At 38.6% G+C, this 130,417-nt stretch overlaps 1 protein-coding gene across 2 annotated transcripts; it reads left to right on the forward strand.

Annotated features, from left to right (window-relative positions):
- The first annotated feature begins 9,029 nt into the window (after positions 1 to 9,029).
- On the forward strand, positions 9,030 to 92,041 carry LOC118702709 (leucyl and cystinyl aminopeptidase). 2 transcript variants are annotated; one of them, XM_045571800.1, is made up of 18 exons: positions 9,030 to 9,178; positions 39,941 to 40,781; positions 46,684 to 46,822; positions 49,429 to 49,560; positions 55,819 to 55,939; positions 56,800 to 56,954; positions 58,715 to 58,828; positions 60,327 to 60,458; positions 64,375 to 64,506; positions 65,191 to 65,351; positions 65,815 to 65,903; positions 73,190 to 73,373; positions 74,457 to 74,613; positions 82,429 to 82,613; positions 84,070 to 84,231; positions 85,996 to 86,136; positions 86,801 to 86,882; positions 87,504 to 92,041. In XM_045571800.1, the coding sequence occupies exons 2-18, from the start codon at positions 39,964 to 39,966 to the stop codon at positions 87,633 to 87,635; spliced, it is 3,036 nt and encodes a 1,011-aa protein (XP_045427756.1). In that variant the 5' UTR covers positions 9,030 to 9,178; positions 39,941 to 39,963; the 3' UTR covers positions 87,636 to 92,041. The 2 variants fall into 2 exon arrangements, with proteins under 2 accessions (XP_045427756.1, XP_036264843.1); XM_036408950.2 differs by lacking the exon at positions 9,030 to 9,178 and adding an exon at positions 10,083 to 10,233.
- The last annotated feature ends 38,376 nt before the right edge of the window (positions 92,042 to 130,417 follow it).

The raw sequence follows: 130,417 nt of genomic DNA on the forward strand, positions 1-130,417 counted from the left end.
CTTTAAATCATAAGGAAGAAAGATGAAAAGATTATGAAAGACATGGGTTTGTGGGGCTGAAGCATATTGTATTTTATATAATCTAATATTTTAAAAGATAGTGCCAGGCCCTTTCTCTGAAAGGGGATATTAATTCACTTTCTTCTTACTGCTATATTCTGTACTTGTCAGTACCAAACATTAACCTCTTATATCTAGAATTACTAGATGTCTATGTAGCTATGCCACTAGTTTCTTTTGACTGGTATTTGCCTGGTAAAACTTTTTGTATTCTACTACTTTGAATTTTTCTATATCATTTAGTTTCTGTTGAGTCTTTTATAAACAGAATATACTTGAATTTTGCTTTCTTTATGTTCTCCAACTTGGGCAGGCCCAGGCTTTGTTACCTGTCTCCTCTACTCTCAAATACATAAAAGCTGATACCCTCAAGGGGAATGTTGATTTCAGCCTTCTGCTTACCCCTCATGGTTCCTGCCTTCACTTCATTTCTCATCCATGAGTCTAATAACTTTGAAGGACATCAATGTGCTAAAACAATTTTAAAATATACTTTATTCTATATTTTAAATCATTTTTAACAAGAAAGTCAGCCAGGGAACCTGGTCTAGCATATTCTCAAAGGCCATAATAATTTATTTTCCAATATGCAAATACCTAACACTTTTACATATGAGGCTCCTTCCTATAGAAATTTCTCTGCTGTATTGAATGCATAGTATCAATTTCTCATAGATGAGATGCCTAACACTGTATCATAGTTAGGAAGCTAGCAGTGCACACAGTCATTTAGTCAGAACTTAAGTCAGAAAAATTTTCCAATATTCATAGGGAGAAATGATTTAGAAAGTCTGAGAAATGCAGATTTCACTAACAAGATAGAAAAACATTTCTATGTCTCAATCACTTCTGCAAACTTTACTTTGCAACTGTAACTTCAATTTGTTAATTTGTTCTTTCCCTAAAAGTCCTCATCTTCTATCATGTTCCCAGATAAAGAAAAAAAGAAGTTTTCTGTTCTCAGTACATGACTCATTAATTCTCACTTGTAGGTATTTAGACATATGAATTTCCACACTTTAAAGTTCTTGCCGCCCTCTGTGGAATTATGCCATACTTCATTCTTTTGATACACATGTGTCAAACACAAGGCCCGCGGGCCAAATCCGTCCCGCCAGGCCTTGCAATGTGGCCCACACCACGCTGTCATCACTGCACTCCGCTGCGTTTCCATCACAATGACAGTTTATGACTGTTCAGTAAACCATTCGGCCCGCGATTTAGGCTGGAATTTAGATTTTGGCCCCTTCTCTGATTGAGTTCGACACCCCTATTTTAATACAACATTAAAGGTTCATGCTCCTGTAAGGACTACTCATGTAAACAATCTGGCATATCCCTTTAATAATCCAAACAATGCCTCCGTTATAATTACAAATCTCATTTTAAAGTAGGCAGAGTAAATTGTCTAAGACAAAAAATACATCAAGGACATTATGTTTTAAAACCTTATTTCCCTTTAAAATTATTTTCTAGTAAACTGAGTTTGAAAATTCTCACTCCTTTCTAATACGTTAAGTTGGAGTTGAGAGTAGGATGAATAGGACATTTTAAAAATTCAAATATGGAAAGAAGTGGGATGTGAATGGGGGAACATTTTCTAAAAGAGAAATAATTGTCTCCATGGCTTAAGGCTGTTGGCATGTAGACCCAAAGACAAAAGCAGGAATCTTAAAAGGACAAATAGAACTTTTTAGCATATCAGGTAAACAGGCGATGATAAGATCTGTTCCGGAACAACTACGCACAATCTGTGAACCTGACACAGTCCACAGGAATCAACTCACACTCAGGCTGAATTCGGGTCATTTACACAACAATGAATAAGTTATTGGTTAATGAAAGAGGATGGAAAGCAATTAAATGTTTCTATTTGTTCTAAGTTGTGCCTTATCTCTATATAGATAGTAGTCAGGATACTACTGATCAAAGCACTGTTTTAAAAAATAATGTTCTAGCCCTAGCTAGTGTGGCTCAGTTAGTTGAGTGTTGTCTTGGGCATCCAAAAGTTGCCCGTTGCACGCAGGAGGCAGCCAATATTTTGCTCTCACATAGATGTTTCTCTCTCCCTCACCTTTCCTCTCTTTCTAGAAATCAATTAAAAAATTTTTTTAATGGTGTGTGTGTGTGTGTGTTCTATATTCTAGAAAAGCCATTACAAATAGGAAAAACTTATTATTCTTCTTGTTTCAGATAACTGTTTCTTTGGGAAGCCTAGCTGTTTGTATTTGAAGGCCAAGGGGAGTATACTGTTGGTTCCTATGTCTCACTTGAGGACCTAGAAAGAAATGACACCTGCTCTGTTGACCTTGCAAATCCAAATTTAAAAAGTGGTGTGTCTGAAAAACAAATCTCATAGGTTTTGTTTCACAATATATCTCTCCTTATCCACTTGCCTTTTCTTCTACCATTTTATCATTACAGATTTATTCCTTTGGGCTGAGAACGTTAACATATTAAACTATAATTTATTAGTCATGATTTAGTGTGAGTTTAAAATTTTCTGTTTACTCTATTTGAGAAAAGGGCCTTAAGGAGAGAGAAAAGGCCCTGATCTGGGGGAGAGGACTAGGGTGGGGGATAGATTCTGGAATGGGGGCAATACCTGGGTAGAAAGCTCTGGAGGGTAGTATCTGTCACTTATTCTAGTTGCATACAGGTGGCATTTGACAGATATTTATTGACTGTATGAAGCAGCAGTTAGAAATGAGGGAGGAAAATTAAAAAAAAAAATGGTACCGGAAGAACTTAAAGATAAGCCTACTTGGCAATGTTGCCTCAGGCTGGTCCTGCTAGAACATGATGGTAGGCTCCTGTGGCATGTCTTATTATGTGTACATCCCGTGTGCTTGTCCTGACTGGCCCAATGCCTTGTAAGTGCCTTCAAAGCAAAACTTCAGCTCTTGTTTTGTTATTTGTTCTCTTTGGTGCTCTGTACACCGAAGGCCCGCCGCAAATATTGCTGATTGACTGACAGCCTGTGCTGGCAGGTATCGGCCAGGGGGAGGGGAAAGTATCTGAGTCAGCCCAGAAGCAGCCAAGAATCACAGTCAAGTGTAATTTTCCGCATAAATATTACAGGACTTTCTCATGCTCAAAAACGGACAAAACCCCAAAGGACACATTTTATGGCAATGAACCTTGGACAGGCTCTCTTTCAGCATAGATGTTAAGAAATAATGGGAAATGAAAACTGAATCAGTATCTTCAGGAGTGTAAACGTCAAAAAATTCCAGCTAGATATCATTTCTAAAAATATCTTTTACATCTCCTGACTTTTATGCAAGCGGGCCGAGGATTGGCTTTCCTGGCTGGAGCAGAGCCCACCCTCCCTGCCGCTTCCTGGCCCAGCGAGGCCCCAGCTGACGCTGGCTTAGGCATCCACCTGACACCAAGAACTTGGTTTTCTCAGGACCTCATTATTTTAAACTCTCCAGTTGGAATATGTCAGCATTATATAAACTCGTTTGCTCTTGCGTTATGCTTTGTGAGTCTAAGCTATTTTGCATGTAATCTACATGGCACTGAAGTTTCACAATTCACACTTAAAAGTAATAGCAAATCCATTTTTTAGAGTTTATTTTGTGCCAGTCTCTGTTCAAAGTACTTTCAGTGTGTTTATTCATCTTATCCTCACAATAACCCTACAATGGGGCACTTGTCCTTAGTTTACAAAAGAAAAAATAAAATCCAGGGAGGTTAAGCAATGTGCTAGTCACAGAGGTCACAATTTTTAGTATATTCACAAAGTTATGTACCTATCACTGTGGTCAATCTTAGAACATTTTCATCACCTTAACAAGAAACCTGTACCCATGAGCAGTCACTTCCTATTCCTGCCTCCCTTCAGTCCTAGGCAAGCACCAAACTTTCTGTTTCTATAGATTTGCCTCGTCTGGACATTTCATATAAATGGAATAGTACAGTATATGGTCTTCTGAAACTGGCTTCTTTGACGAACATTTATGTTGCTTATACTTTTGGGTCATTATGAATAGTGCTGTGTTAACATTCATGCACGAGTTTTTGTATGGAAATAAATTTTTAATTATTTGGTATATACATAGGAGTGAAATCACTGAGTCCTACAGCAACTCTATGTTTAGCCTTTAGAGGAACTGCCAGACGATTTTCCAGCAGAGGTGTGCCATTTTATATTCCCACCAGCAGCATATAATGGTTCCAATTTCTTTACAGCTTTGCTCACATTTATTAGTCTCTGGCTTTTTTATTCTAGCCATCCATAACTGGGTGTAGCCATACACTGAAGTGGTATCTCATTGTGGTTTTGCTTTGCATTTCCCTCATGGCTAAAGATATTGAACATTTTTTTTTCATGTGTTTATTGGGTATTTATATACTCGCATATTGCTTGGAGAAATCTGATCCTTTGCTCATCTTTAATTGGATTACTTGTCTTTTATCATTGAGTTGTAAGAGTTCTTTATGTATTCTAGATACAAATTCCTTGTGAGGTAAATGATTTGCAAATATCATCTGCCATTCTGTGGGTTACTTTTTTTTCACTTCTTTATGTTATCCATGAAAACCAGATTTTTCTTGATACTTATCTTCAACCTATTTCTTCTAGAAAGATGCTATTATGATGAGTTCAATTGCATCTACACCAAATTCACATGTTGAAGTTGTAACTCCCAGCACCTCAGAATGAGACTTTATTGGAAATAGGGTTGCTGCAGATGTGGTGAGTTAAGATGAGGTCATATTAGAGTCGGATAGGCCCCTGGTCCAGTATAACTGGTGTTCTTATAAGAAGGGAACATATGAACACAGACATGCACACAGGGAGAATGCCAGGTGAAGACGGATGTCACGCTGCCACAAACCAAAGAATGACTAGAAGCCAGGAGAGAAGCTGGAACATGTACCTTCAGAGGGAAGGAAGGCCCTGTGCCTCCAGAGGCAAGTCCCTGCTGGAATGTTGGTCTCGACTTTCTAGCCTCTAGAGTAGGGGTGTCGAACTCAATCAGAGAAGGGGCCAAAATCTAAAATCCAGCCTAAATCGTGGGCCTTGTGTTTGACACGTGTGCTCTAGAGTCTAGAACTATGAGAGAAAATGTTTCTGTTGTTTAAGCCACTCAGACTGTGATAATGTTTTACAGCAGTGCTAGCAAACTAAAGCAGCAGACTAAGATTTATTTTTCCATGTTACCCTGTTTCCCCGAAAATGTCTTATATTAATTTTTTCTCCCAAAGTTGCACTATGTCTTATTTTCAGGGGATGTCTTATCTTTCCATGTGCTAGGCCTTATTTTCGGGGAAACACGGTAGTAGTTGCTTTCAGGTCAAGGTTCATGGTTTAATAATATATCATTTCTTTGTTTGTAACCCTAGCCCTATTTATCAATTATACAAAAATTGCATCAAATTGGACTCTATTTTTAATTTCTTTGTACAGTGTTCTTAGGGTTTAAAAATATTATCAAAATATTCTTAAACTATTTCAGTATTGATAACCTCTGATGAACATTTAGATTGCCTACCTGACATCTCGCTGGCTTAATCCCCTTTTACCCTTCTGAATAAGCTAAATGATTTTGTCCAAGGCTCCCTGGTCCCCCCACCCCACACCCCATATGATATAAGAAAACTGATTCTAAACTCAGCACTCCTAAACTGCTTTGTCTAAGAAGCCGATCACGGTGACCCTGTTTTCATGTCCAGTGATTTGCGTAAAAATGTACAAAATACAGTTTTGGCAAATAACACCTAAAGAGAATTCTAATGGGGCATTTCCAAGAAAAGTTTCCTCATTCTGAAGAAAGAGACACTAGAGAAAAGGCTCCTCCTTCCTCCCTCCCTGCAGCCTTTTTGGCTGAAGGATACTCAGTCTTTCAGAAAATAACTCACAGAAGAGACTGAGTGAGAAACTGAGATCTTGATGAGGTTGGGGAGCGGTGACTGGAGACTGCCTTATCTCTGGACTTGTCATGTGAGATGATACATTTCTTTATGTTTAAGCCAGTTTATCAGCATCTTGCGTTTGTTTGCCAAAGCATCTGAACGCCTCTAGAACTGTTCTTTCCGTTCACTTTATTTGGCTGGATCTTTTTGCTAGTGTCTAAGCTACACGAGGACTCTGTTGGATAATTATTCTGTTTGTTTTTGGAGCTCTAAACATTGCTTAATTTGGTATAACTTCAAAAATCACTAATAGATGCTGAGCGTCCGTGCTGCAAATGGGTTACAGGGGTAGTGAGAAGTTGACTCGTTTGGTTGTCGGGGTGGCTGAGCAGAGTCGGGCGTAGCTGGAAACCTCGTAAGGCTCAGCGTGTCCTGGCAGCAAACAGCGTCCTCTGTTTCTTTAAGAGTCCTGAACCAGTAGTTTCAAATGTGTACACTGAATGCATGTATTGTTTATTGCTTATTTCAAGGTAATTAGAAAGATTATTTAATAACGCTAAACCTAAAGTTGACAGGGACTATCGAGAAATTAAGGTTGGGGTATCAATTAGTTAATGGGATAGCTGTCTAGCAATTAGCCTGAAGTTAGTTGTATTTCTCTTTACTCCATATCCGTTTCACAGACTATTGTCATCGATCCTACTGTCCCTGTGGAAACAGGAAAGCAACACCAGACTCCAGAGCTCTGGCTTAGAACACAGGCCCCCTGAGTTCCAGCCAGTGGCTGCCACTGAACTGTGAGTAAATCCTCCCACCTATCTAGACTTCAGCTCCTGCACCAGACAAACTGAGGCTTGGATTAACTCATTCATGGCATACCAATTGCTTTATTTTGATAGGGGGGCGGGGAGAAGAGTTCCTATATTCATTGATTAGCAAGTTTGTTGCTTATTTATAAATAAATGCTGTTTGTTATTCAGGGAGCTCATGTTTCTCTGCTTATGCTATTTGTTATGTTATACTTAGCCTTCCAGGTTTTTTTTTTTTTTGTCTTCAAATGTTAAATGGTAAAGAAGCAAGGATTCTGAAATAGTAAATGGGTATAGTAAGCAATGTCTCACTATTGCCTCTGTTTATCAATAGTAACTTCATAATAATTTAAAGTATTATGCCCTTAAAGAGGAAGTTCTATGTGGGAGGATTGGAGGCAATTAAAGACCGAACCATGATGGGTTTCACTAGGGAAACTGGCTTTATGAAATCAAATGCAACATGTTATAAAAAACAAACAATCAAACAAACAAACAAAATAAACCAAACCTACAATAAAACAAAACAAAATTCGTTATTTGAGGGCAGGTAGAATCCTGAAGTGTTTTAGGTTTGTATACTTTCATCTCCAATCACAAACCCAATCCACATGCCTTTAAATGCTCCTTAATATTCCTCCCTCTCTCCCTTCTACTCCTCCTCCTCCTCTTCCTCCTCCTCCTCCTCCTCCTCCTCCTCCTCCTCCTCCTCCTTCTTTTTCTTGTTTTTTCCCCTCCTTTTTCTTCTCCTTCTTCTTCATCTTCCTCTTCTTCTTCTTCTTCTTCTTCTTCTTCTTCCTCCTCCTCTTCTCTCCTCTCTCCTCTCTCCTCTCTCTCTCTCTCTCTCTCTCTCTCTCTCTCTCTCTCTCTCTCTCTCTCTCTCTCAGCAAAGAGAGGATAAAAAAAATATTGTCTCTTTGTCAAAGAAATCACTGAAACACATGATTACCCACCTATATTTAGTAGTGCCATGGTGAAGCATTTTTATCACAAGTCTCTGCAGAAATGAAATATTTAAGACAAAATACAAGATAATGTGTTCCACACTTAAAAGCTTGATAGACTCTCGCTTACAGGTGAGGTGAGGGGATTTAACGAGCTGTGGAGTTTTAAATATCTCTGATACTAAGTACTTTGGTTGCAAAAATAACTCCAAAGGGACATGGCATGACCTAAAACATAGGGGGAAAGCCTCTTATCCAAGCGACACAATGTGTGGGGTACTCTTAACAAAATCCAGCCTTGCACATACTATTATATAAAATATCTGAACACTGATGCACCACCTACGGTTCACTTCCCATTTTCAGTTCAATTCCTTTGAGTGGGGGTAAGGGAGAGCTCGAGGGAGAACGGAGATTATCTTTAAGGGTGAGGAGAGAGCAGCTTTGAGGTGTCATGTGTTGAAGACACTTTCCCTGTGCTGATCACAAGCACGTCACTCACTATGGAGATGTCCCCTGGAAGGGCGTTCCACCGTGCAAGTGAACTAGAACTCTAACACCATAGCATCCACACCCGCATCAACTGGAAAATTACTGCAGTTGTTCGGGAATACGATCCCTTATAAAGATAAAGACCCTGACTGTTTCATGCAGCTTTAGTTCTTGAGAGGGAGGTTGATAATAATAAAGCAGCGAACAAAACCATTGTTTTACTGAGTGGTGGGTGCTTCTAAGAAAACTAAGCAGTAGACCCTGTTTCTGCTTAATTTCAATTGCGTGGTTAGGGAAAGGCTCTCTGCGGAGGTGACATTTAGGGTGAGACCTAAATGACAAGAAGGAACCAGCAGGCAAAGTACCGGGGCAAGCACAGTTCCTGCAAGAGGAACATGTTGGGTGGAACTCGCCTACTTCCAGGAACTGCAAGAAACCCTCTGTGGCCAAAGCCTTGAGCACATGCTAGGAGAGATGAGGTCTCAGGGCTGAAGAGTTTCGCTTTTTATTCTAAGCTCAACTGTTAGTCGTTGGAGGTTTTAAAGTGGGGTGGAAAGTGCGCGATTGGAGATATAATTGACATTTAATAGACAATATTGCACTAGGATTTTTTTTTTTGATTTTTTTTTTACTTCTTTGCAATCTAATTTCTAATTCCCGGCTGAGTCCAAGGACACTGGTTTACCCAGGCGGTTTGCGCTCGCCACGGGCGCGCTCGCCCCCCGCGTCCTGCGGGGCCGCGCCGCTGACAGCCGGGCCAGCGGTGACAGCTGGCGGCGCAGGGAGGCTCCGGGAGCCAGGCTGCTGCAGGGGCTGCAGGGGATGCGGAAGAGGCGGGAGAGGAGGTGGTGGCAGCACCTGGAAAGGCCGAGGCCTCCGCCGCGATGCGCACACAGAACCGGGGATGAGGGAGCCGCCCCGACGAGCCTCGCCCGGGCTCACGGGGCCCCCAGGGGCTCCATCCCCAAGGTTTGCCAGGTCTGCCGGGATCTGACATCGGAAACAATGGTATCGAGGGGCTGGAGGCAAAGGTGCAAATGCTGGGGGTGGCGGTGTGGGGGAGACAGGGGTGACGAAGGGAGCTTCCGCTGCTCGGGTCTTAGCTCCGCCCGGGCCCGGCCGGGCTGCGGTCTCCGGCGGCGTCACCCCCAGAGCCGCAGGTGTTGATTTGGGGCTCGGCTCCTACAGGCCTTCTGCCCACATCCTGCGGCGACCGCAGGCCCGGAGCATCCAGCGCCGGGTTTTGTGGTTCGCCCGCCGGGAGGGGCCGCTCCCGAACCTCAGCCCGGGGGCTGGGTCCCCGGGGTCCCCGCGCTCCCTCGGCCTCGGGGTGCAGCCTCCCGGGACTGCTCCGCTGGGGGCGGGCAGCCCATGGGGACCGCCCGAACGCCTCCTCCTCGGAGCCGGGGCGCCGTGCGCTCCCCGGGGCCCTCTCCCCTCCTGGGAACCCGCTCTGCCTTTCAGACCTGGCCGCGGGGGCGCCCCGAGCGCGGCCTCTCCAGCAGCCATCGGGTTAGCTAGCGACCCCTCCCTCTCGCACACACCGCCCCATCGGATGCTCAGCGGGGCAGTCATTTCAGGCTCGGGGTGTCCTGCGTTTGTGTGGAGTCTGCTGCTGGGGGGCATGTCTGCCCCGCTCTGCGATGCCCGTTATCCCGGCACCTAGGACCGCAAGTTTGCGGAGAGATGCACTGCGGCTCCAGCCCCGGGAGGGGGAGGGCCTGTCTCCTGGCGGGCGTGGCTGCACCCCGGCCCCAGCACCCCCAGGTCCCAGCCCTCCGCTCCCCAATCTCTCCCTCCCCCCCCCCTACCCCGCGGACTAGGGTAGCGGGCGGCCAGGAGCCCCGCCCCCGCCCCGCCCCTCGCCTTCTCCGCAGCTGCCGCCAAAACCCGGAGCGGAGGAGCCCCGGGCGGACGGGCACCGCCCCGCCGCCTCTCCGCACCGGCCGGGCCGCGCTGGGCATGCTCAGTCGGCGGGGCCGCCCCAGTCCTCGGAGTAGGAAGCTGGGGCGCTCGGGCGGCGCGGCGCCGGGCCGCGGGGAAGATGGAGCCCTTGACCGGCGGTGAGTGAGCGGGCGGAGGGCGGGGGAGCCCGGAGGATCGGGGCAGTCGTATAGCCCGAAGGTCGGCGTGCGGGGGCCCGGCCGCGAGTTTGGGGCGGGGAGATGGGTCTGGGGGCGGCGGCCGGAGGCGGGGGGCGGGATCGGGCCGCGGCGGGCGCGGGGCCGGGGGCCCGGGGCTGGGGCGGAGGTCCTCGCCGCCGCCGGCCCCGGCCCGAGGCGCGGGGAGAGAGGGGCGGCCAGGGGGGCGGGAGGCAAAGTTTGGGCTGCTGTTCGCCGGGGAGGGGAGAAGAAGGGGCCGCGGAAAGTTGGCGGCGCGGGTTTGCCCCGTGGAAGGGGGTGCCCGCCGCGGCCCCTAAGAAACCCCACTCCTGTGCGCCCCGGAGCCGCGTCCTGCCCTTCAGCGAGCGGCCGGCGTGACTTTTCCCCTTAGGACGGGTGGGGGCGGGGCGCCGGGCCGGTTGATGGAGGGGAAGGAGGGGAAACTTGGAGGCGGCTTTTGCTTCTAATGCATCTGCCCGGCGCCCCGGAGGTGCATGGCCACCCTCCCGCCTGCTGCGGAGGCTGTGCCAGGGCGGCCGGGCTCCCCGTGCCCAGGCTCCCAAAGGCAGCTGTCCTTAGTATCCAGGTCCCTAATCTCTAGGGTCTTTAGTATCCAGATCTTTAGTATCCAGGGCCCCTAATCTTCAGGGTCCTTAGTATCCAGATCCTTAGTATCCAGGGTCCTCAGTATCCAGAGTCCATCAGCGCGATGTCACAGTCAGGGTAGGAGCCTGCAGGATGCCCTGCAGACTGCCACAGCCCTCCCCTGAAGGGAGGGAATAAATCCCACCCCATTAGAAGGATGGTTTTTGTTTGGAGCAGAAGTGCCAGAGTCCCACTCTATAAGGGTGAGATGTCTACCCATTTTGCGACGATGAGTATATATGGATTCTATTTTGGGATAGAAAGTAGGAAAACTGCCAGTAAGGGATGGTTTACTCTTAAATTAGAGAATCCATTCTCTAGTTGACATGGGTTTTCCTGCGGTGGTTTGATTACTTCAGGTAGATAGATGGTTTGTCATTATTAATAGAAGCCAGAGTCTACCCCTGACAAATAACCCACCCAAATAGTCTACTGTTTGTGTGGGTCATTTGTCACCCAAAAGACAGACATTGGTTCACTTAACTATTTCAACCGTCATCCTGACTTGGGTGTCTGTTGGGATTCATTCATGGGCCTGTGAGCTACTTGTCTTCTCCCGGTCCCTAATTCAGAATGCTTTATTTCTACTGCAATCTTTCTGTCTGTCCTGTTTAATCAGGTTTAACTGATGACAACTTTAATTCTGAATCTTCTCATTCATGTCCTACTTGTAATCACAAAGGCTCTGAGAAGAGTCTAGGAAATTTACCGAAACCAGATTTGAACATAAAAGGACCTTAAAGATCACCTAAGTACTTTAGGGTAAAATATGTTTAATATAAGTCATTAATTCCTTTCAAATGATTATTTTAAGGCCTTTTCTTTGTTCTAATTGAATGCTTGGAGCTTCCATCTTTGGAGGATTTTGAATGTGAACTGTCATTTAATGTAAAAAAAAAAATCACCACATGGCTGAATCATCATTTGGTCAATATCATTGCTAGCTGATTGGGTGAACCTGTGTCTACAGAACAAAAACACATTTTCAAGTCTTAAAATGGGTGCCTTTTCTCCCCTCTTAGAACAGGCTCCCCTTCATATGAATATTTACAAATTGCCACATTTGGGAAGTGAAAAAGTCTTGGAGAGAACAAAAAAGAAGCAACCCTTCAACTTTCATGTGAAAAATTAGATTTCTGATCCTTTCTATCTTCAGATTTTCAAAGTCTGTGTTGGAGATAGTTTGGCAATCCATCATTTTAGTTAATGTTTTAATCACTCATTGGAGCCTTATCTAGTATTCTTTAACAAGGAGAATAGAAACTACAGTATCTAAAGTCAACATGAAATTAGCTTTTTAGGTTTAAGGTGGACTTTTTTTAATTTCAGAACTTTTGAAGGGTAGCTGTAGAATTTTCTAGTGTCTTCAAACAGGACATCTTTATACTTAATCCTTTTGAGTACAAAGCATATGTTTATTTAATTCTCCCATTAATCTGGGCGTTCTGATACAGGGTATTTTATTATCCACAGAATTTATGATTGCAGGAATTATTAAGCTTGGTATTAACTTTTGTTACAAACTCATGCTCTTTTAGTAAAATTGTCACCACTTACACTTTCTCAGAGATCCCAGTGTATGGAAAGAATTGTGGGAGCTTAACAAAGACAGTTTTAGTAATTCAGGACAACATATCTTTCAGTTAAAATCTTGTCAATGGTTTCACCACCCTCTGACCTATAAATTTGTAAAGGAGGCAAAGTTAGTTTCTGTTTTGTCATTCTGGCTTTTAGTACTCATCTATTCCAGTAGGACTTTCTGACCTTTTCCTGTTAAAACTTGCTGCTAGTTCACTTTTCTTGGTCCCTGCTCTCTGCCTGCTGCTGATCATGTGAACATCCTATGTTAACCTGTCCAGGTAAGACTGCTGGAACCCATTTAATATGCACATCTCCAGAAAAGACTTGTAAAGAAGGATCTTAGTGCCTGGAATTTCTGTTTGGCTCAGGAGATATTTCTGGCCTTGCCCTTGGGAGGAACTACTGACTCTTATGCCAAAGACTGGTTATCCATTCTGGCTTTGAATCTTTGGTGACTTTTTTTTTTTCCCCGTGGGGAGAGAGATGTGCTAGAGCTAGACCAATACTCAAGATTGTTTTAACAGTAACTGTTATGTCCTGTTAGGCAGGTAGAGCTGAAACTATTAGGAAGTAGTGGTTTATGTTTTACCATAACAAACAAACAAAAGTGACGTGATAGGGCAAGTAATTACTTGATGACTTTATTTGTCCTCATGTGCTTGTAGGGTTGGGGTATTTCAGGGTTAGTTACATTCTTGTTAAATTAATATAAATGCCAGGATTCAACCTCAGAATCTGATTGAGGAGGTCTGAGGTGTTGGGCTTAGGAATCTGTGACTTCATTTTGAGGATATTGGAGGTATTCACGAGAAGGGAGCAAATTCAGAATTTGGAGGCATATTGACAGAGGACTCCTTAGCCTTCCTGTGTGTGTGTGTGTGTTCCCCCTGTGCTTTCTAGGCCTGAAGGAAATCTAGAAGATAAAAAAGCATTTATATTTTAAAGCCCCAGTACTGGAAACCTAACAGTTTGTCATTTTTTTTTTTCATCTGAACAAAGCCTCCAGAAATCACTGAAGTACTATAACCTGGTACATAATCAAACAGGAGGACTTTCCTGTCTTACAAAATTATTTTTGTTGTTGTTTTTAATTGCAGTCCAATTAGAAGTATTTCCCAACTTCCAAAATGAGAAGTCTGTACAACAAGTTAGATATTCATGGATTATTATAGAAGGCAGTATAAAATTGTGATTTCATCTTTTCAAGTTATAAATAATAATTGTCCTACAATATACATTTAAAAACATTTTTAGCATCATCTATAAAAAAATGTGAGCTAACCACATTTTGCTTATACATTTTTTTCTTTTGTTATATGGTAAATTACCACATTGAGAGAAAACCCTTAAGAAATGGAAAATCTGAGGGTTTTTTTCTCTGTGATAGAATATAAGTTAAATTCTGTTTTTAATCCACCTGCCTTAAGTTTTTATTTTAGAAAAGGGAAATAGCTATTTATGAATTGAGTGTTAACATCATTTAATCTAAAGTTGAGGCTGTTACAACCTCCAAAAAGTGTCTTGAGACAAGATAAACAGCATATTTTAGATGCAGTTAAAGCCAGTGTTTATCATTTATCTATAGATGATCCTTGATAACTCAGCCTGAAAGCTATATAACCAAAAAGATTGGTTATGAGGAAATTATCACATAGAAAATAAGCAAGGGGTAATTTCCTTCTCAGTAATTCAGTCAGATATAATATTTTGAATGCCCATTACAAGTAGATTTTCTGTTAGACACAGTTATAAAAACCCCACAAATCTGTCAACAGATAATGCACACCAAAATGAGAGAAGTGAAATGGAAGAATCTAATTTTGTTTTCATGCTAACATAAAAATATAGAAGCAAAGAAGCAATAAAACCTCAAGAAAGTTTTCTAATTGTGAAATAAATGTAAATATACAGAGTTGTCTTTAAAACCTGTTCATATAACATCTATCACCAATAATTTCACATTTCTATTGTGACTATTCCTGTTAGAAAACAGTAGCATTTTGACCCTTCCTATGAAAGTGTTAGGAAATTCCAAAAGTTGGGATGGAGCTAGGTTTGACCCCTGCTTCGTGGTAGTTGACGGACAGACGAAAGTGCAACCATGTTCTGTAAATTTGTTACCCAATGTCTTGAAAACTGTAGGAGGTGCTGGTGACAGTAATACTACTAAGCCTTATCGTAATATTAGTGGATCAACCAGAGAAAGTATTTATCTTTTTTTACATTTGAATCCATAGATATGCACATAGCCTGGTACATAATACAGATACATGATAATTTTGTGTTCACAGAAAGCAGGATTGGGAATGGAGGGAAATTTAGGAGCCCTTTTGATGGTACAGTTCCTTGTATATCTAGTGGCCTTTGTGGGGAAAGCTGCCCATTGTCCTAGTGTTTCTGAAGAGTGAATGTGACAGTAAGAGTTCCTGTGTCAGTGGAAGAGAGGTCAGGATCCCCCTGTAACTTGATTCATTACTGTAATTCATTTGTGATTGTCCTCAGAGTTCCTTTAGGACTTCGGCTGTAAAGATTTTTTTGGGGGAAATTGGGACTTAACAGAATGAATGATGAAGATGAAAGAAATGTTGAGATTGGTAAAGGAGTAAACTGATAGGTAGAGATTTTCAAAATGGTCATACTTTGAACCTTGCAAATCTTTGGTTCAGAAATGAGCCTCGTTTGGGAAGCATGACACAGTTGTGTGAGTTTGAAAGACAGAATCAGAGTTGGAAGGGGGCAGTAGGTAGATCTGGTGAATCTAGTCAGACAAAACAAATTGAGGGGTGAAAGAGATAAATGAGTTAAGAATGGCATTGGGAGGCCATAGAAGGAAATAGAAAATACTTGCCATGAGTTTAAACATATGATGCACTTCTCTTTTTCATAGTCAGAAAATGTATAGTCACTTGTAAGATAGGACTGTTCACTTTCTTGAAAGTTTTAGATTTCAAGAAAAAAAATTTAGAGGACTGTAGAGCTACTGGTCTTGTGGGACCTTCCTAATAGCAGCGATAGTTCTTTATTGCCCGGTTTTACTTCACTTTGCTATCCTTATGCTTATGGTTGAACAATGAGCCAATTAACTTTTTAAAATTCCAACCTCAGCATCTAAAGCAGTCCATTTGCCAAGTAAAAAAAATTCAGGCTCCCAAGGGAGTTTGAAAACAATGGAGAATCAAGTTCAACTGTAGAAGATCCTTTGAAGTTCTTTTCCTTTTAGAGTATTTTTCTTAATGAAGGTCTTCCTGGTCATTCCTTCCATGTATTTAAGAATGCACTTACCAAAACATAACTCAGGCCACTTGTCAGGATTTATGTAGGTTGGGGGACTGGGTGGTCCAAAGTCTTCTCCAGTCCCCCTGTGCTTTTGAGGGAGGATAGAATGAAGGGAGTAAAAGACTTCCTGATTTTCTGTGAGGAAAGCTTCATAAGCTGTGAGAATAGGAAAATGGGAAGTGCAGTGAGAGAACTAGTATCTCTGTGGTTGAGTGTGCTCCTTTTCTTCCTGGATCAGACAGCAATGATGACCAGGACTATGTGGCAATGCTTCCCAGACAGCTACTTTAGGAGTCATAGAGGAAGTTCTGGTGGGCAAGGAGGCCTTGGGCCATAGTATTTCTCACAGCTGAAACTTCCTATCTAATAAAGAGGGAATATGCAAATTTACCATCACACCATCACAAAGATGGCAGCGCCCAGTCTCCTCAGCCCCTCCGGAGTGTCCCAGGCCTTTCAGCTCTACTGGGGGGAGGTGGGGAGAGGGCAGCAGGCATATGGTGCAGGCAGACCCGTCCTCAATCCCCCAGTCACCCAGGGCTGGCCCTAGGCACAGGCAAGCCTCTGATGGTGGCTGCCCAGCCGCCCAGGGCCACCAAAGGCTCAGGTAACCAGGGCCAGCCGAGGCTTGCACTGCCAGCAGTGGCAGCAGCAGAGGTGTGATGAGTGTATCGCCTTCCCCTGATTGCCAGGTCACCTCCCACCCCTGAGGGCTTCTAGACTGTGAGAGGGGGCAAGCTGGGCTGAGGCACTCCACCGTCCAGTGCATGAATTTTCTTGCACTGGGCCTCAAGTATTTTTATAAGATTTTAAAAAGTTGTTAGGATATTCATTAACTCAATAGCATTGTATCATCTCAAGATTCTCTTTAGAGGAAAAATGCGTGGAGATTAGTGGGAGTGATTGAGTAGAGTAATGTTTTAAAAGATCTTTAAGTTGGTCTTGGTCATGTGGTTTGAAAATAGAAAATAGTGTAATACTTGTCTAGTTTCTTTTTCTCTTATAATTGTTGAAAGGGCCTCAATGGTTAAATAAGGGGGGCTGCTGTGGACCTTGGGGCTTGGTGGGAGCAGCTAGTGTATCTTAGGTTTATCAAGATTGTGTCCATGAGTTTGGGATGGTTCCCCCTTACATGTATTAACAGTAGTTTTTCTGCTTTCAAAACTAAATTCTAATTTCCTAACCCTTAGGGCCACTGGCATTGTCCTTGACAGTGTCTAGATTGGATGGCTAGATTAAGAAAACAACTCAGAGAATAGGGTATTGGGTGTTAAGGGGAATAAGAAATGCATTGCTCTTTAAAACAGCAGCTTCACTGCCATCTGCATCAATCCAGGCTTGTGAGGTTTGGTAACTTTCCAGTTGGAGGAAGTACACAGAAATGAATTGAATGTAGAAAAGAGGGTCTAGTCTGACATGCGGTATAGATAATAAATTTAGTGTGTTGACTTAGATAGAAATGAGTACACATTACTAAAGTGTAGCTACTCTTGTTCGGTTCAAGTGTAATTATTTGTTGCAGTTGGGTGCATTGTTTTAATTAATTGCCAATTTGGGAAATACCATAGAGAGAAAAACCTGAAGAAATCATGCATAGAAACTTTTCTTGACAGATAATTGAATGATAGTGGTGATTGGTAGAAAAAAAATGTGGTTACAGTCCCAGACTTTTGGATAATCATCACTATTTAAAAAAAAAAAATAGGTTAATAATAAACTGACCCTTAGTAAGTTGTAAATTGAGGGCAAAATTTTTGCTATAGAGATTTAACACTATCATTTGCTTGTGTTTTATCAGTCTGATGAGGTCAAGTCTAACAAATACATTCACCAATTGAAGTACTTTCTAACTCATAGCATTCTGTATACATTGAAGGGTTCTTATAAATGTCTTTCAATGATATAATTCTCTACTAAATCACTTCTAGGTATTCATTAAGTCTAAGGCCATTTTCATTTTAAATAAGGGATTATGGTAGATTGAGATTATTTTGAAACTATATCCAGATACTGGATGGTATTAAAAATAGACATTTTAACTAGCTCTTTGAAAGGTATTAGCCTAAGAAATTAATATTTAGGCATCATTGCAATTTCAATTGCTTTTTATAGCTGAATCTTTCTAGGTGGTACCATCAGGATTGTCAAGGACTATGGGACCTATTTTATGATGATTTTAAAAAATATTATAAACAAATTTGATATAAACATTAGGGTTTTATAATTTAGCCTAGGAAAGGAAAAAAAAAAAAAAAAGGAAATTTAAGATTAAATAATTTTATTTTGCCCATAAGGCTATTGGCTAACTTTTAAGGGGGGGGGGGGGAGCCAACAACAACAAAAAAAAACAGGCATATCTGATCATTTTCATAATGATAAATATAAGGATAAAGGATGCAAATACTCTCAGTATTCTTTACTGTGTGGCTGTATTCTTTAGTCCATGGAATATTATGTTCCACTTGTTAACTTGATGCTTTTTAAGTATCCTCTAGCCAGAAATTTAACTAGAATATTTTTTTTCTATGGAATCTATAATGGTTTTGAATGCTGACAGTAGAAATAAATGATTGTTATTAGAACTTTGTACATTGTTGTAAATTTTATTCTTCTTTTGGCTCTATATTAATTTGACTGAGATAACAACCAGAGAAAAGAAATACAGAAATATGTATTTATTGGAATATATTGTAAAAAAAAAAAAAGTTTTTTTTGGAAAAGGAATGCTTTGGGCTCGTTTTGATTTGTTGAATTTAATACTGTGGTTTAAGTCTACTTAATTCTGTTTTTTCTTCTTTTCCCCATGTTTGTTTTTAGTTTCTTCCTTTTTAAACCATGCTAATAGCTTTTCTTTAGCTCTTATTTTTATCATCACAACTAAAATTAGTTTTCATGTCTCCTTGCTCTATTTTTCTGTTGGGGAATCAGGATAGGAGGGTCAGAGAAAAAGCATAGAATGAATGGTTCAGTACACATTCTTTTTGCATACCATTTTAAACTGCCTCAATTTAGTATTTTTTATTTGTTTTTGACATGTCCCTATTTACCTCTTTAAAAAAAAATAATAGTTTTTAAAAAGATCCCTCCTTCAAATAAGTACATTAAAATATAGGTTACCTGTATGCTAACTTGTACCAGGCTTAGTTCTTTAAGCTGGAGTGAAAATGTGAATGCAGCATTGTCTTTGTTTTTGAGGTGCTTGGAGTCCAGCAGAATTAATTTTTTTAAAGGTATATGGACATACAAAATAGTGCATTCTCTTAGAAAATGGCCTGGCTTCAAGAAGCACAGGTCCCTTCTACCACTTTCCTTAACGCTTGGTTTTGTACTTTTGTTTTTTCATTTTGTACATCTGTCACGATGATCTGTCTACCTATCTTTCTATCTGTCTATCTCATTTTGTAAGACTACTGCATAGTGTAGCGTAGTGGTTGGCAAACGCATTAATCAACAGAGCCAAATATCAATAGTACAATGATTGAAATTTCTTTTGAGAACAAATTTTTTTTTAACTTAAACTTCTTCTAATGCCACTTCTTCAATATAGACTCACCCAGGCTGAAAACTGACTTTTGTGCATGGGCCACAAAGTTTCAGTCACACTGCACATGTGTGCCCCAAATGGAATTTTGTGGAAGAGCCACACTCAAAGGGCCAAAGAGCCAGCTCTCGAGCTGTAGTTTGCCGACCACTGGTGTAGTGTAATAGAGAAGAGCCGTCCAGATGGCAGCATTCAGATCCTGGCTCCTCAAGAACTAGCTCTGTGATAGTTAATTAAGGATATTAGCAAGATGTTGTACTATATTTAGTTTAAAAACTAAAATGTGCACAGAAACTCAAACTCTTCATGTTATTAGCTGAAGTCAAAGATACATGGTGGTTTGACATTCCAGCCATAGTGAGATTTTCAAAATTGGAGAACAAATTGTATTTCTTCATCTTGTTTAGTAAAGGCTTGAAGCTAGTATAGAAGGATACTTTCCATTTCATATTTATTAACTATTATCATGCATTTGTAACACTTTCAGATGAGTGTGTAAGAGTACAGGAACTATTTCAATATTCAATTTGATTCTGGCTTGCATTTGTTTTTCTGGTTCTTTAAGCAAATGTAATATGTAACACCTCATTATTCATACAAGTAGAACTTGTTTCAGTCTTAGATTAGGTATTAAGTACATTTTATCTATTAGGTGGAGTTGAAGTAGTTAGGAATTTAATACAAAAAGAGGTAGTGTTAACATGAAGATACAGAATAAGGTTACTTCATTAACTGGTAACAAGGCCTGTATTTCATAGGCACCAGGCATACAAACAAACATGTCTGTGTTTAAATTCATACCTATTTGGCTATGTTTTCTCACAGTAAGCTTACTAAGTAGCTAGTTTTACTAGTGAATTTGTATTTCTGCTAGTGACTGTGACGACCTTATTTTATTATTATTATTTTTGCAGAAGGATTGTAACTTGGCAGCAGCTTTTGGCTCTGAGAATCTGTTATGAATCATGGCAGTTTGCCTGCTTACCTCCACCCTGCCAGGAGTCTCCAGAACTGTTTCTTTTTTCCCCCTCGCAAAGATAATACTTTCAACTTCTAAAACATATCAGGCAGTGATTTTGACCAAAAAGCCAGCTGAAGAATGTAAGGAAAAATTATTCAAATGGTTCTAAGGAAGGATTGCATGGAAAGAGGGTAAGGGCATGTCTCATCTTGGGCCTCATTTGTTCCCGGGGAACTTCAGGGTTAAGAAGATAGTGTTTTTCCACAAGAGTAAATTATTGAAGCCCATACTTCTGCTCAAAGCTGCCCAAAGAAACATAAATGGTATGCTATGAAAGCTGAAGTACCAGTTGTTTAGGACGCCATTTTTCTAAATGGTTAAAACCACATTTTAAGTTCTGTATAAAGACTGTATACACTTATTAGCTAAAAACCATCAATTACATCAAATAAAAACACAATTCTCTCCTATTTGTTTGCTACTAGAGTTGCCACCTAACATAGTATCTCACACATATTAGATGTTTAATAAATGTTATCTAAGGCTAATATTGCTTCAGATAACTCTGAAACAAATATTTAAATACCAATTTTATTCGTTTTCTTTTAAGTTAGAGGTTTGTCCCTCCACCTTTTTTCCCAAGTAAAGTTGAATTTCAGTGTTCTTTTCCTTTTTCTATAAATTTCTCAATAGCAACAGAGTAAATTAAAATCACTTTTTGGGGGCAATATTCTTATCAGTGTTCATTCAGCTTCTCTTTTTTATTGAAATGCATTTTGAGTGTTTGCTGTATTTCAGACACAGCAAGTGTTTAACATGGGAAAGATAGTGCTGCATAAGAAGTGATGAAGGGAAGAAGATGATGGCTAATAGGAGGGAATCTCTTACTCTGAAGCATTTTTATAATCAAAAGAATTGTTTAACATTTCCCTCCTTCATAGCTAGAGAGCTGCTGTGCAGTTGAGACTAAAATGGTGCTGTTATATCAGTTTCTCTCTGGCAGTGCTGTAGGGCCTTCTGCTCACCTGCTATTGGGAAATTTTTAACTTCATTAATTAGCCAAAAACAATTCCCAAGCCAGTTAGATTCAACTTATAAAAGGGATTTTCCTAATATCCCACAATTGATAAGGCATAAACTAGTCCTACATAAGCATTTGTGTTACCTTATGGGAAGACTAAAGGAGGTGACCTTACATCATTGCTGTAAATTATGCAAAGCCATTGGGAGGCAAGATTCTCTATTATTATAGTTGGTATGACAGAATAACTAGTGGTATGAATTAGTTACAACATGAGCTGGAATGTGAAAGCATGAAACTAACCAAGAGGGAAAATGTAGATGTTTCTGTTGTCATATTAATCAAAGGAAAAAAAATTAAATGACATTTGGAGAAGAACAAAACCAATACAGCTCCTTAGTGGCCATGTAACATAAATTATGGTGTGTGAACTGTGAAGACATTAATTCAGTATTTTCCCTCTTAAACAAGCAAAAGAAAACAAAAAAACAAAAAAACAAGAAAACCTCCATTTCCCCCTCCTCTCAGTATATTTATGAAGTACTTATATGGAAACAGAATATAGGCAGTGTATTAGTCAACTCAGGCTGTCATAACATAATACCAACAGACTGAGTTGGGTAGCTTAAACGACAGTAGTTTCATTTCCTTATAGTTGTGGTTTGGAGGTTAGGTGTTCAAGATCAAGGTGCTGGGCATGGTTGGTTTCTGATGACTCTTCCTGGCTTGCAGATGTCCACCTTCTTGCTCTGTCCTCGCTTGCCTTTCCCCTGCGCTTGCAGAGAGATCTGTGGTGTCTCAGATCCCTCTTGTAAGAACATCAGTCCTATCAACCTCACCCTTATAACCTCATTTAACTGTAATTATGTCTTTAAAGGCCCCTATCTCCAAACAGAGTCACACTGGGGGCTAGTGCTTCAACATAAGAGTGTTTGGAGGGGGTGGGGTAGGCGGGCTCAGAGCAATCCATAACGGGCAGCTTTCTTTATGGATGATTTGTTTACCTTTAGGTAAAGATTATGTTTTTTCATAGGAACAAATTATTGGAGTCTACATTCCTGCCCGAGGATGCCTAAAGGAGCATATATTGTTAATTTAAGTTCAATGATTTATTTTTGGACCCAGAAATCCAGGATGTTCCCAAACCCTTCCTGCCCTACTAGAGAGTGATTTAGACCCTTTATATTTCTTTTTACTTTATGTATTTATATACTTTTTCAAACAATATATTGAAACTTCCATTCTTGAACCAAGATGTCTGGAGAGTTTGGGGATTCTTTTCTTTATATTTGAAGGCAAAAATTATGCTTCTCAAACTTTTTGGTTTCAGAATGCCTTTCATACTCTTAAAATTATTGTGGACCCCTAAAAGTTTTTGTTTATATCAGTTCTAGATCTTGGCTGTGTTAGAAGTTAACACTGAAACAACTTTTAGAATATTAGTTTATTACATAACAATAAAAAAAACTTTTACATGTTAACATAAATAATACTTTAAAGGAAAATAACTTTTCCAAAACAGGACACTTAGTGAAAGCATTGTTTTATATTGTTGCCAATCTCTTCAGTGTCTGGCCTAACAAAAGACAACTCGATTTTCAGATTTGCTTCTGCATTCATTCAGTCTGTTATATCACATGTCATGTACCTATGGAAAACTGCACCTTGAAGACCCACTGAAAGAGTATACCACACCCATACCACATCTTGAGAATTGTTTAAACATTTAATCTTCCTTTTACAGGGACTGGAGAGGAATACCTTAGGAATCCTCAGCGGGTAGAAAGTGGAGCTGTTGGAATTGGGCAGCAGGTTTGTTAAGATAGATCTAGGTCACAGGAGAAGGAAATGTTCTAGCCAGGCAGATCTGACAAACCACTATCAGGTGCCTTAGTTATACGAGGATTCTACAGTTATTTTTTTCAGCCCTGGTTAGTTTTCAACTAGAGAGGACACAAAGTTTTAGAAAATTATTTAATTACCTTAAAAAAAAAAGAAGTGAATTTTATCTATTTTATGTTTAAACTTGAAGAGTTTTCAACTTCTGCCCCTCTTTCTCAAACCCCCTTCCTCCAACATTCACATAATATCATTTAACTTCGTAGCCCTTTAGTGATTTCTTAGACTTATTTTAATGAATTCAAGGCCTACATGGCTAAATTCAATTTTTTTTTTTACAACTTATTCTGATCTATGGAGTCCAGGATGATGTAAAACCCTCTGTCCCATATCTGTACTGCTTGCCATAGAGTGATCTAAATCTTTATGAGAACTAGAATCAACCCTCTTTTTTATTCTCTAGTGCCATGAATCTACTTAAAACTGTCTTCCCCTTGAAAAATGTCTATAGCGCCTTGTTCATAGCAGCATTATTTATAACTAGAGGTTTGAAATTTGTGCATGGAGGCGAGTGTTCCCTCAGCCCAGCCTGCACACTCTCCAATCTGGGACCCCTTGGGGGATGCCCTACTGCTGATTTAAACCGGCCATTGGATATTCCTCTCACAATCCTGAACCATTGGCTCCTAATAGCTCACCTGCCTGCCTGCCTACCTGACTGCCTAGTCACCCCTACCATCCCCCTCCCCCCACCAGCTTGATTGCCGCTCACTGCCTCTGCGTGCTGGCCTGATCGCCCCTAACTGCTCCTTCGGCAGTTGAGGATGACCTGCCCCCTTCCTGATGGCCTGGTTGCTCCTAACTGTCCCCCCTGCTGGCCTGGTCACCCTTTATTGCCCCCTCTTCCGGCCTGATTGCCTCTAACTGCCTCCCCCACCTCCCCCACACCGACCTGATTGTCCTCAACTGCCCTCCCCCCGCCGCCAGCCTGTTCGTCCCATGCAGCCTTCTTGTTCAGTCATTTGGTTATCTTTTCACTAACCCCCCTGCTGACCTAGTTGTAGGCAGCCATCTTGTGAGGGTGTGAGGATAAATTTGCATATTACCTCTTTATTATAGAGGTCTAGAGGCCCGATACACGAAATTTGTGCAAGGGTAGGATCCCAAAGCCTGTTTATATTGGCCAACAATCAGGGCCAGTCAGGGCCTTCCGGTTGCTGGTCGAGGCCTCCCTCCCCTAGATGCTGGCTGCCTGTTGGGGCCTCCCTTCATTCCTTGCCACCCCCTAGTGGTCAGCGCATGTCATAGCAAGTGATTGAACTCCCAGTCTTCCAGTCCAACTCCTGAGGGGACACTTTGTATATTAGCCTTTTATATGTATAGATAGCCAAGACATGGAAACAACCTAAGTGTCGATGTTGCAACAACATGAATAAACTTTGGAGTCATTATGCTAAGTGAAATAAGTCAGAGAAAGGCAAATACTGTATTTGTCTTGCATTTGGAATCTAAAAAGAAAATAATACTGAAACCCCAAAAACATACCAAACACTTAAGATAAAGAGAACAGATTTGTGGTTATCAGAGGCAGGGTGTGGGAAAAGGGGCAATTGGAGGAAGGTGGTACAAATTTCCAGTTGCAAGATAAATAAGTACTAGGTATGAAATGTACAACATGATGGCTGTAGTTAATACTGCTGTGTGATATGTAGCAAGGTTGTTTTAGAGTAGATTCTAAGAGTTCTCATCACAAGGAACACTTTTCTTTTCCCCTTTATATGTGTGAGATGATGGATGTTAACTAAACCTATTGTGGTAATCATTTTATCAAACCATCATGCTGTATACCTTAAACTTATACAGTGATGTAGGTTAGTTATAAGTTCAGCCAACTGACTAGTGTTCTATAAAGTAGGTCACATACCCAACCGTTGTAATTCATACATTTAAAGAACTTAGAAATACTAACATTATAAAGAAGTAGCTCTTTACTCAGTTGGTGTTCATAGTAAGTGCTAGGAATATTTTTAAACAGAAGACCATTTATGGATCCTTTGTGTGAGTGAACAAAAAGTAATTATGGAACAAAGGCCTAGAGTCTGGCATGTGAATGTACAATAATTGTTTAAATGAATAAGCCTCTCAAATTGGCCTTTGTCTAATTAAAATTAGAGTGTTGCATATTCCTGATTCTTGTGTTACATTTTTTAAAGTCAAAGCAAAACAAAAAAAACTACACTTTATCCCTGCTCTGTCCCTAGGCAACCATTGACCTGCTTTCTGTCACTATAGATTAGTTTATATTTTCTAGAGTTTTTTATAAGTGGAATTATATAGATTTTATATAAATAGAATAATATACTATCTTTTTGGCCTGGTGTTTTTTGATCAGCATAATAATTTTGAGATTTGTCCACAGGGATCGGGCCTAAACGGGCAGTCAGACATTCCTCAAGAGGTTCCAGATTGGAGAGGGTGCAAGCTGGGCTGAGGGACACATACACACACGCGAATTTCATGCACTGGGCCTCTAGTCTATATCTATATCTGTATCTATATCTATCTATATCTATATCTATATCTATATCTATATCTATATAAAAGGCTAAGTGACCATTTAACCCATAGCTGTGATGCACAAACACCACTGGGGGCAGATGTTCTGACCAGTAGCTATGATGTACACTGACCACCAGGGGGCAGACGCTCAACGCAGGGGCTGCCAAGCTGGGGTGACTTGGCAGCAGTGGTTCTCGGGTGACACACCCGGAACCAGAGAGGAGGGAGCCTGATTCCGGGGTGCATAACCTGAGACCTGCCCTCTCGCAATCTGGGACCCTTTGGGGGATGTTGGAGAGCTGGTTTCAGCCTGATCCCTGCACTACAAGCCGAGGGACCCCACCTGTCAAAGAAACACCGCTCACTCCGCAGATGACCTTCAAGCTGTGGCAACTGGCCAGGAAGGGACCGAGTGAGGTTGGCTCCCGAGTGTGTCCAGCCAGACTCGCCCAGTCCCATCCCACTGTCCACCTTCTAATTAATTTCCTTTCAATGTGCATGAATGCGTTCACTGGGGCACTAGTATACACATAAACATATAAACACATGAAAATATATATACATATATGTCTATATACCATGGATTTCTTAACAGAAAACTACATAGGCCAAAAGTTCATAGAGCAGCATCTTTGTTTTATATTCATATATATGCACATACACATATATATGAATATAAAACAAAGATGCTGCTCTATGAACTTCTGGCCTATGTAGTTTTCTGTTAAGAAATCCATGGTACTTTGAGTAGTTTTATCTATATTAATATGTTGTTTTTTTCTAGCTGGTTTCAGAGGTATTTTTTTACTTTTTGTTTTCAGCAGTTTAATTTTTTGTGTCTTGGTTTGGTTTTCTTTGAGCTTATCCTTTTGTTTGGTTCATTGAACTTCTTGAATCTGTAAATTTGTATCTTTTACTATATTTACAAAGTTTTAGACCATTGTTTTTTTTTCCCATATAATTTTTCTGCCCCAATATTATTTTACATGTACGTTAGTCTTTTTTATAATTGTCCTATAGGTCCTTGGGGCACTGTTCATTTTTTATCATTCTTTCTTTTCTCCCTGTTACTCAGTTTGAATAATTTCTATTTATCTTTAAGAAATTATTACTCTATGATATATGAATCATAATTAAAGTTGAACATCAGTTGAACTTAGAAATCTCCTGAAAAATAGCTGTAGTAAACAGCTGCAGTGAAACTTGTTTTCAATGAAACACTGGTTCAATGAATAAATCTAAACTAAAACTGAAAAAAAATCTCATGCAATATTATTTGCTGTTAATTTTAAGTTGTTAGTTAAAATGCATTTAAGCAAATTTGCCAAATCCTGGGGTATACGGTGCCATTTCCTATAGTAGTACTCTTATCAGCCAAGACACTAAGTTCTGTGTCCCAGCAAGTAGCAGTTTAGTTACTATTTTTCAATAATAACCATACTTTGAAACTATTCTTTGTAAGGAGATGGGAAAGTAATAAAACTTGTTAGAAATATTTGCATCAAAAACATTTTAAAAATTAGCAAATAAACTTTATCATTCAGCCAGAAAACTCTAATATTAATAATTATACAGATTCTCTCATCCTAAGTGTGACATTTTACTGTACCAGAATTCAGCTAGTATTAATACTATAGGATAAAAAATGAGACAAATTTTTTTTCTCAAAAAATAAGCTATCGCACAACATGAGAAATTTCTTTTAAAATAATAATTTTTCAATCATATCTGGTGTCTGTTTTGTCTGAGATCAGGATGGAACCGTGTTGCTTAGCACTGAGCTGTCAGTTTGCCTGTTCCTTGCAATGATTTTTATTCTGGTTTGGTCTTAAAGGGAAGAGTAATAACTTCTCTCATAGATTTGCTATTTCAGTTGATGAGTGCTTGGACAATGCTAGGATATTCTGGTATCTGAAGAGGATTCATTTAAAAAAATTGTCTACCATGGTGCAAGGATAAATAAATGACTTCTTTGAGGTTACTTTACCATTTCCTGTAAGTCTGAGAAAGTAGTTGTTTTCAAAATCACCAAACTGAATTTGGGGAGAACTAAACTTAGCTGAGCGATTCTGTGGGCAAAACCCACTCATTGTTTCATTTCCATCTTCCTGTAGAGAAGTTAAAAAATTTAAAAACCTCCCTGGTTCCAGGCACTTTTACTAACCAGCTAGATAACTTTAGACCAAAGTAAATTGTTTTATCTGCAAATATAAAGGTTTAGAAGGTCTCTAAAAAAGTTGGTAGTTTTCTAAAATAGCAAAAAATCAAAAGTTTCAGTAAAATGAACACGGACTGTCTTGTATTTGGAAAATTTCATAATCTTAATGAGAAAGGAGGAAAGTCCAACTTACTGCCCATGATGGGGTAGTAATACAGGGAATGTAATTGGGCAATATCAAGCAGCACCTTTTGAATACCTATTCTGTGCCTGGCTGAGAGAGCTGTGGAAACCAGCTGCCAGTGTCTGACACATTTGGTAGTTGTTTTAATCTTTGAGGCTATCCTGAACCTCCCTGCAGCTCTTCAGTTCTGCCCTGGAGGGGGTCTGTGACCACCCCTCCTCTAGAGGCTGTGAAGACAGGAAACATTTGCCAGCAGGAGGGGCCTGGTTTGACACTCCTGGGCTATTTTAAGTGATATCGTATGTTGTTGGAGAGTTTAGCTACTACAGTCAGAAAAATGTGGGTTTGGAACTTGGTTGTGCTACTTACTAGCAAGTTCTTTAACCTCTTACACTCTCACGTCTTCATCCATAGAATGTTATAGGGATTAAATTAAATAAACTCACACATGTAAAATGCTGATTAATAATACAGAAAGCTAATAATTATGAACACTAAACTATGTGGTAGGCTCTTTTCTAAAACTTTTACAGGTATCTCATTGAATGAGAGAGGTACTGTTATTATCTCCATTTTACAAAAGAGCAAACTGAGCTTAGAAAGGTGAAATAATTTGCTCAGTATTACACAGGAAATGGCAGAGAATATCTCAGGTTCCAGAGACATTTTTAACTACCCGCTGTGCTCAGCCCATTATTAGCACATCGCTTTGATTGGTGGTGGTATTGAAATGGTAATGGTGATGATGAATTTTGGTTTTACTTTTCCCAATGTCTAACCTGGCCCCCTTCTAGGACCTCAAGCAGAGAGCATCTTCATATCATTTGATGAGGGAGGGAGAAAGTATGAAGTCATGTACATCTAGGTCCTTGAGCTTTGGAGGAAAAGCTACAGCTGCACAGATTTTGTATGAAGAATGCAAAATGTGCTCCATTCTCTCCTTATGTGTTTGAGTTGAAGTCCAAAATAACGTGAGACCCTGCATGTGTTTAAAGATGCCACAGAATCATAGAATTGGTATCTATAGCATATATCAATTTTGTCTTAGGGGATAAATTAGCCTATAAGAATAGTAGACACACCAAAATATTAAAGGTATACTGTATGGATGATAGATAAATCAGTCAACTATTGCTGCATAATAAATCACAAAACATAATGATTTAAAACAAATATTTTATTTGTCCATGCTTTTGTAGGCCAGTCATTTGAATTGGGCTCAACTAGGTGTTTCTTCCACTGATTTTGTCTGAGGTCACTTGTAACAGCCATCATCTGGGCAGGTTAACTTGGAGTTAGAAGATTTAAGATAGCTTTGCTCACCTATCAGGCAGTTGGCACTGATTGTTGGCTGGGCTTGTCTTGTGGTTCCTCATCCACAAGGAGGATAGCTCAGATTTCTTCTCATATGACTCTCAGGTCAGCAAAAGAGAAATAGTGAAAGCTATGAGGCCTCTGAGCCTAGGACTGGAAATATTACTTAGTCACTTCTGCTGCATTCTACTGATTCAAGTAAATTACCAGGCCAATAAAAAGTGTGGAGACAATAGATTCCACCTCTTAATAGAGCACATGGGAGATTAATTAGCAAATTCTATCCTGGTATCCAGGTTTTCTGATTTTACTGGCCAGGACCATTTCTAAGACATGCCAACATTTGATAATTTTTCATTAATTTATTAACTTTACATCTTGAACAGATTAAAACATGATCTGTACATGTTTGAGCGTGTTTTCCTATTAATTAACATTAAAAAGAAAATGTAATAAAAACATCCAACATATTCACAACTTCACCTCAAAGAAATACTGTTAACACTTTTAACACTTTTATTTATAGTGTGTACGACTAGACAAATACTATTTATTTAAAAATTTATAGCCTGCCTCTCAATACTATATTTTGAATAGCTTTCCATGTTTAAAATATATGTAAATAATTTTATGTCTACATAATATTTTATTGGGTATCAATATACCTATCCCCTTTCATTATACACTTAAGTTGTTTCATATTTCTTGCTATGTAAACGGAACTGTTATAAACCTTCTTACATATAGGTGGGGCAAAAGTAGGTTTACAGTTATTTGTATGAAAAATAATACAAATAAACTCAATTTCATGTATTCACAACTATAAGCCTGCTTTTGCCACCCACTCTGTATATGATTGTGTAGATTCTCAGGATAAATTCCTCTTGTGGAGTTACTTGGTCAAAGGAGTTTCTTGGGCTTTTGACACGTATTGATGAGACATAATTTTTTAAAGTCTCTGGTTTAAATTTATCAATGAGTATAATTTTGCAGATGTAGGTTCTTAAGTACCTTAGTGAAATTATTCTTCAGACACGCACAAGTAAATGTACTCATTGTGCTTTGTGTTTGGAGGAACTTAGGTATATTCTTTTGACTGTCAGGATGAACTCTTAGATGTGGTTTACATTAGTTTCCCTTTAACATGGAACATAATACTTTTTAAACCTAGGGGGAAATGGAAACCATAAAAATACTTTCATCTAGCATTTCAAGTCAAAGTGTATAAACTTAGTTGATAATATCATATTGACTCAAGGTTTTGTTTTCCATATGGACCATTGATTAGAGTTCTACGTCTTTCTTGTATATGATATATGCTGTCCATATTGCATCTGTAATTTCTAGGGCCTTTTTTTCCCCCAAGTGGTTTGAGAACTTAAACACTTTGAAGCCTGGGTGCAAAAATACTTTTAGGACCCTTGTCTCCCAATCTTTCTGCTTTTCTTGCTAATACTTAATTTGGCAGCAGCGTTATTTTGGGGTCTTGCTTTTGTAGGGTCTTTCCGATACATAACCCAGTTTTCATATAAACTATTCATTTTTGTATTTTTTCATTTAATACTTAATTATTACATAACTATAATTATAATTTTAAATAGCATAATCTGGCTTATTCTCGGTAAGAATGCAGCTGTTCTGCTGGGGGCATAATTGCTTAGACTTTCTAGAGAGTTAACCCTTCAGTTGTAAGCATTCACCGGGCAGTTGACATCAGAAAATGTCTTTCAGAGGAAATGGAAAACTTTGGTTAATTAGGAGGTTTGTTAAAAGAACATCCACCTTGTTTGTTGAAATGGAATATATCCTTTACTGAAAGAAATGAGTCTTCCTTTACTATTTTATTATTGTTTTACAAGTTAAGGTTTGCACTAAACTGTAGGTATTTATTTGTTTTACACCTTGATTTTTGACATTAACTCTGTATCTGAAACATTTTATGCAGATTCTTTATGTAGCCACAGCTCTTGTTTTTGTTTGGTACTCTCATTGGTCATTGACATTCTCTAGCAAGAATGCCTCCTTTTTCTCTTAAATGTTCTCCTTGACAGATATTTAAAATAATGTGCTTCACATCAAACAGACTATCAAAGTTTGGTGGGAAGGCAGGGAAGGAGGAGTGGTTAGACCAACCAAAGAACTTGTATGCATGCATACAAGCATAATCAATGGACACAGACACTAGGGGGATAAGGGCATGTGCCTGGGGGTGGGAGTGGCAGGGGGGAGGTCAATGGGAAAAAAAGGAGACATATTTAATACTATATGTAATAATTTAAACAATAAAAAAATTGTGCTTCAGATCTACAACATTAAACTTGCAAGTAGTTCATCTTTTTTTGCATCTTCCTCCCAGCACTAAAATGTTGATACTTGCTCATAGGAATGCAGAACTGCACAGAAAATAGCAATTGTGATTAGATAGAGTAAATCTAATACAGCGTAGAATTTGAAGATGGTGGAAATTTTATTGACTGAATATTTTAGTTTGATAAGGTAAAATCAATGTCTATGTAATGCTGCCCTTTAGGCTATTTCAATTAGAAAATCTTGAGCAGTATATAAATTTAAATTGCCGCCTTAACAAATTGTATCTGTCATTTAATATCTGTTTTATTGTGTGAATGCAATTATAGCAAATGAGCATTATCTTTAGATACACTAGTTCCTAGGGGTATTTTGAGAATAGTTATAGTGTCTTTACAGTCAAGACAGCCTTAAACAAATGTGTTAGAAGGCAGATGTAAAATATTCATATTAAAATCTCTGAAACAGGATTGTCTGAAGTTACCTTGTTCCACTCAGCCTGAAGTCCTCCATGGACACCGCTGGTGCTGATTCTGAAAGACTTCAAGAGGCCAAAGTTGTTGCCTGTGTTATTGTTTGTTATTAATGGCCCAGAGGACAAAATGAGGTTTCTGGACTCTTCTGCCTTTACTAGTATCTACTGATAAGTGCTGTGAGCAACATTTAAGCATCATCTTTTACAGTTAAAGTATGGGGGGAAATTTTTCTGATAGATCTTAAAGAGAAATACTAGTGTGCTTGGCTGAAAAGTAAAAGTGTTTATTTGCTTATGCGTTTGAAGCTCCTACCCTAATTACTTAATATATTAGCAATAAATGCTTTATTAATATAGCACTTTATAGTTTGCAAAGTGGTGTGACACACTTATTGGGCAATGATAATCTAATAACTGGCAAGCCAGTTATTATTCCCATTTTAAAGTGAGAAAACAAGTTTCAACACACACTTACGTGGTGGAGCCAGAATTCAAATCCCCAGGTTTCCATTTACTACACTTTATGCCTCCTGAACCATAATGAATTTAAGTTAAATACTGACTTTGAGAAAACAAGAGGAAATGTAGTAAGAAGTCTGAAAAATCACTGTTCACTGGTGAAGAAGTGAAGTGACTCTGAGCCCATGATCGCTGAGGTAACTACTAAGCCCTGCATCACAGTAGGTGTTAGAAGGACTTTGATACCCTCATAGCTAGCATGTTAATTTTATCTTCTTACAGGTTTCAGTGAACCTGGGTTCAGCCCCTGGAGAATTTATGAGCAGACACGGAGATAATTTTCATTAATTAATACTGCCTTTTAATGTATGGGGTATTGCTACTTTCATTTAAACTTTTCAACATTTATTGCAGGCTTCTTCCCCGCTAGGTACCAGAGATACAGAGGCATTGTCTAAGTGTGAAGCAAAATTTATAATTGTAGTTTACTTACAGTTCCCTTCCCTATGGTATACCAGGCCTTGAAATTTTTCTAAAACTTCTGTCCTTCAGAGTATAATTCTTTAATAAGTGGAAAGTTACTAAGATTAAAATGTACCCATTAGTCTAGAAAAGTATCAGAAGCAGGTTTTGGAACTTAGTATTTCATCGTAAATGTGGAAGACTTGTTTAAGCACTAGTATGCCCAGCTTCCAGTTTCCAGGTTTCAGAAGCTGCCAGTGAGTGGTGTGTAGTGTGGAGAGAGGTGACTCATAATTGGGGAATGATTGTTTTGATCTCTCCTGGTAGTTTCTGTAGAATATTGGCAGGGCAGCCAGCACAATTAACACTGCACAGTCTAATTATAAACACAATCTATGGACAGTAGCTAGGGAGAAGCAAGCCTGCAATGGATAATTTTGTAACGTGGCAGAATTACTTTAGAATAATGACTAGATAAACTCGAGTTTACTCTAAATCAAGCTTTTCTGAGATTGTCTAAAGAGTTACCTTAGGGAGGAAATGATATTTGTGGACGTCTCACTGGGTTATTTTTTTCAGGGCCCACATAGCATTTATTTTTTACAGTCCTTCTAACCTTTTCATCCTAAGACAACAGATAGGCATCTTAATGTTCAAGGGAGAGGAAGAGAAAGAGTCAGAGTGGGACTTTTTTCCCAATAATAGTTGAATTGATATTTAAAAGGTAAAAGAAACTAGGGATTTCAAACCATTACACTGGATTAGTGTAATTAAAGAGGGAGAAAAGATAAGCCTGTGTGCTGAGGAGAGTGAAGATGGTGGGATAAGGGTCTGATGATGAAGTGGTCACAGCAGCCATGAATGCTTGAGAGAAACTGAGAAGTTTGTAACCTGTGAGTGTGTGTGTGTGTGTGTGTGTGTGTGTGTGTGTGTGTTTGTGTGTGTGGTCTCATACTAGTCAAAGGCAGAGCAGGCAATGTGCGTGGTTGTGTGTCCTTTGGGATTTGCAGAAATGTGGCTGAGAGCCAAGGACCAATTTAGTTAGTTTATATATATAATAGGTTTCGGTTGTTGGGTCACTGAGATTCAGAATAGAGGTGCTAGCTGTGGAGATTGATTTCATATAATTGTAATCTGAACTATTTGCAAGATGGTTGTATTTCTGCAGAATGAGCCTCAGAATTGTGACTACCCTAAATGAAGTAAGCACTTTAATTCAGATGTTTAAAAATTAGGCCTTTTTTTTTTTTTTTTAACTTTAGATTTTCCTGTTGAGAATTACTCAGTTAAAGTTTTAAATGGGCACTTAAAATAAAAAGGTTTTTCATTTTTTTAAAAATATGCAAAAATCTAAATACAGAAATAGATGAGTTAAGTACAGTGTTTTTTCTTAGGAATACTTTTTTTTTACTTTTAAAGAGATCATATGAGGTTTCAAAGGAATTTCTTTGGTTCATTTTAAATATTTACATTTACAAAAAAAAAAAAAATCCCTAGCTTTTCATTTAAGAGTACGGTGAGAAAATATGTATTTTTAAATTTGTGTATAACTAGCATTATCACTAGCTAAATGATTCTGTGTTTACCAGCTAGTCTTAAAGAGGGACAGATAAGACTGTTGGGCTTGTAAAAGAGAGTCTCTGTAGCCAAGGAATCAATTCTGATTTGTCTCTTTAATGAACCTAACAAAACTTATGGGGAGACATGAAAAATTAGTTTTGGAGATCTGCTATACTTGATTTATGTGGATCTTTAGGCCAGTTTCTAGGAGAATATGATTTAGAGCCAATAACACAGCCTTACTGTTCTCCAGAAGCATTTTTTTTCTCAATTAATTTTCTGCTGTTTCTCTGTTTCATTAATTTCTGCTCTATTTATTATTTCTTCCACTTCTATTTAATTTGCTATTCTTTTCTAGATTTTTAGGGTGGAAACATATCTGATGATATGATGACATATCTAAACTTGTAACTTAACCATAAGCATTGGAATTGGGGGTAGGTACAGAATTTTTTGTCAGAGTAGAGCTGTTCAAAAAAGTCACCTTCTTTTGTTTGAAATTGTAATATTTTTCTTTTCTTTTTAAGCTTAAATGTCTTTAAAATAAAATCTCTTTATGATGAAAGAAGATTGCTCATAGGCAAATAATTACCTTTTTTGGTAATTAGCCATCACTTCAGAAATTTAATGAAGTTTCCATTTGGAGATGATCTAGAAGATTTAAATTCTGTCTCAGGCTTGGAGTTTTTAGCTTTATTTAAATGTGTCAGTGGGGCCTCAAAAGACTAATCTTTTATTTTTAGAGCCTAATTTGGTTTCTGTATTACCTAATTAAATATAGTAAATCTTGTATCTGCCCAAGAAGCCTTATTTTTATTAGCCCTATTCTTGTAAAATTGTTTTTGGCTTATTGATTTGGAAAAACACTCCATTTCATTTTCTCTGAAAATATGATGGTAATTTGAAGGAATTAAAGTCTGTTGGAAGTTTGCTCTTTTTAATTCAAGTTCTTCACCATGTTTGCCATAGCTTTATTCACCTTTTACTTTTAATAGTCCTTTATAGGTGAGGAAGGTGAAACTAAAGCATGCTTGGTAACCTGTTTGAGATCAAGCATTTAGTGAAAGAGCCAGGATTTTAACCTCTGTCTAAAGTTAGGCCAATAAAATAAAATAAAATAAAAAGTTAGGCCTTTAATTCTATAATATGCTATTAATCAAATACCTTCACTTGGCTATCTGACAGATATTAAATATGTTATGTCCCATGTCCCATACCAAATACCATCTCATACTCTGTTTTCACTATCAATGCCCCCCAAGAACCCCCCCTCCAAAAAAAAAAAAAGTATGAAAATCTGTATTTTCCAATGGCATTTCTTCTTTTAGTTATCCAAGCCAGAATTGTATAGAGAATTGATATACACTTACCTCTACCTCTTCACCCTACAGGCCCATCCAGCCCAAGCTGGTGTCAAACAATTCCTGTGTAATTCTCCTTCAACATGACTCATTGTCATGTTCTCCTTTTTACTTCCACTGCTACTGTGACAGTTTGAGAACTTTATATTGAACTGGATTCCCTTTATTGTGACAAACCAACTCATTGCTGCTAACATTATCTGACATGAAGAACTAAGCTTTCTTTTTTGTTTTTAATCTGTTGCAGAAATTTTGTAAGCATATAAAAATGAATTCTTGGAGAAAACTAAAATGAAAAAAGACATGAAAAATATGTTTCATTTTGAATTTGACAGATATAAAATTATCCTGAAATTTCTGTAGTTTTCAAATACTAATTTTCTATGTGTATCCTGTCACAGACAGATAAACAATTTGCCGATTGGCGCTGGTCCATACACAACATTGAGGAACACCAGTCCTTGGTATCTGATGAAAAGAAATGTCTTCAGCTTTCTCAGATTATAACCACATGAGCCTATGTTATTTAAAACTGAAATATTTCAACTAGGAGATTCTTTGCTTTTGGCTTATAAAGAGCTTGGATATGTGGATTTAAGAGGTTTTAGAAATTTTCCCGTTTCTTTAAGACGCTTTCTTTCAATGTGAATAAATCCCTTGTGAACAAGGGGTAGTCATGTGTTACATTATAGCTTAATGCTAAGATCAAAGTTTACCAACTTCAGAATCTAAAGCAACATTTTCTTAAATAAGCTTAAAGTATAGTCTTCATGAGCTACCTGTAATAACAGGATTTCCCCTTATTTGATATATTTAACTTGATATGATTGCACACATATACAAAAGTTTGTTTCTAATGGGCAATAAAATACAGCAGGTGGGTTGATTTGTTCCGTTTTTGAAATATTAAAATTCTATATATGAATTAATCAGACTGAGTGATGAATAATAAAGTTAACCTGATTTTGACAGGCTTATGACTAAGTCCTTGTCAAAGTTTTGAAGTTGATGAATTGTGGACAGGAGATGCTAAAATGGTCAGACTGTGGATTATCCCTTGGCTTTAAACAGGGCATGGCTTAGGAATCCAAAAACTCAAAAATGAAGTTTTAGAGGGATAGATGAATTCAGGGATGGAAATGCTCTAAATATAAGCTGAAATCATACCTAGAGTTAGTTTAGAAATTTATTAAATGAAACCATACTGCCCAAACCCTCATTATTGTCTATATTAGGTAGGTCTGACACAGAACCAAACACATGGACAGATGCCTAAGAGAACATAGTTTTCCTATGTGAGATTTTTTAAAAAATAATAAAAGAAGGTCTTTTAGACATTTTAAAATGAAAAGGCAAATTTAAGCAACTCATCTGCAGCATGGCCAGGTACTAAAAAATTATCACAGAATATTTCTAACCATTAAGTGTTCATTAAGAGTTGAATTTTTTTTTAATTCAATTAAAGCAATATTTGCTATCAACTAGACTCCCAAACACGGTAAACTATCAAAACAAAACTTTGTCACAGAGATTTGGGTGCTATAGGAAGTTTAGGAGACTAAATTCCCAAAGCAGGATGTTATAACTATCACCCTTCTTCCATTTTCAGATCATTCACAGGAGGTGGATAGGTGGCAACTTGCTAAACCCACACCCAGAAAGTGATTAACAGTTTTATAATATTCAAAGAAAACTTAAACTAGCATAGCTTTTGTAGGATGGAGAGGAGGGAGGAAAAGGCAACCTAATTGGTATTTCTATGCTACCAAAGGAAAAAAAAAAGGGGGGGGGGGTGTGAGATAAAGTGAAATAATATATATTTTAAAAGATAATAAAGAAAAAATAAATAACTTTAGTTAATTTACATTGTAGCAAGTTCAGCTGAGTTATGGAATAGCAGGTGTTCACCAGGTGGACTGGATGGAAAGGAGAAATGATGACATTGTAGGTGAAGGGAACAGAGAGGAGAGAAGGCATGTGGAAAACAGCATGAAATAGCGGCATAGCTTGTTCTCAGAGTAGATGGGATGGCAGGAGCACACCCAGGCATGGAGTGACTAGTGTCTAGATGATCATGGAGAAGGCTTACACCAGTGCTTCTCAAACTTATGGGCACTTAAATCACCTGAGGATTTATTAAAATTCAGATTGAGGGAAGGGAGTTGAGAGTCTGCTCTTCTAAAAAGCTACAGTTTTGAGCAGCAAGACTGTACATTTTGTCTTAACATTTATTGATACTTTGTTTCATGAGTTGCCACTGTTTAGTTATTTAGTGTTTGTTAAATAGCACAAAAAACATGGCATTTCTGTTAAGCTAGATATTAAGTAATTTTATGTAAGTTTGCTCTGCTGATAGAGAAATAGTACTGTTAGCAACTGCATTGACAAACACAAAATAAATAATTTATATAAAGCTCTCATCACTTATTGAATTAGTTGAGAAAGGGAATGCAACATTATAATGGAAAGAATCTAAAATTTGGTATCAGATTTTTAGAATTAAGCTCCAGTTTCAGTTTTGTGACTAAATAACTGTGACTGTATGTAGATAAATTAACCCAATCCTTCTTTCTATTTGTTTTTCCCTTCTTGACTGAAATAGGTATAATACTTTCCATTTTATAGAATTGTGTGAAAGTTAGAAATGATATGTATAAAGTACCTTGAAGGAAAGTTTAATGGGAGTTTCAATGATCACACTTTTGAGATCCCTTAAAAGCTAAATTTGTGTGATTCTTAAGTAAAGAACATTGAATGGCCCTGGCCGGTTTGGCTCAGTGGATAGAGAGTCAGCCTGCCCAAAGGGTTCCGGGTTCAGTTCTGGTCAAGGGCATGTACCTTGGTGGCAGGCTCCTCCCAGGCCTAGGACTTGGTCTACACTCGAACAGGAGACAACCAATCAATGTGTTTCTCTCACATCAGTGTTTCTCTCTGCCTTTCCCTGTCTCTGCTACTCTCCCTAAAAATCAATGGGAGAATATCCTCGGGTAAGGATTCTAACAACAACAAAAAATAGAACATTGAATGATTTGATCCTAGGAATTATTGATCTATGTGTGATTATTTACTCATCTACTTTTTGGGTCTTTCTTTTTTTTTCCTCAGTGACTTAGCAAGTTGGAAACTGTGGTTCTTTGTAGTTTATAAAAGCTTTTACCACTACCAAGTAAAAGGCCCACTTATACTCAGAGCAAATATAAAATGGTTATTACAGAAGGGTATATGTTGTACTTCTGAATGTTCTGGAAGCATGAGAAAATAGGTTGGATGATAGTTTTATCTGATTTTTAATATTCTTTTGTTTTATTTTTAGTATATCTTGATTATGGAAATTTTCTATATAACTTACTACTTTCAGTTTGCTGTGGTACAGGAACATCCTTCTTTCAGGAGGAAAAAATAACCCAGCCTTTTGCTTAGCTTTTATTTAAGCCTGTATAGAGCACACCAGTGATTCTCCTTAGGGAGCCAGAGAAGAGACCCACAGAGACCCTAAAAGCAGGGATTCTGGGTTCTGGTGCCAGTACCCCAGAAAGGGGACATGGACTGTAGGTGGGCAGGGCACATCTCTTTGATCTTATTGACTCCTCCTCCTGGGGGGCATGCACAGCCAGAATCAGGCCAAAGCAGGGCCCTCTGAAGTTCAGGACAAGGGCCCAGGTTGTTGGGCAGGAGTGTATTAAGGAAATTAGTATTTAATCTCAGTTACCTTTTTTTTTTTTTTAATATACTAACCTTTGTATTTAGCTTTCTTGTTTCATGACTAGTATACTTTTATTTATGCCTGAATTTGTAATGGATACAAGAAAATTACAGCATCTTATTTATTAGTTCAGTAGCTCTGAGATGGAAATAAATCTTAGTGATAAAAAAATTCTTAGATTTAATGCAGTCTTGCTAGTAGACATTTTATTATGAGCTTTTCTTCCTAACTCTGTGCCTTGTCCTATGTTTTGGTTTTTTAGATCGGCTTCCACTCCCCAGGAATATGATTGAAAACAGCATGTTTGAGGAAGAGCCAGATGTGGTGGATTTAGCCAAAGAGCCTTGTTTACATCCTTTAGAGCCGGACGAGGTGGAATATGAGCCGCGGGGTTCACGACTGCTGGTGCGGGGTCTGGGTGAGCATGAGATGGATGAGGAGGAAGAGGATTATGAGTCATCTGCCAAGCTGCTGGGCATGTCCTTTATGAACAGAAGCTCAGGCCTTCGGAACAGTGCAGCCGGCTACAGGCAGAGCTCAGATGGCACTTGTTCAGTGCCCTCTGCAAGGACCATGCTGGTCTGTGCTTTTGTCATTTTGCTTGCCATTTCTGTAATAATGGTGATTTATCTACTGCCCAGATGTACCTTTACCAAAGAAGGCTGCCACAAGAAAAACCAATCAATGGGGCTCATTCAGCCATTCGCAACCAATGGGAAGCTGTTTCCATGGGCGCAAGTCAGGCTTCCCACTGCCATTCTGCCTCTGCACTATGAACTGAACCTGCACCCAAACCTGACCACAATGACATTCAAGGGTTCTGTGGCGATTTCGCTTCAGGCTCTCCAGGCCACATGGAATATCGTTCTTCACAGCACAGGCCATAACATTTCAAGAGTGACCTTTATGTCAGCAGTTTCAAGCCAAGAAAAACAAGTTGAAGTTCTGGAATATCCATCTCATGAACAAATCGCCATCGTTGCCCCGGAAGCCCTTCTTAAGGGGCAAAATTATACCTTGAAGATAGAGTACTCAGCAAATATATCTAGCTCTTACTATGGGTTTTATGGACTCTCTTACACAGATGAACATAATACGAAAAAGTACGTAGCCCTCTTAAATAATTCTGTTTCTTTGCTCTGTGAGACTTCTGCAATATGGATTCCTTTGCTCACCCCAGAGATAGTAACTACAGTTCTTTAACATTTAGGATGTTATGTGTGAAAGAGCAGAGTGGTGACTTGGAAAAATGTGCTTTTTCTTTATTAGTCAAAACCTTGAACATATATCATATATCGTGGTGGCGTTGAGGACATGCTAATGGAAGCAAATGGATAAAGATTATACCTATTACAGTCTTTATCACAAAATGTACATTATTTTGAGATACAATATATATATATATTTTACTAGAGGCCTGGTGCTCCTCAGCTCAGCCTGCACCTTCTCCAATCCAGGACATCCCTCTAAAAATCCTAGAGTGCTGGCTCCTAATCACTTACCTGCCTGCCGGCCTGGTCGCCCCTAACTGCCCCCCCTCTGGCTTGATTGCCCCTCACTGTCTCTGCATGCTGGGCTGATCGCCCCTAAGTACTCCCCCCCACCCCTCCTCCCCTGCCAGCCAGGTCACCTCCAACTGCCCCGTCCCTGCTGGTCTAGTCGCTCCTAACTTTTCCCTCCCCCTACTGGCCTGGTCACCCCTTACTGCCCGCCCCCCCCCCCCCCCCCCCCGCTGGTCTGGTCGCCCCCAACTTACCCCCTCTAACTGCCTGGTCACCCCGAACTGCCCCCCAGCCTAGTCACCCTGAACTGCTTCCCCTGGCAACCTAATTGCCCCCAAAAGCCTAGTTGTCCCCAACTGTCCCCCATGCCAGCCTGGTTGCCTCTTACTGTCCCCCCTGCCAGTCTGGTTGTCCCCAACTGGCCCTCTCTGCCAGCCTGGTTGCTCCTAACTGCCTCCCCTGCAGGTCTGTTGCCCCAACTCCCCCCCCCCCCCTTGCTGGCCTGATCACCCCAATTGCCACCCCCCCCCCCCCCCACTGGCCTGGTTGCCCACGTAGCCTGCTGTTCAGTCGTTTGATCATCCCTCACTAATCCCCCTGCCAGCCTGGTCACCCCATGCATCCTGCTGTTCATTCGTTTGGTTGTTCCTCACTAAGCCCCTGCCAGCCTGGTCATATGCAACCATCTTGTGAGGGTTAATTTGCATATTACCTCTTTATTATATGGGATAAGATGAATGTAGTTATCTCTTGCCTTATAGAATCTCTGAGGGAAGCAGAGTAAAGATGAGTATGGATTATTCTTTAAGACCTATTTTCCTTATATGTGGAACTTTTAGGAGGCACTTAGTGATATGCGGGAGAGGGTGTTAAGATGTGTGTGGTTACATATGTCATTTTTAGTGTCTTTAATCTTTGCTGTCTTTTGTTTTTAAAATAGTGGCTATTTTGAATTTGACAGTTTTTTTGTTGTTGTTGTTTGTTTGTTTTTTAATCTAGGAGAGACTTAATTTATGTGTTTTTTTAAAGTGACTCAAGCCTGGCCAGGTGTTGCTTAGAGGTTGAGCATCGACCTATGAATCAGGAAGTCACAGTTTGATGCCCATAGCGCACATGCCCAGTAGGGGGCATGCAGGAGGCAGCTGATCAATGATTCTCATTATTGATGTTTCTATCTCTCTCTCACTCTCCCTTCCTCTCTGAAATTAATACAAAAATATATATATATTTTTAAAGTGACTCAAAACATACAAGTATTCAGCTCTCTATTTAGACCATGTATTTTGCACTTTAATCTTGGTATTGATAGCATGTATTGTAGTTTGAATTTCCAGAAAGATGAAGTGTACACTGCATACAGGTTATTCTTAAAGTAACAATAATGTCAATTTTCTTATGTGCTCAAAGTCCTTGTTAGATCTGCTTCACTCAGTTGGAGAATTGTGTCATATTTTTTGCAAACCAGCCTGTGAATTACTAATGCCATTTAGCTAGTGTATGCTGGTGTAATTCAGAAAAGTAGAAATGAATATTTAAAATCTATTTGAGAAAAATTTTTGATCTTTCTTAAATGGGGAAAGACACAAAAGCAGGATCTGTAGCCCTATTCTGATAAGTAATTCTTCTCTTTTTATGTAATGCCTTTAAAATAAATGGCATGCTAACTCTTCATGGGGTCTGACATTAAAAGCAAGTTTATAATTGCAATGGTAGCTCAAGCTTCTTTGCTGTACTTCTGTAATCTCTATCATTCTAGGAATTGTAGGATATACATTTAAAAAGTGTTCTTACTGTGCAAACAAATCTACAAGGCAAATCTTTTATCATCTCTTCCAAGTAGATTATTGCCCTTGGAGTAGGAGTCCCATAGTGACAGCTACTATGTAATGAGGGGGAAAATATTATGTGGCGGAATAAGATGATTTGTGGTATGGTCACTTGACTCTTGCTATGGCTGGATTGAGGTATGGAAAATGCTAGAAAAATGGAACACAGTTCCTTAAAATTAAGAAATCGAGTATTAGAAATAGTATTTTAAAATCTTAAATTAGTCTGTGAAACTCTGGTGTTACTAAAAATATATAAATTGATTAACCTACTTGGTTAGATAAAATGAGTGCCCCACAATGCAAAATAAAAGTTTAGCAGATTATTTATACCCTTGAAGATATCTGAAAAATATAATTCAAAGCAATTTTTGGGTTTTTTTTCCCACTTCTAATTTTGTATAGTTATATTACAGAAGATTTTTTTGTACTTTTTATCCCCTCTGAGGTTTAAGAATAATAAATATTTAAACAAGTAGGTAAAGTAAGAGATATACTTATTATTGATTGGAAAATCAGAGTATATGTAAATGCCAAACATGTATTGACACTGCTAGTGGTAAAAGAAGCTTACCGGTGTCATCTAAGAGGTGAAAATGGTCAGTAAATCTAGATGTTGTTGACGTTAGACTTAAGGTCTAGAAAACAAACTGATGCTAAAGGAACTAGTAAACAAATTTAAGTTGGGGATGTGTTTAGTTCTTTGTCTTTCAATCTGTCAGTGTTTTTTTCTTAAACTCTTGAAACATCTTAACTGATCTCCTGGCTTCTAATCTTACCACACTTTCCTCTCTCCTTTTTTCTCCCATCTTCTTCAGTGTTGTCAGACTCGTGTTTTTAGAAATACAAATCTGATAATGTTAGGAACCATTTGTAGTTCCTCATTTCTAACATGATTTAGTTCAAGACCTGGCCCTTGTTTTTTCATAGCCATAGTGAACTTCATGAGCACTTTCCTGAATTCCATTGATAACAATAGCCCATATTTACTGAAAATTGAAGAGCTAGAAGCTGTTCCAAGCATTTTATATCTTTAGTTGTTTATCCTATTAAACCCACTAAGAGCAGGATAGCAATATTTTCTTTATTTTATGGATGAGGAGGCAGAGGCACATAGAGTAACTCATTTAACAATTTATGGCTAGCAAGTAGCAGAGGGGAAACTCAACCTAAGGCAACTTTAGCTCAGATGCATTATTATTATTATTATTGTTATTATTATTATTATTATTATTATTATTATTTTAATTGACCTCAGAGAGAGGAAGAGAGAGAAACATCAATGATGAGAGAGAATCATCAATTAGCTGTCTCCTGCAGGCTCCCTACTGGGGACTGCACTTGCAACCCAGGCATGTCCCCTGTCCAGAAATGGAAATGTGACCTCCTGGTTCATGGGTCAGTGCTCAACCACTGAGCATCACGGGCTGTGCTGAGGCCACATTCTTAACCTCTGTGTTGTACTGCCTTCCTAGTTCACACTCCTTTCCTCTATCCATTTCATCCCCAGTGCTTTTAGTTCTCTTACCTGACCTCCAGCTAATTCATAATTGCCTTTAGCTCTATTATAGGTAATAAATTGCAACTAGTATTTCTGAAAGCAAATGCAGTCACTAATACAAAAATAAGCTTCAAGGTACTTAACATAAGTAAATAGATTATAAATATTATCAAGCAGCAGCCTTCTCAAAGGGACTTTTATGTGTAATAGTTATTATTACATCTCTTTTAACAATAATTTAAGATTTTATTTGTCTTAGCATATTATGATCCAAGTTTTATCCAAAGTAATGGTCCAAGTAGACTCTTATATGAATAGTATGACTATCATCAAACAAATATTATGGCTATTATCAAACTTTATCCCCCTCACGGCCTTCCTCCAAAATCTTTTGTTAACTGGTTAAGAATGTTAGAATTACATGTAATGTTAGAAATGTAATATATTTAAATGGTTTCAAGTTTAAGTTGATTGTTATCTTTTTTACAGTTTACCCAATAGAAACAATTATTTGGGCAAATCCTTAACAGAAAGAAAGTACAATAATTTTAACTGTGAAAGAAGAGTTATCTAGCATTTATAATAAATATCTATGTAGGACTTTATAGCATACTAATAGTTTTTATTATAAAAAGTTTTATTTGATTCTAAAAACAAAACAACAACAACAACAACAACAACAAAACCTAGGTGTTTGTCTGGGGATCCTATCTCAGTCCTAAATTTGATAAATAAGGAAATTGAGACATGATTTGCCTCATGTCAGAGGGGTGGTAAATTGAAGAGTTTATATCTTCTAACTACAAATCCCACACTCTTTTCTACTTACCTTTTAAAAGTGGAAATTTAGCCGAAGCCGGTTCGGCTCAGCGGTAGAGCGTCGGTCTGCGGACTGAAAGGTCCCATGTTCTATTCCAGTTAGGGGCATGTACATTGGTTGCGGGCACATCCCCGGTAGGGGGTGTGCAAGAGGCAGCTGGTCGATGTTTCTCTCTCATCAACATTTCTAGCTCTCTATCTCTCTCCCTTCCTCTCTGTAAGAAAATCAATAAAATATATTTTTAAAAGTAGAAATTTAGCCCTAAGCAAGTGAGGCTATCGTGTCTAAAGTGGCAGTTGTATACGTACATAATAACTGGTACCTGAAATAAGCACACCAAGGCCACACTTGCCCTGATTATTCTACAGCCATGTTTGGATGATTCCCCAAATGTTTTAATCCTCTGCTTAATTGAATACTTCCATTTCTCTTTTTAAAGTTTTTCTTTTAAACTTGCTTTACTCACAATCTTTAGATGAGTCAAATTCTCAAGTGCTGTTGCTGCGTTCTAAGAGGGAGAGGAAAATGTTAATTCATTTCTGAAGAGAGTAAAGGAAACAAACATACTATAGGACAACTGGTTTTTTTCAGTCTTCCTGAAAGTGCAAGTTGCAAGTTTATTTATTTCAGAGAGAGGGAGAGGGAGGGAGGGAGAGAGAGAGGGAGGGGGAGAGGGAAAGGGAGAGGGAGAAAGAGAGAGGGAGAGGGAGAGGGAGAGGGAGAGGGGGGGAGAGGGGGGGAGAGAGAGCGAGAGCGAGAGCGAGAGCGAGAGCGAGAGAGAGAGAGAGAGAGAGAGAGAGCAATGATGAGAGAGAATCATTGACAGGCTGCCACTTGCATTGCATTTTCCACTCTGGGGATTGATCCCACAACCCGGCCATATGCCCTGACCAGTAATCAAATCGTGACCTCCTGGTTCATAAGTCGACATTCAACCACTGAGCCACGCTGGCCCGGCAGGACAGCCATCTTTAGTCCCTGAACACATACTGCTCTTTTGTTGTGCTTCTCATTCTTTCCAGATTGTACTTTCTTCCCTTCTCTCCCTTTTCAAATATTTCTTACTTTTTAAATGCCTTCTTCAGGTTTTGTCACCAGTTTCCTTATAATGTCTCAACTGCTAGTCAGAATCTGTTCCCTACCCTTTGTTTCCAGTGCTTTGTTTTCACTGTTATGACATGATTTGCAGCCTGACAAGTTTTTGTTCATCATATAACCTCTGCCCCTCCCAGTTGATTGTGGATCCTTTAATAAGTAGGGTTGTACAATGTTTATCTTAGTATCCCTAGTACTTGGCAAGGTACCTCGAATAAGTACTTGCTCAATAACTATTGGATGAATTTGCATTTGATTTAGGTACTTTGCAGCAACTCAATTTGAACCCCTGGCGGCAAGATCTGCTTTTCCTTGTTTTGATGAGCCAGCATTTAAAGCTACTTATACCATCAAGATCATAAGAGAGGAGAACTACACTGCTTTATCAAATATGCCTAAGGTACTGTTCTGGTTCTTGATTATAAACTTTTTGAGTGGATCTCTTTCTTTGTTGAGAAGACTTGAATTCCTCTTTATCAGATTGTTGAGAATGATTGAAACATCATAAATTCTTATTCTTTCTTAAAATACATACATAAAAGTTAAAATATATGTTTTAATCAACTGAGAAGTCAGCCCAAAAAGCACTTGAGGAAAGAGAAAGACCTGCTGGGTATGGAATGTATGGGCATGAAATGTGAAGTGTGTACTATGTACTAATGATGTACAAAATGATTAATACTGTGAACTGAAGATCAGAGTGATATTTTCTGAGATATGGTATATTTGCTATTCTGAACAATGATATTTGATAGTGTTGAATCATGATTGACCTGGATGTTTTATTAGTTATTTAAAAGTCCGTATTGTAACATGGAGGTTTAACTTGTTAAATATTACTTTCTTGTATGTGAGCTCTGCGTGGGAGGCAATGAGATTAAAACCAAGCAAAATTGTTTTTATGCCAAATAGAATGTAGGGGGCCCTTTTGTTGACACCTGAGGGGCTGTGTGCAGCCTGATAGGAGCCTCTCAGAGCCCATGGGTCTAGTGGAGAGGAACAGTTACATTCAACAAACCCTGGACTGAGCCTTTGTAGGCCAGAGAGGACATGATCTGTCCTTCAACCAGGAAGTTACATCAACAACTCCACTCCCAGACATACTCTTCACCTTAATCTTTCTCTGAAAGAGGTGGAATGCCTGCTTGCCTAGTATTCCAAAACATATTGCAATTCATGATCAGAAAATCCTATAAGGTTGCCTTCATTCCCTCATCTTGTGGCTACTACAGACTTCTCTAATAACTTTGATCCCACTAAACCTTCTTGGGGTCATTACATGGTACTTTCTGAAAATCATTTTGATGCCAGAGGATTAGGGCCAGACTTTCCAGACTCAGGTGGGAATGAGGCTCTTGGGATGCTACTGAAAGAAGCATTTTCAGAAGCCTTGATGGGAGGATGGGATGTGAAAGATTTTATTGGCATGGAGTTACATCTCTCTGGTTCCAATGTCCCATTTCCCCCAAGCCAGTCCTGAAAATAGAGCAACTGAGAGTTCAGCAAAGCCAGAAACAAGGTCAGTGTCCAAAGTTTCTGTTCCATGTTGCAGCCACTGAGGTTCAGCATTCCAGCCAGATTAAAGTCTATTAGTCCATGGGTGGAGAGCAACATGGCCATGCATCTTGCAAGCACAGGAGAGCGCACCCCCCTGCAGCAGAAGTCCCAAAAGCCTAGAGAGTTAACTTCCTTTGTTTGGAAGTTTTTTAGATTTTGCTTGATTGCAGTGGTCATACCCATTCTGTCCAATTACCTGTTTCCAGGTGTGATTGATAAGCAGGCACTTTCCCATATCTCTCAGCTCTTACTGGGCTTGTGTCTAAATTGCTTTTGTCTAGACCCTTCCCCCATCCGTCAGCAGGGAACCAACTTAGAGTGTTCATTCAATGCAACTTTTTGGTAAAGCTGTATAAATTGTATGCCTATATCTAGTCTTCCCTTTTACTCCTTTCCTGTTAAATTATAACCAGGTTATTACAATGGCATCATTTTGTAGTGATATCCCAGCTTTAGCTCCTTCTTTAATGTTTATTTGTAGCAATAGAGAGGAGCATGCTAGATTATAAAGAAGGATTTTGGTTTTGGTGTGTGTTTTTTTTAATATATTTTATTGATTTTTCACAGAGAGGAAGAGAGAGGGATAGAGTTAGAAACATCGATGAGAGAGAATCATTGATCAGCTGCCTCCTGCACACCCCCTACTGGGGATGTGCCTGTAACCAAGGTACATACCCTTGACTGGAATCTAACCCGGGTTCTTCCAGACCGCAGGCCGATGCTCTATCCACTGAGCCAAACCGGTTTTGGCTAGGATTTTGGTTTTGATGTTTTTTAAATTCTTTTTTTTTATTATTGATTAAGGTATTACATATGTGTCCATATCCCCCCATTGCCTCCACCCCACTCCCATGCATGCCCTGACCTCCCCCACTGTCTCTGTCCATTGGTTATGCTTATATGCATGCATTCAAGTGTTTTAGTTGATCTCTCCCTGTTACCCACCCTCCCCTACCTTCCCTCTTAGGTTTGAGCATCTGATTGATGCTTCTCTGTCTTTGGATCTAATTTTGTATATCAGTTTATGTTGTTCATTATAATCCACAAATGAGTGAGATCATGTGATATTTATTTTTCTCTGACTGACTTATTTCACTTAGCATTGATGTTGTTTTGAAGGAGAGAAACAGAGCCAATGTTACTTATTATCTCTAACTTATGTTTATTTAAAGCCATCTTTGTTGTTGTTATTGTTTGTTCTTAAAGTCATATTTTGAAACTAAAAACTCCTTAAGTATTTTCACTGTAATTAATATATCCTCATGATGAAGGATGGTAGAACAGACTGAGACTAAGTGTCATTAGTTTAGAAACCAGTCCTGACAGATTAAAATATGCTAACATCTTTGCTATTTATTTCCTATTTAAATTTTTAGTTTCTCAGTTTATTTGTCACTGACATTTATTCCCATAGTTATAGAGCTGTCGTCTTTTCCCCTTGGCTTGTAGAAGTCATCGGATACCATGCAAGATGGACTTATTCAGGATGAATTTTTTGAAAGCGTGAAGATGAGCACTTACCTGGTTGCTTTCATTGTGGGGGAGATGAAGAATCTGAGTCAGGACATAAATGGAACCCTGGTATGTTGTTATGGTATTGGTCTTGAAAGAGGTTGAGAGGAATTCTTTATTTCTAGTAACTGCTTTATGGAGGATAACAGGTTTTGGATCACAACTCTGACATCTTACAATTCAGAATTGTTACTTTTTGCATAGTTGTTTACTGTTATTAATTGAATACCTGAAAGTCAATAATTTTTAAATTTCTTTTAATTTTACTTTTACAAGTAAATCCCAGTAAGGCAATATACAAGATGGGCAAAAGTAGGTTTATAGTTGTTCATCTGGTAAACATTACAATAATTAATAAGTAATTATATAAAACTAAACTATATGTTTCACATATAACTGAATGTATAATAAAGCTTCTAGAATTGTGTTGTACACTATGGTGGTTACTAGCTTAATGTGACTTTGTAGATTTAAATTAAAATTAGATGACAGTTTGGTGGCTAAATAAGATGTTCTTCATTTATGGCCGCCTCTTTGCCCCAACAACTATTTGACATTCGTCCATGGAAAAGATGCCTTTGTGGAAGCTGTGGGATCCAGCACCACATGCCATGGGACCTGGAGAAGTCTTGCCTACCTGTGCATCAGCTAGTAAGCATACAGACCTTGGTCCTGCTTGTGGACCCTGTAGTGGCCTGTGAAATGGTTCCAGCTTCCTGCGCCATAGTTTGGGAGCATTTCAAAAACTGTCTTAGACCAGTGATTTTAAATCTTTTTCATCTCATGGAACATATAAAATAATTACTAAAATTCTGTGGCACACCAAAAAATATATTTTTGCCAACCTGACAAAAAAATAGGTATAATTTTTATTTATTCACACTGAACAGCTATTATTGTTTTGTCTGTTGTCATTTTTTTTTAAATTTGGCAATCTAAGGGAAAAGAGGTCAGTGCCCCTGACTAAGTAGTCCGATGTTGCATGTTTTAAAAATTCCTGTAGAACACCAATTGAAAATCACTCTCTTAGACAGTTGCTCTTGGATAGAAGAGCCTTTGTGGAAATCCAGATTTCCAGCAGAAAAGTTCTAGCATACTATTGGAGGGGAAAAAATATGAGTTTGAATGCATTGGAGATGCCATTTAGTAAAGACTGGAAGAGTTGACTGCTATTTCAGTATGAAGACAGCTACACAAAACATCAAGGGACATGAAAAATCAAAGAAACGTGACACCTCCAAAGCACAATAATCTTCCAGTAACTGATCCCCAAGACATGGATATCCATGAATTACCCAATAAAGACACCAAAATAAGTTTTCTGTTGTAAGAAAACTTATTGAGCTATAAGAAAACACAGAAAAACAATTCACTGAAATCAGGAAACAACACACAAGCAAAATGAAAAGCTATAAAAATAAAATAAGTTAAAGCTAATAAAAAAAGAACCAATTAGAAAATCTAGAGCAGGAAAATGTAATGAGTGAAATGAAAAATGCAATAGAGAGTATGAAAGGCAGAATGGATAAAGTAGAAAAAAGAAGATAGGAAAATTTGATATCTAGTCAGAGAAGAACAAAGTAAAACAGGAAAAAAGGTGAAGAAAGCCTGTGTGCTTTATGGAACCATCAAATGAAAGAATTTGCAAATTATTGGATTTTCAGAAGAATAGACAGAGGAGGGGGCAGAAAGATTATTTAAAGGAATAATGGTGATACAGAGACAGTAAAGCAACAAACAGTACAGCGGGCAGGGGAGAGAGATATGGGGGAGATAAGAGAACAACCGAAAGACTTGTATGCATGCATATAAACACACCAATGAACGCAAAACTCTGGGGAGGGAGGGCATGTATGAGAGTGGAGGGGGGGCAATTGTACGATATGTACACATATAATACCTAAATAAAAAATAAAAAAATAAAAATAAAAAATGCTAAACATTAAATAAATAAATAAAGGAAGGAAGGAAGGAATAATAGCTGTGAAAGCTTCCCAAAATGAGGGATTTGGATATCCAAGTTTATGAAACTCATAGATTACAAAAAACAAACAAGCAAAAAATACTCAGTTTAAAGACAAGACACACTGTAATAAAACCACTAAAAATTAAAGAAAAACTTAAAATCAAAAAAATATTTAAAAAATCATTGTAATTTATAAGGAAAACTCCATAAGTTTATCATTGGGTTTCTCAACAGGAACATTAGAGGTCAGGAGAGAGTCGTATTATCTGTTCAAAGTGCTAAAAAAAAAATAAACTGCCAGTCAAGAGTATTCTTTCCAGCAAAGTTATCATTCAGAAATGGAGATAAAGACTTTCCTAGATAAGCAAAAGTTGAGAGAGCCCGATAGACCTACCTTACAAGAAATGCTAAAAGGAGTGCTTCCAGCTGAAATGTAAGGATGCTAATTAGTAACATGAAAATGTACAACTCATTAACAAAGTATATAGTCAAATTTAGAATACTGTAATGTGGTATATACATCCTATGGAATGCATAAAAAGAAGTTCTAAGAGGGAAGTTTGGAGTGATAAATGCCTACATTAAGATATGTATGCATGCTTGGCTTCTTTTCCCTCTGTCCCCTTCTCTCTCTCTCTCTCTCTCTCTCTCTCTCTCTCTCTCTCTCTCTTCCCCACTTTTTCTCTTCTCTCTCATGAAGTAACATGCATGGAGTTATACTTTTTATTTTCTAAATCTAATGGGTGAGGCATTAGCCCCATGTTGCTGATGAACAAATAAGTGTCTCAGAGTTTAGTAGTTGACCCCAAATTACATAACCAGTAAGTGATAGTCAGAATTGTATTGTCCACCACAGTATGCTGCTTCTCATACCAAATGACTTAACTTCTTGTAGGTTTGGTGACCAGAAATTCAGACTTGGAGTCTACTAAAAGAGTTTTGTTATGTTAAAATGTGTCAGTGTCTAGAATGGTTTCTATTTTGTAATATTTGACATTAGGCCTATTTCACAAGATACAGGAATAAGGCAGTAGGGCTTTGCTTACTAATCAGTCTTACCAAATAACTAAAATTGTCAGAGTTGGCTGTAGATTATTAAATATATCGTGTTCAGTGCTAGAGACTAGTATGTTGTCAAAGGCCCAGGGATAGAGAAACATTTGTTTTGTTATTTCTGTCCATTCTCCAGTGTTCTTTGAACCTTTCCCTGACTTCAGGAATGCCAGAATTACATAGCACATTCCAGGCCAGTTTTTAAAATACACTGCTTTTATCTGTTTGTCGTGAGGTGTTTGTTTTGTTTTATTTTTCCCATCGCCTGACTTTGTTTTTACCATAGGCAGATCTAATTAGTAGAATCAGAATTGAGTGGTGGTTAGTCAGATATGGACTATTTAACATTCTAACAGAATCTTCAACAGCATATCCATATGAAGTTATAATTTTAATTTATTCATAGTCAGTTAGGAAAATGGCTTAGTTCCAATTTTCTGCTAAAGCATTTCTATCTCTCCACCAGCCAGGGACATTGTTTATAATTTATATCATTCTCCTGAAGTCCCATCTAATTAGTTATTCTGGATAGACTTGATACTGTTCTTATTGTGTAGGGTTTGTTGTTGTTATTGTTGTTTTTGTTTTTTTAGGAATATATGCTTTTTTATGTGGTCAGCCATCTGTTTAGGAAAACTGATATTCTTTTAGGAGCAGGCTATATTATTATCCTTTTGAGTGGGGAATGAGGTTTAGTTTTGTTTTTGTTTTTGTTTTATCTATTTTTTGCTTTTATTAAATTAAGGAACAGATTAAGTTAAATCGAGCAAATCTGTTACTCCTCAGTCTAAGAACACTTTGCTCTGAGTCTTTAGTTGTGTTTTTTAGAAATCTCCTAAAGGTCTTAGCAAGAAATCTTGCAAGAAAGGTTTTAAGCTGTTAAGTCTTAAGGCCTAAATGGCAGTTGAGTTCCGTTTAGCAGTATTTAGAGTGCTTTTATCAAGACCAGAATGCTGGTCAGCACTTTCTTTGTTAAACTAATTGCCCGTTTTGTTCTCACTGCTTTTGTTTTCTTCTCACTGCTTTTGTTGCTCCTAAAATAAGCTTGATCTTAGTTATAAAGACCAGATGATTTATCTCTATTGAGCGCTCATAGCACACATTCTTTTAAGGAAAAAGAAAAGAAGTTAAAATATACCAAAGTACCTTTTTTCCTAATTATTGTATACCAGAAATGGGACTAAGTGGATCTTTTGATCACAGTTCAGTTTTATATAAACTTCCCTCTCCCCCTTTACTTTTCCTCTGAGGAAAGATGCTTTTCACTTACAGTGATGGAAGTGGCCAAATGGCTTGCCTGGCAAAAGGATGTTTGAAGAGGAATCAGGATGATATGGGTGATGTTTCTATTGGGATAAGCATCTTCTAGATGATTGCATCAATTATAACATAAAATATGTATGTCTGAAAAGAACAGGCAGAGAGAATAAAGACATCTCAAATTCCAAGTGATCTTGGTACAGTCATTTATAATAACACACTTTAAAAAATATATATCAGGCTTTTTTATTTTTTTTAGCAATAACACTTATTTCTTCAGGAGTTGGGGGGGAGATGCAGAAAGGGCACCTGTCAGCAGCATGAGCTTGAGTTCCATTGGCAGGTGGTGACTGAATTCAATAAGCTGCGGTCACAGCCCTGTACTTAGGGCTGCGGATGGCAGAGTGCTGAGCCTGTGAAGTACTCTTGGCCGTATGCTGTGAGAGGTTACATTTCTTCCATAGTAACTTTAGAAAGCGACACATTTTTAATTGGCTAACTCTAGTTCTAGACACTGCATTCTTCCAGTAATTTGCCACTAATGTTCTAGTCACATATATTTTATTACTACTCTATGAGTAGTAATGATAATAACTACCATTTATTAAACCCTTATATTGTGTCAGGTACTATTCTAAGTTCTATAAATGTATTAGCTCATTTAATCCTCACAGAAGCTTGTGAGGGCAGAAGCTACTTGTATCACCATTTCATAGATAAAGATACTACTGAGAAACACATCTAGCAGAGCCTGAACCTGGCACTCTTAACTACAGAACCTGTACATTTGATGCCATGGGTCCCCCATGTTTCCGTGACTAACGCATATGGTTCTATAGACTGAAGTCCCATATAAAGGGACTTACGGCTGAAATCTATTTGACCTAGTCCTTTAATGGGAGACTAAAATCAATTTAAAGTGAGAGTTCACCAAATGATGAATTATTTAATGTCCCCATTTCCCACTACTGAAATCTTTATTTGAGGTTTTTATTTTCTGCCATGTCTTGTCCATATTCCCTTTTCCAGGGGAGTATAGAGGTTTTTTTGGTTTTTCCCCCCAATCAATTAAAAAACAGTAAATATTGCTTTTAAAAGACCCATTGCTTTTATCATAATGGTTTACATTTTGTCTTTTGATATTTATTGAATAATATGTTTACAGTTAGTCACATCTATGTGTTTAACTTATGCACTTAGAAAAAGAGAGAAAGAATAACAATTTAAGTAATGTGGACGATTGCTTCTGCCATCCCCCTGAGCAAGCACATGCCCTGGAGTGAATGGGGAACGGGGGCATGAATTTATCATCCCCTTAAGTTGGCTTTAGTTAATATGTGCCACTCATGGAGTGTTTCACTCTTCTGGGCGTGATTATTTTTTTATACAATGTGGCCTATTTTTTTATACAACTGGAAAAAAGCAAGCCCTCCCAAGGCTGGAAGGAAAACTGGCTGTGCCGTACTGAAAGAGAGTGTGTTGGTTTATAGTTGGTTTTTTTTCTAGGATAAGTTCAACAAATGTGCAATTTCTGCCGTATGTGTTTATTTTAGAACTAACTCCCTCTTAAAATGCGATCCTCTGTCTTGAGTGCCTGCCTGCTCGATGCCAGGCACTGTGATAGGTGTCAAAAGAGTTAAAGTTTGGTTTTGTCCTTTAAATAATTCACAATTTTGATAGCTCATAAGCAAGGGAGAGTAACTATAGGTAATGGGGAAGAAGAACAGAGTATTGTAAAATTAAATGGGCAAATGCTTATAAATTGCTGTAATCTGACCTCAAATAGTTTATTTTAGATGTTATGTTAACTGTTTTAAAAAGGAATTGTTAAGATTTGGTGTGTGTTTTTTATGTGTTTTTTTTTTAAATATCATTGTATGCCTGGAAGTGATTTGCTAAACTCTGTGAGTGCTAAAAGAACTGTAAGCAAGAATTTTTGTCCTGAAAAATGTTGCAACTCTGTAGTTTTGCATATGCCAATCTTGACAGTGTTCACCTGAATAAGTAATTATACCTGGCCTTACATCATACATAATATTTCCTTCTAGGTTTCTATATATTCTGTTCCAGAAAAGATTGGTCAAGTTCACCATGCCTTGGAAACAACTGTGAAGCTTCTTGAGTTTTTTCAAAACTACTTTGAAATTCAATACTCACTTAAGAAATTGGGTAAGAATCAAATAGTGCCTCTGATTTTCGTTACCATTATAGCCTAGAATCATTTTGCAAATGTTTTTTAGAAAGAGCTCTTGCCAAAGTTATTATAAAAGAAAACCAAGAAACACAGTTAATGATTTAAAAATTGTTTGTATTTAAGATCATTTAGATTTCATGAGTGTATCTGAATGTGGAGTTTCAAGTTTATGGGGCTATTACAAAGGTGCTGTGTAAGTGGGAATGCACTTAGGGCTTTAACTGATTCTAACTTCCTTAAACGTTCCTGATTCAGTAATAAAAATTGAGTAATGGGCCTGGGCCCTGTGGCGCAGTGATTGAGCTTCGACCTATGAACCAGGAGGTCACAGTTCAGTTCCCCGGCAGGACACAGGCCCAGGTTGTGGGCTCGATCCCCAGTAGTGAGTGTGCAGGAGGCAGCAGATCATTGATTTTCTCTCATTATTGATGTTTCTATCTCTCTCTCTCTCCCTTCCTCTGAAATCAATAAAAACATATTTTCTAAAACTGAGTAATGGAAGCTCTGGAAAGCAAGAGCATTTCAGTGTTCTTCAGCATGGAGCCGGTTTTGGGTAGAAGAGAGTTGGCCCTGCCCATTGTGAAGGAATTAGGTATCTCTTTTGCTAAGGAGCAGAGGAACAGTGACTCTGCAGGGGTTTTATCAGGTTTTCATCTGCTGACCTAGTGGTGAGGAGCATATAGGGCTAGAGTAAGGAAGGTGCCATTTGTTAGGAGTATAAAATGAACTCTGCCTCTGGGTCCACAGGGATAAAACAGTGGGTGAACTATTTTGATTTAACCAGGAAGTACCTTAAATGAGGGAAAGTTGATTACTTTTCTCCTGTTACGTCCAGATTTGGTGGCTATTCCTGACTTTGAAGCAGGAGCAATGGAAAATTGGGGACTGCTCACCTTCCGAGAAGAGACACTTCTGTATGACAATAATACTTCTTCAGCAGCCGACAGAAAGCTGGTTACTAAGGTCATCGCTCATGAGCTGGCCCATCAGGTATTAGCATCCAAGGCTGTTTTATCTCATACCTGTGGTCTACTCCATATCCTAGAGTGTTGGAATAAGTTTAGAGGCTAATAATAATTTAGCTGTTTGTTGTAATATTGCTTTCATAATAAAATGATGCTTTTGAACACACAATTTCAGATGAAAATGCCATCTAATGTTTGTATAGGACTTTACAGTTTATAAAACATGGTCGATTGTATGATCTCACTTTTCATAACTGCTGTAGGGCAGGTGAAAATCCTATTTACAGATGTGCTCAGTCACACAGCTAATGAATGGCAGCACTGGGTCCTAAAGAAGCACTATCTCATCAAGATCTCTCTCTCTTCTCCCCATAACGCACAGCTGTTGTCCACTGACAAATGCCAGCTGTTCAGGATAGCTTTGTGGGGAAAAATCTTTTTCCAAAGTTGCACTCTCACAACACTTGAACTATAGTTGTCATCACTTTGTTTATTTTTTTCTCTCCTGCTAAGAACTGTTTTTTTGTGTGTGTTTTTTGTTGTTGTTGTTTTTTTTGTTTTGTTTTGTTTTGTTTTTATTAATTTGAAAGAGGAAGGGCACTCTTTGTATGCCATGGAGAAAATGAAAGAAAATTATACGGGTACATGAACCTCCCTCTGTCTTCACCTGTCTCTCTTGTGTCCTTGATGAGGTGCTTATCAGTGTTGAGTATTCTTTAGGGGTGTTATGATGTGGGAGGATATGGAAGAAGAGGAGAACATGCCCTGGGCTGTTTACGCCCTGTCTCAACCTCAGCCTGAGCACAACTGTGTAGCCCTTCTGAAGACTTCATAACAAGCAGGGTAGGAAGTGTATACTTACTGTTAGAGTGTTAGGCCTCTAGACAAGGGGTCTGCTAGGGGCTTTCCTCTACATCTGTTATTTCTGGGACCTCCCACCACTATAAGGGGTATTTCTCTGTTCTTCGTCTTTAGGACTTACAAATCATCTTTGTTTGAAACTTGTGTTAAGATATCTTTGAAATACATATTCTGATAATTCAAAAGTGTTTTGTTTCAGTATCTAGTAAACTTATTGTCTTACTGCTGGTTTAAATCAAGCCCTAGGCCACACTGACTATCACCACACTTTATTTCAGGAATTTTTTGAGACATTTTTTCCACAGAGTCTTCTTTAATTTTTTCCTTCTTACTTCCTCATAGAAGAACACATTTAAGATCTTTATGATTTCATTTCTTTATATGCATACCAACTTGCCTGAGGAATGTTGTTTGAATTCTGTTTTGAATCATGTAAATACTGTCCTCAACTTGGGTAACTGAGGAGAACTGTGAAGTATGGACTCTCTAAATATAGGAAATTGTCACACAGAAATTTACTTTTTAGTTGTCATGTATGGTTGTAGATACAACAAAAAAGAATCTTACTAACTTGATATTAGAGGTTAGAAGAATTTCATTATGTAGGAAATCTCATTTTTAATTAGGTGTCTAAAAACTGTTTGCTTTTTTTTAACCTAATATTTAACATGTGTTAAATTGAAAAATATGCTAATTGCATGTCTTGCTTGTTTTCTCATTCAATTAAGGTAAAATGTTAAAAATTTTATTTTACTTACACAACCTTTGTAAGTCTTTAATTTGAATATAGTTTATTTAACTATAATGACTATATTTTTATGTAATTATAATCTAGTTACAGGTGATAAACCTAACAATTCAATTATTAGAACATTCTTGAGAATGTAACTGTTGTGTTGGTTAGTAATTTGTTTTCCCCCCCAGTGGTTTGGTAATCTGGTAACGATGCAGTGGTGGAACGATCTATGGCTAAATGAAGGTTTGGCTACTTTCATGGAGTATTTCTCTTTGGAAAAAATATTCAAAGAGCTCTCCAGTGTAAGTATAGTGTTTTTGTTGTTGTTTTGTTTTTTGTTTTTTGCCTATTATGAGTGCTAAGGGAGGAAAAACTCAAATCATATTCGCCATGTATTTTCTATGCATTTGCAGAAATGAAACTATTTCTAGAAAGAAACAATAAAATTGCCCTCTGTTACTTGTATCTGTACCTCTTGAGATCTGACAATGAAAATTATGCTTTTATTTACTGACATATTTCATTGAAAGCTGAAAGTATGTGAAATTATTTTATATTTTGTTATTAGGATAAACCTTTGAAATTGATTTGCTACATTTTATTTTCAAAAGTTGTGATTCTTTTGTTTGAAGGAATTTAGATATAATTGAAAGGACTTATTCACAAAAACAAAACATTTATCCTGTGCATAAAGAAAGAAAAAAAATTAAGATATTTTGTAGCAATACTGTCTGTTATCACTGCTATCATACTTATAACAGTGATACATAGTTGATAAAAAAAATAATTTTCCCTTTTTAGATACAAACCATATTGTGTTTCTTTTCAAAGACTTGAAACACTATTTTGTTATAGAGAGCATAATAATGCCTCCATTTTATTAGACTCTCTGGAGATGTTTCCCGTCCTTAGAAATATTTGGACACACTAGGCTATGATATGACAGTTATTGCCAAATAATTCAAGCAATAGGTGAGAAAGTATAAAGATCTAGTTCAACCCTAAAATTCTGTGACTTTCTATTAAACTTCTGGCTATAGGACCCAAGACTTCTTTAAAACAGGAATATTCTTAGAGCTTTCTATGTGAAATTTTTGTGTAGGACCTATTCAAAAATTTTAAATGGCACAGAATGAACTCCTCTTTAGTTAGGAGACTCAACAAGATACTTTAAATCTGTGTATGCTCAATTAAGCAGCGAGATTCACAGTTTCACCACTTGGTGGTGCCCGGAATGTTTAAAAGCTTCTAATATATATATTCTAGGGAAGCTCATCTCTTGAGATCTCAAAGAATTCTTTCTGTTTAAGAGTTATATTTTATTTCAAATAAACCCCAGTTAAAGGAAATATATATTACCTTAACAGAAAAGCTGGGCTGTGTTTAATAAATCGGTTTAAGGATGACTTTTTATTTTTTAATTTTAGATTTTTATTTTTTTAATTTTAGATTTTATTTTTAAAATATATACTAAACTTTTTATACTATTCATCTTGAATATCAAGATTTTGCATTTTGTTGCTTTAGTAATAGAATCTTAATTCATCCTTATATTGTTGTTGCTTAGGAAACTGTTTTTCATGTGGCCAGGAGGTTATAATTTTATTTTTAAATTTAAGGAATATGCATGAATATCACACTTTCTATATTTTGCAAAAGCTTATGTTCTGAAGTTGAGTAAATCTGGTTATTTTTTAATAATGTCCTTAAGCAGTAGTCTAATTTATATAAATAATTGCTATGCATGCCTTTGTCTTTGATACTGTTCATAATTTTCTAACCTGTCTCATTTTTCACTAGTATGAAGATTTCTTAGATGCTCGATTTAAAACCATGAGGAAAGATTCCTTGAATTCATCTCATCCAATATCATCATCTGTTCAGTCTTCAGAACAGATTGAAGAAATGTTTGATGCTCTTTCCTATTTTAAGGTATTGCTATGCTCATTAGTACCTGGAGTAGTTTTCAAGTTAATTTCCTATGTGAACAAGTTACATGGCTTTGATTGTTATAAAAATTAAATTAGTATTATTTTCAAGTATCCTGTTAAAATTTAAGATGTTTGCTTCTATTTAAATTTTGGACTTAACTTTTTCTGGTTATTCTTTTTTCCCCCTCTGTCTCGTTTAAGTTCTCTGACTAGTATTCTGGGCATTTAACTAGATCTTATAGAAATATATCTGTTAAAGTTGGTTTATTCTTTAGATCTGTAGGTAGAATATGCTCAGGGAGGGTTCTAAGAAAGCCTTTGGATGTGTGATTCAGGATTGAGGTATATTCCAAAGTCAGAATTTCCAAAACAAGTAAGCAAACAGATATTAAAATAATTGAAGTTCAGGAGATTCCAAGATGTCTACTGAGTAAGTGGAAGCTACTCTCACCTCCTCCAGCACCAGACCAGATTTATAGGTAAATTGTAGAGCAGTCAACCTGAATAACCACCTGAAGAACAGCTGAATAGGTATATCATAACTAAAGATTTACAGAGGAAGATTGGTAAGAAAAGGAGATGCTGCAGCTGAGGAGATGCTGCAGCTGAGGAGATGCTGTAGCTGAGAAGACGCAGGGATATCTTGGCTGCAAACGTCCCCCTGAAGAGTGTGGGGTCTCAATCCCATGCCGGGATCCCTAGCCCAGAGCTTCAGAGCTGAAAAGAGAAGCCTGCATAGCATCTGGCAAGTGCAAATCAGTGGGGCCTGTCTGCCCAGAAGAGGAGCACGTATTTTAGAAACCCTGGAGCTCTTTTAAAGTCAACACACAGGATCTTGCTTTCAGACACTCACCTGGGACTTCAGTAGAGAAAACGACTCAGGGCAATGAGAACCATAAAGAGAAGATCTGGTGGCATGGCCCTGAGGAGAGATCTGGGAGGTCCAGCCACTGAGGTCCCTGTCCCACACCGCATTCTGGCGCCATCTTCCCAGGGCCTAGCACTCCTGTTCCTGCAGCACCAGCCTGTGGAGTGCACTAACCCAGACTTCCAACAACCAGCGACACCTCCCTACCAAGCTTGAGTCCTGATGAGGGATAGGTTGGCTGCATGCAACCCTTGTTGATGTGCTCTTTTTTTCTGGAGAAGCAGTTGCCAGTCATTAAGCCATGCGGCTTTGGAACAGGGGCTGGTCTTGCCCCTGCTCCTGTAGCCTCAGCTGCCACCACTCCCAACAGGAGACTCTTTTGATCTGTCCTCCCAGGTCCTGGTGGTCCTGCCTGGCTGAGCTCAGTTCCATGGACAGACAGGAAAGGGAGTGCTGCTCAGAGCTGGGACCTTTGGAGTCTATCTCCCATCAAAGCTCTTATCTGGGACTCAGGGGCACTGGGTCATGTGCCTGCAGAGTGGGAGGAAAGGGATGTGTTTGCCCCCCTCCTGCAGGAATGGTGGGCACCAGCCCCAACAGAAGACTTGTTTGATCTGTCCCTCCAAGTCAATGTCATCAAGAAACTCAAAGTTTAGGTGGTGGCTACTTGTGAAGCAATAAGAGATAATATGTGCTAAAGGAATGGTAGAGTACTTTTGCCTGTGATTATGAGGATAAATTTTTTAGAGGAAAATGGAATGTATTGTAAAGGTCAATCCCATAGAATTTGCTAATGGGTTACATGTGTAATATAAGTGAGGCATCAAGGATGATTTCAAGATTCTGCCTGAACAACTGGAGAAATGGAATTATTATTTGCTGAATTGGGGAAAACTATTGGAGGAGTAGATTTTGGACAAGAAGAAAATTAAAAGTTCAGTTTTTGAGATATGGAGCAGGCAGTTGGGTCTGAGTCTGGAATTCAGAGGGGATGTCTGGTGAGCTATATAAATTTGAGATCTGGAAGAAAATTTAGAGAGAGAGAAGAAAAGAGGTCTGAAGATTAAATGCCAGAGAACTTCAAAGTTTAGTCCTTGGGGAAGTGAGGAGGAACCAGCAAAAGAGACTGAGATTTAGCCAATGAATAGGTGGAGAATCTAGAGTGGTGTCCCAAGGCCAAGTACAGAAGGCCATCAGGAGGAGTGGTTGATTAATCATAGCAAAAGCTACTTACTAGTGCTTGATAAGTTGAATCTTGGAATTGATGTTGGTTTGACACCATGAAGTTCACCTTGAAGAAACCTTGATAAAATATTTCCAGTGGAGTGATGTTTGGAAGATGGCTCAAGAGAAAATGGGAAGAGAGCAAATGGAGATGGCAAATGCAGGCAACTCTTCTGAGGAATTTACTACAAAGTGAGAACAAGAAATGGGTGGTAACTAGCCGAAACCGCTTTGGCTCAGTGGTAGAGCGTCGGTCTGCGGACTGAAAGGTCCCAAGTTCGATTCCGGTCAAGGGCATGTACCTGGGTTGCGGGCACATCCCCAGTAGGGGGTGTGCAAGAGGCAGCTGGTCGATGTCTAGCTCTCTATCTCTCTCCCTTCTTTGTGAAAAATCAATAAAATATATATATTTAAAAAAAAAGAAAAGAAATGGGTGATAACTAGAGGAGACCTGATGTTAAGGAAAGGAAAGACATATTTTATTTATTTAAAATGAGGAAAGTTGCCGGGACCGGTGTGGCTCAATGGATAGAGCGTCGGCTTGGGGACTGAAGGGTCCCGGGTTCGATTCCAGTCAAGGGCATGTACCTTGGTTGCGGGCATATCCCCAGTAGAGGGTGTGCAAGAGGCAGCTGATCGATGACTCTCTCTCATCGATGTTTCTAACTCTCTATCTCTCTCCCTCCCTCTCTGTATAAAATCAATAAAATATATTTTTTTTAAAGGAGGAAAGTTACAAATTCTGTATTTTTAATGGGAAAGTTACAGTAGAGAGAGGGGGGAAATAGGTGATATAAGAGAGAAGGGGAAATGTTTAAAAAGAGTGGGTACTTAAATTTATAGAACAAGTAACACCAGAGAGCAGTAGGTATTAAATTTGGTTAATGTGTGTATGGTAATCTTAATGACTTGACATAGCTACATTTTTTCAGAAGTGAAACTCATTCAAAAACCATTTGAATGCTTACTGTGTACTAGGCATTGTTTTAGTCATTGGAGTTGAATTTTTCAGTTTTCCCCTCAACAAGCACACATTCTACAAGAAAAGATAACAATATCTATAGCAGATGCAGGAAATGATATAAATTGCTTTTGAAGATAGAGAAATATGATTTTTATCTCAAATTGGAGGCTTCACCAAGGAGGAGATAGTTATTTTAAGAGTGTGAGCTATGACGTGTACATCAGTGACTATAGTGTGACCTTAATATGTGCGTGCCTAATTTTGGATTATTAGTGTATACTTACTACCCTATACATTCATTAGTTCCAAACACATTGGAAATGATGCTTTAGGAAAAAGAGAGATCTTACTTTAGTGACATGATATACCAACATTGGAAATTAATGTAGTCCCAGAAGAGAGACTTCTGAGAGCTCTTTAATTTATTGTCCACAGTCGTGTGCCCATGAATTGAATTGGTGCCTTAAACATTGGGAATAAAAGTGGGGATGCCACAGAATATTTGGCATGTTTTTCTATTAAAAATATATTTATAATTGCTTAGTTTGTTAACATTAACACAAACAGTGAGTAACTGACAGACCACACAAAATGGCTCATAGTAGAATTAATGCACATGGGAATCTACTCCATTAATTCTTTTCAAGTCCTTTAAAATAATTTAAAGACAATTTGAACATAGTCCACATGTCGTTATATGAGACCAAGTAGCATTGTGTCATAACTAGACTCTATATATGGAAGTATATGCTTAGATTGACTATATTTTGAATTTTAGATTCTCAATTCTATATATATATGTCTAATGTATTCTATTATTTTCCTCCCTTTGTACCTTTTTTCTTCTTTCTTTTTGAATAGGGAGCTTCTCTCTTGTTGATGCTGAAAACATATCTTGGTGAAGATATATTTCAACGTGCTCTTGTTCTTTACCTGCAAAAGCATAGCTATGGATCCATTCAAAGTGATGATCTGTGGGATAGTTTTAATGAGGTAAGTGGCTGACCTAAATGTTCTCTTTGGCACTTGAAGTAAGAAGAGAGGAGTTCTATTATTTTTTTTAATCAAGTATATAAGCTGTGATAACAAAGATAGTTATTTGAAAAAGAGGGAGACAGAGCTTAAGAAATAAACATTAATAGATTGCAGAATTGGAAAGAAATGGAAGTACTAGTCTTAATTACTGAAAAATTGTGTGTGGCCTTATGCAACCATTTTTGTTCTACATCTTAATCTCCATTCCTTCTTTGTAGGAAAGTTGTTGTTTTTGCAAAATAATGTATATTGCTATATTTTCTTCAAAAATATTTTTTTTTATTCTTATGTTTTTGCAGTTTTTCAACCTTCAATGCTAGTCTTGTGGCTTGAAAGAGTGCTTATACCGCCTTAGGGATTTTAATGAACTTGACTGATAATATCTGCTGCTTTTTCAACATTGTGCCTCTCTCATGCTCTTTAGTTATCACTTAGTATGTTCCAGGTCACTTTCCTTTTAGCAATTACTCATTTACGTATATGAAAAATGTAAATTAGCTCAGCATTTGCGCTGCTTTTTACTAACACTACTAGTAAATGCAGTCTTCCTAGAATGTGGTACAGAAAGGAGAAAAGATACAAACTGTTAAGCTTTTAAACTGTTTAATTTTAAGCAAAAATAATTTATTCTTTTATTTGTAGGTCACAAACAAAACAGTAGATGTCAAGAAAATGATGAAAACCTGGACCCTGCAGAAAGGATTTCCTCTAGTGACTGTGCAAAGAAAGGGAAAGGAGCTTCTTGTACAACAAGAAAGATTCTTTTTAAACATGAAGCCTGGAATTCAGCCTGCAGATGCAAGGTACAAGCCTACTTTCTCTCCCTACCATCTCTTTGGACCCTCGAATTAAAGTATTTTTAAATGTCTTGTAATCATAGGTTCATATATATTTTTGTAATCCTTACCCGAGTATATATTTCCCATTGCTTTTTAGAGAGGGAGGGAGGGAGAGAGAGATGGTTGCCTCCCATGGGAGCCCCAATCAGGTCCAGGGATCGAATCTGCAACCCAGGTATGTGCCCTTAACTGGGAATCAAGTCAGAGACCGTTTGGTGTGCATGCCGGCACTCTAACCACTTAGCAACATTGGCCAGAGCCATAGGTTCTTATAAAACATCTAACAAGTTTACCCTTTTCTGGAAATATTTTGAAAATTTTCATTTTCTTGCCCCCCAAAAAACAATAAAGCAAAAATGGACAAATTATGTATAACTGACTGAAATATTGGAAAGTATAATAATCTTTCAATATTTTCTTTTTATAGTTATCTGTGGCATATTCCACTATCCTTTGTCACTGAGGGAAGAAATTATTCAAAACATCAAATGGTGTCATTTCTGGACAAGAAATCAGGTTTGACTTAACACTTTCCATATAAGAAGTTGGAAGCAGCATATTTTTTAAATATCTGACCAGGCAGCAGAAAGGAGTTTATACTTTCCAGTGTATACAATCTCCAAGCTGGTTTTATGAGCCACCTATACATGATGTGGACTAAAGTGAGATTGGGTCTATGTATCTATCATGTATAAAATTGGTTTGTCTTAGTCATGTAACATAAAGCATAAAAAATTGCACAGAAAGTGCTAGCAGTCCTGGTAGAAAATACCAAATGCTATATCTTTATATTTTATGTCACAAAGTAAGAAGTACAGCAGTTTTTTTAAAGTATGTCTGCTGTCTGCTATCTAGGGACAAGCACCCTAGATGATGCTTATGCATATTAAAGGTTGATTGATGACCTACATTTATAGAAAATAATTATTATAAAATGCCTCATAGACATAGTATATATTTTTGGTAATGGAAAATGGGGCAAAATATTATGATTACAAGGAAATAGGTAATGTAAAGATTATATATGCTGACCCACAACAAGTCTATAAAAAGCAATTGAAATGTAGTTTCTAACCATCTGTTAACTACCTCTGTGTATCCTGCCATACCATGTATCCTCTTAATTTACACCCTGAAAGAATATATGGCTTCTGGGTTCTGCAGGAACCATTAGTGTAGATTTATATAAAGGGAAAATTTGTTATTTGAATTTGGATCTGGTGTTCAATCCCATATTTTTTAGAGTGCAGGGTAGCCTAGTGGTTAAGAGAACAGACTTTGGATCCACATTGCCTGGCTCAGTTGTATGATTTTAGGCAAATTACCGTATTTTTAGGACCATAAGACGCACTTTTTTTCCTCCAGAAGTGCGTCTTATGATCCAAATATAGCCTACACATATACTTTAAAAAAAAAGTTTTTTTACTTGCCCGGCTCTGTGTGGTCTCTGTGTGCTTGCCCGGCTCTAAAATGGTTCTAAATGCTGCTGTTTACTTTACAGGGTTGATTACATGTGTTTATGACTGTGATGTTGGGTTTTAATGCACATAAAATATTTTAGGACACTATTTGTTTCAGAATCTTTTTTTCTTCATTTCCCTTCTCTAAAAACTGGTGCGTCTTATGGTCCGGTGCGTCTTATGGTCCGAAAAATACGGTATATGACCTCTCTGAACCTCATGCCCTCAGCTCTGGAATGGAGCTAGTAATTATACTTATTTTATAGTGTTATGATGAGGATTAATTGAGTTCAAGTTTATGAAACACCCAGAACAACAAGTGGCATATGTTTTGTGCTATATAAGTGTTGGCTATTATTATTGATGTTATTACTGGGGAAAAAAATACTTTGAACATAATATATCCACATTATAGAAAACCTAGAAAAAGAAAACAAATCTCACCCTATCATAACTACTCTCATGTTATTTCTTTCTAGTCATTTAAAAGTATATTTTACTTAATTGATGTCATTGTGTACATATGATTTTTAAAATTTGTTAAGCTTAGTATGTATAGTAATTGACTTAATCTTTCTTTACTATTGGACTCTTGATTCACTACTTGTCTCTATGCGGGGTTAGGGGGGTGCACGAAGCCTTAATAAAAATTTGGGCTCTTAAATGTTTTTTCATTATTTGAACTTTTTCATAGGAATGCTTCTCACAATGAAGACTCTTATCTTTGTGACTTAATACATATTTCTAAGTTGCCCTTCTATTGTGTGGTAACAATTTATGCCAATTGAAATATATAAGCATGCCCGTTGCATTGCAGTTAACTGGAATGAAGTGTTACAACAACAATCTCAGTATTTCAACCCCTAAGAGCAGTTGATGATACCATCATATTTTTTATAGCTGAGCTGGAACTGCAAGTGCTGCCTTCTTTTTGTTTGTTTGTTAATCCTCACCCGAGACTATTTTTTCCATTGCTTTTAAATAGAGTGGAAGGAAGTGGGGGAGGGGAGAGAAGAGAAAGAGGAACATTGATATGAGAGAGACACATCAATTGGTTGTCTCCCACATGTGCCCTTACTGTGGCCAGGGAACAAACCCGCAACCTAGGTATATGTCCTTGACTGGCATAAAATCTGGAGCCTTCTGTGAACAGGCAGGCACTAACCACTTAGCAACACCAGCCGGAAAACAAATGAAATAAAAACAAATCTGCATACTTTAAGTGAACCCTGCAAGGATAGTCTCTACAGAAGAGAGAAGAAATAATCTCATCTCCCTGTTTGAAAGGGACTAATAAGGATATTTTGCAAATGTCCTGGAAATCTGTAAGTTTTTGGGTGGTATTAGAAGTTTCCACCACACAAAAATTGTTTGAGCAACTCAAACAGGCCATTCTTCCTCTTGCCTCTGAATGGCCTTTGTTACTGCTGTTTTGCCACCTGGAAGAACACTCTTGCCTCCCCACCCCCTTGATTTACTCCTGTTCATTCTTCAGATCTCAGTTCACCTACTGCTCACTCCAGAAAGCCTTCTCCCACCTTGAGACAGGTTAGAGGCCCTACTTATGTGCTGTAATAACATTCTCTACTTCTCTACTTTTGTATACTTTACTGTTTCATGTGTATCTGTCCCCATATTAGATATGTCCCCTATTGAAGGTAGATATGACTATATGAATCAGTTTTGCAACCTTAGCTCCCAGTTGGCACATAACATTTATTGAATGAATAAATCTTGTCTATAGTGAAGTGACTCAATTTCAAATCTCACTGTAAAAAGTTCCAGGAAAAGAGCATTCAAAGCCTAATGAAATTATACCTTCTGTTTCCTTTAATTTCATAATACTCTTGGTAAGGAGAATGTACAAAATGCACTACAATAAAATTGGTTTAACCTAGCGCTGTAACGGAGCCAATACTTGATGAAAGTGGTGTCTGTTGGCTCCTCTTCTCAACTGTGTGATTTCCCTTTCTGCTGCTGCTGTTTTCATCCCTGTTTGTGTTTTGAGGGTCCACATTGAAAATGTTGTATCCTCACAAAAAAATGTTGAACCCTAAGGATAGTTGGCTCTTCTTGGTTCCTGATACTTCAGTGAGAATCACTCTTATTTTGATGTTTTCTTTTCTCAAAAGAAATGTAGCTGAGGCAGTGGCTACAAAGGCTTATTTTATGTCATATGACTTTAGTACAGGGTGCTATCTTGGTAGTTTGTTAAATCTATATTATAGTCAAATGGGTTCCAGGGTTGTTGGCTTAGTCCGTTAGTTGAGTCAAATATAGAAGTTATACTGTATTTGGTTAATATTTTTTTCACTTTTTTCTGCATACATGAATTTTGAACATTAATAGTTGTGCAGAAGAAGGCCTGAAAAGACCCAGCCGGAATGGCTCCTGTTAAGTATTGTCTAGTGCACCAAAGGGCTGGTAGCTTGAATTCTGGTCAGGACACATACCTGGGTTGTAGGTTCAAGATCCTGTATAGAAGGCAACTGATCAATGTTTCTCTCTCACATTGATTTTTTTTTTCTCTCTCTCTCTAATCATGTCCTCCGTTGAGGATAAAAAATATAAAGGTCTGAAAGGGGCCTTTTATTTTTTTTAAGCTACACATTGAGAAAATTATACTAAAATATGTTTCCCTCTCCCTTTTCTTCCTTCTCCCCCCCCCCCCAATTCTGTCTCTGTCTCAGTCTCAACCCACTCAGACCTCTAAGCACTTTAACTATAGGAAATTTTTATATATTTAGAATCTAACTTGAAACATTCATGTTTCTAAAGGATATCACTGTGCCAGAAATATTTCCCTGGAATTAAAAGACATGTCATTGTAGTGAGAGGCAACTGGAAAAATAGAAGAAGGAAAGTCATAGAATTAAGATATTTATCATGTGCCTTTCTCTACTCTTGCCCTCCACCCCACTCCCGCTAATAAAATAAAGGAGAAGAAAGGAGTTTTGCAGAAAGGAATGCTTTTGAACAATAGGGGATGCAATTCAACCGTATGTCTCGCGCTAGTCCTCTGGAACAAACTACACAGGAAATTTTGTGACTTTCTAGTAAAAACATGATTTTTGTTTCTCTGCTGTAATGTTTCTTTATAAAACAGTAGTTGATTTTCATAACTCATGGACAAATGGCTTTTTAAAATCAATATTAGATTACTTCATCTGGGCTTCTGCCATTTAACATTGGAATTGCTCATTCTTTTTTACTACTCAATGGATTGTGAAAATTGAACTGTTAATCTGTTAATGATTATAATAAATTAAAAACATATGGGGATAGCCTCATCCAAATTTGAGCTACAGGATGTAGTTACCTCCCTTGTGAGCAAAGCTATTATTTTTTGATACCCGTGGTTTTAAGGATCTCTATTCTGGATCATTCAGAAGACCTGAAAAAGACTAGCATGTTGGCTCTTAAAATGATAGCTCTCCTCTCTGTGCTGTTGGCTGTACTGCTTTATATTCTGTCATCAAGATGACAGTAATAATTTCAAATACACTCCCAGCTGCATTTCTCCTTTCTGCCATTTCATTTGGACTTGGCTAGGTTTACAACACGGCAAGTTGCTTGCTTATCAGCCAGATTCTCAATATTTTCTTGTACTCATCCAGTGAGAAAAGTGCCATACTTGTCATTACTTGCCTCCCTGTAAGAGAAAGGAAGAGTTGGAGCTCTTCATTCCTTCCCAAGGTCTTTTTTTGATAAAAGATCTGTAAAAAATTGTGTTTGGTGAGCTGGTGAGTGTTGATATTTTTTATTAGCTAATAGTAAATTTAATTTCTTTAGTCATAGTTTTGTTAAAAATGTCTTCAACTTGGAGCAGCTACTGTTGCCATCACAGTTATTCCTTACAACTTCATTCTGCTCTAGAAAAAGGAACAGACAATATAATTGATTTTTCTGTTATATCAGCAATAAAACAGAAATTAGTAAGAAATTTTTAAATGAAAAATACATTGTCTGAGATATGTCATGTTAAGAGAAAAATCCGAATGTAAGTCTTTTTCCATCTTAAGCATCTTTTGTAGTTTCAGTATAATTAGAATAAATAAAATATTAAGAGAATCTGAAAAATTTTAATAATTCATGTTTTTGAAGTTGAGAGACCCTAAGATGTCATACACTAAAGGATTTAATTGCATTTCTAAAATATATGTGCAAAAACTTTCACATAGCATTATGATGATAATAAAAATTTTAAAACAACCTGTTTCTATTGTAAATAGGAAACTTCTAAACTATGTAGGTCTTGAAATGGATTTATTATGAAGAAATTTAATACTGCATAGGAAGACAATGAAAAAAATGGCAGGGGGTGGAATCTGATAGACGAAAATGAAGTATAAAAATGAATGCATATATATATAAGTCCATAGTATGGAATATTACATTAATTAAATTGTGTATAGGAAAAATCTTGGCAGGAAATATACCCCCAAAGTGTTATTATTATCTGAGTTTAGATTATTTTTCTTATTTCTCTACTCTTTCTCTTAGAATTTTTTAAAGATATATTTTTATTTTAATGAGATAGGGAAAGGGAGAGAGACAGAAATATCAATGATGAGAGAGAATTATTGATTGGCTGCCTCCTACACACTCCCTACTAGGGATTGAGCCTGCAACCCAGCATAGGCCCTGACCAAATTCGAACCATGATCTCCTGGTTCATAGGTCAACACTCAACAACTGAGCCATACCGGCCAGGTGGGCTGGGCTCCCTTATAGCTTTAAAAATTAGTATTCTTTATTTTAAAATGTGGAATAAAACGTTAATAAACATTTACAAACCTTTTTTTAGATTCTTTAGAACGATTTTTCATGACATAGTTATTTTGTTTATTCATCTATTAACTACCCAAGTATTTTTGAGTACTAGGACTATTCTCAGTGCTGAAGGATTAGCAGTGAAAAAAGTAATTAGCTCATGGAGCATATCCTATATAATAAAAGGCTAAGATTCAAATTGTCTTCTCTATCAGAAATTTAACCAGTAGTTCAACAAGGGGAGAGGACCAGCTGGCCAACGGCCCGAGCCCCCTTCCCCCAGCCGGCCCCACTCTCGATTACCCCCTATCGGGGGCGGGGCCAGCCAGCCAACTGCCTAGGGCCCCTTCCCCCAACAGACCCCGCCTGTGCATGATTCCTATTCTAATAAATAGTAAACCATAAGACACTTAGAAGCATACCCTCAACTATTGTATTAAAATCATGTCCTTGTTGCAACTTTAAAGGACATTTCTTGATTAGTATTTTTAAGGATTTTAAAATTTATTACATATATTTTGTAATTAGCTTTTGTAGTAATACATTTTTGTAGTCATATAGTTTGTACCTCCCTACTAATTATAAATTAATTGAAATAATTCCATATACATTTCTAACAATTCTGTCAGCATTTATATATATAATGGTTTGAACAAAAAAAAAATGCAAATCATTTTTCTATTATTTTCACTTAATTATATTTTATTTGTGCGTGACGAGACATTAATCTTTCCCTAAAGTTTATTTTGCTAGATTTGAATTATATGACATTATAAAATTGCTTTATTTGTTCTTCCTTTGCTAACATAAAGACAAAGGCTGCAATGGAACACATTTTAAGAACTTCCCCTGCTGCCTCACCCCACATGAATTTTCCCTTTCTCCCTGCTTCTCTCCTTTAGCCACAATGAACTTGGGAGCCAGTTCAGTGCATGGACACCACCAGGGGTCCTCAAACTTTTTAAAGTGGGGGCCAGATCACGGTCCCTCAGAGAGCTGGAGGGCCGGACTATATGAACTACTAATTCCTACTGTAACACCTCGGCTGCGCTCACTGCCCAAAAAACCTGGCGGGCCGGATCAGACTCCTCTGCGGGCCGCATGTGGCCCGCGGGCCGTAGTCTGAAGACGCCTGATACTTTCTCTCTGGGTCTTGCACACTCTTTACCTTGCTAAACATATATATATCTTGAAGTCTCAAATTAGCTGTCATTTCTTCCAGGAAATCTCCTAACTTTCCCTAGGGAGTGAAGCATTTCTTCTGTGTACTTCCATAAAATATTATATTTTCTTTTTGAATTCTACCTACCTCGTTACAGTAAACTGTAAGATCTATGAGAGAAGAGACATAAGTACCCATAAGTACCTTGTTCACCATTAAGTGAGTAAGTAGTAATCTTTGTTAATGTGAAAATAACAGCATTAAAAGGCAGAGATTTAGTTTCTTAGTAGGATGATTAAATATAAAAATATACCTTATTAACTTTGAAACAAAGCATTTAATTTTTTTCTTGCCCTATTACCCTTCTTTCTCTCACTCTCGCTCTTTCATTTTTTGATTTGTATTAGATGTCATCAATCTTACAGAAGAAGTACAGTGGGTCAAAGTCAATACAGACATGACTGGCTATTATATTGTACATTATGCAGATGATGACTGGGATGCACTAATAAAACAGTTGAAAATAAATCCTTATGTCCTGAGTGACAAAGACCGAGCCAGCCTCATCAACAACATCTTTGAACTTGCAGGGTAGAGTATGCTTGGTTTTATTTTGTTTGTTTGTTTTTTAAACAAGTGATATCCAGGAAAAGAACATTTTAGAAAAAAACAGTTCAAAAGAGCTAGCATGTATTGCCTGTTAGGTATAGGTTTTGGAGGAACTGGAAAATGTCAGGCATAGTCCTTGCCTTCAAGAACTTTATAATCTATCATGAAAATTAGCTACAAATATTGAACGGTTAAGTAACAAGATTTACATAACATTTCAAGAATGTAGATGCAAACAAGCTGGACCCATATTGCTGAATAAATTAATGTAGCTCAGGCATTGTTTTATTTATTTGTAGGATTTTTTTCCAAGCAGCACTTGGTTTGTGTGATGCTTAGTGCTTACTAACTAGTTTGAGGGGCAGCTCTGATAACTGGAGCCTCTTCATTATGTACCACTTGCCTCTTCCATCACCTTGTGTGCTACTGGAATCCCAAAGCCAAGAATGGTAGAGATCTTGTGTAGAGAGAACCTTCGGAATAGGTAGATTACCAATTTAGGTTGTTAGTGGGTCTAGAAACACAAGGAATATTGAAAAGTGTTCCTCCTGACTGCTCTTGACCTTCCTATTTTTTTTTTTTAACAAACGACATTATATTATCTCAGCCATCATTGTTATGATTTCTATAAAATGGTTGATTTTAGTGGACCTCCCTTTAACAAGTTTGACAAATAAATTCCCATATAGGTATTTTTTTTCAAATTCTCTTTATGCTGCCTGTTCTTACCTGGTAAATATAAGAAATTTAAAAAACAAATAAAATTAGTACTATTAATCATTTCTCATCTAAGATGTAATTCCTGAGTTAGTAGCAATTTACAGGTGGCATGGAATGAAAACGGAGCAATTATTGATCATTTTTTTCTGAAATGTGTCTTTAACTTTGTGTCACACACATGAACTTAATCAAAGGTAATCATATTTAGTCTAACTTTACAGAATGACAATCTAAGCTTAAATTTTAGGTCTTTAAGACACCATTTGACCATAAAACTTCTCAGCATGCGTTCAGTTCATCTGCCTTTCTCAGCATGTTTACTTGTTCTGTTCTTTTACCCTTTAGGCTAGGCAAAGTGCCTCTTAAGAAGGCCTTTGATTTGATTGATTATCTTGGGAAGGAGACCCATACTGCACCCATCACTGAAACCCTCTTTCAGACAGGCCTCATCTATAACCTCCTTGAAAAACTAGGATATATGAATCTGGCCTCAAGACTGGTGGTGAGTCTGCCTTTTTGCCAGCTTCTCTTTGTTGATTGCTTTTAATCTGGTTATTCAGCAGCAATAGGCTGAAAAGGAATGAAATTCCATTTTCTTTACTTTCCAAGAAATCCTTATTTTTAATGAAAATGTCATTGCTTACCATGAATAGTTGATAAAGGCTTAGCATGATTTGATTTTGTTTGAATATCAACAGAGATTTCTCATACTGCTGTCACATGAAAAGAAACTTTTTCTATTCAATTTTTTATATAGTAAATGCTTTATATGACCCTTTTGAAAAGCAGTGCTCCCGTTAATATCCTAGTAGCCTATATCAAATGACAGTCATGTTTGTGTTGTTTGTATTAGGATTATTGTTTAGGAGCCCTTCTGATACCTTTCTTATGGATGAGGATGCTGGTGCATATGTTTCTCTGCAAAGCAGAAATGGAGTCTTGGTATTGGAGACTGTTTTACCTTTTTAAAAAAGACCAGTTGCCTGATCTTAACACTTGTTATTTTAGACACTTTCAGTGTTAAACTGTTGACTGAGTCTTTAAAAACTGTTGACTGAGCCTTTAAAAGCTTGGAAGAGAGTGATGCATCCTTTGTTTTATCCAATTTTCTGAATCAGCACATTCTGACCACAGGGTTTGCTTTGTAAACTATAATAGTTGGGTTTTCCAGGGACCAAGCAAAAGGCAACTTTCAGGAAAAGGAAGACAGTACTGGAACAGAAATTAGATCAAGTCTTTTAGGGTTTTGGTGTCTTCACTGGTAAAAGGAAGGGATTGGATTAAATTTTTATTTTATTTTATTCCTTTCTGCCACATTTTGCTATGCATCCCTTATGATGAGTTCTTACCACAGGCATGATTCTCAGTGGGGAAAGGGAATGTAGGGCAGGTGGGCCATATGCAGCTTAAAAAACACCGTCCCTCACAAGTTTCTGATCTGACCCCAAAGGAACCACCCCCATCCCTACCCATAAGTGAGGTTCTTAAGTTAGATGATTTCTGAGGTTTCTTCTAATTGGTAGATTTTTATCATTCTCCTATTTCATAAGGTTTTAACTACCAGCCTTAATAAAAATCAGCTTCTGGAATGTGCCTCAGCCCATAGTAGCATTCAGTAAATGTGGAATGAATAAATGAGCGAGTCACTCCAGAAACAAGTACATGTCAATGTTTATTATATTCTGTACACCGTGCTCAGTACTTAGTGTTGATTACCTTGTTTGATCCTCACACAACACCAAATGGATATTTCTACTTTCATGAGATAAAGGAGGAGACTAAATAACTTCCCCAAACTCACTTATCCAGTCAATTATAAAGCTGAAGTTCTATCCCACATTGGTTTTACTTCAAAACCTATTCTTTTCCTTACATTGCTATATATTTTAAACTAATTTGTAGTCTAACAATGTCATCATTCCAGTGATACCTTTTTGTTGGGAAAGATCAAAGCTTTTTTCTTTTTTCTTTTTTGCTATTGTTCTTTTTTAAACTGAGATTTTAAATTAAAACAGGTTGAAAAGTTTGGAGACCATGTGTTTAAGGTTTAAAATCATAGACCCACATCTAGTGACTTCCTTGAAAATGAAATTGTCAACTTACTATAAGATTTCTTTTATACCTAAAATGTTAGTAACAGTATTTTTTATAGTATTGTTGTGCATTTCCAAGAAGTATACAGCTAACTATTGGTCTCTTTCTACTGTTGCCTTATTAAAGAAATTGGCCATTTGTTAGCCAGTTCAGCCACTGCAGATGGACATTTGGGTTGTTTGGAGTTTGGAGCTATTATAAACAGTGTTGCTATGAATATTCTTATACACATCTTTGATGAGTTTCTATGGGGTATGTGTCTGGAAAATGGAATTGCTGAATCAAAACATATACATGGTTAATATTGTATTACCAAATCATTTTTCAAAGTTACACCAATTTAACACTCCATCAGCAGTGTACGAGAATTCAAGGTCTGTTCTGGATCTATTTTTTTTGTCAACACATATATTAATAGTAACCTTTTTCTTTTAGCCATTTGGATGGGTGCACCATAGTATTGTAATTTTGTCTTTAATTTATATTTCTCTAAGTGAATATGAATTCCTTTTGAAATGTTTATTGACCATTGGGTTTTCTCTCTCTTTTTTATATTGAATTTTAGAGAGAGGAAGGGAAAGAGAGAGAAACATCGATGTGAGAGAGAAACAGTGATCAGTTGTCTCCTGCACCCACTCTGGCCAGGGATTGAACCTGCAACCTGGGTATATGTCCTGACTGGGAATCAAGCCCATGACCTTCTGGTGTATGGATGATGCTTAAACCAACTGAGCCACCTGGCTAGGGCTGGATATTCTCTTTTGTCTTGGGATATTCCCCCAGGTCTTTCATTTGTTTTTCTATTGGATTGTTTGCCTTTTTCTTATCGATATTTAAGACTTTTAAAAATATATATATTTTATTTTTTTTACAGAGAAGAAGAGAGAGGGAATAGAGAGTTAGAAACATCAATGAGAGAGAATCATCGATCAGCTGCCTCCTGCACCACCCCCACTGTGGATGTGCCCGCAACCAAGGTACATGCCCTTGACCGGAATTGAACCCAGGACCTTTCAATCCGCAGGCCGACACTCCATCCACTGAGCCAAACCGGATTCGGCTAAGACTTTTTTTTTTAAAAAAGACTTCTTTATATATTCTACTTATGAGTTCTTTGTTTATTTTGTATATTTGCAAATATCTTCACCTACTCTGGCTTGCTTTTTCACTTTATTAATGATTTTTTAATTAGCATAAATTCTTTTTTTTTTTAATTTCAATGCAACTTATATTTAGATCAGAAGTCTAACAGGAACTTTATCAAAATTTAAACCATTAATTTATAAAATGCAGATGGGAGGATGTAATAACACATGTACAGCACCCAGACAATATATGCCCAAGACGTACATAATTAGCATAAATTCTTAATTTTAAGGTATGAAATCTGCCTAGCCCAAGATATTCTCCTAAATTTTCCTCTGAAAACTTTTTTTTACCTTTTATATTTAGATTTATGATCCATTTGGAATTGATTTTTATATGGTGTGAAGTAAACATAAATATTAATTTCTTTTCAATATGGGTATCTAAGTGATCCAGCACCAGTGTACTTCATGGTATCCATTTTTTAATTATAGGATTTCTATAACTACTTTGGGGTTATTAGTGCCATATCAAATCATCACTATTTGGGGTAATATATTAGTTTCCCAGGGCCATCGTAATAAATTATTACAAACTGGGTGTCTTAAAACAACAGAACTTTATTATCTCACAGTTCTGGAAGTCTTAAATCAGGGTGTTATCAGGGTAAGTTTGGTTTCTTCTGAGGGAGAATCTATTCCATGTGTCTCTCTCAGTTTCAAGAGCTTGCTAGCAATCCTTGGCATTCTTTAGGTTGTAATTGCATTACTACAATCTCTGCCTCTGTCTTCACATGGCATGTTTCCTGTGTTTCTTTGTCTGGATTTCTTCTTGCAAGGGCACCCATCATTGGGTTTGGGCCCACTATAATCCAGTATGACCTTATTTAATTTATTTACATCTGCAAAACTCCTGGTCCCAAATAAGGCCACCGTCACAGGTTTCAGTCAGACATGAGTTTTGGGGGCATATTGTTCAACCCATTATAAATAGCAGTATTAGCATATGTCACTCACTTCTTTTCAGTATTAAAGAACAGTGTTGGTACAGAATGTATTCTTAAGAGAAGGCAGGATAGCTTTCTACTCTGAAGCTGCCCAGAAGCTGCTCTTCCTCTGCCTCTCTCCTTAACTCTGTTGAGGCCCAGTGTCAGGAAACATTGGGTAATTTACCTCAAGCTATCCCTGTCCTGAGACTGTAGATGGGAAACACAGTTCAAGGAGTTAAGCCTTTTGAATATTTTCTTAATCAAGTAACTCTGCATCTTCATTTCTGATGATGACTTCCAGTTTGCTGGGAAGTATGTGTTTATTAAGAACATACTTCAGAGTGGGGTCCAGAAGGAAGGACGGGAGGCTGAGTATGTGTTTGGAAGACCACAGGCCCTTTTACTGCTGGAGATTGCATATCTTGATGGTTAGTTAAAAGGTTAGCTTCAGTTCATCAAAAGGGAGAAACTGTCTCTTTAAAATTATTATTCTCATTTTAGGACATTCTGGTAGCATCAAAACTCTCAAAATATGAAGTCTGAGCCACCGTAGTCGGAGATTGGAATGGCAGACATTTCTGAGTCTCTGGAGCCAGTCTTCAGTAGTATTTATGATTGTGACTGCTGTCTAATTTTTTTGTCATTGTTGCCAGAGCAGAATGTACATTAATTGGTCATTTTGTTGTATAGGCTCCATTATTTGTTGTATACCTATGTAGCACATGCCCATGTATCACATTTTGTGATGTATACTGTGGTGCTGTGGTGGGTAGGGTCTGGAGGCACACTTGAATTGTGTTAGATTGTTCACATATGATGTTACTATCTGATCCTAGCTATATCCTGTCTCATCACTTATAAGTCTGTCATTCTGATATGTATGAGGGATTGGTGGGATAATGTTTTGCAATAAAAGCTGACACTTCACTTTTAAGAAGTTCAGTTGACCCACGAAAGAACTCCCTGGACATATCAGTGTAAAATTAAAGCAATAAATCAAAATGTAATACATAGCATAAGTGCCAGCATCTATCCCTGTTTTATTTTTTAATCATGTCATGTTGTTGTTGCATTTTATTACATATCCAATGTTTGTAGTTTGTATAACCCTACTTAAGTGTCAGAGGAGGAAAATATTCAAAAGGTTTAACTCCTTAAATTGTGTGTATCATCTACATTCCCTCTCCCCATTTGCCATTTTCACTTTATGGAATCAGAGGATGGGATTCTAATGTTTAATGATTTAAATTTCAAAAATTAAATTAGAACCATGGAAAAAATAGTATTAATTTTATTATGGGAGGCAAAGGTAATTCAAAGCACTTCTTATGGTTAGTTAATACTAAAAATATAACCTGGAATTTTCTAAAAAAGAGTTATTTTTTTTAAAAGAAGATATTTTACTCTATTATGTAATCATTTGAAACATATTTCAAATCAACTATTTTGGTAATTCCTCTTGGTGTACAGGGAATAACTAGTAAAAATTCGCCATGCAATTCTGATGGAGTAACTGCTCAGGGATTAGCCTATTCAAGGTTCAGGCTCCTCTTGCCTTCAGTCCTTTCCAATGGCATTTTTTTTTGGTACTGGCTTCTTTACGTTTTAGTTAATTCTCAAGGAGCATTGGCATTTTTCTCTGTTGAACTTTTCTTTTAATCATTGAAGGGCTGCCTCCTGCATGCCCCCTACTGGGGATTGAACCTGCAACCCTAGTATGTGCCCTGACAGGGAATAAAATCATGACCTCCTGGTTCATGGGTCAATGCTCAACCACTGAGCCACACCAGCTAGGTTCCACTGAACCTGAATAGTATTTCAAACATGTGACTTTTTTTTTCTCATCCCTTCTTTGTTTTTATTTGACAGTTATGAGTAGCTTTTAAATTTCTTTTTTTCCATCAGTCACTTGGGATTATTTGTTATCATGATGCTGTTGAGGTCAGGCCAGTGAAGACAGCATGTACCAAAGTGGTCATGTGTATCCAGGAGGGTTTGTATCGCTTTTATGTTCTTTGCATTATCAATCAGCAAAGCAAGTATTTTTCCACTTCACATCCTCCCAGTGACTCACAAGCTTACTCAGGCATTCCACCAGGTGTCTGTTCTCCTTTTTATTGCTTTTGAAGCAAGCAAACAATAGCAAGTGATCACGTCATCACAAACTTTGAGTCTTCTTTTTGCACGGATTCTTGTTTCTATTCTCATAGTTCCACAAGAGACTTATTCAGAGGTCTTCTGAGAAAATGGCCTTGCAGTTTACAAGTCTCTGCCTAGGATTCATTTTAAGTATTGACAGTGGCACTCTGTAAAAATATGATGCTGTATGAAGAACTTGAACTACTTTTCTGGGGTTAAGAGTTTTTGTATTTGGTCATCTGTGGTACTTGACTACTTGAGATGAGATATGATAAGGGTGATGCTGTTAAAAAAGAACCAGTGGGAGGAACTGCCCCTGCCTGAGACCCTGTGGGCAGGATATGGCTGTAAATCTGTTTGTTTGTTTCTTCTTATTTACAGCCATGAGGGTTTTCTAAAAAATACCTGTAAGCATTTTATATTAAAATTTGTGTTTCTATTACTAGCATTCATGCATGCGTATTTTGTATGATGATTTTTAAAGATCCCGTGTGTCCTCACCCCTCCCCATGTACCACAGCTTGCAACATTGAAATATTTTCATATACTATTAATAGTTTTTATACTTTTGTTGTGGGGAGAGATGAAAAAGAAATAAAAGCTATATTGATTTCTTAATACTATCCTATCTAATAAAAGTAATATACAGATTGACTGTCACTCCAACACACAAGATGGCTGCCCCCATGTGGACACAAGATGGCCGCCACAAGATGGCCACCAGGGGAGGGCAGTTGGGAGGGACCAGGCCTGCAAGGGAGTGCAGTTTGGGGGTGATCAAGCCTGCAGGGGAGGGCAGTTAGGGGTGACCAGGCCAGCAGAGGAAGGAAGTTGGGGGCGACCAGGCCTGCAGGGGAGAGCAGTTGGGAGGGACCAGGTCTATAGGGGAGGGCAGTTAGGGACAAACAGGCTGGCAGGGGAGTGGTTAGGAGGTGATCAGGTTAGTAGGAAGAAGTGGTTAGGGGCAATCAGGAAGGCAGGCAGGTGAGCAGTTGGGAGCCAGCAGTCCTGGATTTTGAGAGGGCAGTCAGACATCCCTGGAGGGGTCCCAGATTGGAGAGGGTGCAGGCTGGGCTTAGGGACACACACCCCTGTGCACGAATTTCATGCACCGGGTCTCTAGTAAATATGTATTTAGGAATGACATTTTATTTAGAAGAAACTATTAACAGTGGACTGAAATAGTGGATAGTATTACTGATTAACTGAATTTCTTTCAGAGTGATAATAGAAGATGTTCTTATTTCTGGGAGTTGCATGCTGAAGTATTTATAAATGAAATATCATGATATCTATAACTTACTCTCATGGTTCAGCTAAAACCATAAAAATATATATGTATGTATGTGTGTTACATGCACATAGAAACAAAGCAAATGTAAGAGTATTAAAAAACAGTGAATCTAGCATATGGGTGTCCATTGTACTATTCTTGTAGCTTTTCTGTAGATTCAGAATATTTTTATAAATATTGAGGGAGAAGATAACTATAAACAACTATACTTTTCTATAGTACTCATTTTCTCACTAATTAGATTAATCTGTTACAGCATCAATATTTGAAGTATTTACTTTAATATTAGATTTAGAAACATTTAAACAGTAAAGAACTATATTTTTCTCTCTGACTGCTTTTTGGATTTATGAATTCTAAAGTCACAAGGTCAGGAAGTTCCAACTTCCTTCTAGCAGTGGTACTTTGGGTCAGGAAAATAACTTCTTGCTGAGTACACACTAAAGAAAGGTTCCCTACTGCAGGGAAGCCATTAATTCTTTCTGTGTTATGTCATTAAAAGTCCCTGTTGGCTATAGCATCCTTTTGTATAAACTTTGTCATTGAATGGTTCATCTCAGCTATTTCTGGGCAGTTGGTATTTAATGAGTAATATCTCTGTCCCTATCCCTCTTTTTCTCCTTGGGTAAATGTTGGGAAAAAGAGATGTAGTTGTCCTGATTTTCCTGGTTGTCCTAATTATTATTACTCCATTGTAACCTATTTTGTATCTCTAGAACAGGGTATCTAAATTGCTTCAAAGCCAAATTCAGCAGCAAAATTGGACTGATGATGGCTCCTCATCTGCTCGAGAGTTGCGGTCAGCCTTGCTAGAGTTTGCCTGTGTCCATGACCTAGAGAACTGCAGCACTACTGCCTCGAAGCTGTTTGACGATTGGGTTGCATCCAATGGAACTCAAAGGTGAGGTGTGCTTTTACTCAAATGAGCTCTCTGCCTCTTCTTTACTTCACATCATGTACTAAAACCAGGATCTTTTCATCCTGGGTCACACCTGTTATAAAGCTGAGTGTCAATGTGTGTGAACTCTAGGCACTTACGTTCTCAAATAAGACTTTTTTTATTGTGGTAAATTACATACAACATAAAATTTACTATCTTAACAAATTTTAAATGTACAATTTGGTAGTATAAGCATATTCCCCTCATTGTGCAACAAGTCTCCAGAACTTTATCTTGCAAAACTGAAACTTCTTACCCAAATGAATCTCCCCCACCCTCTTGCCGTTTCCCCAGCCCCTAGAAATGACCATTCTACTTTCTATTTTGAGTTTTTACTGCTCTAAATACTTCATTTATGTGAAATCATACATTATATGTCTTTCTGTGACTGGCTTGTTTTACTTAACATAATGTCCTCAAGCTTCATCCATATGTAAGAATTTTCTCCTTTTTAAGGCTGAATAATCAATCCATTGTATGTATATATCACATTTTACAATTCTTATCCATTCATTCACTAATAGACATTTGGCTTGCTTTCACCTTTTGGCTCTTAACCAATAATGCTGCTATGAACATGGTTGTACATATATGTCTTTGAAGCCCTGCTTTCAGTTATTTCAAATATATACCAGAGTAGGATTGCTGGATCATTTGGTAGTTCTATTTTTAATGTTTTGAGAAACTGACACACTATTTTCCATAGCAGCTACACCATTTTACATTCCCGCCAACTGCACAAGGGTTTCTTCCAATTTCTCCACATTCTCACCAACACGTCTTATTTTCTGTGTGTGTGTGTGTGTGTGTGTTTTATAGCAACCATCCTAACGGGTGTGAGGTGTCAAAGACTCTCTTTTAATTTAGGAATAAAACATAGCAGGTGGAGTTAGCAATTAGTAAAAATAGTTTGATGATGATCGGTTCTCTCTAAGTTCCTTATTGGGCATATGGAAGAAGATTCAAGCACCAGATAAAGAGATTTTAATAATGGCAGAAAACTATGCTCCCTCCCCTTTTCTCATCCCTTGCTTTGTATTTCTACCATGGAATTTAACACACTGTATTGTAATGAATATATTTCTTGGTTTGTACTTTGTGATAGCCTGTGAGTTCCTAGAGGCAGAGACTGTGTCTCTTTTCCCCCCTCTCCATTACCCAGCCAGTCAGTTGCTTGGTTCTTTGTGGATGCTCAGCAAATAGTTATTGTATTAAATTGAAGTCATATTTCTTCTAGTCCCACCAACTAGGAAAGTAGCAGCCACTAAATTAGCCATTTTCTTCACTATTGGTTAGTTGTACAGTGAAGACTCTTCTGTACTGCTGTGCTCTGACACCTAACACATCACCACTAGTCATTTCCTTACCTTTGAATTTAGGATGTTTTTGTTCTCACCTTTGAGTACCTCTCTTACAGCCTACCTACTGATGTCATGACTGCTGTGTTCAAAGTCGGAGCAAGAACTCAGAGCGGCTGGTCGTTCCTCTTAAGCAAGTATATCTCTATAGGCTCTGAAGCAGAGAAGAATAAAATACTTGAAGCTCTTGCCAGCTCCGAGGATGCACGGAAACTTTACTGGTATGAAACCAACCAAGGAATATGATATGTAGAAACCAAAAGTATGAAAGCATGGTGCTGCAGGGGTGGAGACCTCATTTCCTCTGGGATCTCCCTTTCACTCACAGACCAGACCTGACTTGGTCAGTGAGGTAAGGAGCCCCATGTGCTGGCTTTCAGCTCAGGAACTGGACAGCTGGGCAGAAGGTGCTTTGCCCAGAACCCCATCACCCACCTACTTTTCTGCTTAAACACGGCTTCGTCCCCTTAGCATGTTGTCTTCATTCCACAGTTAGTGCTTCATTCTTTCTGGTCAAGGCATTGCTCTGTCCAAGCTGTCATTTTGAAAATGCAAACACTACAGAAAAAGGGATTATGTAAAAAGTATAGGCTCTACTTTCATATGAATTTGCCAGACATTTTCTTTCTAATATTGACCGACAAAACCTGGAAATGGGAGTTTCACGTGCAAAAGAAGGGCCGTGAGCAGGGCCTCCTGACCAAGGGGCCAGCAGTGGTGGGGCAGAGAGGAGCACAGGATCTAAGGGTCAGTGCTGGGAAGGTCAGAGGGAGGCATTACTGTGTCACTGCTTCTCTTGTATAAATGAACTCAGATAAATCCCAAGTGTCCCAGAGATGTCATCAGCGTTGGCCCAGACCTATTTCCCAAAGGATGTGCTGTAAATAATTATTTTCCTTAACATAGTAGCCAGCCTCTGATCCAAGCAAACAGAGGAAAGTTTGCTCTAAATTGCAATAATTTTTATTTTAAACAAATAAGCACACTAATAAATTCCCATTATAAAGTATTTAAACAATATCTACGAAAATTGAATAAAACATGAAAGTGTCTCTTATATGATTCTTTCATATGTTCCTTCCATTCTTATACTTTCTGCTAACAGTGTCAATCCTGGTCTGTATATTTATATGTCAGCATAGTTTATACTAGCCCCAGTATCTTGTGATGGTCCTTTCAGCTAGTGATCTTCTCTGAGATTTGCCATGTCAGTTCATGAAGCCTACTTCATTTGTTTGCATGGATGCATACTATTCCATAGTAGGGCTTCATCATAATTTGTTTAACCCATCACAGCTTGATGAGCTCTTGGGTTTTCTTTCTATTAAAAGTATTGCTGCATTTTGGGGGAAATGTGTTTTCTCTATATACACAGACTTCGTAGCACAGGAGATGAGAACTGCTTGTGTTCAGGTGCCAGGCTGCAGTATTTACTAACAGTGTAACTGGGGCGATTACATAACCTCAGTTTCTTATAGAGTGGGTATAGGTAATAATTGCCTTTTTTCAAGCATTGTTGTGTTAGCAATTTAAACATCTGGTACATATGAAATATTAATAAGTAATAACTATGAATATCAAGAATATATTCTGAAATGTGTCTTCATTTTCACATTATTTAAACAGCCCCGTTTTTAAAGAGTAATACCTTATATTAAAAATCACCTTTTCTTTTTTCTGTTAAGGTTTTTAACAGGAAAAAAAAATCAGTCTTCAGAATTATAAATTCTACCAGGGTTTATTTCTCAAAAGTCTTTACTATATCAAGAAGTCTGTATTATCTCAGAAGTGTTTATCTCATTGGTGAATTCTTCATTTAAGAAAAATGACAAGTTTTCAATCTGTTGATCAATCTTAAACTAACCCAAAAGTGATATCCCTTGAATTGCTGCAGAGCTTTAATTAGGAGACCAGCACTAATCTAAGTTCAGTCATCACTTCATCATGAATAATTATTTTGGAAGCTAAACCTGTTTGCTTTTCAGGTTAATGAAAACTAGCCTCAGTGGAGATACCATCCGAACACAAAAGCTGTCATTTGTCATAAGAACAGTGGGCCGGCATTTCCCTGGACACCTCCTGGCATGGGATTTTGTCAAAGAGAACTGGAACAAGCTTGTACAGAAGTAAGTGTCTCAGAATTACAGCTTTTAGTGTTTTCAGTCTCTGCACTTGAAAACTATGCCCAATGTTGTATTGGTTCATAGGCCTTATGATTTGCTGTGAGAGGAAAATGCTTCGGTAACATTTGACCAAGACACTCAGAAATTTTCACATTTGTAAGCATCATTCCATAATGTGAATCACATTTGGGTACTAATCAAGCCTAGCCATGCTCGACCCAGATCACTTAGCTTAGCATGGCCACAGGCTAACTCAGAAGAGCTGTTTAGTTATGTGTGTTGAAAAATGTCTCTTCATTGCCAAAGGATCAGTTCAGAGGTCACATCCAGGTAGACAGCACAAATAGGGTTTTGTTTTTTTTTTTCTGTTAAAGCAGTAATATTACATTTCAGGATGTTTGCTATGATTTTTTTATAAATCAAATGGATTAATAATTTATCTGGTATTGCCAGCTCCTGCCTTTTGTGTGCACCTTTCCTTCCCATGTGCAGTAAATGCATGTAGGACTTCTCCCAACTTCCGGAGCTGCAGTTCCCAGCACAGGGACGAGACTCTGCTTTGGCATACGTGGCTCTTAGGAAAATATTTCCTTTGCTATCGGAAACTTAGCTTACCAACAGCTACCTCATTTTTTACTCTTTTGCTTTTGTATTTGTATTTCTTCAGGTTCCATCTGGGTTCCTATACCATACAAAGTATTGTTGCTGGATCAACTCACCTGTTTTCAACGGAGGCACATTTGTCGGAGGTTAGTTGTGTAAAATGTTACTAACAGAGATGGGGTATACCTTTCCTCTCAGGCTGCTCAGTTTAAGTCAGATGGTGGCTTTTCATGCCAGTTCCTGTCCCTCTTCTGCCTTCATCAGTGCTAATGATTCTGCATTGGGTTGTGTCTTAAGGCTGGATATACAGCAATGAGAAACATTTCTGGTGAGGAAAAATTCTGATTCCATTCTCAACAATATTCCCTCGTCTTATTGACGCAAATAATTTTGTAGTTAAGACCAGTATATGCAAGTTTCTAAGTGGTAATGAGGTTGTTGTGAAGAATGCAACTTGAAGGGTAAAGTTGACCACCAAGCCTAATTTTAGACTTTATCTCACTTGATATTACTTGGCTATATTAAATTTGAAAAGCTCATCCTTATGGGAGTAAGGAGAACGCATTTTTAAAATTACCTCAGTTTAATCATACTTGATTAGTAATTTGATATAACTACCCTGGATATTAAAATACTTTTTGTCTCTACTTTCAAGACATCAACACAGCCAATAACTAAGTGAAAGTTTATTTGAAAAGGATATTCAGAGTTACCTGAGATTAACTGTTATTTTCTTCTTTTGAAATATTTCTGTGTGCAACTTACAGGTCCGGGCATTCTTTGAAAGTCAGTCAGAGGCAACCTTTCAGCTTCGTTGTGTCCAGGAGGCTTTGGAAATCATTCAGTTGAATATCCAGTGGATGGAGAAGAACCTTAAAACTCTGACGTTGTGGCTGTAGCATGCACGACTGCACCTCATTTTGTCACCCGTCAGAGAGCTTGTTAACGTGGGCTCTGTGTGTTAACTTTTGCAAAAGCCAAGGTGAAACCAAGGATCGCTGCTGAGTTGTTTGCACTCTTAAGAGTTGTAGCTCGCTCAGGGTCCATCTGTATTTCCCGTCAGTCTTTCTGAAACGTCTTTGGGCAGTACGTAGTTATTTATTACAAAATTATATTCACTTATATGCCAACCATCTACAAAAACAACAAGTAATTTTTATACTTTGAAGATACCCAAATGGGGAATAAAATTGTTTGGAATTCTGTTCTATTTCTCAGTATCCATAAAGTACTGACCCAGTGAACAAGGAAAGACTTCCCATGGGAGCCGTCAGCCATCATTGTAGGCTGCTGGTTTGTGAGCCATTTGTTTTTTCTTGTTGATAGAGTTATTGAATGAGGTAACACTTCAAAAAGTATGGCAATCAGTGAAGTCGAGGAAGCATGCAAATGTAGAGAGCTGATCTCAGGTGTGCAGATCTACTTTGATTTGGGGTTTTGATTAACCCTTTATTTCCTGGAAAATTTTTAAATAAGATCTACTATAACTATTATATTTTTTTTTCTGCAGAATAGCTAGGTGCTACAGAATTTTTAAATTTTTGTTATATTAAAAAGCTAAATTACAAGGCCAAAAGATTATATTTTCCCAATATTTAACATTTTCTTTTTCATCTTTTAGGAAAATGTTTCAAACTAAGATAGCTTTAATTATAATTATTTTGTTCATAAGTTTCAACATTCTCCATATCTGTACACCTTTACCACTCCCTGCCCCAGATATACCTTATGTTATAAATAAGTATTTTCACAGTTATGACAAACATTTTGTTATACTGGTGACTTTTATCATTACTTTATCTCTGTTACTAAAAATGTAGTTTGTTTTTAGATGCCTTTTGGCATGATAAATTATAGACAGTTTCTCTCTATATCATACCCATGGGTGGATTTTTCATTTTATATGATTGAGTAGCACATTGGAAACATTTTAAAGTAGGGCCTTGAAGAAATTAAACATTTTTATTTGAAGTTCACCATAGTACCTTAAAGGAATGAGAGAATGTGAGAAAGGAGTGACTTGATTCGTATGGAATATGGTGGGCTTTGAGTTTTTCCCCACTATCAAATACAGTACTTTTTTTTTCAGTTAAAAAACTATAGTTTTATTTTATCATGGCCAAAGTAGCAAATGAAAGGGAATGTCAAAAGAAAAGAAAGAAAGAGAGAAAGAGAGAGAGAGAGAGAGAAAGAGAGAAAGAGAGAAAGAAAGAAAGAAAGAAAGAAAGAAAGAAAGAAAGAAAGAAAGAAAGAAAGAAAGAAAGAAAGAAAGAAAGAAAGATCTAAAACTATAAGGCATTTTTACTCCTTCTAAAGGAGAAATACTGTACTTGAATTTTGTGAGCTCTGCAGACTTATATTTAGATTATGGTGTTTCTTTGATTCTTAGGAGAAAAGCTTTCTTCCAAATAATTCTTGTACTTTATATTGTGTTTGAAAACATATTTGTACAAAAAAGGATAGTTACCCATTTTCAAGCACTTAAAAACACTCCACAGAATCAGACAATGGGAATGGTCACCTTTTTTTATTCAGCAAGTGTAAAGTGAAAACGTGGGATTGTGTATAAAACTATATTTTATTTTATGAAAATATTTTTATATAACAAAATTTAAAAGGCTGGCAAGCTGAAATATAGCTTTCTTTACTCCTAGTGTGTTTTCACCCAATTTAGCCTTTTCTAAACATTTATCTCTCTGTTTTAGAATAAAAAACATTATATCCTGAGAATCACAGCATCATCTAAAGATGTCTTATTGAAACTGGGGTAATTGTAGGTTTTTATTCCTCTTGTGCTTCAGTAAATGAATGATAATCTAGTTGATAGTGAAAGTTAGTGAGTTTTTATATTTTTAGTGTGGAAAAAAAATACTAAACTTTTGAGGTTTTTTGTTGTTGCTGAGTTGTTTTTTTACTATGTTATATTACCAAATTCCACTTTGATACAGAGTTTAAATTTTGCTACTTCTCAAATTCAGTTAAGATGCTTCAGTTTTATCTGCCCAGCTTCACATGGCTCCTGTATCATGTGTTAACTGCTTACAGAAGATCTTCTCCTGAATTATATCATTTTTTTCTGTGAGAGTGTGTGTGTGGTATGGGGGTGTGTGTTATTATTATAAGTAAAACCTCACCAAAAGTTCAGCTAAGAAAGAGGTAACTCATAATCCATTGCTATCTTTACTCAAAAGCCGTTCATTCCCATGAAACCGGATCCCTACTATTTTTAGTTGTGTTTGTGGGCCTCACCTCAGACTATTTGCAGTTTTAGTGGGTCTTACCTCAAATTTTCCCACAGAATTCCATAATTTTCATTGTTGTGCTAATCCATCTATATGAGACATCTAAAAAGTAGCCTAAATCAGGAACATAAGGTTAAGTAATAGCTAAAACATGTAGTATAGTACTTATAATTGTAGCTTTTGAAGTTTTCCCAAAAAAACTTTATCTTGGCCAATGAATTTCTGGGAAGTCAAATAGACTGAAGCACAGCAGTTAGCCACAGTATGCTTTTTTATATAAGCACATAGGTCCATGATACAATTAGGTACTTGTTTGACAAGTATTATATTCATTGCAGAGAGACAGTTTGCTTGAATGTAATGTCAAAGACACATTTTGATCCTTAGGAAACATAGAATGGAAAATCTGGAACACAAAGCGTAGGCGATGAAAGTAGAAATCCAAGGAGCCCAGTTCTGTTAATATCAAGCAATTGGAAGTATTAAACTGCAAGGAGTGTCAGCCTCTACCATAAGCCTGTGCCTTCTTCCATCTTACTGATTTACCTCCTCAAGTGAATTTAAGTGTCCCCTGCCATTGTTTCAGTGTCCATGAACTTTCTTGCTATCACAGGTTCCACTTGACTCTAATATTCTTTGCAATTCATGTTTTCATTTTATTGTACTTGGCCATTGTAGGAACAAAAAAGCTGGCAGAAGAGCCCTGGGTACATAGAGGATGTTGAGCTGCATCAGTCTTACTGGGTACAGAATAGAATGCTTTCTGAATATTGTACAGTAAGAAATGAAAATTAAGTGCTGAGTTTGTTGGATTACTGATAGCCTGTTACTGAGTTGGATTTTAAAAACATTCTGCTCAGACTAAAGCACCTGGAACCAGAATCTACAGTCAGTTTGCTGACCATTCACATAATGCCTTTGCATTTCATGGGGCTGCAGGGAAGGCCTATGCATCTCAGGAGATATATCATCACCAAGCATATCAGTTCCTGGGCTAAGTTTGTAGGCTAAGACCTGAATTTCCTAGCTACAAGGTAGCTCTTCTTCCCTTTGCCTTTGTTTTTAGTGTTTTTAACTCTTTTTAAAGAGCTTCCCCTCAGCCCCATTTGTATTTTTTAAAATAATGTATATAATTTTCCTGTTTTTGCATTCTTGTATTGTGTGCTTCATTCTCTGTATTGGCAAATAAGTACCAAATGAAAAGTGGAGGTCCAAAAGTATGATAAATCTCCTCTTCTCCCTTTCCCTTATTGCCGGCATGGGCAATCGCTAGTAGAGTAGTGTTGACTGATTTATTTTAGTGGCTTTTTGGGGGTATATACTTTAAATATGTACATATGTGGTTTTGATGTGTTTTTATATACTTTCATTTTGTATATTTTGTCCTGATGAAAAGTGAAATATTGACCATCAAAATCTCTTCTACCTTCCCATATTGTCTGTGTGGGCAACAGCTCTAGAGTGGATTTTTATTTCCTTTTTTGGAAGGAGGTGGTGATACTGAGAGGTGAGCAGAGTATGTTCTTTTAAAAATGCGTACAGATGTTTTTGCTGCTATTAATATTTTGTGGGTGTTGTTTCATTTTGTATTTCGTTCATCCTTCTCATGGATATTGAGGCAGGGAGATCCAGAAGCTGGACAGATGTCCTGTTTACCCCTCTCCTTGTTGCCTGCATGGACAATGGCTAATGGAGTAGTTGTTGCTGTTGTTTTGATCTATGCTTAGGTGTTGGGGGAGGTGTGTATCATTCTTTCAGGCATACATAAATGCTGTGCCTCTTATTTATTTGTCATTTTATAAATGTTCTTTTGCATGGATGCATTATACACTTAATGAAACAGGTTCAGAGAATGACAGATTTTTTTATTTTCCTTATTGCCTCTTTGGACAGTATCTAATAGAGTAGTTTGCTTTGTATTGTGGTGTAGAAGAGAATGGGGTATGTACTTACTGTATATAAGTAAATTTGCTACCACTTTGTATTATTCATTTCGTACAATGTCCTTCTCATAGGACATTTAAGTACCCAATGACAGAGAGGTCGGATGTATGACAGTCTCCTTTGGTCCCCTTCCCTTGTTGCCTATGTGGGCAATAGCTAGTAGTGTAGTTGCTGGAGTGGGTTTTTTTTTGCGGGGGGGGGGGGGGGGGGAGGCAGGGAAAGACGGGCAGGGATGTGTACTTACTATATATACCTGTTGGATTATTTCATTGGGTATCCAGACTGGAGAGTACCTAATGACCCCTGGAGGTCCGGATGTATAAGAGTCCCTCTTCTCCCCTTCTCATATTGCCTGAGTGGGCAATGCCTGTTAGAGTACTTGGTTAGTTTCCGGGTTCTTTTGTGGTTATTGGGATAAATGCTTTGTACTTTCTTATTATTGTTTTCATTGGGCACCAATCCTTCACTCGGACATGTAGGTTCCTAATGAACCATGGCGTTCTGGATGTAGAGCAATCTCCTATTTTCCATTTCCCTTTTTATCTCTGTAGGCAATCATTTTAGAGTAGTTTGGGGTTGTTTTTTGGGGGAGTTTTGTTGTTCTTGTTTGAAGTTTTGGGGGGTGTGAATGGACTAAGGGCTGGATATATCCTTTTAAAAACTGTGTATATAATGCTTGTTACTGTTATGTTAGTGCATTCTGTACCCCGTCCCTTACTTGGACGTGTAGGTACCGAATGAGACGTGGAGGTCCGGATGTATGAAAATCTCCTCTTTTCCCCTTTCCTTATTGCCTCTGTGGGCAGTAGTTTTTAGAGTAGCCTAGATTGTTTTTTTACTCTACCACTCCCTCCTCTGGGATGGTGGTAATATGTACTTTTAAAAATGTATGTAAATTTTGCTTTTTTTTGTTTTTGTTTTTTTAATTTCATTTTGTACCTAGACCTTTCCAAGAACAACTTAGGTACATGATGAAAATTAAGGTTCATTCTATGAAAAAAATCTCCTCTTCTCCCCTTCCCTTATTGCCTGTGTAGGCAATGACTAGTGGTGTAGTTGTTTAGAGGTTTGGCGATTTGCTTTATTTTCCGCAGGATCATAGGGGATTTCTGGGTTGGCTTTTAAAAAAAATGTATATAAATGTTCGCTGGATTTTTTGTTCTTTCTCCCCAAACCCAGTTTTCTGTTTGGACTTGTAGCTATCAGATGTAATGCAGCGGCCCAGATCCGGAGGTGTAGTAAATCTTTTCTCCCTTACCCTATAGCCTACATACAAGAGAATACTGTAGGGTTTGGGTTTTGTTTTTGTTTGTTTGTTTTTGCTTGTTTTTTGAGGTTTTAATGAGGAATTGGCTTCCTAGGCAAGATATGTAAATTTTTAATTGTATATAAATGTTTTGCCTCTTTGTTCACTTCATTTTGAATCTAGTTCTTTGCATGATTATTAAAGTACTTAATGAAAGTTGAGGTTGATTCTATGAATTATCTCCCCTACACCCCTTCCCTCATTGCCTAGTGGGCAGTGGTATAAGAATAGATGTTTGAATACTTTTTTGGAGGGATAGGGGTGTGAGGGAGGTGTGTGTGTGTGTGTGTGTGTGTGTATGCTTGCGCGCGTGCACGTGCATTTTTAATGTATATAAATATTTGCTACATTTGTGTATTATTTCATTAGTACTCAGTCCTTTGTTGGGACTCTAAGTACATAATGAAACATGGAGGTCCAAACCTATGATAAATCTCCTCTACTCCCCTTCCCTCACTGCCGGCACAGGCAATAGTTTTATAATTTGGGTTTGTTTCTTAGGGGTAGGGATTGTTTGGGTAGGGTAGGGTTGGGGGAAAGGGCAGGGTATGAACATTAATGTATATATATGTACATATTACTGATTTTGTACCTAATCCTTTGCATGAATGTATAGGTACAAATGAAAACTGAGGATCAGTGTATGACAGATCTCCCCACCCCGGCCCCTTATTGCCTGTGTAGGCAATAGTGACTAGAATAGTTGTGTGTTATTTACTGACTTGTTTCTTTTAGAGAGATTTATATTTTCAGCAGGGGAATATTTTTAATACATATAAATATGTTGTCATTTCTTTGTTATTTCATTTGTATTTAGTCCTTTGCATGGCTATGTAGGAGTCTAATGAATATTAAGTTTCATAAGTTGACAGATCATTTCCTCCTTTCCCACAGATTTCCTCGGTTAGCTGTAGCTAGTATAATTGTTGTTTTGTGGTTAGTTTGTTTTATTTTCTAGCATGTATGCCTTTAAAGATGTAAATATACAGATATACATAATTTGCTTTTTTCTAATGGTTTTCCTTTACTATTGAAGATACTTAGTCCGTTGAAGAGCTCTGAATATGCCTAACAAAAATAAAGTTCCACCAAGTCCCTGCCTCTGACTTGAAGGCATTGCATTGTGGTGATGTCACTAATGGCAATGGGCATGTAGCCAATAAGATGGGAGAAGGCATTTGGACATGACTAAGCTGTGAAAGCTAATCAGACTCCACTTTTCCTACTTTCATTCAAACTGAATGAAATGGTGGGAAGGGACCTGTACATTGGAAGTCCCAGAAAGGCAAGAGGACAGTAGTAGGTAAAAGTATGCTTAACGTTCATTGCTGGTTAATTTTTCAGTGACTGGTAAGCCAATAGAAGTGCCTTGAGAGTAGCTTATTTTAAGACTGGAATCCTATTCATATACTGAAGTCTGTTGCAGTTCCATCAATAGTATATTCTTATGTACCCAGTAATAATTATTTTTGTTTTTGGAATGAAACTTTTGACTTATTGTCATGGTTCTAGTGAATGACAAAATGGGCCCAAAAACTAATCCAAAAGTAATTTGTGGGACAAGCCCTCTATCTTTCAGCACCACATGTATGTGGTCGGGCAAGTTGGCCCTTTTCTACCCAGAGCTCTTCTGTGTGGCGACACCCTCCTCAGCTCTCCACTAGCTGGGTCATTCCTGTTCTTCCTTCCTTTTTTTCTGATCAGTGCCTATACTATTAGATGTTATCTTCAAGTGCACTGAAAAATGTAAGCCAGTGTTGCCTCATTAGTTATATGCTTTTGCATACATTTCATACATTCAGACCTGTATGTTTGCTTTCACCATTCTTAATCATACCTCACATTGACTCTTCATTCACCACAAAGTAAATGTGACTCCACATTTGTCTGTATCAAAGAAAACACATGTGTAAAATCCACCCTTTGTCCCTCTCTTCCTCCCTTCCTTCACGCTTCTGAGCATCATTGATTTATTGTGCAATTTATAATGAATATAACGCTGAAGAGTTGCCATATTGCTATTACATTTTTAGAAACATTGAGTGATAGAACTCCTAGAAAATTTCAGAGATTTTATTTATCACATCAAACTCTCAGGCTGTAGTGTTGAAAATTAGCCTACACTTTGCTGTTACTTATACCTGCTGTTGTAGAAAAAAAATAAGAGCTTATTTGTGACACATTTAACTTTGATCATAAATAAAAGAGAAGGGGCACCTTTTTAGAGTTAGTCATGGTAGTTAGTGATATTTCTGAACAGCTTTTAATTTAAAATACTTCAAAGAAAGTCAAGGTTATGGCTTAGCTGACTGAAATGCTCCAGAAGTTGAACTATATAAACCATTAGTACAATAATACACCAGTGTGTGCGTGCGTATGTATAAAATAAGAATTCCAAAATAATTGGGGCATTTGCATTAATCAACAAAACTCACATTAAGCCAAAACTTAGTCTTACAGCTGTCCTGACTTAAGCCAAGTGTTCCATGTTGCTGTGAAGAATAGTCTCTTTCAAACACTTTGGAAAGTAATTACTTGGAAACTTGTGAAGGTATTACATTTTTGTATTTAAACACCTATGGAGATCTCCAATTCCTAGAATCTGAGCTTGTTGGTGGAATTCTAAATTTATATCATAATCTGTCTTTTGTGAAAGATTTTGAAATATGTGTGTATATATATACATATATATATATATATATAAAACCTTATATATGCAAATTGTGTTGTATCACTTGTAAAGGGAAAAAAGCTTATTTTTCTTTATACTTCTGATAACTTGTTTTGCATATGACCAGCACTGACTAAAAGGCATGTGTAACTGCAAACACTGTTGCTTTTTGTGTGAAATGAAAATAAAAGTATTTAAATATAAATGTCGTGTGGACTATTTGGATGAAAAAAATTACAGGGGTTGGCAAAAGTAGGTTTACAGTTGTGAGTACTCTTAAAAGTTTATTCTTGTATTATTTATTATTGTATTACTTATTTGTATTATTTGTCTTCTTGTTATTTCATATCCCTCACTTATGGTTTATCTTTTAGGTAATGATGGCTGATAATTTAACCTACTTTGCCCACCCCTTTAAGGGGTATTGTCTCAGATTACTAGCTCTTCCAGGACCACGGCCATATTTCATTGTCTTTCATAACTTGTTTCCTACCTCACCAGGACCCCAGTATCCTTACCGCGCGTTGACTCAAAGTTTCTCACACTCACACTGTGACATTTTGAGCTCTCCTATGCCTTGTGTGATGATTAGCAGCATGCCTGGCCTCTAATGCAAATAGCAACCCCCAACCCCCAGTGTGACAACTAAAAATGTCTCCAGACATAGCCACATGTCCCTGGGGTAGGGGGTGGGGATTAAAACATTCAGTGGATGCTTGGAGCGGGGACTCAGTAACAGATGAACTTCATCTAGGGCAATTTTTTACTCTGTAGCTGATGTGCTTCTTGGAAATACTCATGTCACTTGAATAGCCAAATGATGCAGTAATAATTAAGTTCCTAAATAAATCTAAGACATAACCTTACAGGGAGGATTGATAACATTATATAAAATAACCTGTAAAGTGCTTCCCGTGGTACCTGATACAGACATAGGAACTACCAACTGGTATTGGATTTTTTGTTTGTTTTAACATATATTTTCATTGATTTGAGAGAGGGAGGGAGAGAGACATCCATAGTGAGAATCATTAATCAGGTGCCTCCTGCTCGCGCCCCCCCCCCCCCTTTTCCCTTCTCCACTCAAGGGATCAAGCCCAAAACCAGGGCACTTGCCCTGATTGGGAATCATATTGTGACTTCCTGGTTCATAGATTGACACTCAACCACTGAGCCTCACTGGCCAGGCTCAACTGCTATTGTAAAACTCAGCTACAGATGGAAGTGAGCTTTTAAAATTGAATAAGATTATATAACTTGCAAGTTAGGAAATTAGAGAAATAACTGCAGCCTAACCCTCTTTTTATAAATTTAAGCCTTACATTTGCAAAGATTTTGTTTCTTTGAGAGGCACTATAGTGTATTAGAAAAAGCATGAAGTTATATAGGTTTTATGATTGAACTGATATCCTGTCACTGAACTTGGATAATTACAAATAAGTATGAAATAAAGTTCTGGCCTGACTAATCTGCAGCGGGGGTAATAATATACACCTGCAGTAAAAACATGAGGAATTGGGTCTATGAGAAAGGCCAGGTACTTCACAGGTGCTTGGTAAATACTCCTTACCTTTCCATTTATTTGCCTGAAAGATGCAAAAGAATCACACATGTCCACATCTCAATTCTAGCTAGAAAACATGGCATACACTATGGCATGGCACCGAGAAACTGGCCAAATGCAGGCTCTCTGTGAGTGCTAGAAGGAACCTTGCAAGTGACCTAGTCTGACTCCCTCATTTTACAGAGAAAGTGATGGCCCCAGAGGTTGTGCTTTACCTAAGGCCTCCTTAATGTCACATGTTAAATTTGCCTATGTGTTTGTGGTAGAAACAATTTGTATTACCTTCGAGCCTTAAGATGTGCAGTTACCTGCAGGAGACTGTTTCATTGGAGACAAGAGGATTAGAATGTACTATCCAAAGTGTTTCATTGTTTTAATGTGGACTGTAAAGCTATTAATAGATGAAACTGTCCCAACATTTAACTTTTAAACTTGATGATGTGAATCATCTAGATATCATAATCCCAAAAGAGCGGCCTTCCCTGTATGCTTACTAGGAGACGAAGTAGGTTGTGTTGAAGTGCTGTCTCAGGCGGAAGGTAACTCATGTCAGGGGAGTTTAGACAGACTTCTCTCACGCCAAAGGGGACTTTAGGAAGGAGGGAGGCGGGTTGATGATGAGAAAGTGCTGTAATGGGTGAGGAACTGGATGGGAGGAACATAAATAACTTCAACAGCTACAGGTAGGAGGTGAAATGGACCATTTTTCTAAAGTGGTTGAAGTCAGCCTGAGATGGGCCCTCTGTCCTCAGGTAGGCCATGGAATCTACACCAGTGATTTCAAACTTCTCCTCTCATGGCACACATAAACTGAGGATAAAATTCTGCGGCACACCAAAAAGTATACTTTTTGCCGATCTGACAAAAAAATAGGTAGAAACTATTAACACCAGATGGGCTATTGTCGTGTTGGCTATTGTTATATTTTATTTGACAATCGGAGGGAAAAGAGGTCAGTGCCCCTGACTGAATAGGCAGGCATGCATGGCATGTTTTTAAAATTCTTGAGGCACACCTGCGTGCTGAGGCACACTGGCTGAAAGTCGGTGTCCTAGACCCTGGGTGCAGACTGCTGTCCCTTCCCCCCTTTCAACAGAAAAGCCATTGAAACTCACAGAGAGACAGTGTGAGAGGGAAGTCACTCTCACATGCCTACAACAAGCTTCATCTTCACTTAACATTTTCCTTCTCCAGAGCCTTTCCTTTTATCTTACCATTTCTGGGAGATCTGTTCACCTACTTATTTTACCCAAAGTGTGTGTGCCCTTGCACATGCGCGCACACGCACACACACACACACACACACACACACACACAAACACGCTTTTCTGACTGTTCAGTCTTGCTCCTGGATATTCCCTTGAACTTGAAATGTCACCTATATCCAGATGCACGCGGCCAAGTGCACCAGGAACCCAGTGAGAGCAATGGCCTTTGGTTCGCAGCTGGCCCCAGGGTTTAGGGCCAATCCGTGGCCTTTTGTTGTTTGGGTATCTTCCTTAGAGTCTCACCCCTCCCTCCAGGCAGCTTATCAACTGTTCATTTCAAAGAAACACATTGTTCTCATAAAAGGGAATGATGTACCTCTTTAGATTGGCAACCGATTTCCTCCCAACTATATTTTGCTAACCTAATATGAAAATTGGCTTAAGATATCTGAGCACATCCTGGCTTTGGGTGAGAGAAAAACAACCATAAATGGAACCAGTAGAAGATGGAAGCTAGGCCATACTTTTAAAATGTTTTTTCATGGGTCATTCATTCAATAAATATTTGCAATCCTCTACTATTCACCAGGCCCTGTGCTAGGTGGGTCCATGAGGTTTGACTCTGTAATGTGAGCAGCTGGCTCCAGCTGGGAGAATGCCACCTGGGTTTTATAAACACCGCCGGCGTGGTGGGTGGTAGATCGTTGAGGGCATTTGGTTTATGAGGAACAGAAGTAAAGGGTGTCACAGTGGGAGGTTGTAAGCTACAGAGGCTGGTAGTGCTGCAGCCACTTCCTAACAGCAACTGCCTTGAATGGGCCGGGGTTGGGCACTCATTCCCCAGCCGCAATTCTCCAGTGGCTCATTTGGACATGCAGTGCAATGTGAGAAATGGAGGCCTTGCAACAGATGCTGCTTAAGTGCCCGCATTTACTGCTTGTGTCACTGATTGGGAATTGGAGGTACTTTTGATCCTCACTGAGTAAGCATACAGGTATTCCTTTCTAAATGAATGATAAGAGGCAAGATGTTAACTTACTTCCTATAAAGTGGTCAATTTAGGCAGCCTCGAAATCTCCTATAACCACCAAGGGAGTTTAGTTGTCCCAAATAAGACTTGCTGCATCAGAAACTCTGGAAGGTGGTACCTTCCCAAAGCAGCCAGAAGGAGGCAGCCAGAAGGAAGCAGCCAGAAGGGGCTTGACTGCAGGCCATCTCATCCCTGGACAGGAAAAGCATTGCCAAGTCCCTGCAGGTAGGACTCTCCTGTAGGATCTGTGAACAAGGGTCCTTGTTCTACTCATCCTGAGATAAAAGTCATGACTGTTGGTTCACCAGGAAAGGTGTTTTAAAGAGATATTGCTCCAAGCGTACAGCAGAGAACTGCAGCTCAGCCTCCTCAGCCGACAGCTGCTCCAGAAAAATGTCCTTTCACTCCTTACCAGGCAAGCTCTGCAGATGGCTGTCAGAAAAACATCGAAGGGGCCTTCAGACCAGACAGATTTAATAAGAGGGGTGAGTATTTGATGGTTTGGGGCACTGGACTCCCATGGGAGAAGGCAGTCTGGCAAACCTCTCTGTGATATTTGCGGCACCAGTCTTCACAAGTGTGTGTTGAAGGTGATGCCATTTGGAGACAGGTGCTTCATGGTTTAGAATACGAAGTTTATTGATGCTCCATGCACACTAACAGTCCACCCGGGAAGACCCTCATGGGAGAGTGAGAAACAACCTGGAGCAGCAAAGCCCCTCCCTTGCCTCATGCAGGCCAGCTAGCGGCTGGGGATGAGGTGGAGAGAAGCAGATGGATCAAAGCTTCAAACATCTCACATGTATGGAGCTGTCCAGTTCCTCAACTCCTTGTGTATCACTTTTACCCCCTTGCCTACTACTGATAAGAAATAATTTCTATACCTAGCAAATAGTAGAGGCAGAAGACATCACAAGAAAAGGAAACTACAAACCAATATCTTATAAATAGTGGTGCAAAAATCTTCAACTAAAGATTAGCAAACTCAATCCAACAACATATATGAGTGTAAATGCTTATACATCATGACCAAGTGGGATTTATACCAGTAATGCAAGGTTGGTTAAATATTTTTAAAAAATCAGTTAATGTAGCACATCATATCAAGGATACATCATAAGAATAGAAAATAAAAGCAACATGATCCTATCAGATGCAGGAAAGAATCTGATAAAAAAAAAATACTTTTATGCTAAATACACAACAAAGAAGGAATGGAAGAGAATGTCCTCAGTCTGCTAAAGAACATGTATGAGAAACCCATAGCTAACATGGTGAATATTGGAAGATTTTCTGCTGAGACCAGGAACAAGACAAAGATGTCTATGCTCACTATTTCTATGCAACATTGTCCTGGAAGTTTGCAGATATCATTAAGTTTGTTAATTAGTTGACTTTAACATTAGGAGATTATCCTGGATTTTCTAGCTGGGCCCAATAGTGTTGAAAGGGTTCTTAAAAGAGGAAAGAGACAAGAAGAGGAGATCAAAATGATGCCAGGTGAGCAGGACTCCAGTTGTTTTTTCTGGTTTTGATGATGAAGGAAGGGGACCACCAGCTAATGAATGTGGGTCTACCCCCCACCCCCCATACAAGCTGCAAAAATGAAGCAAGTGCACTTTATAGAGCCTGCTGAGAGGGGCGCAGCCTTGCCCAAGCTGTGAATAACTGGTGAAACCCACCTCAGACTTCTGGACCATAGAACTGTAAGATAACATGTATGTGTTTAAACCACTGAAGGTTGTGGTAATTTGCTGCAGTCGCTACAAAATAACAGGTGAGCGACTGCCCTTAGAAAATTGGATCTGATCACTTGCTAAGAAACTAGTGGCTAGAAATCCCACATTTTTTTTTTTTTTATCTCTCAGGAAGGAGCTCTAAACTTCAGACAAGTTATTACAAATGCAAATAGAGTTTCTTGGCAACAAGAAAAATAGTTTCAGAAGCAGCCAGCTGGAGATTGGAATCACCATCTTTCAAACTGAGTTTCTTGGTACAAGCATATTTTATTTTCTGTGTCTTAGCCACTTTACTTTAAAAAATACCAAGAGAATAATTCAAAAGCTATGTATAAATCCTCACTCAATGATTTTCTCAAAAATGGGAATTTTATTGAGTGGTAAAAATGGAAGAAACAACAGCTCGGGGTAGAGGTAGTATCTAGATCAGCAGAGATGAACATCTCTTAGGTAACAGACCCATTTGAAACTTATTTATTTATTTTTCTTTATTAATTAAGGTATTACATATGTGTTCTTATCCCCCCATTCTTCCCACCCTCCTCAACTCCTGCCCTCATCCCCCTGGTGTCTGTGCCCATTGGTTAGGCTTATATGCATGCATATAAGTTCTTTGGTTGATCTCTTCCCCTTCCCCCACCCTCCTTTACCTTTCCTCTGAGGTTTGACGGTCTGATCAATGTTTCTCTGTCTCTGGATCTGTTTTCATTCATCAGTTTATGTTGTTCATTACATTCCACAAATGAGTGAGGTCATGTGATAGTTATCTTTCTATGACTGGCTTATTTCACTTAGCATAATGCTCTCCAGGTTCATCCATGCCGTTGCAAATAGTAAGAATTCCTTCTTTTTTACCACAGCATAGTATTCCATTGTGTAGATGTACCACAGTTTTTTAATCCACTCATCTGCTGATGGGCACTGAGGCTGTTTCCAAATCTTAGCTGCTATGAACATAGAGGTGCATATATCCTTTCTGATTGGTACTTCTAGTTTGTTGGGATATATTACTAGAAGTGGGATCTCTGGGTCAAACGGAAATTCCATTTTTAGTTTTTTGAGGAAACTCCATACTGTTCTCCACAGTGGCTGCACCTGTCTGCTTTCCCACCAGCAGTGCACGAGGGTTCCTGTTTCTCTGCATCCTTGACAACACTTGATTTGTTAATCACAGCTATTCTGACAGGTGTGAGATGGTACCACATTGTCATTTTGATTTGCATCTCTCAGATGTTTAGTGAATTTGAACATGTTTCCATATGTCTCTTGGCTTTCTGTATGTCCTCTTTCAAAAAATATCTACTTAGGTCCTTTGCCAATTTTTAAATTGGATTGTTTATCTTCCTTTTGTTAAGTTCTATGAGTTCCTTGTACATGTTGGAGATTAAACCCTTATCAGTGATAACATTGGCAAATATGTTCTCCCATGCATTGGACTTTCTTGTTGTTTTGCTAATAGTTTCTTTTGCTGTATAGAAGCTTTTTTTAAATTTTATTATGTAGTCCCATTTATTTTTTATCTTTAGTTTCCATTACTTTAGGAGCTGTATCATTGAAGATATTGCTTTGGCATATGTCTGAGATTTTGCTGCCTGTGGATTTCTAAAATATTTTTATGGTTTCCTATCTTATGTTTAAGTCCTTTATCCATTCTGAGTTTATTTTTATGTATGGTGGAAGTTGGTGGTCTAGTGAAACCCTTTTTTAGAAAAATTGGCATGCATACCAACCTACGCACACTATTTAGCATTTGTTTTTATTGTTTTTACAGCCCTGATGTTTATAAACTCAGGTTAGAAGCAGCTTATCTACTAATAAACAGATATTGTCACGATGTCCTGTTGGATGGTAATGAGGGATAAGTCTCTTAGAAAACATTTGTGTGATGGAGCACAAGTTCACACACAAAAGCAGCATTTTCCTTATTCTAATTAATTGAGGGACTAGCTTCTCTTCTGGTTTTAGTCATCAATAGGATCTAAATCCAATACATTGTTGGGAAAGGATGTGGCCTCTTAAGTCCTTCAACTGTGAAGCTGCAGGAGTCATTTCTCAGACCCAGGGCTCTGCAGCTTCACTTTAAACAGAAGCATCTTTGGAAAGTCCACTGTGAAAACGTGACCAAGAAGTCCTGAGGGAGCAGCTCCAAGATCACAGGAAGGTACAGGGGGTGGAAGTGGGTGGAAACATTGGGATTTTCTCCACTCAAAACTAAAACATTCATGCTTTTAGTTGGTTGGTTTGGTTTTTAACTCAATTCATGGAGATTTATTAACAGAAAACTAAAAATTAACTGGTGGTGCGATGCAGTTAAAGGAGTGTTACCTCGCTGTCAAGGTCCCATCGCCTGTGGCTGCATGAAGGCCACTCAGCAGAATTCCCTGGACACGGAGTTATGCCCGGGCAGATGCTGTTATTGTAATTATCGTTGCAAAATGCTTGTGTAGCGATAGGATTCTCACAATCACAGAGTTTTTTACTCTCCCTGTGAGATTAGAGGCAGATTAACATACTTCCCTCCTGTCTTCTCCCCGTTTTACAAACGAGGGAACAAAGACCCAGCAAGACGAAATAAGTTGTTCAAGACTTGCAGAACAAACTACAATCTTATTCTTCTGGTTTTACAAAACAAAACCTGGTGCTTTTTTAAAAATAGCTGTTCCAGCACTGTGGTTCTCATGGTTGATTGCCTTGTTAATCTTCAGCAGTTTCCCATCCGCATCAAAAGAGCTAATGGACTTTGCTATGAATGAGAATTCTCTGTGCCTATCATGGGAGCATTCAGTGGGAAGCCAAATCAAGACCAGCCGATCTTCCAAATAGCTCTTCTAATTCCTGTGTTAAGTATTTACTTTTTCTCAGTCCATTCATGACAGGTCAACCATGGAGACAAATAAGATCAACTGGGAAAATATAGAAGAAAGGAATCTAAAACCCATGCCTATAAAAAATGTCAGGTACCTGTAGGATGTGTTCTAGGCGCTTGGGAACCGTCCTTAGTGGGAAGAACCATGAAATACCAGAGCATCGCTTCACAGCCAGTACGAGAGGGCTTTGCAGATGGTCGCACAGCACAGAAACCATATTTTGATTTTCTCTCAGTGAAAGGCATGATGAGTTGTTTCAGGAACATGAACTCGAGAAGAAAGAGGATGGAACCAGGATGAAGACATTGGGATTTTCTCCATTAAAATAAAACCAAAACCAAAACCACAAAATATTCATGCATTTAATTGGTTGGTTGCTTTTTTAATTCAATTCATGGGGGTTTATTAACATAAATAATTTCTTGCTGGAGATTCCTCACTCGTGGGGTGACAGGGGCAGAAGTTAATTCTGCAGAGCCACGTTTGAGGGGGAGGCTGGGGTTGCCGGGTTTGTTCAAAGAGACAACACAGAAGCAAAGCCTAGGAGCTTCCCATCAGAAGTGAGTCAGGGTGAGGGGAATCCAGATGAGAGTCTGTCTGTGTCCAAAATAACTGCAAAACTAAGATATTATACCTTTTACGCCCATATTTATGATCTATCCTCTACTAACTAGTGGTTACTACTTAAAAAAAAAAAAAGCCATTTAAAATAAAGTCCTTTAATAATTAAAAAAAAAAAATTTCCCCAGGAAACAATAATTGACTCTGAATACAAAGTACGTCACTGAAGAGTGATCATTTTTTTGAACTGCCCCTACAGAGAGTAGTGTACAAATTGGCTGTTATGTTTTAAGCAAAAGACTCAAAGTGACAAAAGAAAAGAAACCCAATCTTTTAATTGGCACAACCAATGAAACTTAAACGAGGGACTGGGTGTGCCCTGAGTGTTGATATAAGGTTTGTTATTACCGTTATTTCTGAGTGTGCTCTGATTTCCATTATGATTTCTTCTGTTGAGAGGGAAAATAGGAGGGCAGCTATGGGGGACTTACAGCCTCGATCAGTATCTAGTTAAACAGTAACCTTACTTCCCCATTCTGACTGACTTGGGTGGGCTGCAAAGCCTACCTCGAGGGGCCTGCCTCAAGAAGATGTTTACTAATATATCCGAACCTCCACACATTGTCCATTCAGGCTTTGGGTCAAATCCCCTGGACTAGCAGCACTGTGTAATAAAGGTAACTTTCCTGATTCCTCTGGCTGCTAGCTGTCGTTTTCTTGGGCCATTTGCCACAACACTGTGATCCATGACTTATTTAAAGTGTGTGTGTGTGTGTGTGTGTGTGTGTGTGTGTGTGTATTTCTAATGTATGAGCTATTTTGGGCTATTTGATTACTGATTTTTCACCTCATTGCATACTAGGTCAGAGAATGCAATCTGTGCAAAGCACTGGTCAAAATTATAAAAGTTTCTTTGCTATGCTAGGGGGTCAGGCTGTGACACCCCAAACTATACAATTTGGAACGTTGATTGTTTTGAGCAGAAGGCAATGGAGAAACAGTAGGTGCATGAACTCTCTGCTGCCCTCTTTCTGACTAAAAGCAGCCACTAATCCCCTCCTCTCCTGTACCAGGGCGAGGTGCGGCCTCGTCGCTGAAAACCAGAGCCTGCACATGAATGTGATTTGCCTTCACTTCCACTAGTCCCCCATGTATTTCCTACTCACTTCCCACAATGCATTGGCCCTCGTACGCCAAACCCCCTTTCTTTGTCTAATCCACATGTGTCAAACACAAGGCCCGCGGGCCAAATCCGTCCCACCAGGCCTTGCAATGTGGCCCGCACCGCGCTGTCATCACTGCACTCCGCTGCGTTTCCATCACAATGACAGTTTATGACTGTTCAGTAAACCATTCGGCCCGCGATTTAGGCTGGATTTTAGATTTTGGCCCCTTCTCTGATTGAGTTCGACACCCCAGTTTTGTCCTTTGTTGAAATAGTACTAAGCCCCCAAGTCTAACTGCTTCTTTGGGTTTTCCCTTCTTTTCTAGATCCTGTACAAATAAGAAAAAATCAACATCAATACAATTTGTGAGGCTTTCCACCATTAATCTGTCTATTTTCAGTTTAGCTCACGTGCCTCATTGACTGAACCTAGCAATTCAGTTATTCACTTCCTTCCTGGGAAGGGTCTAGTCTGGTCAGTCTTGCCAGCTCTTCTGGCTTAAACACTGCACATCTCTGATGTCCCCATTAAAAAAAAAAAAAAAAAAAAAAAAAAAAAGTACTAGCTTCTGATTTCTAGATGTTGACTCCGTTTTTTTAATTTTTTTTTTTAATTTCTGAAAGCATCATACAGACCAAACCAAACATTCTGCGGAAGGTATATGGCCCGTGACTGACAATCTGAGACCTATAGAACAGATGGCTTAACTTTGGATTTTTTACCTTGGAATCATTTTATTGAAACTTGTAAACATACATGTTTTTCATTTAGAAACTTAAAATGATTGAGTAGATTTGAACTAATATCTTTTCTGACATAAGAATGTCTATCTCAGCTTTCTAACAAACTCAGCCATTTCTCTAAGTCTTACAGGGGTGATGTCTGTTCGTTCACCTGATGCGCTAGGTGCAGAGAATCTGTCTCCCTATTATCACAACAAAGAAGTCCTGGTGATTAACGACATAATTTGCATAAAAAATAATACCCTTGCCTTAGAAACACACACATCTATTTCTGTGCAGGGAATATCAAGTGCAGATCATTTTTTTGTGAAGTCCAAATGTCCACAGGATTTCCATCTCATAATACGTTCGAGTGCAAAACTCCCCAAGAACTACTAAGATTTGCAGAAGAAAAACTACGCTGCCTGAGTCCTCCCCTGGCTGCTTGGGTGGCTGAAATCCCCACCCTGCTCCAGCTGATCTGGGGCTGCTTTCCGGCCTCCTGAGTGATCCAGGTAATCTGAGCCCCAGCCCTCTGCCTGGCCCGGCAGCCATAAGGAAGCCATTGCTTTCTCCTGGGGGTAGTGCACATCAACCTGGCAGGGCCACATGTTCAGAGGCCAGCTGTGCCTTCTGCATGGGTGACAGAGCCTGCTAGGAGCCCTTTGAAATGCCAGGGCAGCCTGCGGGCTGGCGGAGCAGGCATTCAACCATGAGACAGCTGGAACCCATTAAGGTTGGCAATTTTTGCCCAAGGGACCAAAGTGCCTTGACATTGGCAGGGCCAAGGACTTGGCTCACACTTGACTGATGTTTGTAAATGTTTAAGGGAATTTCAGGCGAAGGAGGTGAGCCTGTCCCCGGGGTCCTCTTTCATGCCTGAGCGACCTACCTGAGGAAGCAGTTAGGTGCCCTGCTGATGGCTCCCGTCAATTAGAGACAATTCACTGTGTCCAGGGATTGTCCACAAAGTCAGGCATTCTATAAAGAGGAAATTGGTCTGAACACACGGGAAAGATCTAAATAACAGTAGTATGTTTCCTTCCTCTTATTATTCTTTTTAACATTCATACTATCACTACATACTAGCTAATCTGTGTTTAGAATAAAATATACAGGACATTGTTCTGAGGGCATTTTATTCTGAGAATTTTCCCACTCGTTTAGAAATGCACACATAATTGTGATAAAATCATTTTTAAGTCATCTGTTTACCTAAAAGAAAAAAAATTATCTTTAATGTAACTCAATAGCACATACAACTTATGAGTATGATCAAATTCTAGCTTAAGATAGGTATGGTAAAAGCCTGAATATGAAACAACATACTATTTTCTTCTGCAGAGATAAGGCATGGGCACAGAGACAGAAATTGGGAGCCACAATTCGAGTCCAGTCCTGCAAGGTAGTCACTGCAAACAAGGGCCAATGACCAATTAGATTGCCAAAACGCTGTGCTCTGTATTCTATTTTGAAGATTGACATTGCCCAATTTAGAACTTTCAGGTTAAGGAAGCTAAACACTCCATTTTCTGTATTCCCTGCCACTATGATTTCTCAGGAGAAAGAGGTTTCATCATTTCACTGCATTAGTGCAAGGTTAGTCCAGAACTGAGTGGAGTCAGGAGAGAGGCAGTGGGCATGAGGCACCCATTTGAGCTTGTCCAGATGGAGAGGACACAGAATGCCGCTGAAGCCAAGAGTTCTGGTGATGGCTGGTAGTCCCTGGAGTTACCGTAGGGCAGGCTGTTTCTGGGATGCACAAGAGGCATCTTCTTGATTCCTGCATCTCAAGTAAGGCATGATGGTCCTGGAGTCAGCGGTCGTCATAACCGCTCTCTGATTGTAGCTGGGGCAGTAGGTCCCTTAGCAGGCCAGTTCCACAGTGTTCTTCTGAAAGTCGTTCCTGTGAGGCCCAGCCCAGAGTCTATTCTTCTAGCTATCCCAATGATTCCCTGAATTAAATCTCGTTCTGCTTGAAGTAACGGGAGTGGTTTTTCTTACCTGCCGCTGAACCCTGACGGTGCACTGCGGCTCCCTGTGGGAAATGTTGCTGTAAAGTCTAATCCTACGAGGCGGGAGATACACCCATGCCGTTTCCCCTCGACCCACCCAGCTCTTGTTGGTAGGTGGTGTTTATTCCCATATCTTCTTTAGTAGTAAATGTTTTTCCTAGTCCATGAGCTTTCTCCTCTGGCCAAGCTGCCATGTCTCTCTGAGGTGCCCAGCCTCCTCCCAGGGCAGGCCAGGGCAGTGCCAAGAATGAGAATGGCACATGCTTGCTTCCTTGGGTGTCCTCACAGCGCCTGGCTGAACGGGCTGCTGGAAACTCACGGGAGATTAATTTACAATAAATGACAGCAGGTTCAGAGTGTTGGAATGTTTGCTGACCTCATGTGAAATTACTTTGACACTTTGTGTCACAGGCCCCCTTAGACAGATTTCTTTTGCATATAGACGTGATGATTCTATAAATCATAGGTAACAGTTTATCCTATTGCTTAAGAGCTTCCTCTTGCAGCCTGGTTTTTCTTGAGTGCTAAAGAAGGCAAAGCTGTGCTGCTAACGACTTACAGTTTGGGCTTATAAAATTATATTTAGCAAGAGATTTGAAGTAAATTCTCATTCATTATAATTATAGAATACTTTATTAAAGTCATCTGTGATCTATTTAGACACATAGCAAACTAGCACCTGCCAGAAACATCAGTCATGTATGGTCCTAAATCTCGAAGATACAGCTGGTGTGAGGGCACCTTGTCTGGACTGCCCCTCCAGCTGTTCATCAGGGGCTGCCACGTTGGAGTCCTGGACTGGGTAGTGGGCCTACTGTGTGAATTTCATTCGTGCCTTCATGGATTCCTCACACTCCAGTCAGTGGCTTTCAAACAGAAGGAGTCTGAGAACTTCTAGCTCTAACTCTTTATAAGGATTTTCAGGATCTTTCTGCAAACTCTGCTTTCTTTTCCACAACCAGACCTGAATTCTCAGTAGACTGTGATAGATTACTTTCTCCTTCTCCTGTGGTTTTTTGTTGTTGTTTGTTTTGTGTTTTGTGGGGTTTTTTTTAGAGGTGAGGGGGGAGAAACTAGCACGCATTTAAGTTAGTCCACAATGGTAGTAGATCCTAAAAGTTGAAATCTATGCTTTGCTCCCTCAAGGTTAGCTGAGGCTTTCCTCACATCATATCCTTTTTTCCTCACAGGATGGTTCTTATAAAAGGGGCTGCCATCCGAGGGTGCTCTGGGATTGACATTGTGCTGTTCGGTGATGAGTTTGCCCATGTGAACCACTGCAAGAAACAAATGAGAGAAGTGTTGGATGCTCTGAGAGAAAACCCGAAGCAGATTTCACAGGGGAACACGCCTGGGTGAGTGTATTTCTGTGAATTCTTCCTTTCCACAGGTGAAAACACTGCTAATGGGAATTCTCAACTCAGAACAAAAGAGCATTATTGAGTAATAATTACTTGTGTATGCTAAACATTAAATTCTTGGGAGAAAATCTGAAGAGGTTGCCCCAGAGGCATTTTTTAAAAGGCTTCGAGCTAGATTTTCAATGAAATTTCATGAATCTGAGATCCTATGATTTAAGGACTAATTATGTCTCTTCCAATGCACCTTTATTTAATTTCCATCCCCTCCGCTGAAATCTAACCCTGAGGAATGCAAACAGGAAGGGGTGGTAAAGGTGCCTCAGAGCACAAGAACCTTTGAGACACATTTGTCTGATAAACATTCCCTCCCATGGTGTCCTGGGGTCTCTCACTGATGTGACTTTGCTGACATTATACACAATGTCTCTTTGCCCCCAAATGTTGAACTAATCAGGCCTGGTGATTTTCTTTCTTTTTTTTGTGAGTTCCAAAAAGAAAGAAAGAAAAGAAAAAGCCTCAACATGTTGTTATTTATTTTCTTGCTTCATTTTTACGTCCCCTGCTATTTTTTTTTTCAATCTAGTCAGTTGTGGATGAAGAAAAATGCAAATAACTGTGCTGTAAAGTGAGTAAAACTTTTTTTAAAAAGAAAAACAGACCAAGCTGTGTTACTTTAATTCTAAAATAAGATAAATGTTTTAAAACAATGTCCCAGAACTGTTTATTAATTTAAATAATAGATTCATTACCAAGCTCTTGCTTCAACTGAGTCTAGAGAACCAGCTTGAATGTGTCTTTTAATGAAAAACACTACCTTCAGGAATACCAAACACCTACTAAATTGTGGTAGTTAGTGAAAGACGTCAGATGAATGGCATGATGGTGACTATAATGAAGCATGTTGGGGTTGGAAAGGCAAGAGGGGAAATGATGGAGTTTCACATATGATTACACTTTGGACAGGGAAAGACCACCTTCAAGGAAAAGGGGGGGAAAAAGTAGAAATGGGAGAATGTGTTTTTCATTTTTACCCATTGCTTCTTCCAAGTTTTCCCCATTAAATTTGTAAACCATAGGGTACATTATAGCATTGTTATTATTATTTATCAAAACAAGACAGTTAATGTACTCTAAAGGCACATTAAATATAAGAGTTAGGATATACCCTTTCCATAGTGACCTTATTTGGAATCTAAATCTTTGCCCTTCATTGTTATACCCCTTTCTGCACTCCCTGCCCACCCAACTTCAAAGAACCTTCTAGATGCACTCTCCCTCACCCTGTCCCCTCCCTGTGTCTGTGGCACCCTTCTCCTGGGAGGTTTTCTTTTGTTAGACTCCCAGGACGAATTCCAAAGTAGAACCCATGAAAAACAATAGTGCTGAAAACCTGGGTTCACTAGCTTTCATTTTTCCTGACTGAAAACATGTAAATGCATTTTCTAAACTTTGTTCCTTCTCTTCTTTCAACTCATTAAATATCTTAATTAAAAAAGCCTTTAAAGTTGAACTGAATTCCCAGGTAACCAACATCCTTTCTTTGCACCTAATAAATTGGCCTGTTCCTTTTCTCTTCCTTGGAATGAGTTTTCAAGGGGCCAATGGTTTTAATTCAGCTTAGAATATATTTTATCCCATATTTTATTTTGGTGAATGGTTCCTGTGGCAAAAAAAAAAAAGGGGGGGAGGAGGAGCATTTTTGCAGAAGAATGAAATTTCAAGGCAGACAGGGGGAGGAGGGGCAGGGCTGAAGTCAGAAAAGGAGACAGATTGTCCAAGGTTTTTTCTTGTACGGATATCTATATGCAGCAGTTGCTTTTTCTGGTTTTTTTTCTCTGCTACTCAGAGCAACCAAGACCATACCATGATTCATTTGAAGGGAAAACTGAATTAAAAATGGAAAAGAAGCAGATATGTGAGTCTGACAGTTGGTTTTGACTCCCACCCACTGAGAGAGTAAAGAAGTTTATTGTTTCAGTTGATACCTGGTTTTTGGTGATATATTGTTTGTTGCTGTTATTTTTAAAGCTATTCAGTTACTTTACTTTGAAAGATGGGTGTGAGAAAGCCTTTCTTTTCCTTTGGAACTAGTCCATGCCTTAACCTACCGATAACAGCAACTGTTCTGTGTCAGTCATTTTCTGGGGCCTGCTTGTGAATGGAACCCGGGAGACTTGCCCAATGTGCTCAGGTCCTGGGAAGCACTGAAATGCCAGCAGCACCGGGTGCCTCTCTTTACAGACCATGTGGTTGTTATTGAAATTGCAGCGGAAAAACACATTCTGAGCTTTGAAGGAGCTGTAAATATATATAATACCTATGACAGTTACGGTTATAATTGGGATTCCTGCCCATTATCTTTTATTTATTATTGCTTTGAGTTAGAGGGGAGAGGATTGGGGGCTGTGTGAGAAAGGTGAAGGGAAAAGATAAAATGAAAAACTCATGGACCCATGCAACACTATGGTGATTGCCCAGAGGAAGCAGGAGGAGGGAGGTAGAAGAGAATAAAGGTGATAAATGGAACTTGACTGGGGTGGTGAACACACAATGCAATATGCAGATTATATATTGTAGAAGTGTACAGCTGAAACCTGTATATTTCTATTAAACAATATCACCCCAATAAACTCAATTAAAAATAATAATTACAATTTTAAATTAATTTTTAAAAAATGTCTACATTATTTCAATGTGCAGCAAGAGTGGAAAGCAACTCTTAGAGACTACTTTATTTACCAAGGACTTTCCCTAATCTCTGTGCCGCCGGCTTCTGAGACTGAACCTTAATCCGTGTTGCCTCAATCTGGCAAAACTCAGCAGTTCCTTTCAACTCTCCAAGATATCAAGCAAATGTTGTCAAGGAAAAGCAGGCCATATTTCAGGCCCAATTCTCTATCCTTCCCTTTTCAGCAGGATGCTGGCCTGTGAATCTTTAACACTGCTTCTGCCTTATGAGCTCTGGTTTCTGTTGGTTTCTTTAACCCCAGAAGCTTCCCTTTGGCTGAAAAAAAAGTTCCTATTTTTAGCCTCTTATCCATTTTTGAAGCCAGCAAATGTCTACTGGGAAAATGCAGCAGAATAACATTCTACTTTTTCATGATCTGCTGCTCCCATATCACATCAATGCTTTGCAAACTACTCCATTTTACCAGAAGTAGAAGTCTGATTTTAAAAAAAAATATTTAGTTAATTATATTTATGATTAATAGTACCTTGTATCAAAATCCATATTCCAATACAATTGATTTAAACATTATTTATGAATCACCTATAATGTGACAGATACTAGAGACAGAGCAGTGAACAAAGCAAACACCATTCTTGCTCTTAAGCACCTAATACCCCAGATGAGAGAAATGAGCCAATAATATAAATGCCAAGTGGCAATTAAATGCTATGAAGAAAAATAAAGCAAGTTAACAGGACAGGAAATAGGGAGGGTGCTCAAGTTTTAAAGTCTAGCCAGGTCCAACTGGTGTGGGTCAGTGGTTGTGACTCAACCTATGAACTAGGAGGTCATGGTTCGATTCAGGTCAGGACACATGCCCGGGTTGTAGGCTAGATCCCCAGTGGGGAGCTTGCAGGAGGCAGCCAATCAATGTTTTTCTCTCATCGGTGATATTTTTATCTCTCTCCCCCTCTCCCTTCCTCTTTGAAATCAATTAAAAAAAAAAAAAAAGTATAGCCAGAAAAAGCCAAGGGTACATCAGAGAACTGAATGAAGCCAGGAAGCAGCCCCTGTGAATTACCTGAGACAAGTGTATTCTAGGCAGAGGAACAGCAATGGCAAAGATCCTGAGACGGGAACCCTCCTCAAATGTTCAAGAAATTTTTAGGAGAGAAGCAGGGCTGGAGTAAGAGGAAGCATGGTTGAAAACCATATAGGACTTTTCTTTGTTTTCTTTCTATTGTCTTCCATGCCATATCATGTTTCCTTCTTAAGGCTACAATGGGGAAGAGAACACCATTGTCTTTAAAGTTCAATTTTTTATGTACTGGATGTCTTCAGAGCCATTCTGCTGAGATCATGGCCCACACCCTCCACAGGTGAGATTTACTTGTTTTGGTTCTCAGGAAACTTTAAAATAGCTGCTTATTTAGTATGCATTTATAGAGGTCTGGTTGCGTTCAGACACAGTACTAGTATTGAGTGAGGCATACAGAATCAGGCGGCTTGCAGTAGTCCTGAAACACGTAAGTATTTTTAAGGAGTCGCTTTTGTTTTCCTGTAGTGCATAAACACCATGCGTCCTTAGGCCACCAGTTTTCAATTAAGGAACTATGATCAAGCATTAATATTTGTCCCATTATAATAGAGTGGAGTATAAAGAGCACAAAAGAAGTATGGACTTGGCCTGCAAGAAGCTTCTTGTAGCGGGAATCTCAACTTGAGCCAGTTGAGTCTGCACAGGAGTCAGCCACAACCTGGATGACTCAGGAAGGCAAACAAGTCTCCTCTAATAGATAATAGAAAAGACAGTTTAGGAAGAGCTTTGGTCCAAAGTCAACAGATCAGTGTTGAAGAGAGGTGTTTAATGTTCAGCACTCATGGACTCATGCCTCTGTCTTTGGAAGAAAGATTTCAAAAATATTGAGTAAAAACCGGAAGAGCTATTTCCTGAATGTCTACTGAAGCGGCCAGAGCTCAAGTTGGCACAGCTTTGCAGTCTGGGAGGTAGATTCCGGCGTTGCTGTGTGAGCAGGAAAGAGCCCGGAGAGCCCGGACAGCCAAAGGGAACACCCTCAATCTAAATTGAGAAGGTTCAGGAGCAGGCTGTCTCTTTGCTGGCCTGACTCCCCTGGCATTGGGAGAAGCAGTTGTGCTTTGGCAGGTGTCACCATCACTGGTGGCATTGCCATTTTTGGGCAGGACCATCAGTGCTTTTGGTAGCAGCAGCCACAGATGATATCAAACCCAGAACAACAGAGCAGGAGAAGAGGAAAAGGCAGATGCCATGTTGTACAGAAGCCAAGAGCCTACAAGCACATGTGAGATAGTAACATCACCAGACCACAATAATGTCATTCTCATTAGGTGGTTGTTTTTTTTAGAGATTTTAGAGTGAGAGGAAAGGAGAGGGAGAGAGAGAAGCATTAATTGACTGCTTCTTGCACATTTTCTACCAGGGATTGAGCTCACAACCCAAGTGTATGACCTGACCAGAAATCGCACCTGCAACCTGTCAGTGCATGGGACAATGCCCAATTAACTGAGCCACACCGGCAGGGTGGGAGGTTTAGAAGAGGATTTGGGGGTGGCCCCATGAGGGGATTAGTGCTCTTATAAGAAGCAGAGACACCAGAGCTTCCTTTCTTGGCCACGTGAGGACACAGCAAGAAGGTGGCTACCTACAAACTAGGAAGAGGGCTCTCACCGGGCACTGGATCTACCAGCACCTTCACTGGAGACATCCCAACCTCCAGAATCATGAGAGAATAAATTTCTATTTTTTTAAGCCACCCTGTCTATAGTACTGTGTTATATTAGCCCATACAGAGGCCAGGTGACTAAGTGATGTATATGGGTATAAATGCATTCTCTGGAAACTTGGGGTTGAGTCTAGGCTTTTGCTGATTTAAAATACTGAAAATACCATAGTAATGTGTGAGCCAATACATGACCAGTCTTCTTACTCTAGCTTAACTGTAGGTATGAAGTATTTTTACTGATCTATTCATTTATTTATTTCATTTGATCATTATTTCCAGAATATCAACTATATGCCATTAAATACTTGTAATAGATTAGGGAGGAAATGAGGATTTTTGCTTATTGGGGAGCTCACATTTGAAATATTGGTTATCTTCTAAAACTCTATGCTTTATCCTATCTGTTTGCACAATGTTTCCATTGATGCACTTTTCTTATTCCACAGTTCTACATTCTGCCTTGCAAATTCCTGCTTACTCTTCAAGACAGCTCAGCTTCAGCTGAACTTCCTTCCTTAATCCTTCCTAGACCTGCCGCTTCTGCTTTCCCATCGAATCTTCCCTGTGTCACTGTGGAAACATGATACTCTTATATTGTCATTGTGCACAGACTTGGCTTCCCACTGTATTTTGAGCTCCTTCCATTTGTGTGCCTGTTACTGTATTATTCAATAAATAGTTACTTTCAGCCAGACTCCAGAGGAATATGCTGACTTTCTTGAACTATTATAGTTTGCCACTCAGTTTAAAATTCTCTTCTATTTTACTATAATTTGTGAACATACATGAATTGCATGCCTTCCATGTTTCAGATACTGTGTTAGGACTAGAGGTACACATATGCATAAGACATGATGGGGTTTATAGATGGAAGGTAAATAGATCACATAAGTAAGTCCCTTTAATAAAACATCATCTTGCCCTAGCCAACTTGGCTCCGTGGATAGAATGTCGGCCTGTGGACTGAAGGTTCGTGGGTTCGATTCCGGTCAAGGGCATATGCCTGGGTTTTGGACTTGGTTCCCAGTGGGGGGCATGCAGGAGGCAGCCAATCAATGATTCTCTCTCATCATTGATGTTTCTATCTCTCTTCCCTCTCCCTTTCTCTCTGAAGTCAATAAAATATATATATTTACAAATAAATAAAGCATCATCTATAATATATAATAATACAGAGGTATGGGGAACTCTGAGATAAGATAGGAGACTAGAAAGGAGTGTGTGCACTCTTAGCCCACCCTGAGGTTTTAGTAAGTCTTCTTGGCTCTGGAAATTTTGATGTGTCTATAAGGTTTTGTTTTGTTTTTAATGCTGTGATTTATCTGGCACCTGTTATGTGCCGTACATAATTCTCAAAGTCCTAAAATTAATCTGGTTAAAAGAATCTTATTTAATCTGTACAAAACAAAAAAAAAAGGGAGGTATTAGTCCCAATTTATAATAAATATTTTAAAAAACTGAGTCTTAAAAAATGTAACCAACTTGCCTGTGGTTATGTGCCAGTAAGTGCAAGAGCTGGGATGCAAATCTAGGTCCAGCTGACTGTGTGGGTCCTAGATAGACTGATATGACTTCAAGATTTTATAGTGGAGAGCACACACTGGGCTTGAAGCCAAATCCCAGGTCTACCTTATATTATCTGTGTGACCTTGGGTAAGTCATGGAAAACTCTCAAACCTCATTTTTTCCCCACTTACAAAACAGGGAGAGGAAAGTTACCTCACTGGATGGTTGTGAGAATTAAAATATGAGAATTCATTTGAAATCATGTAGCACTAATCATGTACTTTAGCTCAATGAATATGTATTAAGAAAAATATTTTTGTTTCTTTAGTGCTAGCCATGGGCCCATGGTGCTTCCGGGTTTTTGCAAGATGTTTTCTTCCCCTTGTGTGCTGGCTTCAAAAGCACAGTTGTTAGCCACAGCAGCTTCTGAGTTTTGGTCTGGAGAGGTTAAGGTTATATCAGTAGCTTTGAGTACAATGTCTCCCAGAGGACAGAAGCATATTTTTATACTGGCTTCTACGTCCTCTGAGTTCTTGAGCACAGCTGGGTGAAATGAATCGGAAAGGACTGAAATAATTATGTAACCCTGCTTCTCTCCACTGATGATGGGAATGGGTTTGACAGGAGACCAGCCACTCACACAAGTCTTAGGACTCCAAGGAATTTTAACGGGGCACTAAATGTTGCTAATAATTGTCAGAGTAAGATTCAGATGATCAGATCAAATCTTCACAGGCATCTTAATGTTATTTCCTGCACAGCTTACATTTATCCTGGACCAGTGGTCAGCAAACTCATTAGTCAACAGAGCCAAATGTCAACAGTAAAATGATTGAAATTTCTTTTGTGAGCCAATTTTTTAAAACTTAAACTTCTAATGTCACTTCTTCAAAATAGACTCTCCCAGGCCGTGGTATTTTGTGGAAGAGCCACACTCAAAGGGCCAAAGAGCTGTATGTGACTCTCGAGCCATAGTTTGCTGACCACGGTGCTAGACGACTAATAGCAAGGCCCATGTACCACGACGCAGCCTAGGATCGTGAGATTTGACAAGGTCGTGGTTGACAACATTCCTGTTCCTAATATTATTCTCGGGTCAGCAGTATGGGAACTTGTTATAAATACAGAATCGTGGGCTCCACCTCAGACTTACTAAACCAGAAACTGTATATGAATCACGGATTTGGACTCAAACAAATGGACCAATATAAAAGGACCAAGCAGGTACTCTTAAAATCAGGAACCCAAATAAAGGCACATATGTATTGTTTTGGTAAAATGTATTCTACACGTAAAATAAGGTTACCAATTAATTTTAAGATGTGCATTGTAGAATCTAAATTTGCCATGATTAACAAGTGTGTCATTATGTGGCAACTTAGTTGGGCAGATTCACACAAGAATCTCTGACTGTGTCTAATTGGGAAAATATAAGTAGATTATAATAAGAATCACTAAACATTCATATATCATACATTTAAAATGAGCTCAACCTGAATTAATGTGTTTTATGAAACTATAGATGATTATTTGATCATTCTTGCTTTTTAATCTAGTTTTCCTCCCTTATAAATCTATCATTAAATGAAATAGATTATTTGTTTTCAATTTGACCTAAATATATCTTTTAAAATCATCTCCATCTTTATTAATATAATCAATTCCTTCAAGTGCTCAGGTAGTAGAATCTCTTCTGCAAGTATATACAAAAATAAAAATTTAGATGGTAAAGAGGATTGTATATGTTATTGTGCAGACAGATAATGACATTTAGTTCATATGCTAAAAGTAAAATCTGCTGAGAAATGAGCATCCTCTGCTCGATGAAAAATCTCTCAGATTTGCTTATGCCAGGGTTTGCTCAATTTGAACTGCTCAGGCATCCAGCTGTTGAAGCTCTCTAATTACTTGGGTAAACTGGAATAACTCTCCTAAATATAGAAAACGCTTTTGTTTTAAGTGCTCAAGGTCTAATTAATCAGAGAAGCATGGCTCCTTTATACCAGGGGAAACCAGAGAGGAGAGCGGGAGGCAATTCTCACAGCTGTCTTTGTTCCTTGGTGTTAACAGGTTTAAAACTTCACCTTTACCGCAAACCGTACCTCCGTGCTGACAGGGAGGAGTTACAGCTGTGTGCCCTGGCTCTCCCGCCATGCCAAGTGGGTTTTGTCAAGGCTTCTGTTGTGAGGATGGAGGTGCTCAGATACGTTGGTTCAAGACATCCTCAGTGTAGAACCAGCACATGGGCACCACGTGAGCCTTTCTCTCTTAAGGTCCCTTTCTTCTTTTGGGGCCCCCATCTCTCTCTTTGGCAGTGAGAGGGGACGTTATATATAAATGGGAAGAACACACCAGGGCTGTTACAGAATATGAAATAGCTGTATTACATGATTCCAAAACATAGCATAATAGTTTTGTAGGAACCAAAAAATAGAAACAAAAGTATTCAGAGGCATAACCCAGTGGTTGGTACCAGGAAGAAAGGCACAGAGAAAGGGAGAGGAAAGCACTAGTACAGTGTTTAAAAGCTTCCAGAGTTCCTCTGAGGCAGCCTGTTGTAAGCAGCAGCGTTGTCCTCTGGGGGATGGGACCTGCAGAAGTTAACATGTGCATGCCTTTGCATCTTTCCTTCATTTGGGTGGCAGCAGATCCTAGTTTTAGTGCAGACAGTGAAGGGATGTGAGGGAGACTCAGAGACCAGTTTACGTATTTTAAGATACACTTTTCATAAACAGAGAACTAGAACATGTTTGTACGAATTCGTCATTTGGCAGATATAGCAGAGGCAGGGGGATTTATTATAACGTATTTACATAGCCACTTTCTACAAGGGCTATGCCTTCTTCATCTTTGTATAAAGTTGCTGCTAATCTTGATTTGTTCATTGGCATCACATGCTTTCCCTTTGCTCCTTGTATATTTTTGTGTTTAACAGTGACGATAACAGTCACTTTGTAAAAAACATGCATTCCTTCTATATAAGTGCCTCCTATCTCTAAGCATCTCTAAACATTCCAAGGTTTTCCCTTGTTTAATTGAGTAAAATTTATTAGTGAAAATCAAAAAAATTGAAAACAAAAAATAAAAGTTTCTTACCTGATCCTAGGTCAGATGACGACAGGTCTGCTTTTGAAATATAACACTTTTTTTTGGGGGGGGGGGTAGTGGAGTGCATTTATAGGTTTGACATAGCAGAACAATAATTCTGAAGCTTAAAAATGTGGAAGGTGACATTGTGGGACAATCGGACAACATACATTATACCATAGTAATTGGTTTTCTAATTTTGGTGAGTAATCTGATAATGTGTATTAAGTATTTTTATGTGGTAAGGATTTTAAAATATTCAAACCATTTGACAAGTTAATTTCCCTTTTAGTAAAAAAAAAAAGAAACACAGTAAAAAACATTTACTCATTTGTTTTCAGAAAAAAAGTTGAGGCCACTTCTAGTAAAAATCTGTCGTAAACAATGTCCTCAAAATAATTTTTAAAAAGAGTTCAGGAATACTTAGAGGAGCTGCACTTAGACAAAATAAGTCATATTTTAAAAATTAATTTAAGTATGTTCAGAGTGTTGCTACTACAGATAATAAAGATTCCCTTGAATAGTAAATAAACTTGTCATATAAATATGCTGAAATACTACTCAAGACACATTTGGGAAATATGGTTATACATATTATTAAGTGACTAAATAGAACACAAAATAATATGAACACATCTTAGAGATATGTAAATATATATTCTAAAGTAGTTAATTTTTATTAAATCCTTTCTCTTTTCTGACTTTGCTTTAATAAGATGTGAACAACTTCCCAGCTTGAGAAGTTTTCAACCAGGACTTCCTTTTGGCACTTGGAGCATCAAATGATGAGGTGCACATGGATTTTAATCTTGTGTCCACTGTTGTCAACCCTGAAGGAAAATTGCAAGAACTGAATTCTTCATAAACTGAAATCTGATTTGCTCTTTATTACCAGGACAAGAAATTTCGCCTACTTTTAATTTTTTGTATTTCCTTTACTAGGGTCAAAACAAATGACAGATAGTAATAGTGAAAAACATATATCATTCTAGGAGAAAAAAATTTCAGGCTTTGCAATATGTCATCAAAAGAGATTTTCATAGCCAATGAATGCCAAGGCAATACAAACACATATGTAGATGTCAACAAACATGAAAGACTAAAACTATAATGTTTTTTTTTTCTCCCTTGATTTTGTTTTTAATTTTTAGCTTTAAATTTTATTTTCCTGCTGCCCTTCAATATACATTAACTGCAATTTAAAAGACATAACGTAAAAAAAAATTTTCTCTTTCATCCCCAAGCCCCATTTCTCCAACAATAGTTAGGGCATATTCCTCCAAAATTTTTTTTTTTATATATATACTTAACTAGAGACCCAATGCATGAAATTCGTGCAAGAGTAAGCCTTCCTTCCCCTGGCTGCCGGCACCAGCTTCCTCCTGGCACCTGGGACCCAGGGTTCCCTGGCTTCGTCCAGAAGGCTGTCCAGTCTAATTAGAATATTTTGCTTTTATTATTATAGATTTTTAAAATATATATTGTTATTGATTTCAGGGAGGTAGAGAGAAAGATCAAGGATGAGAGAAAATCGTTGATCAGCTGCCTTGCTTGCATATCCCCCACTGAGGATCTAGCTGGCAACCCAGGTATGTGCCCTGACCAGAAATCAAACTGCAACTTCCTGGTTCCTAGGTTAATACTTAATTTTTATTAAAAACAAAAGCAAATGTATTTGCAATTTATGTATTGTTTTGAAAATTATTTTTTAATTAAACTATATTGTATCTTTTTGTATCTTTACATAGAGATTTACCTTCTTTTAATGACTAGTATATAATACAGGTCAATGCCTGCTAAGAAAAATATAATGTGAGGTTCAAATATGAGTGACATATTCAATATTATATATCCTAGTAGCCACATTAGAAAGGTAACAAATAATAGTTAAAATTAATTTTAATAATATGTTTAGCTCAATATATCTACAATGCTATCTTTTTTATCTGTAATCAATATTAAAATTATCATATATATATATATTGATATATATTTTTTAAAATATATTTTATTGATTTTTTTACAGAGAGGAAGGGAGAGAGCTAGAGAGCTAGAAACGTCGATGAGAGAGAAACATCGACCAGCTGCCTCTTGCACACCTCCTACTGGGGATGTGGCCGCAACCAACGTACTTGCCCCTGACCGGAATCGAATCTGGGACCTTTCAGTCCACAGACGGATGCTCTACCACTGAGCCAAACTGGTTTTGGCAATCAGAGATATTTTACTTTTTGAAATATAAATCTTCAAAATTCAGTGTGTACTCACATTAGAATAGCCACAGGTCAAATGCTCAGTAACCACATGTGGTGAGTGGCTACCTTATTGGACAGGGCAGAGAGAGACACATCATGAAACTAACTAGTCTCCTATGGGTGAGCATTCCAAAGTTTACTATTAGAAGCAACAAAATAAAGATCATACTTTAGTACATAGCTTTGAACATTTGTAAGAATGTTCCAAGAGAATGAATTTGTAGAAGTGAAACATGCTGGTTGTTAGGGACAGAACATATCACATTTTAATAGCTTTGACTACAGAAAAGGCTGTATTGATTTACATTCTCATCAAAACAGTGTGAGAATATCCATTTCCTCACAAACTCACCAATGGTGGATATAGAATCCTGTATTTTTTGCCAGTCTGATTGGTGGAAATATTCTTGTTTGGTAAGTAGTGATATTGAAAATAGAATTTTTTTTTAAATAAATTGCCTGTTGAGCTTGATCTTTCTCAAAACTGAAAAACCTGCCTTCATTTTCTGGCAGGAAAGATCAGCCCTTCATCCTGTGTGTGTTCATTCCAGAGACTATCCTCCTCTTAAGTGGAGGAGGAAAGTTCCACAATTTACATGGGAACTGCCAAAAAACACACACAAAACAAACAAACAAACAAACAAACAAACAAACAAAAAACCTTGTTCTTCAGCCTGGTGCGGGAATGAGGGCAGCCCTCAAACTTCTAGTAAGCAACAACATTGTTTGGCATAGACACTATTATCTTAAATTCCCCATTTTTGTAAAGGTTAACCAGAAACATAAAAAGGTAACACCTTTTTGATGCCTTTAGGATAGAAGAAGCATGTTTGTTTAAGGAAAGACAGTCTGAAGCAAAATGTAGCTTTACTGGGATTCAGTGAACATGAGGCCTTCCTTACCTCAAGGCCAACTGCCTTCCATTTCTTCTCACAGAACGTTAACTCTCAAGTGTGAATTAAAAGTAATTTGAATGAAATGAGTCGAATGTGAATATAAATAACAAATGAGGGGAAACTGAAGACTGAATTCAGGAATTTCAATCCTCATTCCTCGGGTGAAAAGGAAAAATGAGAGAGAGTGAGAGTGGGCGGGGCTGAAGCAGGTGGCTGTTTGCTGTTGGGTCCGGTGAATCCTCTGTGGACTTGCTCCCACCTTTCCCAGAGTTCTTTCCTTAACCCAGTTCCTCCTTTAGCTCTGGCATTCCCCTCTTCTAATGGTAGGGCAAACTGAAACTGCACTAGTTACTGCCAATTTACTCTCAGACAGCATCTAACAAATCACTACATGGAAACATGAAGATAGCTGGGAGGACCACAATAGATTGACTCAGAATAAGTTCTTTCCAACATTCTGTGACAAGTTTTTTGTTTGTTTGTTTGATTGTTTGTTTTGTGTGTGTGTGTGTGTGTGTGTGTGTGTGTGGTTTTTTAGACCTTTTATTTGAGAGCCTGTAAATCCTCCGGTCAGTGTGTGTGCCGCCTGCAGCACCTGGGGCGAAGGTGCCCAGGTGGCGAGATGCAGCCTGTTGAAGCCTCTTCTCAGCAGAGAGCTGAGCCCCGGGCTTTTCAAAGAACCGGTGAATGGGACACGGCGTCCTGTCCTTGGATTTCTGTGAAACAAAAAGGATGCAAAACGTGATGCCAACACAGCTGCTCTGGATGGAAGGCAGCAGGAAGGAGACGTGTCTTCATCGAGTTCACTGCTTTAATGGATGGACCAGTCTTAATCAATTTATGTGAGTCATCATTTAAGATAAAATGTTTCAGGCTCTAAGAGAATTGAAATATCCTCCCCATTTATTGGACTTATTTGTTTAGATGGCCTTGTGACCAAAAAAAAAAAAAATTATTTTTAAATCTAAGTAGCCACAATAACTAGATAATTAATCCTTTGAGAACAGATTAACAGAAAGGGTAAAATAGCTTCTACTTTTTTTGTTTTGATTTATTACGGTTTCAGGTTGACTTTCAATTCTCCTGTGATTTCATTGGGTCCCATGTGGTTTCAGTATTTCCCTATGAATTTTGCACTAGTTACTGCCTATTTACTCTCAGACAGCATCTAACAAATCTAACATGGAAACATGGAAATAGCTGGGAGGACCACAATAAATTGACTCAGAATAAATTATTTCCAAAATCATTCTGTAACTGCCTGTGTCATGGCTCATGGGCCAGAGAGGAGCATGGTTAGGTGTGTAAGTCACTCAGTCGTCGGGAAGGATAAATAAACTATCCAGGCTTTTGAACGGCCCAGTTTTGCCACAGCCCTTTTCAATTGTTGGGATCAAGTGTTTTCTTTTCTATTAAGGGGCATTAGCAGGCACTGATAATGAAAGCCAGGGCCCACCAGAAATAGACTGGGGGAAATTTCCTGACTCACTTGCACAGCAGCAGTTCATCAGCACAGAAGGTACATGAAGTGTGACTGCAGAGCAACGCGGACGATTAGGCTTCTCCGCACAGGGAGCTCTTACATATGCATGAGTGCTGTCCCCCGTCCTCAGAGAACCGGACACTTACTCCAGGAGGTGACTTGTCTGGAAACACTTTTGGACTTCTCCTCGGGGAAGAATATTCTTTTGAACATCCTGAATAGTCACAGAATTTGCCCTCTGAGGGTAGATTTGATTTTTGGAAATGGTACCATGCATGCATAGTGGACATCTGTTGTTTGTTGCTTACCCAAAGATCTTTTCCCCAACTAATGGTAGGGGAGTCTGCATTCCTTCTATTGTTCATCCCATTTCTGAAGGCTCTGAAGGAGAAATCGTTTTTAAAATGTCTTGGAAAATGATCATGTTCTCCCCATTTTGGTAACGGAACCTGTATTTACTTCAGGTGACTACACTCCTTCCCCCACCCCCAGGTGGAAGTTTTTTGGGTGGGCTGACTTGACCACCACTTAATTCTAGAATTTGGGATCCAGAATGGTTAGATCAAGTCCTGGTTTGTGCTTCTAGATCCAGGTGTACTCGGAGAAAAAAACTATCCCAGATTTGAACTATTGGGAGGAGAATTCCTCATCCTGCTGTGATGTAAGCATGAAATTGCTGGCCACCGACTTGCTGCTCCAAGGGGAGGGCCTGCCTATAAATGGGCTTAATGCAAAAGCAAGCAGATCTGAGAAGTAAGCAATGATGCACATGTATGTGCTCATATGTATACATCTGCAGGATGGTGTGTGCTTCTGGACCCAGATGTACGTGGAGCAAAAGCTATCCTGGGAGTCTTTTGTGTGACGAGTAAATAAACTCCCTTTTGCCTAGAAAGTTTGATTTGTGCTTACAACTCACAACTAAGTGAGTCCCGACGAACCCTGTAGAACAGAGCCAGGTCTGGGGAATGAATTAACTCACCAAGCAAGGAGTAAGAAGCCCCAAGACACCAATGACAAATTTCTACCCAAAAAACATTCATTGAGTGCTGGCTAAGGATTAGGCCTTGTAGTCGAGGTGCTGAAATGAACCGGTCAGTTCAGGATGGCAAGGTGCTCTCAGCCACAAAAGAGAGACGGTGTTTCTTTGTTCACAAGGAATCAGAGGGCTGTTCGCAGGGAGCTGCTTGTGACAGGAATGCCTTTGGCAAACATGGCACTCCTCAGCGTGGTCAGAGTGTGATGTTAGTTTCCCAAAGTGATTAGTTTTTGTTTCGTTTTTAGTTGTTTTTTTTTTAAGTTTTGTTATTTTAAAAAATATATATTTTTTTATTGATTTCCAGGAGGAGGGAACAGGGAGAGATAGAAACATCAATGATGAGAGAGTCATTGAGTGGCTGCCTCCCGCATGCCCTCACTGGGGATGGAGCCCAGGCATGTGCCCTGACTAGGAATCCAACTGTGACCTCCCGGTTCATAGGCTGATGCTCAACCACTGATGGTCAACCAGCTAGGCGAATAGTTTTTTAAGACAACAATTATTTGAGGTTATGAATTCTGTGTTTTTAAAAATAAAATTCTATTTCCCCTCTGTGGTCATACCTCCTATGGAACATAGGAACATAGGAAGATCTGTGTAGGGTAGCAAGGAGAAGATGGTTCCCACATAACACGTAAGTGTGTTTCAGGGTTGGGAAGGACTCCTGATGGGCGAGACCTTACAGTACAGTGGGAGGGGCAGTGAGAGGGGAACACTTAACTCTATCGCCAGTTCTCAGTCTAATTTTCTTAGTAGCATTTCTATCACTTGAGGTTCCTCCTTTTGCAGTATTTTTGGTCTATTCTTATAGGATGAAAAGTTCTGGATGATTTAATGCTATTTTTCTCTGCAATGACTAAAGTAAGAGTTCTTTGGTTGCCAACTGTGTGACCCCCTCAGGGGAAGAATGAGTGAAATTATTGCAGGGCCGTTGGGCCAGCAGCTTTCACCATCCCCTCTGAGCCTCCTGCTCTCACCTTCTCCTGCATCTCTGCTTGTCTCTGCACCTGCTATCTGAACCCGTTAGCTTCCTCTCTGCCACCCTGCTGGCTTCTGGTTCCTACTGCCTCATCCCTTGGGGCTGCACAGACACAGGATTCATGAAGTTGACTCTTCTAGGGTCAGCTCCCAGTTTGAACTGGAAAATTCCTTCCATGTTGCTCGTTCACATTCCTGAGAGGAACAGACTGATCAGGCCAGTTTGTGATTTTGAGCCAGATTACCTGGAACTGGTGAGCTATGGGGCAGTTGTGGCCACAATGGAGTTGTGTCATGTGGAGCCAAATGAGAACACGGAAGAAGCAGGAAGACAGCAGTACGGGTGAGTGAGAACGGTTCCATGGCCAGCTTGACAATCAGCCTGCTCCATGTGCCCCTACCTCTCCCCATATGGCCTGGTGCAAACACACTACAGAGAGCTTAGCAGCGGTCATTTGAAGGTCACATGAATGTTCCTATCTCCAGGGATAACAACTCTTAGAAATTTTCAAAGATTTGTAGTAAAGGCATAAAAATAAAAATAAAAAGTCTCCTCTTTTTATTAAGTCAGAAAGTAAAAGAAACTGTGATCAGAAGAAGCAACAAGTGATGACAGTGGGTAATCTGAGAGACAAGAGAAAATAAAGGGACTCTCTGGAGAAGTGGTTTGAGACAGAATATGCCGCCAGGGAGCTCTTTCAATACTGTGCCCGAGACCCACAGCTGCCCCCTGTTCTACCCTCCTCTGCTCTGTCACAAGCTGGACCTGGGTTAGGTCCCATAGATCAATACTATAGGTACCTTCTTGCTTACCTAGGCTAGACTGGGAAATTTGCCACCATTCATGACCTTGTTCCTGTATAAGAATGCCTCCCCAGGGGTGAACACCGTACTGACTCACAAATGGACTTGTGGAGCATACTTGCTGCTGAAACTGGGAGATGCCTACAAACAGATACCTGGGACTCTCATGTGGGTTGAGAGAGAATCAACAACTCTCAGGAGGAAGCTTCTGCTCCCCTTTTCCACCACCTACTTTGTTCCCAGGAAGAAAAGCTCACAGGGTTTAGAAAGGTTTAAAAAGGGGCTGTGAGCAGGAGCTAATAGATATTTTCATGGTTTCCTATGAGGGATTAAAAATAATTCCAAATATGAGGGCTAAAGTGATAAAAGAGTGGGAGCTGCTCTCTGGGGAGGGAAAAGGCAGCCATATCTTTGCCCTCCTGCCTCTTCCTAGTTCCTAGGAGGCCAGAGGCAACTACCCCCCCCCCCTTACTCCTTCCCTGTGACCACGCCCCCAAGAGGCTAGTTATGTCAGAAGGGCAGGTGGGAGGGTGCTGGCTAGTAAAGAAAATGCTAGGTAACTTTAGGCCACAAGAGCTCAAATTTAAATCTGATCAGAAACACCTGGTGAGGGGGTAAAGATTCCAGACCCTCCCCAGGAATTTGGTCAGCAGGTCTGGAGTATGTGCCCAGGAACTTGTACTTTTAAACTTGGACCTTGATTCTGGTGCAGTTAGTTCATGTATCATATTTGAGAAAGAAAGCTGGGCCCTGGGGAAGAATCTGGTTTACCTGCAAAAATAAAGTGTGTGTGTGTGTGTGTGTGTGTGTGTGTGTGTGTGTGTGTATACACGCACTTGCCCTGCTTTAGTTTTGGGCTCCAGGAGTCTCTTAACCAAGCAAAAGGATTTGCTCATACCTGGCTCAGAAGAGCTCAACATTTGAATTTGGGCCAAAGCCAAGCAAGTAATAGCTCCCACTAGTGCGGCCACCGACCTCTGAGCCAGCACTTCCTGGGTAGAACATTGGTTCTCAACGTTACTGCACATTAGAAGCCCCTGGGGAGCTTTAAAAATACTGATGCCTGCGCCCCCCTTCCAGAGAGTCTGGTTTCATTGGATTGGGTACGGCCTGGACATTGAGGGTTTTTTAAAAGCTCCTTGGGTATTTCTAACGTGCAGCTCAAGACGAGAACCACTGTGGTAGGGAAAATGACTTTTGTTTTCCTAGAGCCCTGGCTAAAAACAATCTTATATTACCTCTTTAACATGATGGACACCATAGAAGAATTCTTGATATTTGCATTTCTTCAAGGCAAAACAAACAAACAAAAAAATCAACAATATATAAGAGGTAGTATTTGGAATAGTGGTTACCTGAGAACATAGTCAAGGATAGCGCAAATATTCTTAGTATGACTTCCTTTGTCCTTCAGCAAGAAAGAAAGGCATAGTATGGTATAAGCCATAATTCTCTGAAGTATTTCAGAGATAAAGTCACTTACAACACCTGTAAGCTTTAAAAAGCTTTCCCTAAAGAAACGGAAGTGTTTATGCTTTCTTTCTCTTTTTCCTGAGACCTAGCTGATCAGACTCATGGTTGATGTAGATATATGTTGATGTAAGAATATCTATTGTTCGAAATAGGTGAATGATTTTAACGGCAAATGTTATCAGTGGACTATAGCTTTAGAACAAATGGCCATCTAAATTCTGATCACTAGAGGAACAATGACTTTATTAAATTTTATTCTATTCTGATAAACTAACACTAGCAGCTAGTTTAACAATCTGGTGTGTTTGGATTTTGTGAAAATTAAACTTATCTCTTGTCTAAATACAGTGCATCTTTATATTTAAGGATGATGGCATTTATCTTAGAAATAGGCTCCACAGGGGGATGTCTGAGCTAGGTTCAATTTTGGCTGAAAGGTTTATGAGATTGTGAGCACCTGCTCAAATTGAGTTGTAAATTGGGGCTTCTGGGAAAGAGAAATCTATGGAAATTTGGGGAGGTTCACATACTCTCTGAAACTAATTTTAAATGTATATACTTAGTTCTGTTTTTCCCAGAAGGCCCATAGCTTTTATTAGATTTTCAAAGGGTCGATAACCACAAAAGGTTAGGACTCAGCACTTCATATACTTAAATTGAGCACCCTTCACTCTGATCCCCTTCAATGCAGTGTGCTATGGAAAACAGGATGTAGACAAGGAAAAATAATATTACATGTTGCTCTTCAGCTCTGCTCTTCTCTGGGCCAGGATTACAGATGTTTCTGTGAGGTACTGACAGCCATTATGTCTTAGCTCAAGATGATTTGCTATAAATAAGCACTGGAGGGACCAACAGTAGCAGGGAACCTAAGTCTTATTTCTTTTGCTTAGCTTCCATGCTATTCCAGGAATAGTGGTCAGTGTTGATTAGCCCAGAAAAACTGATAGTGGATGCAGTTTTCTGATTATAGACAGAAAGTAAATTTGATATTTTCCTAGTTGATTCCTGTTCCTGCATCTAATTAGATAGTGTCAGCTTGAGGGGGTCATTGTCAAAGGCTGCAAATACAGTAAAGGTAGGCCTCCCTTTAATTGCACTCAACATTGAAATTGCGGCTTTTCTCAAATGGTAGAGTGATGACTTGATAAAAAATTACAGTAGAAAAAATTTCCTCAAAATATAGCCAACGTGCAAACACTAACTCTAATTCCTTTATGGGAATATAAGAGAATAAAGTTTTCTTCTAGGTGAGTGACATTTAGCCTCATTATGTGGAGTAATGCAATTTTTGTTAAAACAATAATTTTTAAATAAAATTTATATAATAT

The sequence above is a fragment of the Pipistrellus kuhlii genome, unplaced genomic scaffold (genome assembly GCF_014108245.1).
Source record: "Pipistrellus kuhlii isolate mPipKuh1 unplaced genomic scaffold, mPipKuh1.p scaffold_m20_p_4, whole genome shotgun sequence".
Taxonomy (NCBI): Eukaryota; Metazoa; Chordata; class Mammalia; order Chiroptera; family Vespertilionidae; genus Pipistrellus; species Pipistrellus kuhlii.

Bases quoted from the DNA above. Each gene is read 5' to 3' on its own strand.
- LOC118702709 (XM_036408950.2), top strand. The intron at 65,904-73,189 runs GTTTGACTTAAC...GATTTGTATTAG, and splicing joins ATTTCTGGACAAGAAATCAG to ATGTCATCAATCTTACAGAA. The intron at 82,614-84,069 runs GTGAGGTGTGCT...CCTCTCTTACAG, and splicing joins GCATCCAATGGAACTCAAAG to CCTACCTACTGATGTCATGA.